The sequence below is a fragment of the Oenanthe melanoleuca genome, chromosome 4 (genome assembly GCF_029582105.1).
Source record: "Oenanthe melanoleuca isolate GR-GAL-2019-014 chromosome 4, OMel1.0, whole genome shotgun sequence".
Lineage (NCBI taxonomy): Eukaryota > Metazoa > Chordata > Aves > Passeriformes > Muscicapidae > Oenanthe > Oenanthe melanoleuca.
The window spans coordinates 27,372,026-27,494,267 of record NC_079337.1 but is presented as its reverse complement, the minus strand read 5'-3'; the positions used below and the strand labels follow the sequence as shown (position 1 = coordinate 27,494,267).

Here is a 122,242-nt window from a genome sequence, read left to right as displayed (position 1 = left end):
TACGCTTCCAAGGAGCAGGGCATTCTCGTATGGTACAGAGACTTGGACAGAAAAGTGCACACGCCAGGCGTGTTTTGGCACAAGCAAAACCCACCAGCAGAGTGTTCTGTGTTAGCTGGGGAAGACACTTAACTTTGCCTAGAGAGATCTCGCCGCAGGATACATTTCGCGAAGAAGGAGGCTGCAGAGCACTGGAGAGTGCACTTCGCAGCTAATCGCTTGCCCGTGACTAGAGGCATGAAGCAGGATCAACGTCATTTTGCTTTGCTACTACATACCCATTCGTCAAGCAGTCTTCTATGGTACATATCCGTGATGCAGGGAACTCACTTCTAAGTGTAGTGCAAAGTGAGAACTACTGTGTGCTGTGCATGCTTTCTCCTTAGCGTTCTATACATTGCAGTGTTCGTCCCTATGGCAGAATTTACAGAGTGCACGGTACGCTTGCAAGGAGCAGGGCATTCTCGTATGGTACAGAGATTTTGACAGAAAAGTTCACACGCCAGGCGTGTTTTCGCACTAGCAAAACCCACCAGCAGAGTGTTCTGTGTTAGTAGGAGACGACACTAAACCTCTGTAAGAGCGGTCTCGCCGCAGGATACATATCGCAAAGAAGGAGGCTGCTGCAGAGCACTGGAGAGTGCTCTTTGCAGCGTAGCGCTTGTCAGTGACTAGAGGCATGAAGCAGGATCAACGTCAGCTTGCTTTGCTACTACATAGCCATTCGTCAAGCAGTCTTCTGTGGTACATAGCCGTGATGCAGAGAACTCAGTTCTAAGTGTAGTGCCAAGTGAGAACTACTGTGTGCTGTGCATGCTTTCTCCTTAGCGTTCTGTACACTGCAGTGCTCGTCCCTATGGCAGAATTTACAGAGTGCACGGTACGCTTCCAAGGAGCAGGGCATTCTCGTATGTTACAGAGAGTTTGACAGAAAAGTGCACACGCCAGGCGTGTTTTGTCAGTAGCAAAACCTACCAGCACAGTGTTCTGTGTTAGCAGGAGACGACACCTTACCTCGCCCAGAGAAATATCGCCGCAGGATACATAGCGCGAAGAAGGAGGCTGCAGAGCACTGGAGAGTGCACTTGGCAGCAGATCGCTTGTCAGTGACTAGAGGCATGAAGCAGGATCAACGTCAGCTTGCTCTGCTGCTGCATACCTATTGGTCAAGCAGTCTTCTGTGGTACATATCCGTGATGCAGAGAACTCAGTTCTAGGTTTTAAGCCAAAGAAGGTTTTTCCTCACCCTCCGCTTCTGCCCAGTAGGCCTCAGGTGCTTTCACATCTGCTGTGACTTCTGCTGGAATGGGAATAGCTTGAGCTAATATCTGCCCCTTGCCCATGTAGAATGGTGGCTGAGGACCGCGTGCTATCATTATGAGGCAGGATACTTTCCCTTTCATAACCATGGGAGCTACTTCAATTTCTAGGGGTGTGTTCTGTGTCTGCAACAACAAAATACTCACTCTCCATTTGCATGTGCAATATGGTTACATCTACTAGGCTGCTTGACGGATCCACTGTAATAATTGTCCAATCAGTAGTCCTGAAATGAAAACCTTTGGTAGTCTCCAGCCTGACACGACCACAAGGCTGCCAGACCTGGTGAACAGGAGATTTAACATTTAAATTATTTGGTATACCACACTTTTTATCCCATCCTACCCCTTTGTTTTTAAGAGAGAGGCTTTTGCCACAGTAGTGCCCCGCAGTATTTATATCTTTGCGCGTTATGATGTTAAGAGTAGGCACACGCTGCAAACTCAGTTTTTTCTTTTGTTGGACTTCTTGTGTTTCTGGTTAAGAGGGCATTCCCTAGTGAAATGTCCTTGGTTTTTACACTGGAAGGAGGTGATATGCTGCAGCTGTTCGGTTGGCACCGGTTGCTTCCTTTCTCGTGGTGTTTCAGTTGCTGCAGGCTTGGATGGAGCTGGCCTTGGATTCCTTTCTGTTACTCTGAACAATTCTGCTTTACTGGCGCAGGCTTCTATCATTTGTGCTAGGTTTGGTTCAGGGTACATAGGAAGAGTTAGAATGACTATGCGACAGGCCTCATTGGCATTCCTTTTTGCCATTTCTTTTATCAGTTTGGCCTGGGTTGCTGCATCATGCACTTGTCTTTCACTTGTGCACGCAGACGATCCACGAACTGCAAAAAAGTCTCAGAAGCATATTGTTTTATATTAACATAACTGCCAGTTATCTCAACTGTTGGTAACTGATTAAAACTTTTTTCAGCCATATTGCAAATTTTATCTAAAACAAATTTGGATAATACTTGAGTTTGTTTTTCAGGGCAATGCCAAGTCCCTTCACCACTTAAATGATCTAATGTTAATTCATTATCTTCCAAGTTCTTGGAATTGTCAGTGCTTTGGTGAAGCTCTGTTAAAAGAATCCCTAAAGAACGTTTCCACATATTAAACCACACATTATATTCTGAGGGAGTTAGCAAACACCTGAAAATATCTTTTAAATCATGAGGTGTCATTTCATTTGAAGTGAAAGTTGCTCTCAGCATACCCTTGAAAATCTCACTGCTTCTACCAAATTCTCTTTGCACTTTACAAATTTCTTTTTTATCTTGATATGAGAGAGGGTGATACTCCCGTCTTCCATTTTTTTTACCCACATAAATTACAGGAGCAGCTGATGGTATATTATCTCCTTCTAAGATTTAGATTGCAGAGCTAGGTACAGCCTGTATTCCCCCGCTGCTGTCAGCCGAGGAGTCCTCTCCCCCTCCTCCACCATCCGCTGGGCTGTCCCTCTCCCCCATGGCCCCGCTGTAGCTAGGAGGGTTGTTATTTGTAACCTGAGCCGGAAGAGGTGACTAGGGTAAATTCTAGGTGTAGGATTAGGATAGTGGACAGGGAAGGGGGTGGAGAAGAAAGGATTGTGGGATGAAGGAGCTGGGGCATGCTTGCTGCCATGGACCATGTGGTCCCCATCACTGTAAGACAAAGGAAGATTACTTTTCGGAGTATCATTAGAGTTCTGTTGAGGTAAATTCAAAAGAGATGGGTATAAAGAGAATTGCTTGACAGACTGCTCAGAATTTATAAAATTTGGATCCTTTTCAGAGACAGGGGAATTTGGAAAAGATGGGGGGGGGGGGTTTCAAAGCTTTTATCTGTGGCTGTCCTTTATTTTCCAATTGTAATAATTGTTTGCGAATCTTTAAAAATATAGGGAGGAACAAAGCTGTAGCACAATTACCTTTTTCTATTTTAGAACTCAATAAATTCCCTATATTATTCCAAAATAAAACCGAATTAATATCTTGTTTTTCAAAATCTGGAATTTCTTTAGAAAGCCAAGATACAAAATGTGCTATTGTTTTCTTTCTAATTGTTATATCCTCTTCATTTATCAGTTCTTTAAGCTGAGAAATAATACTCTTTTGTTGTGCCGATAATTGTGAGCCCATTTCGATGTTATCAGAGCAATTTGCACAATATCCTATACCTTCACGTAATAATCACACAGAGAAAAACGACTCTTTTCTGACCCGAGTTTAAAAAACCCCGCCAGAAAAGGGAGTGCGGGCTCTCCACGGTCTGGAATGAAACTCTGAACACGTGGCCCGCGTTCCGCCGGCCGTGCCAGCTCCGGGGAACCCCTGCTGCCTCTGCGCAGCGCCGGAGCCGCCTGCGGCACCGGTTCGAACGGGGTTAATTCAGCGATCCCGTTTGTCTCGGCGGGGGACCGCTCCTCTCAGCCGCTGCTGCACTGCTCGAGGTGCCGCAGCTCCCGCGGCAGCCCCGGGTCCTAAAGCCCGCCCTGCTGCCGCACCGCGACCGTCTTCGCCTGGGGAAACCCCTGTCCTCGGGGATCCCCACCTCCACCCAAGGGAATAGACTTTACCTGTCCTGACGGACCTCGGTTTCTCGTGTGATTCATAAAGGATGTTTATCTTCCAGCTGGCTCCCTCCAGTGCTGAGAGTGGAGTTAACGGCCATCTTCCTCCCTACCTGGGAGCTGTTTAAAAGCAGCTAGCCAAGCAAGGGGGGTAGTTGATCAGACCAACGAGCCCAATAAATCCCTGAAAATGGGATTCAGCTACTTGTGGGCTAGTAATTAAAACAAGCTGCACACGTTGGTCGCCAACTGAAACACCCTGTAACTCCCTCCTAGCTATTTACTCTGAGGGAACTAATGTGTGCTACATTAGATAAACGAAGGAATCCAAAAGAGGCTCTTTGTCTTTCTCAGGGATCTTGTTTATTGCATGATGACTCCGGAACAAAGAGGGTTAGGGTCTCAACTAACGGACTTTTCTAGGGAAAAGGTCAGGGAGGGGACTTGGAAAGAAGCCAATAGGATGTGGACACGGAGTTAGGGTAACAGGAGAGATCAGGGAGGACAGAGGCCCTTTTGGCTTTCCTGCCAATGATATAGGACCCTAGAAAGAGTTATAGCATTCCTTCTACCCCTGGTTTTGGGTTACAACAGTAGTTAAGTGTGCCAATGAACCTTATCAGTGAAGCAAAATGTAAATTTAAACCCATTTATCTCATTAGTCTTTAATAAGGCTGTGCTTTGCAAATCATGGCTGCATCATGTGCTGATTATACCCTCTGATATGCTAAGCAAAATAACAAAATAGCAATCCAATAATAGCCATACATTGCATGAAAATCTTCCACTGGTGCTTTCTAAAACTCTTCATGTATTTATTTTTTTTCATTTAGAGGCTTTGATTGTGTCTTATTTCTTCTACACAATACCAAAATATAGAAATTAATGTAAGATGAGAATTCATTACTCAAAGGCCCTGGATTTAGAAGTGTTTTGCCAAATAGGAGCTTGTGATGGGCTGTAAGTCTAAGTGTGTAGTCTGTAAGTCTAAGACTATGGTGCATAGGGATTCTGGGAGTTTTTGGGACAGGTAAACAGCCAGGCAGTTGACTAAATAATGTTGACTTTCTACTTTAATAATTAGCAGAGCTGTACAAAAGTCTGTGGCTCTTGTATTAAGGGAGAAACTGAGCTGAGTGAATTTACATCAGGCCCATGTAAAAGGGAAGAGTATTGGAGGAGAACATAAAGTCTCATGGCTTGAGCTCTTGTATGCAAGCAGTTACTATTGGAGCTCGTGATGATGATCATTGTGTGCCCTGCATGTTATTTAGAGCAAGTAAGAGGAAATTGAACACATTTGAAGTAAGTATTTCAGCAAGTCTGGTTTTGATGATTTTCTCCAGCAAGTTGCTCATACAGCATTGTCTAAGTCTAAAGAAACTTGTTCAAGTCTTCTAGAAACCTTCAAGCTTTGAAGGTTTCTCAATAAATGTTGGTAAGATTCACTGACTGAGAGTGAGCAAGGGTGATTCTGGTGTCTGAGGCAACAAAACTCAGCCATTGCACTTGTAAGCTGATTTGGTTTGGGTTTGCTTCCATGAAAAATTTATGCTAGCATTCTCAGGTTGAATTTTTAAATGTTTGCAACCCTTTCTAGAGCAACATTAAGGCAGCATTTCAGGTACATATTATCTGTCATGACAGAATCTTTTTAAATGGTTGCTAGGGGTGCAAGGGGAATCTCTTTTCTTACCATAGTGTGTTAGGCTGATATTTAAACCTCTTTGTAGTGTGCTGAGGGATGCAAGCAGTGTATTTTAAGAGCAACATTACTGCCCTTACATCGGCACAGAGCCTGTTAACTACTTTTGGGGGTAGATGGACTATGCTGGTAGTCATCCTTCACAGTACCAAACTGTATTTTCTGTGTTGATCTTAGTGATGGTCAGGTGGTCCGTAGATACATTGTCACAGGACCGGAAAGGAAGACATGAACTGGGGTTTCCAGGAAGGAGGTTACAGGATATCCTGATTTCAGTTCTTATACCTCATATACCGAATTACAACAGTGAGAAGGACAAATGAATGTCTTATTAAATGGGAAAGAATTTAGGGGTGAATAATAACATTCTGTGCATTGCCTTTTAAATCTCAATAGAACTGTTCTTTGTCTTTCTCTCCCCCACCCTCTTAGCTGGCACTTCCCTTGATACACAACCAGCTTGTGAATTACATTTACAATGGATTTTTGGTGCCAGTAATGGCCCCTGCGCTCCATAAGGTGAGTGACGTCTGCAAGCAAGGCACAAAAAATAATGGAGAAAAGATCTCTCTGTAAAGATACTATCAGGTGTATTGTCAGTAGTGACTCCACGCAATCCAATACACTTCTAGACTAACTTTCCATCTTTTCATTCTATATACTTTCTTAAGCAACATACAGGTATTTCTGAAAATGTTTAAAATTCTTAAGTGGAATGAAGAAAAAAAATGTTTGTGTTGTTCTAGACTCACATATAATCAAAAAAGCAGTGACATTTTAGACATTTCATCATGGCAGACATGTTTCCATGATTATTTTCTTCTAAATTAGTTTTTTCCTAAAGGAAGACGCCCACAAGGAAAATGTTTAGTCAAGAAATATTATGCTAGTCTTAGCAAAGTTGCTATAATTATATATATATATATATTGCTATTATATACATATATATATATATATATATATATATATATATATAATAGTTGCTGTAGTTTCTTATCATATTGGGTATTTTCCTAAAGTAGAGTTTGCTATCAGTTTTCTAATGTATTAGAGTGCAGTTAGTTACCCTGAAGAAAAAAAAATCTATTTTTTCTTTGAATTTTAGGGTTTATCCTTTGCAAAATATGTCACCAATATTATTGAAGTATGTATTTACCTTTTTTTTGTTAAGCTGAAAAAAGCTACATTTCCAACTGTTGCAGAATATGTCAATTATGTCGATTCCCCATCCCTGATAGTGTTCAAGGCCAGGTTGGATGGGACTTTGAACAACGTGGTTTAATGGAATGTATCCCTGCCATTGGCCAGTGAGCTGGAACTAGATTATAAGATCCCTTACAACCATATAATATGGTTATCGTTTGGTTCTGTGATTTTATGAATTAACAATCTTCATTGCCCTGTAAAAAAATACCTCTTTTGAGAAGAAAATGTAGGAACAGCTGAGAGTAAAAATCCATAAAAAACTTTCAGAAGCGAACTAAAAAATTACTTTTGTAAGGTCTACTAAGTCTCACAAAGCCAACCAAACACAAAGCATTGCAGCTGTTCCATTTTCTCGAGGGCAGTAAAATATCATACCCTGCTTGTTGTATTTCACTATTTGGTTTATATTTTGCATTGAAATGGTTCCTTCCCGGATCCCCCTATGGTCTATTATACAGTTTAAGCCTCTCACTCCCCTCCCCCCCCGCCCCCCCCTTTTTCCCCTGGCAGGACCTGATTGGTTGTGATCTGGGGTTCCTCTGCCTCTTACCAACGTTTGAAAAATCCCCGCGGTTCCCATGCTCACCCTGTTTTCTTCGTGGAACCCAACCAGGTCTTTTGCTTTGTCCATGCCATAATTCCCTCCATCTCTGACCTGGAGCTAGCTGAGGCAGTTCAGAGAGAGGGGAGAGAACTACGGCAGCTGGCATCCAACACGAAGGGCCTCCCATGAGGTGAGACCCCACGCCACAGCTGTATTATAAGCCTTTTGGACTGCTCAGCTACCCTGGCGGCAGTGAGCTGCTTTTTGCGCAGCACCTGCTGAGAGTGATGAACTGGCAGCCTGCCTAGCCCAAGGCAGGTTATTTCTTGACAAAGATTTTTTGCAGTACTTCCGCACGGCCGAGGTCCCCAGGAAAGGGGTGAATAAAACCTTGCAGCAAGCGAGGACCCTGAAATAGCCTCCAGTTACAGGGGTGTGCATGTAAGCCACCGTTGCGGCAGAGCGGGCAGGGGGCTGGCCGGAGCAAGCGGGCTGCAGCATGCCACATGCAGCAGCACTGCTGGGCGAGTTGCACGTGGCCGGTTGTGGCAGCATGTGGTCGCTGCGGTGCTCGGCTCGGAAAAGCATCAGAGAGCGGCGCGGGTGGCCCCGACTGGCAGTGTAACACGCGCATCCACTAAAAGTTGCTTGCGCGGTGTGCCGAGCAGGCAGCGGCAACCCACCCAGTGGCAGCGCCACGGCAGCAATGCCAAAGCCGCAATTTCGTGCGCCTGCATTTTAAAGCAGTGCCACTCTGAATGGTGGGGCATGCATTTCCGTAGCGAGCGCAGGACGGGGCAGGCCTGGAGCGGGCTAGAAGCAGTGGCAGGGCTTCCCCAGCACCGACTAGTGGGAGGCAGCACATGTGAGCTGCGGTGACGCAATCCCAGCAGTGCGGCCACCGTGTCTCCTTTGTCCTGACCTGGGGTTGAGAGGTAGAAAGAGCTGCTCGTGTTTGTGTTTTTACTGGGGAAAAAGGTAGATTAGCCATGCAGATTGCTTTTAAACATCATAGGCGTGCAGCTTTTTGCTCAGTAAAGGAGAATATTTTCCCAACTTAGGGAAAAAAAGGGGAAAATGGAGATGAGACAGCCACTCTGTTTTTCCCATTATTTTTAAAAATTCACAAGAAATTACTTAAGACAGAGCTCAAGAGACAGCCCAGGTTGTCAGAGAATCTTCCCTGTACCCTGATATCCCAGCTGTTTTACCCCTAATTTGGCCTTCTGTTAGCTTTAAGGATGACACCCCGCCCTCCCATCCCCCCACCCCATTCTATGCCAACCACAGGGCAGAGACCTAAGATAGAGTTTGTTGCATGGCCGAGCTCAAGGGGGCAGAGGGTCATGTTGCTAAGATCCAAAATGGCCCTGGCCACATGGCAAAGCACCTGTGGATCACGGTCCATGGGGTGGGGGTCCACAATGACAGCTGCAATGTGTTCAGTCCCCTGGATTACTTTTCCTCATCCCACAACCCCTTCTACCCTCCCGTCCCCGCCCCCAACCCTTTCCCCTCTCACAACCCTTTCCTCCCCTTGGCCGCCCCGCCCCCTCCCTCCTTGAAGTGCCCACCCTGCATGATGTAACCCTGCAACCCCGCCCCCATGTGTTCCAATCCTGGTTCCCACAGTTGCCCCTCCCACCAGAGCGGCTCCGCCCCCTCCCCTGCTCTGGTTTCCTATACCTGCGCTCCGGGCTGCAATGGGAACAGGGGCAGGGGAGAAGGAGCCCACCTTCCGAGCTGCCTCAGGAGCAGGGGTGGGGAGCCCCCTCTGGGTTCTAGCGCCAATGCAGATGGCGGTGTGGATGTCCCCCCTCACAGCTTCTGGAGGGGGAGGCTGTGCCCCATGCCCTGGTCCCCGTGGGAGTGGTGGTGGGGGAGGGGGTGGCTTGCCCTTCAATCCCCATGGGGCTGAGTACAGGACGGGAGGAATTCTCCCTCCAGATTCCGGAGCAGGGGGAGTGAGCCTCTCCCTGGTCCCTGCTGGAGCGGGGGAGTGAGCAGCCTTCCAGACCCTATGGGGAGGGGTGCCCAGCCCCTCCTGAGACCTCAAGGCAGGGAAGGGTCCAGCCCCTCCCCAGACTGCACAGGGTGGGGGGATGACTTGCCTCCCAGCTCCCAGGTGGGTGGAAGCATGGGAGCATCCCCTGGAGGTCAGAACCAGGAAGAGGAAGACATACTCTCAGCTACTCCTGTCATTTTTATTGGTAGGAGAAATGGTAAGAGAAGTTATCAACCTTTGTCCTACCAAGATAAAAAGGAGATTTGCAAAATCCAAAGGGAGTTTGGCAGAAGCAGTGAAATTTTTAAAGGAATTATGACAGCCACCTTTAATTTGAATGAGTTAGTACCAGCTGACCTCCGGGATCTTTTCTGGTGTCTGTTAACCCCCTCAGAGTATGATCTGGGAAAGAATGTGGAAAAGATCTCTGAAGGTACTTCTACAGGAGCTTCAGCAAAGCTCTGATGATGCAAAGGATAGTGATAGGAATGACATTACCTATGAATATTTATGTGGGGGGGGAGACTAGAACTGCCCCAAGAAACAAACTCTAGTGTTGTGCAAGTCTGTTTTGGGTAAGATCTGTAATGTTGCATAAAAAGCTTTTAACAAGTTACCAATAGCTGAGGTCAAGTGTAGTTATGTTAACATTAAACAGTTTGCCTCAGAGAATTTATTGTGGACCGTCTTCGAGTGCAGGTGGAGAGGCAAGTGCAAGACCCAGTGATACAGGCAGAATTGATTAAGGAGATGGCTCAGAGAAATGCCAATGAAACCTGCTGCAAGGTCATACTAAGCCTTCCTGTAAAGCCTTCGCCTAGTCTAGCCACAGATGATAGAAGCCTGCACCAGGAAAGCAGAACTGTTTGGTGCACATGAGAGGAATCTGGCACTGGCACACCCAAAGATTGCTGCTGCTGTAACACCAGAAGGAAGGAAGCAACCGATGTCACAAAAGCAGCTGCAACATGTAATCTGCTTCCAGTGCAAAAAGCCAGACTTTGCCAGAGACTGTCCTCAAAGCCAGCAACAGAAGAGGACCAACAAACAAAAAAAACTGAGGCCACAGCGCATACCTGCTACTGACATAATTGTGCACCGTGACATAAGTACAGTGGGCTCCACACTGGCAAAAGCTTCTCTCTTAATAAAAAAATGGGGAGGAAGGGAAACAGGCTGCGGGGATGCAGGAAAGAAAAAATGACAAATGTTTGTTTAACAAAGCTCAGCAACCTCGTGGCCGTTTCAGGTTTTGACTACCAAAGGCTTTCATTCAGTTATACTGATTGGACAGTCATTGGAGTGGACCTGCCACTCAACTTGAAGGATGTGACGTTAATTTACACGGAACTGGACAGTGAGTATTTTGTTATTGGGGACACAGCACACACACCCCTGGAGACTGAAGTGGCTCCCATGACCATCAAGTGAGACACAACTCACCTCATTCTCCTGGCACGCTGCCCTCAGCCACCCTTCTGTCTGCCCAAGGGACAAATCCTTGCCCAGGCAATTCCCATTTCAACAGAGGTCCCAGTAGATGAAAAAGCACCTGCCGTCTACTGGGCAGAAGTTGTTGACGAGAAAAACCCACTATAGCATACAACCTAACCCATGGATCAGACCATCTCCACGTGGAAGGGTTGCTTGACACAAGGGCAGATTTGACAATTATACCTGAGAGGATGTGGCCATCACATTGGGAGTTGCAACCGGTGGCTGGCAAAATCGACGGTGTAGGAGGGATAAAACTGGCAAAAATCTCAAAAAGCATCATGCAAATTGCAGGGCCAGAATGAAGATTGGCCAGAGTTCCGTTTGTACCTGACTACAAGTGCACCCTGTGGGGGAGAAACACCGTGTCCCAGTGGGGAGTCAAATTAGTTATCCCTAAGACCCCCCAGGATTTTTAGAGGCGAATGTAGAGCCCTACCCAAAAATTAACATGGCTGGATGACAACGCAAAGTGAGTACCACAGTGGCCATTGAGTAAGGAAAAGCTCAAGTTGCTTGAGGAGCTCGTGGAGGTGCAATTAGCCAAAGGGCATATAGAAGTGACAACAAGCCCTTGGAGCTCCCTGATCCTTGTAATAAAGAAGCCAGGGAAGGATAAGCAGCAATTGCTCCACGACCTCCAGGAAATAAACAAAGTCATTGGGGACATGAGGTCACGCCAACCTGGGATGCCTTTCCCAATGATGCTGTCCCAAAATTGGCAATTGGCTGTCCTGGACATCAAGGACTGTTTCTTCCAAATTCCCCTACACCCAGAAGATGCCCCATGGTTTGCCTTCTCAATTCCTATGACCAATCGAGAAGGCCCAGTGAAGCACAACCACTGGAAAGTACTCCTGCAGGGAATGAAGTGTAGTCCTTCCATCTGGCAGTGGTATGTGGCCTCATTGCTGTCTCCTGTGTGTGTCCAAAAAAAGGAGGCCGTCTTCTTATCCTACATGGATGACATGCATGTGTGTAGCCCTGATGACTCTATGCTCCAACACACCTAGTGGTTAAAGTTTTAACCTCTGCTGGATTTCAACTGCAGGAGGACAACATCCAAAGGTTGCCACCTTGGAAATGCCTGGGCTTGGAGATCACTGCGCGGACCATTGGTCAACAGAAATTGGAAATCGATTGTGATCTCAAAATCCTAGCTGATCTCCATTCCTTGTGTGGGTCTTTGAACTAGGTCAGGCCCTGGCTAGGCCTCACCAATGCGGACCTAGACCCTCTCCTCAATTCATTGAGGGGGGAGAGAAAGCTGGTTTCTCCCAGGAAGCTGACCCCAGAGGCAAAGGCTACAATCGAAAAAGCACAGGCTGCTTTGGCAGAGAGGCAGGCTCACTGATATCAGCCTGAGCTGCCTTTCAAATTCATTGTCCTGGGAAAACTGCCACACTTGCATGGTTTGATAATCAAATGGCTCAAAGGGCAGAAAGATCCACTCTTAATTATAGAGTGGGTCTTCCTCTCCCACCAAAGATCCTGACCTTCTGCTGGGTTGATTATTTCCCTGTTGATGTTAAATAATTTAAAGATGCTTGTTGTGAATACTTTTTTCCTTTGATGAAAATTCTATTTATATACTCTAAAAGTGGGTGAAATCATATTTCTCTTGAAAATTGAGATGTTTGCTGCTAATATAGGTGACTTTCAAAGCCTAGATCTTTCTCAAACCCTGATATTCTGCTTTGTGCATTGTTCTTCCAATGACAAACCTTTCCTTGATTAGCATTAAAATTGAATTTTTCCTCATTGAAAATTAAATTCTTGTGTATAAACTCCAAATTATTTTAATGGAGAAGGCGAATTGCACTATCTAGTGGATCTGGTACAAGGTTCTCACATATGTGAGACCAAAACTCTATAGCAAATGGATTTAAGTTGAGGCACATTTGACCTCTTCAGTCTTTCTGTGCTGTGCTCCTTGTTAATAACAGAAAATAAATATTTTGCCTTCTCGCTTTTGTGATGTATGCCTATGCACTATGATAATTATGCTGCAACAGCTCTTTCATACATTAAAATAATTTCTAGTTGCCATGGAAAATATTAATGCTAAGGGGAAGAATGGACTTTGAAAACTGTATCTCCCATTTGAGGACTTCATGTTGTAATTAACCTTGAGGTTAATAAAAAATTGGAAAGGGCCAAAATGAGGGGCCAGATGCATCATGACAGCTTTTAAAATGGAAGTTCTTTCATTTAGCACAATAATAAATGGATCTTGATTTTCTTTCTTTTAAACTCACTGAAGTTGGTTTGGTGTCATAAAGTCTACTTGTGGTGGAAAATTTTAGTTTTAATTCAGTCATTCAGTTTGGATTGTTCTGATTCATTCTTTCTTGAGTTCAAATACAGTGTACAAAGGAGCATGGTATAAATACCTGATTAGGAAGACAGATCAGTGCAAGATTAAAGGGTGGTAAGAAGAGATGATGATGATCTTCTTAAGGTGTTTCTATAAATCTTATTTCTGGAATTTAACTGGTGGGGAACAGCTGCCTCTGATAATTCTTGGTGAGGCAGGAAGGAAGGAAGTCTAGACCTCGTGTGCCATCCTGGTCTTAACATCCCACATCCGATCTGACACCCATGGTTCAATCTTTGTGTAAAACTTGGGAGATGAGGTTCTGGCCCTGCCTTTTAATAGCTTGGGCAGGCAGACTACTGCAAACCTGATCTTTCTGTACTCTAGTCTAGTTTTTCTACAAGAAGTATATTCTGAGAAAAAAAATTGCTCTGCAGCAAGACACAGACTAGCATTAATTGGTTTTGCAAAGACAGTTCGAGTCAAGAAAGGGATTGGATGAGGCAGCTCCAAAGGTTTCTTTCAACTCTAGCTATTCTGTGATTCTGTGACTGAGTACAGTGATGTCTTCAATGTATTTTGTCACCAGGTCCCCATTCCCATTTAGAAGTGAGCATGCATTTTTCATGATCCTTCTTTTGCTGTTGAAGCTCTTCTTCAGCTCCAGATGGGCTTTGGCTTTCCTCATCCTTTCTCTGCGTACTCAGGCACTTTTTCCATATTCCTCTTGGGTCACCTTTCCGTGCTTCTGTCTCTTCATGTTTCAGACTTTTTAGCTCTTTAATTCATCCAGACCTCTTGCTTCCTTTCTTCAATTTCCTTCTCTTCTCCCAACTTAAAGCATTTGACTATCAAACAAGACTTTCGGTAAAAGTAGCATAAAAATTTCAGTAAGTAGAATTCCATTAACAATTGTTTAGTGTTTCAATATATGGTTCAAAATTTTAAGATATGCTTATGTGTGATTGTGAAATGTTTGTAACATTTATGGAACCATGTAGTAAGCGCTGCCTTTAAAAAATTTTGCAGATTTTGTCTTATAAATACTTACTATGTACACAGTTCACTGTGAATGAAACAGTACAAGACTGTTGAGGATAGAGATGTGTTTCTATGAAAAGATCAGGCAGTGGGGAGACCAGTATATTTTTATTGGTGTGATTTTTCCGGTTTTATCTCGGAAAGCTAGTATGGAGTTGAAAAGAAGAGCTCTCTAGTTCAGGTTATTTTTGGTTAAGGAAGTTACAAATTGATTGGAAAAGCTAGTTAGCTTGAAATAACCTGTTTTTCACAGTGAGCTCTGTGAAGGCTATTTTTGCAGCAGATTAACTGTGATGTGCTTAAATAACAGAAACATTCTCAAGCTTGTGACTCCCTCACTAAATTTCTCAAAGATAAATATCCTAAATACAGCATGTTTTTGTAGCCTCATTTATACCTTTTCTGTCCTAGTCTTGTCACTTTGTGTGGGTTATCCCACCTACATGTGTAATGAGTGATTGACAAGTATGTTCCTATCTCCAAAGCTGCATACTGCTGAATGGGTAGTCAAGAATCCAGATTTGTATTATATAGCTGGAGATGTGCATTAACTGGTTCTGCTAGAGAGTCCTGCCTTGTCCTTATCTGAATGTTATTGTAGTTTTTACAGAAGAGTTACCTTCCTTACTTCTGACACAGGAGTTGCTTGAAAAATGATTCAATGAAATTGTCTGAGGAGCAGGGGGGAAGGAATGCCTTCATGCAAGTTTAAAAAATTAATTTGAAAACATAGGAATAAAATGGTTTGTGTGTAAAGATACAGAGCTAAAGAAAATGTTAATTTGGTAGTTTTTTCCCATTATTTAAATTTTCACCCAAACCATCTTTTATTCTTTCTGGTATAGTGTCCGGGATTTAGAAAAACTAAGGCTACCTGACAGAAACTGTTCTTAAATTAAGACTGGTAACTTTTGATGACATGTCGATTATAACTTGAAATTATGTAGCTCTGTATGTTCTTTCCTATATTTTGATACGTAGGAAAAAAATACTCATGAGAAGGTATGGTTCCGTTCAGAGAATGGTACAAAGCTATACCATTGGATTCTGTGACATATTTCACTGGCTATTTCCTGCTGCACTTTCAAAACTAACATCGAGCTCTTTCAATAAAATACAAGATCTCATGACGCCAGATTATACAAGGGTCTAAGTAATTGAACACAACTAATTTTCTCCTCAGTTGAAATCTCATTGAAATCCCAGAGAGAATCCAGAATAATCCTATTGAAGCAATTTTTACTGTTTCTGTTAGAGGATGTATCACTTTATTTTGGTCTATAAATGTTAGTAGGCTGTGTTTATTTACCTTATTCTTTTAGGTAGTTATAGCACTTCTGTAGAAATATAAGTAAAAACCTTTTCAGAAAGTCTTGCATATGTAAATATTTTGCAGTCAAACCCATGTGCTAGATAATTAGGAGCAACACTTTGGTATTTATATATATTTTGTTTCCTTTGATAAAATTCAAATTTGTTATATACATCCTTTCACTGTAAATGCATGTGATTTCATTTTAGTTGGCATTCAGATAATTTGATTGACAAAGGCAGCTATTCAAACCATCTTGAATGTTTATGTTATTTGTGGTACTTCAGTTTATTGAAGCACTAAAATCTGACTAATTATATGATAAAAGGAAATTTTTAATGTCAGTATTTATTCCTCTACTACATAGCATTTAATTACTAGCTATGATCTAATAATTTTTATACTTGGAAGATTTGTTTTAATCTGAATAGGCTTGGTTTAGTCTGAATAATGGAAAATTGTATCAGTTTTTTTAGTATAAAACATTGCTGCTGACCAAGTGAACAGAATTTCTCTGCAGAGGTGCTGGCACCTGTCAAATGGAGCTCAAGTCTACTGCACTCTAACCAAAAGCCTCTAACATGGTGTGCTACTGTGATAATTCAATAATATTTGCTTGATGATTATAGAGCTCACCTGCAAATTATACACCGCAGATTAGGAGAATCTTTATAAATATCCTACAAGACTATCAGTTCTCATTTAGGAATAATACCATGTTTCACCTTACTGAAAAACATTTGGCAGCTGCTATAAAAACATAAACCAAATATCACTGGAAAACTTTGAATAGCTTTGTGCTTTGCAGAAGCCTATTAATAACTATGAAAGATATATGTCAAGATGCCTCTCACTTCTTGCTTCAGCCATGCAGTTCAATTGAATTTTAACCTGGTGTAAATTGAAGCAGTTTATAAACATAAGCCGAAGGAAGCTGAAACAGTTTGGGTTTTCTGGTTCCTCCTGTGGGGAACCTCTGTCCCTGATCCTGCTTGTCCCTCTCTTTTGCCAGGACAGCTCTTCTTATTTAAAACTCATTGAGGTTAAAAATTCACCTTAACTTCTGGATAGTTTTAATCTGAACCAATTCCTGATCCAATTCATTGTGCAGCATGAAACCTTTTGTCTGTATAAGCAGGGGACAAGATGTTGAAAATTAATAGAAGGGACTGGAAATGGTTAGGTTTTTTTAATCAGTGAGGTGAACTTAGGTTAAAACTTCTTGTGGGTGGGTCTAGAGGATAAATTCAAATAAGAACATTTGTCGTCTTTTCATGGGCAATATGAAGTCCTCGTAAGAAGGGATATGTGATGCAAAGGGGGATTTGTGTAGGCATATTTCTGTAAGTGGGCATGAAGCTGTAAATTATAAAATATATTGTATAATTCTCAAGGGAAAATGGGCAGTAGTAAAGAATCCATGTGATTGGTTTAACACAGTGAGTGTAATATTTTAAACTGAACTTGCAATGACAGTAATTTCTAGATCTTTGCTGTTACTTGGCAGGGCAGCTGGTAAAAGCTGGAACTCTTTACAGTGTTCAGCCTTGCCATCTAATCAGTCATCAGAGGAAGTGAGAAAAGACTTGCTGAAAATAATTGCATAATTATAGAAGGGTATTACATGGCTAAAAGTGGCCTTCTCTTTTCAGTAATCTCCAGTAAAATATCTGTCTGGCCATGAAGACTATCAGCTAGTCCTTTTTGTTGCAATTTACATCTCACATAAAGATTTGTAACAGCTGAGTTTGTGTAGAAAAACATGTGGATGAGGCTTTTTAAATGGTATTCTTAGACACTTTATATATATATATATATATACACTATATATATATATATATATATATATATATATATATATATATATATACACTATATATATATATATATATATATATATATATATATAAACCCCAGCAACTTGTATTGTTATGCTTGTGGCTAATCAAAATAAAAATGGTAGAGTAGTAGTCTGATTAATGCAATGGACATGAATTTTTTTGTTGTTGATTTTTTTATTTTTAATCCTATAGTTTTATTTTAAGAGCAGAGATATCCCCAGTCTCTGCCATTAACAGTGGCTTTCTATTTTTGCTGATGAGGAAGTAGTGGATTTTAGTATTGCTGAAATACCTTTGCCAAAAAGATATTATCAGAACACAGCTTGAAATTTAATCAAAATTTAATAAAAAATTTTATCAAAAACAAACTTGAAATTTAATTACTTAACAAAGGGTTTTTCTTGAAAATTACCATGTCTTGATTTTATTAGTTGCCCTTTGTTATGGTATTTTTCTTGATATTTGAATTATCAAAGGTGAAGAATTTTCAAATAAATATCAGAGTTTTGTAAATTTTGGCTTGTTATTTATTATGTTTTCAAAGATGTCAAATTCTGAGAGCTAGTAGCTAAAAGCTTGCTTGGAGAAATGATACTGTAATCGAACCATTTACAATAAAGGGTTTTGTAGTGCTGCCTTAGTATTTGACTGTAGTGGACATACTTGACATGGGTAGCACCTTTTTAGTTCTCTATATCTGAGTATTGATTTGAATTTATAAGAAATTATTTCCTTCTCCCCCCAAATCTGTCTCATGAAACATTTGTTTAAGAAGAGACAGCCAGCAGGTAGTCTGAATGAAGCTCAATAGCATAGCTTTGGTATCGCAGAAAACAGAGATTTTCAATAATAACCACACAAATTGAACCAGTCTTATTTTTAGCACTCCATGTTTTATGTATGATGCAGCCTGAAGAGAAGGTGTGCAGAGTTAAAAGGATTTTTGCCAGGGCTCAGTTTAGCTTTGTCTGATTTCTCCAGCATCCTTCTGTAGTTAATTGCAAAAAAGAGTCAGTTCTGCAGAGGCTCAATTAGACCAGACTAACTTATCCCATGGAGTAAAAGGAAAATTAGACTCATGGAGTTAAAACTGGCTTTCTTGAATGCTTCCCTAGGTGCCCTGAATCTTCAGAATTTACACTCACTATCAGGTATACTAAAAGGGAGAAGCAAACATAGAATGCAAGGTGGCAAAATAAGATACAGTAATTGTAAAAGCACAGACATCTGCTTGCCAGGTTACTTGATCTTTTTCCTAAGCAGCATACCTGGCTTGTATTTAAGTGCCCAACAGCAATATTTTTGTTTGATTTGCCCTGGCAAGGAAGCAGAAGGTCAGTCCTCTTGCTGGTTTGTAGGGACAAGTTGCACACAAAGGCACACTGAGAGAACACTAGAACTTCTAGAACAAGATAGCATAAAAATTGCTTGTGCAACTTTAAAGTGCCTGCTTTGAATTTTGCACAGTGACCCTGCAAAACAGACTCTAATTTCACTTACTGAGGAAATTTGAAGGAGTATTGTGGATAAGGCAGTGTGTTTTCACTGAAAATTGAAAACAATTCTGATAAATCCATTTAAATCTTGACAAAACTAGTAATCTTGTCTCTTTCTTGGAAAGTGGTTAATCAGATTCACCAACTTTTTTCCCAAGAAGAAATAAAGATTAAGTATAATGCAGTACCCTTCACAAAACCGCTACATTTCAAAAAAGTAGGATTTAATAAGATTACAAGTAACTCCTTTGTGAACTATTAGGGCTTCATTAATCATTGGATGGTTCTTCTAGCTCTGCTTAGTGGTAGCAGTGAAATGTTGGCTATTAGACATGATTTTGTTTTTTTTCCTAGTGCCCAAGCTGTTAAGGGCATTGAGCATGCTCTCAGAATGTAACATTCCTTTTCTAAGCTGCTCTCCAGCTGGCTTTCTTCTGCTGCTGTTCTTTGTTTCATTCATGACATGCACTTTGAAAAGCACATGGGTTTCTCTCACTGATAGAGGTTGTAGGATGAATTGTCCAAAGAGTGTGGGTTTTAGAAAAAGGTCACTGCCCTTGTGTGTATTCTGGCTTTTCTTGCTTTCATGTACAGCTGCAGCATTTGATACATGTACATTCTATCAGCAAGCAGTGGTGAAACTGGTAGCTAAGAACGTGCTTCCTTTTCCCCATAAAGGACGAAGAGGTGATGTGGAGGTGTAACGATATATTACTACTGTCTGGCCTTTTCTTGGCAGGGAGTTTTAACTTGTCCATGAACTGTATGGTGTCACCATAATGATGTATGTCACATGATGGATTTCTTGGACTTTGCTTTTTACCACTCACTGCTAAAATAATTAAAAGAAAAAAAAAAAAAAAAAAGGCAGCAAAAGAAGGCATGAAAAGACAATTCTTAGGATAACAGACACCGGAAAGCTATTCCTTTTTCAGTACAGGTCCCCAAACCTATTCCAAGAAAAAAAGTTTTCTGATTGGAGCTGGGCTGCTTCTGTTTCCTGATGAAAAATTTGATTGTTGCTACTTCACTGGTGCTTTGTTTCAAATGCTAAAATGAACTAGTATCCCACTGTATTAATGATGGTGTAGCAGAGTATTAGAATAAAGTCTCAGACTGAGAGTTGATTCAATTACCTTAGCTTTAGAGCTTCTCTCTCCATAAGGCCTGCAAGCTGTGTAGCCCATTCCTATGTTCTGTGTAACTACCCAGAAGCAGCTTGTGATCTTATATGCTTTAAAGAGAATGTTTGCATCATTACGTTACTGTGTATATGACTAATATGCAGCATAATAGAATAGGGATTTTAATATTTACAGCATGTTAAGTAAATGTTGCCCTTCTGAGTATTTTCTAAATCCTCTTATGTCTTAAGTGACAACTTTGACTTTTTATTTTTCTTAAATAAAATCATCTTCATTTATCCAGCTGAGTTTGGTAAAAAAAAGATGTTTAATGCTTCCTTTCACATAGACAGATTCTTATATTTAAGGGCTTATCTTTGTGCACCTAAGCTTATTAGATTCCTGGGTAACTATTTTAAAAATGCTGAGTTCGCGAGAGCAGTACATGGTGCAGAGGTGGGCTTTGGAATTTTCTGTACTTTGCCAGTGTGTTCTGTAAATAGATGATCTCCAAGGGATTGCAATAAGCAGGGCAGTGTGAGTTATGGTATGCAAATGTCACATGGATAATTAATTCTATTTTGATCAACTAATAGTCAGTAGTGAAGATTTTGGGTTGGGCCTTATGTGTGAATATATTTGTATATATACTACATTTAAAAATTGAGAAAAATGAGAAAATGTGCTGTGGCAAAATAAAAAAAAAAGGAAAATTATGACAAAATTCTGGACATCTATGGGAGTTTTCTCTTAAAAGCTTTGCAACCATAACCTTGTACTGTGCTCTTTGTATTCTGCTCTGACATTCGTTTTCAGTTAAGTGGTAGTTGCAGGCATTCACATCATCTGAAAATGCTTCTGAGGGACAACAGAATTGTGATGCAAAGGAGATGACATGGGCAGAAAGGTGTTGGGGATCTTCTAGCATAATTTGTTCCTTTGATTTTCACTATGTGTGAGATCTGGAGTATCAATTTGGGGAACGATGTTTTTTCCTGTGGATGCATGATAGGTAGGAAATGTGTTAAAAATGCTTGTAAGGCAAATTTAAAAATGAAGACTCCGTGTTTTTGTTGCTGTGTTATGGATAGAGAGGATAGATAGATAGATAGATAGATAGATAGATAGATAGATAGATAGATAGATATACAGAAAAATATACCGTTTCAGAGGATGGATGGGTGGATATTTTGTGTGTGCAGTATGTTTGTGTTTGCAGTATTTACATTACTTTTGCTTACAGGTGACTGTGGAGGAAGTGATGACTACAACTGCATACCTGGATCTCTTCTTGTGCACCGTTTCAGAGCCAGCCCTCCTCAAGAATTTCCTCCACTTTATTTTGCTTCACCAACATGAGAATGCTCATATCCTGAATACACTTACTACCAGAATCAGCGCACCATTCTGGGTAAGGCAAGCAGAAAGGAAGTCCAGGTATTTAGCATGGATTTAGGTTCAGTGTTTAAGTGGGAGATTTCATATATTACAGTTGGGGTAGTTGTTTAACTAGGAATTTTCTGCCCTCCAGACTCTCAATTTTGTGTGTGTGTTTTGACATTTGGCAACCACTATACAAAGCTAACAAACCTGTGAGGTGGTTTCACATATGTAGGAAATGGGCTAGAGGTAACGAGAGCTTCTGGAAGTCTGAATCCTGTTAGAAAAGAAAAGGTAAATTTGGAAGCGTTTTTATTTTGAACAGTGCTGGATTAATGCTATCATAGATAACTCTCTCTGGGACTTACAAATATACTTGTGCTGAGGAGCATTTTTGATCTTTGGAGTTTTGCCAAGCAACAAGCATTTTCAAATAGTCCACGTGGAGAAACAATGAGAGCCCTCTAAGTATGTCTCCAAATGGATCCAGTTATCAACTGTGATCTCACTGATGTATTTCTCAGGAATCTGTAGTCTGTATTACTGTAGCATGTTACTTAACTATGTTTCCTGCTTCATTTGATTAAAATAACATGCTTTCTTGCTCAAGTGATGAGGTTGCTGCTTCCTTCTCTTTGCCTTCACTGCCTTGTGCAGTAGGGTTTATCTCAGGTTTGTGCTGAGCCCCTTCTCAGTCTAGGCACAGTGCAGCTCGGTGGCTGGAGAGCTGCCTGTCAGAGAGAGTACCTTGGTACCTTTGCCAACAGTTGGATCTTCTGAATGAGACAATAACTACTTGTTGCACTGAACTATTTGAGTGAGCCTGGCTTAACTGGTAGCCTTGGCTGACTCTTAGGTGATGAGGAGTTTGATGGATGAAATCAAGAATACTGTTTTTGTGCAAGAGAAGCCAGAACATCAGCATGCACATTAAATTTGTGTATTAGGTAGTAGCTTCATCTGAAAATTGTTTTGAAATGTAAGTGCATGCAAATATCGATATATGCTGCTGTTAGTGCTTCTCTAAGATGGATAAACTCTGAAACCTGGAACAGTTCTGTCAACAAAACTGGAAATGCTGTTGTCTCTGCTAATCATTAGCTACTGTTCCACAGGCAAATGAGATGGGAATTGCAAAGAATTCTGCAGCCCTGAGCAACTCAGGGTCTCAGCCAAAGTGGTTCTGTGATGCTAAAGGAGCTTTCTGCAGTATAGTTCAGCCAAGTGTAAACAAAGCTGTGTACATTACTATTGATGAAAATACTGATTAATAATTCACAGAGTTATACTTATTTAGACAGGTGCCTGGAAGGACTTGTAGAAATACTACCCTCTTTTTTCTTGAGTGTATTTTAAATCTTATCTTTTTGCACAATACAAAAATAGGCTTGGATTTAGCTATTCAAAAGATTCCAGATTTGCAAATGGTTGCAAACACTAATGATTACTGTTTCCCTGTAAACTGAAATTTATTAAACACAGGATAATTTGATGCCGCTGCAGGTGTTTTTGAAATTTCGTGTCACTCCCTGTAAATTTCACAAAGGAAAGGAAATTTCCTGTTTTTCTCCTTTGTCCCTCTCCCAGTTAAAACACACCTTTTATGCAAGAATATGACTTCTTCCAATGGCTTGTGATGAAGCTCTTCAACCGTTCAACTTCTTAATGTGCAGAACACTAATAATTCCTTATACCTAAAGCAAGAGAAATGTGAAGTGCCTGATAACTTTTCTTTCAGAAAAGACCTTTTATTGGTTCAAATTCTGTGTCAGAGGTAAAAACCAAAACACTCTATTGGAAGTTACAGGGTCCAATTGATGCTAAGTCAACTTAAATGAATAAATTTGAATAATATTTAAGACCACTTTTTAATAGCTTATTTGAAGGAAAATTTTGTTTGTATTCTGTTAAAATGTATATTACATGTATAGGTCTAGACAACTTGAAAAAAATCTCATGGGGTGCTGACTAAATGAAATACCATTCTAAGAGTGTCTTAAAAATTGTGGTGCTCTGGCAGAGCCATTTTGTAATATAGTATGCAGGGAAGATTGCAAAGATATGATTTCCAGATCAAAAGCTGACAATATTCATCATTTTCTGGCTCTGTGTAGTCTCCTTGGCATTGTTCAGAATGCTCATTGGCTTGCATTGTGAAGATGTGATGTTACAGCTAGTTCTAAGTTAAAGCCCAGACTTTTTCCCATTCTTCATCCTAACTCTGGGATGTATGGTCTCTGCCTGTGGACGCAGAGCTGGGTGGGAGTTCTCCAAGAGATCAAAAATCCAAGTAGCTCCAGAGATAAGAATATTTATGGTCCTGACAAAAGTCTACCAGACCTAATGAAGTTTGGTTTACATCCTGAGATCTCCAGAGCAAGGGATTTTTCCTGTGATTTATTTCTAGAAAAGTGAGAGAAGCTGAGAATATATTTATCACCTCCAAAGTCCTTATTCCTGCTTCTAAATGCATAATTCTTCTCTCCTGCATGCTTTCTTTAGTGTATTATGCATTGTGATACAGACCTATATACTGTTTGCAGCTTCCACTCTTGTTGTTTTTCACATCTTTGATTCCTCTCTCAATGAGAGCACTTCAGGTTCCTGCACTATTGCAGGTAGATTAAGTAATTTACTAAATGCAGTGATATTTTTTGTTTTTAATTTGTGATTCTACACATTGCTTCAAAATACTGTCTGTCCCTCTACACACAGGTATTAAGGTGAAATTCCCTACATATCTGGCAGCGGTGCCTGGAAGTACTGCTAGTACCTCTGTGAACGTAAGTACATCACCACTCTAGCATTAGAGTGCTGTGGTTGATCTTTTCGTTTGCTTTAGAATTTATTTGCATTTTGAATGGCAGATTACTAGTGCAGTTAACACCAAGAGTCTTACAAAAGTGCTTTTAAAAAGTATAACAAAAGTACTCTGAAGAAGTTCAACATGAGACTGCTTTCTCTGTTCCTTAGCTTCCTCTAGCTTCTTCCCTCCTCTGCCTAGGAGCTCAGTCTTCGTCTACTGCAGTAAAATTCTTGGATGACCCTTGCCTACTCTTTTTTTTGGCTGCTTGCCTGACAAACTGCCTCTCTCTGGATTTCCCTGGAAAACATAAATTGAAGATTCTGAGACAGAATGCATTTATAGTCAGACCAAACCATTTGGCCTTTGACTTTCTCCCTCCATACTTTCTAACCACAGGTGTGCTCTGACGTGCAAAGGATTCCCTGTTCTGATGCAACTGTCTCCTATCCCTACTCATCTTGACAGCTCCTCAGCAAACCAAGCCTCACCCTATAAAGAGTCATGGTTTCATGCCCTTGAGGTTTAGAAAATGGACTACTGGAAATATTATTATTGCTGCGGTTTTTCATTTGAGAAGGCAGGGAGGAGGGAAGTGAATTCTGTGTGTTGTTGCTTTCTCTAATATGAAAGGATGATAAGTGATGCTGGGCACTGCTGTTTCAGGTATCTGATCCCATGCAACCACATGATGCTGAGCCAGCAGCAAGCTGTGAAAGAGAGAGACTGTCATCCGGCTGCAAAACTGCTGGGCCTGACACCTCTGTGCTGCTCCACTGGAATCACTTTGACACTTGAGAGCCAAGGAAAAGACTATATTCTCTGGACAAAGCCAGCACAAACTAGAGGTGGTCAGGGGAAGACCAAATCATTAACTGAGTTTGATCTGGTAGCACCTTATGGGAAGAATTGGAAAAGAATAGAAGGGGAGGGAAATGTGGTGGGAAACAATAAACTGGGCAAGCTGGGACTAGCAAGTTTCTTTAAATCCTTCCAAATGTCCAGGTCTATCGAAACCTAATTTTAGCAGCTATCCAGCTTGAATAAGCGTTCATGACAATAGTGTACTGATACATGGCAGCAGCTCTGGCTGCTTTGGAGTCGTTGCTGCATAAAGGTTTGAATGCAGGCTGCTCTCAGAGAAATCTTGAGTTACAGCTATTTTTTTTTTTTTTTTTTTTTGGCCATAGGAAAATGTTGTGTGTTTATTGTTTATGAGTAAATCTCAGTTGTGCCTTGGTCTTCCTGCCTTATTGGATAGTTAAAGACTCTCCCTGGTTAAAGACTCTCCCTGCAATGTCTTAGTGGATGCCTTGCTGGAGAAAATTTTATATACTACTATACAAGTCATCTTCTTTACTTCTAGATCCTGGTAGATGCTCTTCTGAATCTGCTTGCATTGTGGAATATGAAAGGGCTGTGGACATCAGCTACTTGCAGTACCTGGGGAAAGCTCAAGAAGCCATCATGCAGTGCATGAAAGACTGTATGGTTTGGTCTACCTTGTATGATGGAGCAAATCCTGATCCAGACACCTTGATCCAGACACCTTTATCCAGACACTTGCAGAGGAGAACAGTATAGATGTGGAACACCCCATGTTTCAGGTCCAGCAAAGGACACCTAGCACATGTAGCTTTGCACAAGCAGCTCCATTCAGTGACAAAATGCAGCTGGAGCTAGAATGGGATGACAGCTATGGCACAGGGATATCTCCTGGCTCTATTGTGAGCTCACCACATATGATGATCTGGGAAGCACAGAAATGCAGCAACCTGCAAAGCCACCAAAATGCATTCAAGAAATGTGTCATCAAAGGCTCTTATATAGAGGAGTCAGACATTTAGGATGATGTTATGTTTTACAGGTTATGTGACCAGAGGGATACTCAAGATGATGACTGCTCCAAAGAGAAACCTTTAAATGTAGCCAGAGAACACAAGATGCAGAGCCAGACCATAGTCAATGGGTCTCTTGCAAAGACTCAGCTGGAAATGGACTTTGACGAGCACAGTAAGATAAATTCAAGCTCAACTAAAGGTGTAATTAAAGAACAAATAAACCAGAAAATGACTGAGATTGATCCACAGCCAGACTTAAAGATTTCTTCTCAGGAGGAAGACTGCAACTTAAATGTAAAACTGCTGAGCACAGATGGTGAGGATTTCATTGCATAGTATGATGGAATTATTAAGGAACTGGATCCAAACTGTGTACGTTTGGAGGAGAAGAAGATGGATGCTCCTGATCGTGTCTCTCCAGCAAAAGAAGAGGAGGAGTCTGAGAATTTCTCAGCAGATACCCCTTCTGCAGAGAGCATATCATCTCCCTTTTGGACCAAAGGCAGATGTCTCCCAGGCACCCTCCAAGGAGCCAGAGTGGTTTACAGGTGGAATGTCCTTTTAATTACATATATGACAAGTATAAGAAGGCATGGTGATTAATGGTGGCCAAATAAGATCACACTGTGTGGCATACAATACAAGCATAGAGCAAGGAGGAGTCCTGGCACTAAACAGGGTATAGTCTAAATAGCTGAAACCACTCCAAGGAGAGTGAGATATACAGTGTGAAAATACAGCAGAGTCATCAGTGTGGTGAAAACAAATAGTAGGGATTCAGGGTTTCTTTTCTTGGTAATTATTTAAAACATTGAGCAGGGATTATGTTGTTTGTTATGTGAGAGCTCTGTCACACCAGAGGAAGCTTTTTCAGTTGAAAGGTGTTCAGAGTAGCTGTTTTAATATGCAGAGCCCAGGTAAATAATTTGTTTTTTCTGGCAACTTTCATCTCTGATGGGATGGATACAACATCACAGTGCCATTTTTCCTCTCTCTGCTATTCCACATTGTAGCAGGTGTCAGCAGTGGTGCCGTGTCTGTCTGTGCCTGTCTTCCTGCTCTGCCCTGGCATCCTGGTCTCCAGTGTCAGGCCTGCCCTCACTGTTGGCATGCTTTTCTGTCTAGTGCCAGACAGCAATTTAAGATTGCTCTCTGCTGACTGTCCAAGCTATTCAGGAATTACATTACTATGGAAGGTCAGAGAGGGCTTTTGATCTGTATTTGGGCAGCTCCTTACACTGCAGGCTCCTGGTCTTTAATTAGGTCTGCTAGATACCAGAATAATGCAAATAATAAAAAATAATCATGTACTAGGTTCTCTCACCCAACACAAAACCTCTGTAAGATGGCTTCTCATTCATTTGGAGGGTGGGAAAATATGTGTTCATAAAAAAGCAGCCCTTTCCGGTCAGCTGTGGCCAGAATGCTTGGCACTGTTTCTTAATTGAAAAATTTAGTTTATTTTTCAACTAATTTGCTATTTTTGCTGTTGTGGCAATTTCCTTTTACGGGAATCTAATTGTATCCAAATCTCTGTTTCCCATTATCTGCTGTCAAATGTAGTTCAAAAATGTTCTCTCTGTCTCTCATTCTTCGTCTAGCGCCTCTCTCCATTTGTTAATTTTCAAAATCCCACCCCTCGTCCAAACCCACAAAAACCTCAAAACTGAGGAAAATGAAGATAAAAAGCTAAAAGCAATAAACCTAGTTGTTTGCTATCCATCTACAATGTGTTTTACTCTTAGACTCCTTACCTTGCTTTAATGAAGATCTTAGTGATTGCATGTAAGGAGGTACTCGCAACTGAAGCCAAAATCAATTAAGAGATTAGCTGAGGAATAGAAGCTATAGATATAATGATTATAGTAGAAACAATGTTGAAAGTGGCTGAGCCAGTAGAGCTAAAACAATAAATCTCTTGCTTGGCTTTGTTGTGCCAAGATGGGCAGTTGGGATATTGTCCAAGTGAAGGAACCATAACTGCACCTGGGCCCTGAAACCAGCCAGAGCCAGGTTTAAACTATGTCCAAAGCACCTGAGAACCTAGCAACAAGACAAAGGTGAAAAGTTGAAGGCGAGGAAGGCTCCCAGACTTCATCATTATGAAACCACTGACCCATTTCAAATACCCACCAACCCATTTGAAGGAAAGAACTGTGCAAGTGTAAAAGGAATTTGAGCTAATTTTAATATGAAGCGGGGGTAGGTGGGGTTAGGTAACGTGTATGTATAGGCATATTGGGTAATCATATCAATATGTTAGACTTCCGTGGATAAAAGAAGACAAGAGCCCTGTATACTTCGCACATGCCTGTGGGAGATTTAACCCGAGTGTGCCCGAGTCATAATAAACATACTGCTTTCTAACTTTTACTGGTTAGAGAGTCTTTGTTTCTGCATCACAACACTTTGAAAATGTTAAAATTGCAGGGCCTATCAAGGATAGCAACCTGGTCTAATGGAATATGTTCCTACCCAGAGCAGGGAACTTAGAACTAGGTCTTTGAGGTCCCTTCCAACCCAAACCATTCTATGATTCTGTATCTAATTTGGGATACTGTATTATGTTTGTAGATGTGTTTGGAAAAGATTTTAGGTTGCTTTTACTGTTTTGGGATGGCATTAAGGGATGGGGCCTCTTTCTGACAGAAGTTTCCCACAGCCAGTAACTGTCAGCAATGCAAAGATGCTCCCTTCAGGCCTATGGATCTGTGAAGAAAATGCTCTCTCATTTCCATATATCCACTGTAAAAGCATTAAACACTCTCATCCTTATATTCAATTGTGGTGTTTAGAAACAGGAGTTTATATTTTAGTCCCTCCCTCTACTTATATCGGTGTTTGACTTCATGGCCGTGAACGGAATAACTTTTTCACTACTCATCTAGTTACCCTGGTTCTTACAAGGCTTCTAAACTCTGCTTACATACTCTGATTCTCATTTCAATAAATTGTTGGGGTTAAAAGTCAGGCTATCACTTTTTAAAAAAACATTTATGTATTTGGTAACCTCTCTTGCAGTGGCAAGCAGCAGTAGTTACATGTACCTAACTTGCCTGCAGAGAAAAAAACAAACAAACTGAGGATGTCCTATGCAGGGCCAGGAGCTGGACTCCAATGACCCTTGTGGGTGCCTTCCAACTTCAGCTATTCTATGATTCTACTACTTCTGTTGTAGATTGTACAGGGGCAGACAGAAGCACATCTCCTGTTCTGAACCTCTGAGGCCAGAATGCAGTGTGACCCTCAAAAGGGCTCAGGCACACACCCCTCAGGCACTCCACAGAACTGAGAGCAGGCGCAGTGTTGTAATTCGGTATATGAGGTATAAGAAATTAAATCAGCCTACCCTGCAAACCTTCCTGCTAGTCTCCAGTTCATGTCTTCCTTCCGGTCCTGTGACCTTCCCCTGTGACCTTGTACCCACCGAGGGGTCGGGTATTCCGATCCTAGTCCCCCCTGTGTCCTCATCCCATTGGCAGCCAGCCAAGGCCACTCCCATTCCCCTCTCCTGAATACCTGGTTCGGAGAGAGGTTCTCCCTTTTTCCAGCCATACCATCGCCCTGGAATAAACTGAGATTGAAAGAGCCTCTTTTGTATCCTTTTCCATCCATGCTGCGATACTTAGTCTGATCTCAAGTAATTAAGAAAAAGACACAGAGTATAGCAGCAGCGCAGCAGGTATGTGGGTGCAGAACTGGGAGAAAGCAAGCAGTGATGTTGCATGGTAAGATGCTGGCACTTCTGTCTATGGCACTACCCTCAGGTGCACAGTTAAGCAGTTCATAGCTTCATCCTTTCCCCTTTCCTCAGAAACCAGGACAAAGGATAGTAGTGAACTTTTTTTTCGCTTCTCTTAGGCACTGACACACACGTGGTCTCCTCAATTACTTCTGGGTCTTTTAATCATTGTTACTGTTGTGCTTACAGTGACAGTGAGTTACAGTGTGCATACTCAGACTGAGTATTTGAGATTGTGAATCTCCTCACAAACAGGCAGACAGAAAAGCTGAGTTTATACCCAGTGTATTAGAAAACTAACCTATGCAGTTTCAGCGCTCTGCGTTCATGTATCACAGACACCCCTGGGAGCTTGTTTCCCAAAACTGTGTGGAAATCATGTTTCCAAGTGCCCCATCAAAGCATGGGAGATGCAAATGGATGTATCCTGCTTTTCTCTGGCCTATCTGCCTTTGGCTGATGCATCCAGGGAAGGCTGGGACTTCAAGATGCTTGAAGTATAACCAACAAGCATGATGCTGCACAAGGGGACACTGAAGTTCATCTGCAGTCAAAACGAATCACATGTTTCATTAGTTGCTTGTGTGCTTTTTCTCTTGTGGTTACTCTGATAGCTTCTTCTCTAATAATTGTTTCACCAGAACAGGATTGGACCGTCCTTGTGTTTTCTTTTGTACCAGACCAATTAACTTATTTAGAACTTTTCGATTTCCTGCCTTTATCGCCATAACCTTTAAAGAAAAAAAATGCAACAGACATCATTGTTACAGGAAAACTGAACATCAATACTCATTCCCAACTAAGGTACAAATCTTTTTGTTCTTTGGACTGTTGTGATAAAAGGCTGCATTTTGGGCTAAAGTTTTGTTTATAAAAACTGCCTTCAGCCTTGCAATAAGCTCTTGCTCTGCTCCCATGAGAGAACACCATGCTCCTATTGCAGCAGGGCCTTACAGCTAAATAGAAAGAGTTCCTCTTATTGAAAGAATCAGAAAAACACTTTTGGATTTTACAGTGTCTGCATCTTGAACAGCAACTTCCTGGAAAAGAGCTGGAGAATGAGATGGACTTTCCTTGCTAATAGGATCTACTATTTTACTGAATATAATGTCCTAACAGGTAATTTGAATTGAATCAAAATAAATCTGATAATATTGGTGAGGTCCTTCAAGCACAGACATAGGTGGTTTTTGTTTCCTTCAAGCATGTAATCCTTTGTAACATGATGATTAATTAACTGGTCAAATATGACCTCCTATCAGACAGCCTTTGATGCACAATCATCTGCTATATTACAAGGGCCATGTTTAAAAGCTAAAGAAAGGATCTTTCTAAAAGAAAGGATCAGAAATTTCACCTTTGGGCCTTCCTAAAGGAGATGCTACTGCTGAAAGACAAGCATCTGGCCTTCCTCCTGTTAGTCAGGCAGGGAAGGCATTCTCTACCTTGTCAGAGTTACTGTGCAGAGCACAGTAGATGCAAAGAAACAGGATAACATATTTGTGGATATTCAGGGGAGGATTGCAAACATAGGAACCACGCACTGTGACAGTACCAAATTCAGATGCAAATACTGCTTCTCATTATAGTATCTGAATTATTGTCAGTCTAAAGTCTTCTCTGTTATGTTGCACAGTGGAAAGGACATTAGTCTGGATCTGCTAGAAATTACCTATGTGGGGCAGAGTGTGGTATAGTTCTGGTGCTGCACTGTTATAAAGTTGGTTTGAGCAGCTGCTTAGAAGCTATTTCATTCTAGAAAAGGTTACTCTCTAAACACACTGAAATCTGAGTGTGGTTATGGACCTTCAGCTTCTGCACTTCCCAGTCAGTTCTAAAGTTCTCTCCCTCTCGGCCTGTGCTTTGATAGGAGCCCGGAAATACAGCAGCACTTCTATCAGGATCTGCAAATGAGTCAAGTCAGATGGAGGTCATGCTGATCTACTGCAAGCTCATTTTATCAAAAGCTCTTGCAGAGCTGTTAGCATCCCACAATGAGATCTGGAGTGGGCGGTATTGTTCTCAAAATACGTTTTTTCAAAATATGGGTTTTTTTTTTTTCCAAATGGCAAATTGGGCCAGACATTGTTTATATTAGAAGTAAGCTGTTCACTTCTGCTTTTACATTTTTGCTCCAGAGAACATATAAGGACTTCTTTTCATTTTGCTTTTTATAAAGCAGATTATATAGACTCTGTTCTCACTCCTTGCCTTCATGATCAGCAAGGGTTTCCTACCTTTATCCCAGCTCAGACCTTGCCAGACAGAGCCATACTGGCTGCTGTGTGTCTTTCCAAGGAGATGGGGAAGAGCCAATCCACCTCCACGGGGGAGTGTTTGTGTTGCTGCCACAGCCCAGCAGAACAGCAGAGCGGGCAGCAGCTCTGGAGCCACTGTGGCTGCCACAGGGCTCTGGCTCCTACTCCCAGCCACTGTGAGGCAGGAGAGCCAGCAAGGGTCCTCTTTTTGGCAGTGGATGGAGACAGGGACATGGCAAAAAATCAGATGCAAGTAGAATTTCTGCCTTGCCAGCTCTGATATAGTCTCTAATTCCATAACTAATATATACCTTACTGTCAGGTAAATTCAATCTCCAGATTCAGAACAGCTTAATAGCATTGCCCTAATATCACAACAGATGACATAAAAATCAGAGTTATGTGGCTGGGTGGCAGGGTCAGGTTAACGGCAGTACAGCTGGAGAGGGATAGGGCCCTGCAGTTTTACTTTCCTGCATTAAAGTTTTATGGGCTCTCAAAATGACTTAGCACATTAACCAGACTGGTAATTTGTTCTGCAGATCATTTTGCGTAAGCTTCAGTTTCAAAAAATCCTTAGTAAAATAAGAAAGAAGAAAAGAACATCTTTGCAGCAGCTTTAGTGCTCTGGCTCGAGAGCTCAAATGTCACCAAAAGGAAAAAAAAGAGAGGCTATTTTAAACCCCTTTCAGTGCCACAGACTTCCATAGTGCAGAAGGTTCCCAGCACCATCATAATCACCTCATTTTCTTGTCCATCAATCACTGCCTGGCAGATCTGCTCAAGTTCATTTTGATCCTGTAACAGCTCAAGTTTATGTTCTTTAACAGTTTCAAGGGGAGTCTTCCGTTCTCCCTTCCACAATTCTGCAAGCACCTGAAAATCACAATAAAAGCAGCAAAGATTAGTGGCTTGACATACCAACATTGTTTACATTCAGTTATGGATCCAAGAAGCCCTATTTTTGCTAAGAGTAGATTGTCGACATGTGAAAAAGCCCAAGATTTAACCATGTGCCTCTGAAAGAGCCTTTGTACCTCCCTCCTTTTCTGCCACCTGTACTAAGACAAAGCATTGCCACTTCCTGCTTGAGTCTAGGTTAATGATTCGCAGCAGGTGCTGTGCAGCCTCCCACAGTCTGGGCCCCGCCCATTCCCCCAGTGCCGATGTCTCTCCAAAGGGGTTTACTGAGCACAACCTCCATTCCTCATGCCTCGATCTGCTGCTCCCTGGCTGGGAGAGGAGCCACTACAGCACAGATGGCTGCAAGGCTGTTCCTCTGCCAGTACTCATGCTCTTCCCCCATCATTCACAGAATTGCCTGAGAGAAGCAATGAAATGCATCTCCATGAGCAATGGCTCTGCCTGGGAAGTGACTGAATTAGCTGACTACTGTGTGAAGTCCAATCCCAGGTAACTCATCCCATTACCAGTCCTCGCCAGCGGGCTGCAATGAGGATATATATGACAAAGCAGAAGAAAAATGGTGCCAAGTAGAACGAATGCAGCAGCTCCAGACCACCTGTGCATCATCTCCAAGTACTGGACTGCTGGAAAAACCCAGGCCTGTGGAATAATCACTTTTTAATGCTAGTGTTTTCCTACACTGCAGCAGGGCTATTGTCCCGGAATACACTTGAGAGGAGAGAACGTTTATAAAAAACCTATTTCCTTGGGCAGTCATTTTCTGTATTCCTTTTGCTTTTATTTCAGGGCAGTGGTAGGAGATTAAGAAAACCCTTATTGAAACAGGTCATTGTGCTCCATCCTGAGCTGAAAATATAATTGTATGTTTGGGCCATTGCTGTGTCCCAATATGGAAATGAATATCACATCAAAATTTCAGAATTAAATATTCCCTGTAGGATGAAGAAGAGGCTGGGATGGGAAGACAAGGAGGGGCATTCAAACTGCATGTTAAATGATTTGCAGGGCAGCAAGAGAACTCGGGTAGAATGATGCACATGGGATGGAATCTTAACTACCCCAGCAATTTGCTTCAGCATGACAAATTTTCAGGTACAAAAGACCTTTGGTTAAAGAGTTCTCTATTCACAGCAAGTATTTAAGAACTGTGTATTCATACAATTACCACAAGAGGACATTTGTTTGCCAGTGGCACTCTGAAGCTTTTAATGGGATCTTATCAACTCTTCTGGAGAGCTTGTGAGAGGGTAATGACACATGACTGTATTGTGGCAGCTACATCTTAATTTTCCCTGGAGAGGGCAAAAGGCAGATCACAATATTGAAGTTACTGATTAGCAGCCAGAGTTACAATAGCTATAAGTAAAGCTTTCAGATCTTCATACTGAATAAATCAGTGCTGTATATGATGTCTTCTACAAGATCTTCCTTCTAGTACATTTAAAAATCATCATGCTAGTGCCACCTAGAATAACCCTAGAAATAAATATCTCATATCCAAGAGAGATTCAGCCTGCCTGCAGTTGCTTTCCTTTCTTTGTGGTGGTGTTTTTTTGGTGGGCATGTGGGGGTTTTTTTGTTGTTGCACTCTACTGCTACTCTAGGCAGCCCTTCTGCTTCTTCCCTGAGAGATGAAGCAGAAAGGTTTCTGTCCTAGAAGTCTTCCAAGGTACTCATACTGTATGTCACCCCTCAGAATGAGCCCTGTCCTTGCCAGGCACAGCACAGCCTCTAGCAAAACACTCTGGACAGTCTAAAGTACTGCACAAATCAGAGTTGACAATGAATTAGCCTTTTCACTCTCCTGGAAAAAGGCAGATGGGATTTTTAGGACTAGTATGTATTCAAGCAGGATGCCATGGTTTTCAGGAAGAGGAGATCTACAACAAACAAAATCTATGCAGCCAACCATGACAAAGTTACCCAGGAGCAACATGTACATCAGGCTGACTTAGATCTGCCCCTGATTAGCTTGACAGTCAGAGATCCAGTTCTGATTACCTGTTATGCCTATGCCAACTATGCCAAATATTTCCTAGCACTAAGGAAAGCTTGCCTGTTAGAAACCTTGAAGGCACCAGATTTTCTCTGTGACAGCTGCATCCTGTGTCCCTTCCCATTTGGTAACAAGCATTGCCACTTAGTAGAGCAACAATGTTATCAAGGCCCTTGCTTGTTTACAGGTGTGTAGGAAGGCAGAGAGATGTGGCCAAGATCTGTCAAAGATGCACTTTTAAAAAATGTGTTTCTCCACTTGGCAAGGAGTACAAATCTAGAGAAAGCAGTTTAAAAAACAATTTCAACTCATTTACACAAACTGCCTGCACCAGCACAGGAGAATCAAATTATGAAGTCTCCAGAGACAAAACGTGAATCTCAGGCCTCGTTTCCATTATTGAAATCTCAGTAGCTTCTGCTATTGATTCTTGCCTGAGCATGATCAGATTTTAATGATGTTCTGTGGTCTCCACCTATGCAGGAATAGCAGCACTGGTCAAGATGAATTTATCAGGACTTACACATCTGGCTGTCATGGGCATCATATCAAACAACTGGTGACCTTGCCAGCTGACTGCTGTGCCTAAGAATTTTCCCACTGGAAACTCTCTCTGCAGTGACTTGCTGTCAAGGACATGAGGAAAACAGCAAGTCCTGTGGGCACCTCTCCTTTCCAGTGACAGAATCCTTCATGTCTGGCAGACGTTCCTCAGCCTCTCAGAAAAGCAGGGGGCAGGTTGGGTGCAATTCTCCAGATGGTGTAGTCGTAATTGTCAAAGCAGATGGTTCTGTTTAGATATGGGTACTGTACTCATTTCCCTGCTATCTACTTCAAAATAGGGGTGCCAAGCAGGTCTGTTGAAGTTATTCCTATGTGGGTGACCTACGCAACTGCAGAAGCCAGCAAAACCCAAGTACTGCTCCATGGCCTTACTGGCATGGATTCCTAATGAATCAGTGATAAGGGTGTCCACACGGAGTCGCTCCAGCATGGCTGTTGGCAGCAGGGACAAGTTTCCACTTCCATGGCCCAGGAGCCAGCCTCCTCCCATAATGCCATAACTCACAGGCAGGTCTGTTTTGCCAGACATGGACCTGCTGCCAGCCTGGCAACTTGAGGGGCAAGGCCCCATCTCAGGCATACTCTCCATTGGACTGGTTTCAGCCCTGGGTGAGCAGCACTGACTCCTTGTACCATGGGCTTCAAAATGGTGCCTCTGGGCTGGGCTGGGCTGGGCAGTGCGTATCCGTCTGATCCAGGACATGTTCTCCCACATCCCTGCACACCAGCAGAGCTGGAAGCTGCTCCCTTGCACAGGCATGCCAATCTGGAACTGCTTCAGAGACCTCTGGAGTGGGACGCTATGTTTGATGGCAAGTTGGGCATGAGCTCTGTAATTACTTACATGGTAATTACGTGAGCACACAGTGCCCTTAGCTTGACACTGCATCCCATCACACAATGCTCGGTGTGTACAGCCAGTGCTCACAGTTTTTATCTGCCTGTTTTACTGCCTTAGACAGCAGAGCCCAAAACCAAAACATTTTAAATAATTTAAGTGGTTAATAGCTTCCCACAGTGAGCACATACATATGTGTACATGTCTGTGTGCTCACCCCATCAAACCCTTCCATCCCTTCCCATTGGATGGGTATCTGCCACTGCAGATCACGCTCCCCTCCCCAAGAGCTTCAATTCATCTGCTGGTGTTTATATATAGCCCCTTCTGCCCTTGAGCCATCAAGGGTCTCTGCCTACTGCTCAGAATTGTTATAAACATTTGTTATTCTGACATCCAGGCAACCAAAATACTTTTCTAAATGTGGCAAGGTTTTTGTAGCTTGATCGCATCATCACTCAGTGAGGGGAACTGCAATTTCAGAGTCCAGCTTCAGATCACTGAGGACAACATGCACATTACAAGGAGCTGGTAATTAAACATCAAGTGAATTTCTGAAATTCTTGACACTTCAAACCTGTCAGAAGCATATGGCACACAAATATATCACAAAGCACAGAAAAACCCATAGAAGAGCATTAGTACCCTGTCCCTACTTCCACAAGGAAGAGACTTCAGACTGGAGTTCTGAAGCTTCCTTTTTAAATGCAGACACCAAACTGACGGGTGTGCTACAACCCCGAAGGCACAAAGCTGCTCTGCATTCCAGTGCTTTTCCTATTAACACTTTATCTCCTTTCTGAAGCTTTTACTTTTCCAATACAAAATTTACAAACACATATGCCTGAAGCCAGGCACTTAAATCCCTATTTTTGACACCTGTTTTATGCAGCTGGCTATCCACAGACACAGACCAACTTAATTGAGAACCACAAGCATCTCCAATAAAAGAAAACAAACCAAAAAGTTCATTTGCAGTTCATTAACAGTTTTGCTGCTAAACACTGAAACAGTTACTTAATACTCTTATTTAGAGTATAATAATTAATCTGCAAAGACAAATCATTCCATATAAATGAGCTTGCAGCAATTTAAGGTGAATGACTGATTATGGCCCATCACAAAAAACATTCTAAATTTTGTCTACAAACACAGCAGTACTGTTCCCATCATAAGCAGTTGACAATTTTAGATATAAAACATCAAGAGCTGGGTTTTCAGACTGCCCTAGGCAAGATGAAAAAAAAAACAAATAACAACCCAGCTTTACTTGCTTGACAGCTTCATGATAGCACTTGCTTAAAGAAGCAAGGATAAAAGAAAGGTCAGGCTTCTACCACTTTTGACTCAGGTATACCAATGCAGAACTCTTTTTGTGACTACACTTGGATGAATTAGACTTTCCTGTCCCTAGGAATGTAGTAACTGATACTCTCATCTGAACTGCAAGCCATGGATTATCTCCCACTGACCTTTCACACAGCCTGACTGGAATAGTGAAACTGAGATCTACTGTCTGCTCTGTTCACAAGCAGGATTTATTTGAGTTTAGTTCACATTGTTTAAGTCTACTATTTGGCTTTTGCCCTCTTCTAAAAGTGAATATGCATATATATCTCTAAGATTATATATAAACATAAGGTATTTGCATCTATTATGTATATATAGTATAGACACAGAAGTTGTCCTTTATCAACACTGTAAATAATTTCCCTTTAAAGCAACTATTGTACTGGTACACAATGATTACGAAATTGCTACACAACTGAAGTAAGCAGCCATATGCAGAGTACAGCAAAATAAAAAAGATACTTACTCGCTTTGTTGCTGTAGAAGAAATTTCTTTTTTTTCTAGCAGGTTCAAGAGGTCAGCCAGGAGAAAAGAACTGACTGGGCTAGGGATAAAGTGGGCAGAAGTTACCTCAGAGAATAGGTGGTGTAATGTATCAGTGCTACTGCTGCTTGCCTGAAGATCACACAGTTCAGTATAACAACCTATTTTTCCTCATGTTCAGTACTAATGGCCTTACCATCACCACCCTCCGAAGACTGACTGCTACTCTTAACTACATGATCCTCTTCTCTGCCATGTATTTGTCAAACTCCATTCAGCAGGACAGGGCCAAGGACTCTGCAGGACTGCCTAGAGTAACAAACTTCACAGGTAGCAACTAAAGCAGCTGTGAGCAATGGAGTGACATGGTACCAGTCATGAAAAAAGGATTACTTTGTCTCACCCCTGTAGCAATGAAGATGACTGACCTTTCCTTTACTGTAAGGGAATGTTGTTTCAAGTAACTGAGCAGGTCGTTTAGAATCCAGCCAATCACCTTCTTTGGCTTCATTTGGGTCTGTTTTACCACACTTTCAAAGAATTCTGCTAGTCCATCTTCATTCTGTTTAAGAGAAGTTAAATATGTCAAAGGGATACTAGAGAGCAAACATGATTACAGAATCACAGAATCGTTAGGGTTGGAAGGGACCTCTGGAGATTATCCAGTCCAACCCCTCTGCCAAGGCAGAGTCACCTGGAGCAGGTGACACAGGCTACAGGTTATAGTTAATGACACACTTAAACCCAGCATATAAATGCTCAGTCCTGAAGTAAACTTCAGCTGTGAATTCATTGCAAAGTCATGAGTATTTGGAGTAATTTTATTAACATAACAGCAATCTTATGCCTGGAACAGGAACATACAGTTTATCTGTCAACCTGTCTGTTTCAGTGGAACTTCCAACAAATGAGTGATCATTTTTATCTTAATGTCTCCCTAAAATTAGCATTTGGACAGAAGTTTTCTCATCTCTGCAAGTGTTTTATGTATAACGCTAGAAAATACAAAGCTGCCATCTTACAGGCGACAACTTTTTTTTTTGTTTTTGCTACATTTTACCAAGAAGAGCCTTTTCCTGAAAGTGTCTGGAGCTACTTCACTCTTGATCTTGAAATAATTTCTATTTATTTTGGATTGAATTAGTAAGTTTAGCCTACACTTACCATTCAGTGATACGGAAAGGTCATATGTAAGAAGCAGGGTTTTATTCATCCAGTTTTTTTCCAAGAAGGCATGGTAAGCTTTTACACAGCATACTAAAAGCTCAGAAGATATGACAGTGGAAGATTCAATTTGTAATCTAAGTGAAGTCTGAGATTGTTTTTAGAGGAATAGATACTGCACAGTCTATTGAATGCTGTGGTGTTTGCCATCAAGCCATTGATGGACACATGCAGCACAGAACTCATTAAGTTTACTGAAGGCTGAAGATGTATGAAGTGGCAGCTCCTACCTTTTAAAGGAGGAATCCAAATCCAGCATGCCACTGGACTTCTGCAGTATGTGCCATAAGCACACAAGAGGACAAGTCAGCTCTCAGAAGTCAGGAGGAAACAGCTTAGAGCCAAGGAGCTATTTTAAGTATACAGCCATCACAGCAAAAACATTTCTCCAGCACATACTGACTGCAGCCAGATCTCTGAACAGTTATGAGCAAAAAGAGAGTAGGGTAAGAAAAAAACAAAGCCTGAGCTCTCCACTCACATGCCATCAAAACAATCTAATTTGTCCTTGTTTTTAAAGGCCATTTACTGCCATAGCAATACAGAATTTTAGAGTTTCCTTCTCAAAACCTTCACAACACAACTTCCAAAAGCTCCAGATACCACATTTTTCATTGCTGATGTATGGCTTTTGAGAAGACTGCAAACTACTGACCTCTCTTCTGTGAAATAGAAGAAAATGTACCTAGATTAATGCCTGTGCTGTAAAACTGGTGTGACAAAAATCAGACCTATCCCCTTCTCCTTGAGACCATGACCCAAGAAACAAAGTTCTCAGCCTGGGAAACCACTGAGGTCTTTCGTGAACCAAGGTAAACCTTCTAACTCCCACTAACTAATACACACAGACATCATTCTCTTCTTTGCCAGCATTCTAATGTAACTAGCAGTTACTCTCTAATCAAATTATGCAAAACTAAGGCTAAATAGACTAGAGGAACAAATTTGACCTTAAAAAACAGTAAAGGAATGACATGATTACCAAAGCACAGTAAACTTTATTAAAAATTGTGTGTGTTAAGCAGAATTCCTACAATGATGTACTGCCAAGTACTGTACTCTTTATAATTCACCTTAGGATTCAATAGCACAAACACTCATTATATAAACAGGGGGTTCCTTTACACAGCAACAATTGTCCAATTTAGAAAGGAAAAAGTGAGCATGTCTGAATGCTGGCTTCTTTACACATGCTGCAGAAGGTTCTACAAACATCCCAGGCAGAATAAGTCTAGCTACAACATTATGCACAGGCAAATAAAGCCTGCAGATGCCACATGTCTGACTGCAGCTACACAGACACAGCATGTCCAGCATTTCCATCATGCATAGGTCACAGTGCATATCCCCAGCAGTGGACACATCCAGATTTCTGGATACTTACAGCCTGGCTGGAGTTACAGTTCTGATCCTGCTGCCAGACCTTTGAAAAATCAAGAACAAACATACACAGCCTTTGCATTTTAATCAGATGATTTCCAGACAGCAAGTGCAGAAAAGCCCAGGAAAACTCAGGGAGACAGACTTACATATGCTACCACGTCTCTGAACCCCATACTCACTACCTGTGCACACATAACCAGACATATTACCCAAAATTCCCCTGCATTTCATTTTGGGTTTTTTAAAGTAACTGTCATTTTCTGTAGCCAAAGAGAAGAAAAATACAATAATGCTAGATTGAAATGAGTAACACAGAGTGTCAAAACATCAGAATGACTGACAGAAATGAAGCATTTTCCTTATTCTCTTGTTATATTAAAAAAAAAAAAAAAAAACAAAACAAAAAGCTTAACTTGATTAGCTTCAGTTTCTAGATACTGCACAACTTGACTTTAATTTGTTTACATTTTGGTAGATTTTCTTCCTGCCAAATTCTCTCCAACAACCAACACACCCACAGATCTGTCCCTTGCGGCAAATCTGAGCTGAAAACCACTGCACACTCCAACATGCCAGATTTACAGAAATGCTGACTGCCTGTTCTCTCTTCATTCTGAATACTCTACTCTAAACTTCATTGAAAGAAAACCAGAAACTGGAATAGTAGCATCATGTTTGTGATCCAGGCCACTCCATGTTCCCATTACACACCAAATATGCTGCAATTTATTCAGGTGAGTCTCACTGACATGAAACCTGACAAACCAATATTTCAATCAGATGCAAATTTCTTTCTTAAACATGGTTCATTTCATAGCACTAAGACGCAAAAAACCCAAGTGGTGTAGTGATTTCAGGTACCTTTTAAACAAGTTTAAAACAAATATTTTACAGAATACCATGAGTACAATCTTTAGGGACATTGGGACTGTAAAGCAAACTTATTCTTTCAAAGACCAGTAATGTTTCCCAAAAAAGTAAATAGGAAAACTGCTTCCATGTTCACAAATAAAATGTCATTTGCTGCTTTGTTATTCCCACACAGCTACTACAATAACCAATTGTGAGGTAACAACTGCTGCAAAATTGTACAAGACTGTCAGGGGAAAAAAATCCAGAACATCCACTAGACAAGCAAACCAGTCATAGAAAGGTCAAACTTTTTCCTAAAGCTCCTTGTAATATTATTTATATTTTAAAAATTAGCATAAGTTCACCTGCACATTAACATGTATGAAAATGGCATGGCATAAAACAAAATGGTCAAAACCAATTCCTCCAGCAACCCACTTTTGACAGTTTGAAGGAGTCACCAATGTGATTGTTCCACCAGGGCAATCAGCCCAAGCGGAACAGTCACTTTTATCTGAGTAAGCAGAGGAACAGTAGATGCACAGGAAGACTTGGAATTCACAGGACAAAGGAAGTCATTAGGCTGGTTTTTCTCATGGTGTACTGTGGCAATCTGTGTATTTTCTGGTTGGACCTCCCTGGACCTCAGCATGCATTTTGGAAATGAAGTGTTGCATTAACACATTAATACATTAATGTCTGCATTAATACATTAATGTCTATGCCAATGTATCTTATTTTTTTACTCAATAGCTAGCAAGATGAAAATACTGTAATACCATAACTGGCAAAGTTGTCAGAGATCCTTCTTGACTGATATACTTCCCAGCTTACCAGTTTATAGAGCAAAGTAGAAATTTCATTAAGAAAATGAGTACCCAAATACCATGGAGTCTACACGGCTCAAAGAATTATATCCTTATGAGTAAGAATAGCTCTGCACAAAGAAAAATCAGAAACACCATTTATTTCTGCAATTCATATGAAACTGCCAAAAATGACACTGTTTACACTTACGGCATTTCAGATACGAAAATATTAATAGGGTACTTCTTCCCTTTCAGTACATTCTGTAAATAGGCAAAGGAGGAATCTCAGTTTCTCAACACCACAATATGTACAGGCAGCTCCTATGTATGAGGACAAAGCTCTGGAAACAAGCTCAGGAGCTAACATGCATGCTGGAAGTATGTACGTTTGATTGTAACTTCAGCACAAAATGCTTTCTCTATCAAGTTGGTGCAGAACAGCCTTTGCATTTTAGAGCCATTTCTCTACAACCGCCATTTATTTAATGAGCACTCCTGGGCTCTCTAACCTGAAAGAATGCTCATTAGATGTGTGCATCTGGTTCTATCAGCAATCATGTGCAGCCTTTGCTGCAAGCTGAACGCAGCAGCAGACATGACACTTCCCAATGATTAAGGTTAATGGGTATCCTAGTGCACAGGCAAGCAGCTCTGGTGGGGATTGGGCAGGCTGACATTCAAACACTCAATAAAAGGAGACCCATAACGAAGAACATGCTCGCTTTATGCATTCAGATGAATGCATTAGCTTATTACAAACTGAATCCCAAATTTCAGCTTGGAGCTCATTAATTGTCTTGCACATCGCAAAAAAAAAAAAGGAAAGGGGGAAAAGAAAAGGCAATAAAGGACTTCAGAGAAGAGCTGAAAGAAACGGAAGTTGATGAGGCAAATATAGGATAGGACTAGTTGGCAGAGATGACAGAAGCCATCCATACCAGCAACTTGATATGTACAAAAGGTGGGCTGATGCCAAGTGAAAGGAGTGGGTGTCCTGGGTGTGGTTGCCATGGAGTTTGAGTTCTAAAGAGGGTGCCGTGGTTTGGATTGTGACCACAACAACGCTGACAACACGAAAATGTTTTGGCTACTGCTTAATAGCACTTTCTTTCTCCACTCTGTCCCCCACAGCAAATAGGCCAAAGATGACCACAAAGCCAGGTGCAGCCAACCCAAGCTGGTTATATTCCCTGCCCTGATCAACAAGAAAAAATACGGGAAGGGCATTTTGGGGATGCAGTAAGTGTCATTAGCTGCAGACTGGCACCACATCAGTCTTCCTATGGGAGTGGTGAGTGATTGTATTTGCATCTTTTTTAAGTTCTCCCCTACTCCGTTCCTTAAGTGTTTCTCTCAAATCACGAGTCTTATTTTTGCTTTTCCTAATCTCCTCCCTGTACTATTGGCCTGGAAAATGAGCAAGCAGCTACATTACTTAGCAGCTGGCAGAACCAACTAAAGAGAGGAAGAACTGGAAAAATTCAGAAAAAAAGGATGCAGGATCTGTCTAGCCCTTCTACTCTTGTTTATTTTAATATGTTAGAAATATGCGAAAAAATGCATGCATGGACAGGAATACTGGCTGCAAAATCATATTCTGCAGCTTATACAATTAAATAGAAAGGTAAGAAACTGCTGACACCTCTCAATACTATGACTGCAGTCTTGTGACTTTGGTAAGAATTATGACTCACCTGCCCACCAAACAGTCTGCAACTTACTAAAATGGCACAGCAGCACAAAAGCAGTTTTCCTAACAGCTTTCCTCAGAACACAGATTCATTTTCTTCCTGTAGAACCAGCCTCCATACAAGTGTATTAAATTACAGACATACAAAGAAGGGATATGAGGTAGTTATGTGCACTGCTTTCCCTTGATTTATAGTCAAAAGAAAGGATCTCCTCCAGAGGACAATTTAAAATCCTTACAGTTCTGCTCTGAATCTCACTTTGAAAAAACCCTTTTCCTTCTGTCTCCACTGACAACAGTGGTAACCAAAGCAAGACATTGTCCTAGCTTAGCTGGGTATGTGAAATGTCTAATCTAGGATGAGTATATGAACTCCCTCCCCAGAGTTACCACTGGCAAAGTGAGATTGCATTTAAGAAGTTCATATTCCTTTAGATTAATTTTGGGAGTTATGTTGTTTTGCTCTCACTTCCGTATTTACAGTTATATTTGCCATCTTGTTTCCCTTCTCATCCCCTCTTCTAAACCTATCCCTGATAAAATGCACTATGAGGTCAAAGTTCATACTGTCAACCATTTGCTACATTTCCCTAGGAATAAATGTGGGGGGAAAAAGGGGGAATGCTTCCACTAATGCGGAAGGTAGATCAAGGAGCACATGAAGGTGAAAGATTTAGACTGTGGATTTTGATTCATGTTCATTAAATATGGTTAATGTGTCCAGCCTTGCAGCAGGCCCAGACTTGAAGAGCAGACACTTGTTGACAAGGGTCTGTATCCAGAACCTGCACATTTGTTGTAGTCAATCAGGGGTACATCAATGTCTTGGCATTTGACTGCACTTCTGTGAGAAACACTTCTTGGCACACTGTGTCTGGTTCATTTTTTCTACCATTCTATGTGTATGGCTCCATGGTAAGAAGTATGCATTGGACACACTTCCAAGTTAGAATATTCATAAGGACTGACAGATGGCTAATATGATGTCTGTAAATCTTTTCAAAAACCATGCAACTTTGAAGTTTCTAGGCTTATTTTAGCACTTAATCTACAGACCTACCAATAACGTGAAGCTATGTTCAGGAAGAATCCCATACTGTTCAACAAGCTTTTCTCTCTTTACACTGGGGAGGTCAGGAAGTCTCTCGTGAATCCAATCAATATTTATCACTTGCTGATGGTTCATATTAGCTGGTAAAGATTTTGCATCATACAGAATCAATGGGGGAAGGTTTGGCTCTGGCATGAATCTAGTGAAAAAGAAGAAAAACTCCTTTATAATTATTTTCACTCAGAAGCTAAACAACAAGGAATAAATTTTATATCACAAGTTTATACTTCCCTGAAAGTTGTATCACCCTTTCAACTAAACAAAATATTAAAAATAAATGACTTGGTATATCACTGGTAAGTAGAAAGAGATCAGGCCCCAAACTTACAAAGCCTCTACTTCTTTTTCTTCAGGAATTTTACACCAATTGTTAAAGAGTTCATAATACATATTTCAAACACTTCTGCTCCAAAAATAGTAATAAAAAGTCCCAAAATCACCAGTAAAAGATATGGAAACAGCCCACTCTTTTTGGCATTAACCATGAATTACAGACCTGGACAAAAATGGAAGTGGGCTGACAGGAAAGAACTTGGATTGATAGCCAACTGCCAGGAGTGATCTGGGCAGGTTGTAATCTTTTTCCAGAAAAACCGCAAAAATCTTGATGAAATCTCATGCTGTGCTAAAAGCAAAGTTACTGTGCTCAGCAGGGTGCTATCATAGAACAAAAGGCACCTTTAAAGAGAAGACCAATTCAAATGATTCAAATAACCACGACTGAAGCAGAAGCTTCACTCTTACATGATGAAATGAGAGGTTCAAAACCACTAGAATAAAGGGCATTGGGCTATAATTATTTCAATTTAAAATCTGCCTAAACGCAGATTTTAACATTAATGTATAATTGACAGCACTAAGTTACAAAAAGCCCTAAAAACATAGTTTACAGTTCAATACTATTCATAATCTTATTACTAGTAATCTTTAAGGTGTTTTTTTTAAATATCTTAGACTCATCAGTTTTGTCTAGGTTTTAATTAATCTTCTTTTGTATTTTTTCAAGTTAGTCTTTTAAAATAAGCCTCGTGCCTGCCCCTATTATAAGAAGGAATTCACAAAATGATGAGTGCTGAATTTCTACAAAAATAAAATATAAAAAGCAGATTTAAATTCATATTTTTTGGGATATTTTCAAAATTGTTGCTCTACTGTAGCAAGATCAGTGAATTCTGGGAGTAACAGAAAGCTCTCTGGAATGCTGTCTTGGGTTGCAATATAGGATGTAACCAAAAGTATGTATTCTATCACCATCTGCTGAAACCAGGCAGGGCAGTGATTCTTATCTCCAAGGGAGATATTCTCTGCTAATGGGTCATCTGCTAACATCAGGTGGGGCAGTCATTTTTATCTTTTCCACAACTTATACTCCCTCCAGGAAGATATAATCTGTTAATGGGGCATCGAGTTTCACTGCAAGACTAATAAAATTACATAATCCCATTGGGAGATGCTCCAGCCAGGGGGAGGAGCCAAGCCTTTCCTACCTACACAAAAAACTGAGATTTTGAACAGCAAATTATCCATTTTTCCACTGGATTCCAGAGGAACACCAGACCCTTCCACATCATCACTGGACCTTGGGAAGAAAACTGCACCCTTCTACAGGACCACTGCTTCAACTAAACCACATCTGTCACTCCAGGAGGACTGTAGCCACCACTTAATAGGACTGCTACCAACACCCTGACTGACAGGGTGTCAGGTTGCATTTTGACTCTGTCAGTGTTTTGGGTTTCCTCTTTGTGATACTGCATTTCTATTTTAATTTTCCAAGTAAAGAACTGTTATTCCTATTCCCGTATCTTTCCCTGACATCCCCTTAATTTCAAAATTATAATAATTTGGAGGGAGGGGGTTTACATTCTCCATTTCAAAGAGCAGCTCCTGCCTTTCTTAGCAGACATCTGTCTTTCAAACCAGGACAGATACAAAGCTAGGGAAGTATTGGGAGGATTGGCACCATGATGGCCCTAAGCAGCTGTGCTGCTGCCTTGCACTGTTGCCTCAGAACTTGCTCCCACCAGCAGTGCTTTCCAACAGGACTCATGCCTTGCCCTTCATCCCTACAGCTAAATCCTTCCTGGGTGACTTTATGGTTCATTGATTGTCATCTCACACTTACAGAAGGCAAAGTACTTAGCAAGGTAACACCTTCATTATGTCTACAAAAACTTCAAGGTAGAAATCTGCCCATGAAATGCTGACATCTTTCAGCAGCAGCTAGGATTTTCAAACAGTGTTTGTAATCTGTGATTACAGAATCTAAGCATGGAGAGGCAAGGCCTGGTAGCTGAAAATCATTTCCCTCTGTATTTACTTAAAGCATGTGCAATGCTGAACTCAGAATATTCTGATGCTTTATGTCAGGCATTCTTAAGAATACGCTTACACTGGCCATATAGTAAACCTTCAACTTTCCCACTTTGAGCTGAAGTAATCCTACCCGAGTCTTTGGGAAAGGTCCAGGGGTTTTACCTGAAATGAGACACAAATCGAAATCCAGACTGGTCAGACTAGCAATGATTGTGATAGGTCTCTGTCCCTTCCAGTGGAAGATAAACTTCCAACACATACTCACTGTACTGACTAACACTACATCCCTATTATAATGGCTACACTTCAGATTTAATAAATTCTCAGTTCATGAAATGTTAAGTCTATTAAAGAAATACCGATAATCCTGTTTTCCTTCTTTGTCTCTCATTGGTACTGTGCACCTGAAATAAAAACAAAAGATGTGGTAAGAGATACATCACAGAATTAGTTTTATGGTAAAACCACAACTCAAAACTCTGCCTCCTGAAGATTAGGAGATCCTCTTAAAACCACTTCAAAGAATAAGTGTAAGAGGGCAGTCATTTTCACAGGCACTGCTTGATGCAGCACACAACCTGTTGTGAAAACGCCTCAGCGTTAAATTTCTCCCTATGAGGAGACTATACTTGTGAACATTAGCTTCAGAAGACAGAAGTTGAGCAACACTCCTAACACAGCTCCTAATCATGTCATTAGGTATATGTGGGCACTCTAAAGCAGCTATTCTTATGTTCCTCCAAAACAAAAACTCACCCAAGCTTGGAATCAAAGGCTCTTGTTTCATTCAAAATTGTCCCTCCATTTCCAAGTTCTTGAATTTGCCTCTGTATTTCATAGTCTGACAGTAATTAAAAAAAAAAAAAAAAAAAAAAAAAGAGTATGCTTGTTAGACTACACTTTATTAGCTTTAGTGCACTCCACTACTTCATTTTTCATTGCTACACTACAACGGAAGACTTAGCTGTTTTAAGCTTAATGAAATCAACAGCAGTAATTATGGGCAGAATTATCAGTTGCTGTCTGTCTCTCCAGCACTGTTTCTTTCTTTGTGTGTTTTTCTCATCTGCTTTCATTTCCTTTAAATGGAAACTATTTTCTCCCAGGCACTGCACTCTGGTCATACGTTTATGGTGACCTTGCAGTCACCCAGTTCAGTTTTCTTTTGGAGATATAACAATCAATCTTTTTTCCGCTCATACCCAAGCTGCATCTGAACTTCACACACACTACACACCATACTCATTGGAAAGCAAACATTTCCACTGGAGGACACAAAACCACTGCTACCATTGTACAGTTATTTTAGTACATGCTAGGCACTGAACCACCTGCTTCATTCTTGCAGAGAGAGGTTTTACTGCAAAAAACCTGCAGACTAACATGCCTGCTCTTCCCAAAGTAGCCCATACTAAGATTTATTCTGTCAGTGAGCAGCAAGAGTGGGACTGCTCCATAAAGAGGGATAAGCCAGGAGTGAAGGGTGACCAGAGCCCAGGCCATGCCCACATGGTCTGATGCAGTCCCCCTAGTCTGAACAATGTGAGAAAGGGCACGTGCTAGTAACAGAGTCCTCTGTCAAAGTGAGGGGATAAGCTAAGTCCAGCTCCCTTTCAGGGAGCTCAGGGAGAAGCAGAAGGAGCTAAGTCCTGAGACAGGACTGGGAACAAGACTACAGAACATGTCCAAGGTCCTTCAGGGGACAGGACTGCAAACTGGCACACCTATGACACAGCCACCCAGGCAAGGTCCGAAGGCTCCAGCCTAAGCCTAAATAGGACTCCTGTACCCACAGGCAAGGCACATGAAAGAGACACTCAGGTGAAGCTTGTCAGGGCATTTAAAGCCAATTACTGCACTCAGAAGCCTGATACATTACATCTCAGACTACATAAAATACCTACAATGCTCTTGTAATGAAGCAACCACCGTTTACCTACTGCTTTTGCCAGAAATCGTATGCTATTGATATTCTTCACTTCAGTCCTCACTCCATAAGGCTCTCCAGGGTGATGCACAGAAACATTGGCATCCACTCTCAGCTGACCCTCTGTAAAAGGAAATTTTATTAAGAGAACAGTCTGCCCTGTACACTAGAGTCAAAAACCTTGGCATGCATGTTATGTGCAGAACCTTAACAGCAGACTTCTCTATGTTCAGAAAGGGCTAACAACCATTTCATCATAGCTTTCTGTTTGTGATTCCATCTCAAGGCACTGCCTTGAATCATTCAAAATAGTTTTAAATTACTGCTCATAATTCTTCTCGGAAAACTGCATGCTGCAGTGCAGCACACATCCTCTAAGTCATACAGTCTAATGAGCTTCTGATTCACAGCACTTAAATAAAGGACAGAATTAGACAAGCAAAGTAGTAGATTGTGAACTTCCATTCCTCTCAAAGCAGCACAAAAATACCTATTGAAATTATAACTTGATGGATATATACTATCCTAGCATGAAACACAAGAACTTAAGGTTGCGTTGAGCAGATTTACTAAGGTGTTCTTGGAAATTTACAGCTCAAGGACAAAACGTGAGAAGCAGTGGATTTTTTTGCAATTTTTTCTTCTCCTTCAGGAAACTGCAATCTTACCCTCTCAAGTGTCCCTGGCTGCCAAAAACTGTACAAATTTTTATACAAAAGTATCATGCACTCTCAGTCCAAAACGGACTGATGGCCTTAAAAATTTTTAATGATTCAACCACAAAGAAATCCTAATTGTATCTTTCTAAGTATTGTTCCTCTAAAGACATCTCTTCCAAGAAGAAAAGCTTGCCACAGTTATCAGCTGCTGGGAATACACAAACAGGAGAGGTTGCATTACATCCTGTAATGTTAAGAAACATTATTTTACCCATATTACACAGTGAACATCTATAGCCTTTCCTTGTGTTTTTTTTTAATTATTTTTTTAATTTTAAATGCAGACAAAAAAAACCCAAATGCCTAGTGATTGGATGCATGATGATATTATAGAATTATAAATGGGAGTGCAAAATGGCTCAGAGTTAGAACTGTGATGACGCTAAATCTTCAGAACCCATTCTGGTCAATAGATTTAAATTGACTCAAGAGGCCTTGGTACAATTTGTAAAAGTAGGCTGGATGACAGCCCACTAATTTCCTGTCTTCACAGAGCCTTGACAGACATGCAAATGAGACAAAGATGCTGGAATGACGCAAAATCTCTTCTAAAGGAAGTGTTTTGCATGTGCTCCCTCTTTGGGGTGAAACTAGTTCCAAATGAGGAGTAGTCTTGTCCTGCCCTTGCTTCATTTGAGATGTAACCTGTTTCTACTTGGATGTAGGTGTCAGTTTGACCAGACAATGAATCTCATCAGGCATAAGCAAAAGACTCAGGCTGCAAAAGTTCCTAAAAGAAAAACAAACAAACAGACAAAAAAAAAAGGGCTTTTTTTCTTTAAGTCCAGCTTACTTCTCTTCCACTTTACAATAAAAGCATCTTTTCATCTGTTTGTTGTCAATGAAATAACATCTGATTAAACTAGGCACATGTCTTCACTGTACATGCTAAAGCCCCTAAAACCTTCACTTAGAAAGAAAAAAAAATTAAAATACTTTTATAGCTAACTATCCGGGAAGAAAAAACCAATACTGGGATTCTCATAAAAAGTCAGAAATCTCAGTGCAATAAAAAATATCACTATGCAATTCCAATAGCAGTCTTGAGGCAAATTCAGAAGTGAAAAATGATTGTATATGTGTATGCCCATGAAGGCCCTTGAAGAAGCATCCAAACCGGCTGCTTAATACTGACAAGCATGCTTTATTTGACAGGTGGAATACTTGTGCGAGAAAAGATTCAGAGAAATAGATAATGTCTAGCTATTACTACTTCCTGCTACATTAAATTAAACTTGTATCAGTAGCCAACATTTAGTGGATCCCATTTTTTGCGTGATGCAGGGACCATTCTGACTCAGTTTTCCAGGAGACATCCACTTGTATAATGGACTGAATTTGCTGCCAAACAGTGTCACATGCAAAAATATAGCTTACACTGTGAATTTTAATAAACAGCTGCTAATTGTGTATGTGTGGAAGGGATAAATGACTGAAACCACTTTTAAATTCTTAAGCAGATGTCTGCTATATACTACCTGTAATCATACACTGGTTGTAAATTTTGGTAACATTAAGACTGAGTAAAAAAGGCATGATCTGAATCTTACAATTAATGAGACAGAATCACCAGTTAGGAGGCTGAATGCAGGCCATGCTTCTGCACATCACCTATTGTGAAAATTGGGGCCTTAAAATTACAGAAAGAGCTGGTGCCAGAAGCAATGTTTCCTGCAAAAGGAAGTGGTCTCAGAAAGATAGGTAATTTTGACTAAAATTAACCCCAGCAACTATTTCTGTACATGCTGTTGTTTACTCCGTCTCATCCATGACCAGCACAAGTTTACTGCCTACATCAATTTTATGACTAGTCGAGACCTGACACTTAGAAGATGATCCATGCACCCACTACTTTATCCCTTTGTCCCTTCCATACTCCATAATTAATCCTTGCTACAGCTCTTCTGTGCTGCAGTGCTGTGGCAAGCAAGATGGAGAGAAATGGGGAGAAGCACCACAAGAGTCGTGGGGACGTTTCTTCCTGCCTAGCTTTATCCTGTAAAATTACTGTGTGAGGAAATGTAACATCTAGCACGGCAAAAGGTCTGCAGAAAAAGGCAGGCCTATAAGCATGGCAGACATTAGACTCTGAGGATTGTAAAAACAACAGCTAGAAAGGTCTATGCTTTATAAGCAATCACAGAGCAAAATAACCAGAAGCTGCAAAACTCCTGCAAATGCAGAGAATTACTGGTGACAAAGGAACATGCCTTTCTTCCCTTAGTACCTGCCATGACTGCCTGGCTGCTCCCAAGTGTTTGCAGAATGAGCTGAAGCTCTCTGACTGCTGCAGCTGCTTCTTCCCCACAGCACATATCAGGCTCCATGACAAACTCCATGAGACCGACTCCTATATGGGAAAGAGACAGGAAATTTTCAGCAATAGCTTTTGATCTTGGCATATGGGAGTGCAACTGGCTAACATATGAAAGGACTTGGGCTTCTTAAAAAATAGTAATAAAAATACATAAACCCCCATGTACTATTTAGTAACTGTCACAATGGATCTAGATGCAGACAGAAAGCTATAAAAACTTTTCCTGCTATTTTTTTAAAGCAACAGACAAACTGCAGACAACCCTCCACCCTTTGATGACATGCAGATCAGAAGGACCCATTTCTCTTCTGCCTTTCTCTAGAAGAACTCTCATTTAAAGCCAATTGGGTTCCAGATGCAAATTTATTTATCTTAAACTAATTTTGGAGCAGGTAGAAATGCAAACAGATTTAGTCTAGTTTTCAGCTTCAGGACTTAGTTTTCAAGGAATCTGAGCAGCAACAGCCCCCAGCTTCAATGGATACCAGAGTACTTCACCCCAGTTATGCTAGGCCAGCCAGGTTGCTGCCCATGCGTTGCTGCCAATGTTGTCCACTCCTTTGGATCACTTCATTTACAATTTCCAAGTTAAAAGAAAAAAATCTACATTTCTTCGAAGCTAATAATTAAAAGAAATATCTGAGTTATACACCAACAGATTCCAACAGCTGCTTTCTCTATACACAAATTTGATTCACTAGATCTGTTATAATTTACTTTTTTTAGTAATGCATACAGCTCAGAGCTTAAATAGCTGAACGGGTCTATGTGACTGACACAGTTTTGAGCAAATTGGAGCCAAGGGATTTCTAACTTGCTACTGCCAATTGCCATCAACCAACAGCAAATGGGAAAGGTTTACTGGCCATCAAAAAATCAAGTATTCATTTGTTTCAAGTGTAACAGTAATTTTCATGAATTATTTTTTCAAGGAGAGAGCCATAAAGCTGATTTTTTGCCTGTTTCCTGTCATCTATTTACCTTTAAAGACCAATCCTAACCCAAAAGGAGGAGAAAAATATGAAAATAATCCAAGCCTACCAGCCCTATTCAAGTCCACAAGGGTTTGGCTCCTTGTGTCATCACGGAGACTTTTTCCACTGTCTTGCTCCAATTGAATTTGTTTAATCCTTACAGTTTTGGTCACCATCTGGCTCATCTTGTTGTCTATGCAGAGACTGTATGACAGACTTCCATTCACTGCAATAGGAACTCTTTGCTGAGTGATTTGATAGCCAGCCTGTCAACAAAATTAGCTTTATACGCAACTGAAATATTCACTTTTCAGAAAGCAGATCAAGTGCAAATATAATTGACTAAGAACAAAACTGAAAACACAACATCTTTCATAGTGACCTATATAAGAGGAGAGAATACATGCACATGTAAATTCAAAAGTTACTTTGCTTAGATGGAAGGGAAGCAAGCTAGAAGACGAGCCTAGAATTCAATGTAACGGTAAGAAGCTGTAAGTCTGGAAAAAATAAAAATTTTATAAATAAAAATATTTTATAAATATAAAAATAAATATAAATAAAAAAATTGAGGACTCCTCAATACAGACAAATACATGACACCATACTAATGCTGAAATAAGCAATAATCAACTGCACAATCTCTTGCCAAGGATGACAGACATCTCCGATACTGCCCTGGAGCAGGAAATGGACTGGAGGAGGTTCTTCCACACCTGTGGTCCCATGATCGTATTACATCTTGTTTGAAGCCACTAACTGTACATCCATCCCCAAACTGGGACTATCACTCATCCTCCCAACAGACTGCATATCCCCCTCTGTCTTTTCCAAATTGTACTCATTGTAGGGGAGGAAAGGGAAGGGTGGAGGAGTGGAAATCAAGAAAACGATAAAACTCTATTTCATTAATGTAGCAATTTAAATGATAAGACATTGAAACCCTACGTAAGGCTAATAAATGCCACCTCACGCCTGGGACTCCACACAAAGGGGAAAACTGCTAGCCGAAACAGTGGCTGCCAATGACAAGGTATTAGAATAACTGCAATGATATAAAAATAGAGAAGTGAATCAATGACAGCTGAGGTGGGGTCCCCTTTGCTTCCTCTTTCCTCACCTGCCTATGGCACCAGTGGTTAAAATTTTTGAAAAGTCTGCCAGACAGAAATTATTTGGGAGGAGTATTTGCATATTTTGCAGGGACAACAAGCTTACTCTAAAATGTAGACATGGTGAATTCCAGGGCACTGAAATGGAGAACAGTGGTCTGGCACTGTCAACACCCCAATTTATATATGCAGTGAAGTGCATGACCTCCTAGAGTCACTGTACGAAAAATGAAATAACTGACTTTGCAGCCTATGCTAATCACAGGCTCTTCTCATCTCCTAAAATTCTAATTAATATGATTTTTTTAATGCCTGAAATATTGAGTGAGAATGAATAATAGGAATCCCATTTCCCATCCAAAGCCTCATTTTCAGGAGTAATAATAATCCCATTGTTAAATGACCTTAAGAACAGGATTTATCTGTTCTATTCAGCTCATTAACCTAAACTCTGCATCTTATTACAGGGTTCCTGACTAGACTGTTCACTATGAAATGCAGGTCAGGCAGTTTATTGTCAGTGCTTAAACTGTATAAGTCGAATTACATGTTTCAAGCTAATAAAATGTGTCAGCATCTCTCAGACCAAATCTCCATGCTTATGGAGGATCCTGTAATTTACGTCTGCAGAGTTCTACAGTTTCTTCCACCTCAACGATTCTCTTGGATGTGGATTCTCTCCCAGAACAACATTCACCCATATAGCTGCTCTCAGTAGACTGATAGCAGCAGACATCACAAGAATATGAGAGGAATTTCAGTTTACTCAAGTAAATACTAAAGGTAAACTGCCAACAATTTGTCTGTGACGTTTTTGATGTTTCTTTATGATGTTTAAAGGAATTTTGATAGCTATTTTCCTCTAGTTCACCTTTTTCCCCTTCAGATCTTGAAATGTGCTTTAAGACAGCTCTACCTGTTTAAAAAAAAGTATTGACAATTCAAACTGCTACGTTTGCTTTTCACATTCCCAGCAGGCCACTGCACAGCTTCCAGTAAAAAGGCCTCTTAATGGCTAACAAGTATTTGTAAAGTTATCCCCAGAAACCAAATCAAAATGATAGCGACTCCACAGAAAACCCACAAGTTTCCAACCTAGAAGAAAAAACAGAAATCTTTTCTGAGATACAGGTATCCAGTGACAACTATCATATAATTCTCTTCCTAAGGTGGGAAGCAATTGTATGTGAAAATGGTTTGTGTAACTTCAAAACATTTTCAATGCCTGAACAAGAATGGGAAAGAAATTATTTTGGTTAATAATACAGCACCTCTACTCAGATGAATCTCCTCAGATTCATCTGGGATCTGAGAGGTATCCTACTCTGTTTCTCTGGATGTCTGAGACTCCTCACCTAAAGAGAAAATAAGGTAACATGCCTGATCTTTCCCAATAAACAAACCCACATATTTTTATTTTAATGTCATCAAATCTTCATCCCAAAACCACAGAAACTAAAAATAGTTTCCTCCCTTTGACAGATTAGTGTTAAACTGAACATTCACACAAAAATAAGTTAGAAAGGTTTAACGTCATTAGAGGGAAAAGAAGGCTCAAACACTGCTGCATCTTCTTGTAAGGACAGAAGTCCGGTTCTTAAATTATTTCAATATTTCTACACCCATATGAAATGCAGCAAAACACAATGACTTCCAGTGGTACCTTCTACACAATATGAAATCTACCAACAAATGACACTGCAAAGACTCAATTTCTCATCTGTTTTGGTTTTTTATTTATTGGAACCATTACTGGGAAAGTTTTGAAGGGAAATTACATATTTTTAGGTCCCAAAGCACACACAAAAAAGACATTACTGTGTTTATTCCACTGGAGCCTGTTTTAGTTATACATTCACTTTAAATGAAGGACTTTTATTAGATTGTTTTTACCCTAACAGACAATTAGTACAAAACACCAGGAATGGACAACTTAAGGGACAAGACTGCTCCAGCTCCAATCCAATTACATTAGGCTACTGGAATTGCGCAGCTAAGCAAGGAGTCAGGAATCAGAGCAACCATATTCACTCAGTGAGCACCAGGGTACAGTTGCCTATTCCACCAGAGCACAGTGCAGCATCCTGTTGGGGTGAGCAGAGCACTGACTGAAAACAGAAAAAGCATCTCTGCACTCCTACCCTACTGCCACCCGTATTCCAGACTTGTCCTTCTTACAGCCCAGGAGGGACCAGCCATACCGCATACTTACAGGCAGATCTGCATAGAAGTAGTGTTTTCTGTCAAACAAGGACTTCTTGTTTATGTGGCAGTTGAGAGCCAGGCCTGTCATCACTGCTGCTTCTACACATCTCCTATTGAGAACCTAAAGAAACATGACACATGGTTTTGCTCAGATACTCAGTATGTTACAAATGTGTCTCCCACACACTGCCTTATAAGAAGCATATATTTAACTTCACTTGCCTTCAGTCACCATTAGATCTCTTCCTTTGTGTGGGCAGTTCTTATTCATCATTAAAGTTACGGTAGCTATAGATCTGCAATGCTTTAAGATGAAAAAACAAGCTATTCAGTCATTTTGTCGCACCACATATGGAGGTGTGCTCTCATCTGGCCTGCCAGTTTTGCAAACATTCAGTGCTTTTGAATCTTTGAGGGTACAGGAGACAAATCCAGCACAAGATAACTGGCTTGTAACCAGAAGTCAGCTCATACTGGGAATTTGAAACATAGGGGATTTGCATTAGGGACTGCAAAGCTGTACAGTAGAACACTTCAGAACACCTGTAACCACAGAACCAGAGTGAATTTATGAGTATCTACACTTACTATAGATTATAATGCTTTGCTTAACCATGATGAAATGATGCACACTAACAACTTCGCTAAAACAGAACCCAAAACACAGCAATTTATCCCATGGCTAAAAGTATATCCGTTTCCAGCATCCAAGAAACCCATGTGATTAAGGTTTCTGCAGAATGACATGTGATCTAAAGATCCAGCAAGCTCTTCACAAAGAAAGGAATTAAATGTAGCTTTTCACCATAGACTCATTCTCAGCACTACACCATTCCATCTCCTCAGCAGGGTCAGGATCCAGAAGAGAAAGAAAATTTAACTCCAAAAACTACTGACAAATGACGGGTTTTTTCAGCTGTGCTCTCATTAATTTAACAGTTCATTTAACTAACATCAAGCGGATGAAACTGAAAAGGAAAAACCACTGAATTTGTCTTAGTACAATTCTGATGTGCTTACACCCATAGTATTTTGAAACAGGAACAGAACTTTATCATCTTGTCCTGCACTGTACAACTGCCAAGAAGTCTAGAACATACATTACTTCATCTGCATTGACCAGAACATAAAAGGCTTAAATAATGCTTTCTTCCATGTTTCTGGCAGTATTTACTTTTTATATTCTCCAGCCTGATTTCTGAAAACATATTAAGCAGCTGTACATTTGCCATCGTCCCACATCTTCAGCCAGAAAAAAACCTCTATTTTACTCATTTAGCTTTAAAACATCAAAATAGTAAGAAAGGATATGGACAACTCTTCATGCAACAAAAACATTAAAATTGCTTATACAGAACAAAAATTAAATAATTAAGACATTTAACAAGGGAACTTTCAGATATTTAGTGTAGCTATATATGGCTAACTAGAACACATCATCTGTTCAGGCATATTTTACTTATCAAAAATTTAAGAGATACATAAAACAAATTCTAGACAAGAAAAAAGGAAGAACAATCTCTTTGAAATACCAATCCACAGCAAAATGCACACAATTCATCCTGACTCGAATCTAAAGAAAATTGGTAACTACAAAATATTATTTTAGGAGCATAATTGCAGTTCAGCATATAGTAGATGCTCCTGTTTTCAACAATTAAATGATTTCAGACAGTACAGACACTTTTTTTTTACTGTTTAAGGAATTCTGTAACAGTGGTAGTCAAACAGTTCAATGCTTAAAATATCTTCATATTTCTAAATACACAGGCAAATTTCCTCTTACTAAAGCCTTATGGCACAATCCTGCTCAGCTTTACAAATTAGTGAGGACCTTGCCTGTCAGTGCTTTAAAAACTGGCCACCAGAAACCCATTAAGCCTCCATAAGGACTGGTAGACACAAAACATTGCTTCAAAGCAGTGAACCAGCATCTTGCTACAATTCCTGACAGTGCAGGGGTTATGATTGACTGCAATCAACAAACACGACAAGACCCAACTCCCAAGTCACAATCAGTGAAAACTTCGTAGAACTTCATTGCTATTGAATTTTTCTTCAAAAATAGGATAGTGTGTATCTTACTTACTGTCCTAAGGTTGAGGTGAAAGAAACAATCCCCACATATATACTACTTAAACCCAAGACAGTATTTTGCTGTACTGCTGACGAAACATTTTGGTGGCTCCTGGGAAAAACTGGCATAAAAACATGAAGTATTGATTATTTTTTATGTAGTATTACTAAGCATTTAGCTAACTTTGATGTGTATGTATCCCCAGTGTACTGGATCATAGTAGCCAAATCATTGTATATGTACCATTACTCATTCAACTTCCCATGCTATTCCTTCACTGATCTCAGTGGTGAGAGAAGGCCTTGCAAAGCAGATCTTTCCTGCTATGTCATACTGAGATGGCTACTGCGCCAATCTGCTTCCTCTGCTCTGTGGGGCTTAAAAAAAACAACTCAAGCCCAATCAGATGACCCTCTTCTTCAAAAAACAAAACTTATCTAATACTGCCTCATGTCTGAGGTGACTTCCCATACACACTACCATCACCAAGGCTGTAAGCACTAAGCAGAATTGTTTAAGCAAATTACTACCTTACCTTCAAACAAGTCTTGCTTTTCAAATAATCTGCAGTGATAAACATCAATTCAGTAAATGAAACTTCCCACACAAATGACCTAGAGTAAGTACTCCAGCTTGTTTTGCAGTAAGCTGTCATTAAGTAGACAGCCTTGACTTGCATCAGAGATTTATATTACTGGCTTGAACTGACAAGCTGCCTGTCTGCTGTTAGCAAAGTGAAAGCAAGCTGTGTAGTTCCTGCAGTAGCTATGGACAAAACACAATAGTTTATAGTGACTTCTTCAATATTTCTGCTCTTCTAAATCAGACACATCCCTCCCAGTATTTGAAGAAAATCCTAGAGAGCTATACAAAAGGATATGTAAATTGTTTGTATTGGAAACTCATGAAAAACCTTAAAAATGGCATCACAACACCAGCACCATTTCCCTTGTAGCTACGGTCTCCTGCTACAGCACCATGGTAACTGAGCACTGAAAGAATGGAAGAACAGTCTAACCAAGATCTCTCTTCTTCTGCTACTTGTCTATTCTTTACATTTGTACCACAAGTGGAAAGACTCCTTTTAAAAATTTATCTTTATTTGCAAGTTCAGTTTAGTCAAGACCTTGGTTTTAAATACAATCTTCAATAGCTATTCAAAACTATACACAATACCTTAAACAGCACAAATTCCCACCAAGAAACAATTTTCTACCAGCTTTTCCTTTAACAACAGGTTTAGTCCTTATATTAATATATTAAAGAAAGTTGGCACCCTTTTCCATAAAGATATATGCTCCCATATTTAGTAAATTACCATGTTTAGATTTTAAAGAGGGCAGGTATACAGCTTCTTGTTTTGCTAATGAGTTTTATATAGGATAATTGGGGGGGGGGAAAAAGAAGAAATATCTAAATAATTCTAAAATGAAAAAGTTCCTTTTAGCTACCTTTTACACGAAACAAAACAAACCTCTGCAATAACTTTTGCACTCAGGAAGCCTATCTTACAGAAGAAAACATTCCTTGTACTAAAAACAGTAAAATCAAAACAATTCCCCAGAAATTTGTGAAGCTTTTGATTCTAGGTCACACATTTTAATAAAGTAGATTTAATATTCACTGGCTTTCTTAAGACCTTCAGTCCTACTTAAAATCACGAAAAAATCAGCATTAATTAGATTAACTACAGGACTATTTATCTAAGAAACATTCAATTTTAGCTCCTTTTCATTCAAAATATCTGAAAGAAGGAAGTAGTACAATGTACTCAGCCAGCTCTCTGTACACCAGACTAATCTTTAGAAATCTCAACAGATATATCTAATCACGTTTGCAAGTACTCCTATTTCATCTCCCTCTGATTTGCTTCTACTAATAGATATACTCAGTTTTACTATTCCAGCTGTGTTAAAAGTATCAAATTGCTGCAGTATACGGTTCCTTAAAGTGCAATCATAAGTTAAACATCAAAAGAGAATACCCTTATACGTACTTAGTCCTGATGTAATTGTGGCTGTTTAGTCTCACACCGTAGATGAGTACTTACTGCTTCTGTCTTGGCATTCTCCCACACACAGAGAAAGGACCAACTGGAGCAATGCATGTACAGAATGTACATACAATAAATCAAGAGCTGACCATTTACCAAATTTATTTAGATTTGATACAATCAGACTCCATCCCCCAAAGCATGCAGTAAAAATTTAAAAAACAAGACAACTTAAGTGCTGTCATTTCTTAGGTGTTCAAAGAACCCTTGATCCAAAACCTGAGGTCTCAAATTTCAGGGAAAATTTTTAAACCTGCAGTTTAGTGTCCTCTGCACTTAGTCCACCATCTACTTCACAGTTTGCTGCCCCAGTATAAGCATTATGCTCTTATCTCTAAGGAAAGGGGCAAGACAGAAGGGGAAGAAGCACCAGAGATTTTAAGTTGAGATCTTAGCTTTATTGAAAGAGATTCCAGCTTAAAAGAACAAAGTGGCAACTCAGAAGCTGAAACAGCAAAGGTTACCAAGGGCATTAAACATCCTTAATGCACTTTGTAACTTTACCTTTCCATAGTCTGGTACCAAAGCGATACATTGCTATACAAAACATATTATTGCTAACCTTGTCTAGTGGCAAAGTTGGCTTGAGGTGATGCAGTACACAGTGATTCAAATCATATGTAAAAACCAGGCAGTTCTGCCATCAAGAAGTACCCATCTCCCGAACACACTACTTTGGGTGTGTTCAACAGAATAAGAGGGCACACTTTTTCAGAGCTGAAGAGCTAGGCTGAAAGCTGGTATCACAAGGAAGCATCTTCCAGGGTCAGTGACAACCAGAAAAATGCAGCAGCAGCAGGGAGAAATGCTGACCCCTGGGAGGAAGAAAAATGGAAGGTAACACCAGACACAAAGACATTTCAATAATGACAGACTTTAAAGGTTTCTCAGCCCAATAGGGTTTGCTACAAAAACACAGAAGGAAAAATCCATTAAGACCACTGTGTGGGCAAAGTGCTCAATGGTCTCAATAGAATAAATTTGTTTTCTGGGAAGCAGCCAATCCAGGTCATATTCTGATTCCATCAGCAGTATCTAAAAACAAATAAAATTCTACCCTGCAGAAACAGTTCCAAGCAGGAGAACCAACAGAAAAGACAGTACAATGAAATGGTGATACAGTACTTCATGAAATTCACAACCAAATGCTGTGCTTATGTGGTGCTCCCATAAAGAAGTCCAGGACCTCTCCAAAATCCATGCTCTCCTTGTTGGCATTAGTCTTCTGAGTCTGCCACATGGCATTTTTTGACCTGTCCTTAAGGATGTTCCCTCTCTAATGCCAACTGGAATTTAAATCACTGCTAATGCTATTTGATCCAGGGCACATTTAATGCAGGAAGATCCAGTGGTAACATTTCACTGCTGCTGGAGGTAGAGGACTGATCAATAGCTAAAAGTTAAGTTACCGACTACGATCAAATCCAAAGGCAACAAAATGTTTAAGGAGAACCATCTCAGACCTTTCTTCCAATGCTGAGTTCCAGAAAAACAAAAGGCTTTTCAATGTGAATATCATCTGCCTTCTTAAACGTATCATAGAGAATTTGATTTCTTACTTGAAGACACTCAGAACATTTAGGACAAAATAGTTTATGAACCAACTCCTAACCTGTGTCTCCTTGCTCACAGGCTTGGTGAGAGCCAGCTCTGTGGTCTTCTGAGTTGTAACAAATTCTGACCTGTGATACCCATTTATTGTCATCTTCTATTATTTCTAAATCTTGGCTATCTATCCTCTGCTCCTTCTTGCAATTTTTGTGTGTCTGAGAGCTCACACTAAACACACACTAAACTCTCAGCCCTTTGCTCCAACTCCCTCATTTCTTTTTTCTCAAACAGCTGTCTCCCAAAAGATACTTATTTGTTCTCAGCCATCTTTCCCTGCAGACTGACCCAGATCTCTTAAGAGAGTATAATATACAAATTATGAGTAAACCAGAAGTGGTCTTTTACATATAGATAAAAGATTATACTAATTCAGGAAAACAACAGGCAACATAATGCAAGAAGTCTTGGAAAGAGTTACTGAGAAGTTATTTCAGAGAAATTTTAAGAGAGCAAATGGAAATTATTTGCTTTTAACAAAGCTGTTCTGCAATAGCAGAACCAGCAGACTAATTTCCTTTAAATAATATCCCTAGTTTGTTTCACCTAAGCAAATGTCTCTCTCTCAAACATCAATAATCAATGTCCCTGTGTGAGGAGAAGAACCAGCCTACCTGGCAGCAATCAGCAAGCCCCTGGAACTGATCGTGTCAGTGAAAGAACTGCATACGGGCTCACAATCGCCTGTCCTGCTGCAACGTGACAGGTAAGTCAGGGGAACTGAACTATGGGACAGGATATGTCTGAGGAGAGAGATGATAATAAAACCATGCTTGCACTTCTGGCCAAGCATGGCTCCCCCATGCTAAAGCACGACCTTAAGTCACTTTTACGATGGGTGTCATGCAAGTTTCCTGATAGCACCTCCTCTATTTTTACCCTCCATTACTGGGACAAGGTCGGTGTTAAGCTCTATGATTGGGCTACTAGGAAACACGAGCAGGCAATGCATATGCTTCTGGCCTGGAGGGTGATTTCTGAAACACTGAAAAAGCAAGAGCAGTCTCAGGCTGTATCCTCTGCAGAGGTCACCAGCCCCCTTTGTCACTCTGACTCTCCCTGACTGCTTGAAACTGGTGCACCTGATACTGGAGAGCAGCCGCAGTCATCAACCCCCCTACCCAGTCAAGGAGGGGAAGGCATCCTGTCTCACAGTCCTTAGCAGCCTGTGCCAACTGCAGCTCTAGCAGTGAGGAGGAGGGGGTCCCCTTCAACCCGGGACCAACAGAACCAGATGCCGAGCCTGACCTATTCCCTCCTGACCTCCATGAAAACTGGGTGCGAATAAAGTAAAAGGCTCTGAAGGAGGGGGATTTTGATATCACAGCAAAAATTGTTGCACCAGTCGTTTCATGGCATCAGGGGAAATATCCTGTGGACATCATTGAAGGCCCAGGAAAAATTTGCTAGGCCTTTTCAGGCTCGGAGCTTCTTTCCTCTTTCTCATGCTGGGAAATCTTTCCCATGCTCTGACAGTTTCTTAGCTCCAGCCTGAGCCTTTCCCACGATGATAACATTCAGAAAAAACAGAAAGGAATTAATAATAATAATAAATTAATAAACACTTGGTGTTGACTGAGAAACAATTCTCATGCTATGTGACAGCATTTGTTTTTTTCTATTGTCCAATGGACTGTTGTTCTGTTTGCAGTTTGTGAACCACACTATAAATGTAATTCGTTTTTTCAATAAATCGCTTCTTTAGCTACTAGCTCTGGAAGCCTTTGTCGTTATTTGCGCGACTTCTGGCACAGAGACATCTGGTGGGTTCCACCGAGATCGCACTTTACTTGAGCAGCGTGGTCAGGACCGGTCTTTGAACTTCACAGGGCACGGAGTCCCCGCGGCACGCGGCACCGCCAAGCAGCCCAGAGTCCTGCACCGCGGAGCCAAGCAACGGTGAGTCCGGACAGCGAGAGCTGCTAACAGCATTTCGACTGTTTTTCTCTCTCATCTGAGAAAGGTACTCTGTGTTTCCCCTCCCTACCAGCTTAACGGCGAGGTGGAAAATTTTGAAATAATGGGGAATTTTTTATCTAAGCAAGAGGAAACCATACTCTCAATGTGGAGGAATGTCCTTGAAGACATGGATACCCCGATTCCAGACAAGGACTTGGTTGCCTTGTTAGCCTGGGCAAAGGACAATACGTTTTCTGACGATCAAGGCGTGGCCTTTTTTTCGGAAGCTTGGGGAGAGTTAGGGGATCTATTATTTGCAGCCCTCAGGGAAGGGGATGTCTTATTTTCCCCTCTGGTGCACACCTGAGTGACCATTAATCAGAGATTAATGGAGGAGGGGGAGGAAGTGACAGGCTCTGGAGGGAGTGAGGCAGACTCAGAATGAAGCGAGGATGAATCTGCCTGCTGTCACGGGAAGCCAGAGTTGCCCCGTCCAAGGTTTCCTCCTTCGGAGCCTCCCCAGGCGGAATATTCGTCACCTGAGGACTGCATTCCGCCCCTTCATCTTTTTGTAAAGGACTTTGTTCAACCAGTGATGGACAAAGCACCGGCAGCATTGAACGCCCCCCTCCATTTGCCCCTCAATACACCGCGGCCTCCATTCCCCGGGGGATGGGGCTGGGACAGACACAGGGACAGTTGCTCGCTGACATCGCCGTGCCCACCGCCCCTCTGTTGCTGGCAGAGACAGTGCAAATGCCAACTATTCTGCTGGACGTGGTGGTACAATTGCTGCTCACGGCCATATCGGGACAAATGACGGCCCTGCATGAGGCACTGCTGCCTTACGCAAATACCAACGCGGGACTGCCACAGCTTGCAGGCAGCTCGGCCGTGAGGGTGAGCCCCGCGCCACTTGCGGGCCCGCCCCCAGGGGCAGGATGGCAGGTGCCACCAGCAGCGGGGGCAAGGCCAGTGCTGCCTACTGCGCGGCGTTCAACGTCACGAACTACGGTCCCAGAAGTTACGGGTTCCCCCTCCGGCCCTTCTGGGACACCGTTGGGGCCCTCCTTGTTTTTGGGTCCCTCTGCTGCACTGGTAACACCTGGTGCCGCCGTTCCACGTCTGCGACCAGGCTTTCTTCAGCGATACCGGTGACATCTCCTGCCGGGCAGGGATTGCTGCCTTCGTCGCTCCGGTCCAGTGCCGCGGTTGCCGACAAACTGTACTCCCCCTGCCGGAAGCGTGGTTTCGTTTCGACTGGCAAGCACGGCAGAAATCCCTGCAGTGTTTGGGACATGGTCAGGATGAGAGCACTGCAAAAGGGACAATGGGACCTTTTGGACAAAGTGGGGATGTCGAGGGGAAGTGCCCTCCAGTTGGAGGGACATGTTCAGGGTGACCCCGCAAGGCTCTCCCCAGTTCCTGGGGACGACCTGTCAAAAAGTAGTGATGAAGATGCCTGAGAGATGGGGGGGGCTCAAGTTTTTCCTGTCTTCAAGGAGATCCACGGATAGGACAACAGCACAGGCATGACCCAATCGCTTGGCATGTTGTCCAGGATTTGCAAGATAAGGTAGCATGATATGGGCTTGGTTCTACAGAAATTATGCAAATTCTTAGGGTTCCGAATAATGACCTGCTAGCACCCTATGATATTAGACATATAGCCCACGCGCTCTTTCAGCCTGTCCAGTTCAGAGTGTTTGAAGACACCTGGATGCAGATGGCTGACAGGGCTGCTGCAGACAATATGGGACGGCCCCGACAGGATCCCAGGCATGCTGAGGGCCAGGAGGTTTTGCTGGGTCAGCTTCATCTTGCCAGCCCTGACCTCCAGGCCACCTGGAAACCTCTGGTTCTTGAACGATGCCAGAAGATAGGCATTGCAGCAATTGTAAAAACAATAGAGGCTGCAGCTCCTAAGCTGAGATATGTGAAAATTACTCAGGGTCCAAATGAACCATTCCTACAATTTGTTGAGAAGGTGGCAGCAGCCCTGGAAAAGCAGGTTGAAGATGATGTTCTCAGGCAGTTGTTGTGTAAGCAGCTGGCCAGAGACGATGCTAATGCTAATTGTGCTAAGATCATACAGGCCTTGCTGGGGGACCCTTCCTTGACTGACATGGTACAGGTATGTGCTAAGTTAGGGACTGTGGACCATCAGATCTCTACTTTGGCAGCTGCCATGTGGCACCATCAAAAGATGTCAGGAGGTGATCAACAGAAACAGGGGAAGAGTAAAGGCAAAAATAAGAAGAAGCCACACCAGCAGGAGGCTAATATGCCTATGTTTTTGTGTGCTAACTGTGGTAAACCAGGCCACTATGCAAACCAATGAAAATTAAAGAAACTTTTTTTTGGCCAGGGAAATGGACTGGTGAGCACTTTGGGGTACACCGCACAGATACAAGCAGTACCCCAGAATCCAGCACTGATGCAGATTTCCTCAGCCAACATGCAGCCAGCACCCGGGGGTCCGCTGCGGTGGATGTACACACCGCAGCCACAGTCGTCTTAGACTCTGTCGGTGTGTACAGAGTTCCTCTGAATGCCACTGGCCCCTTGGGCTGGGGCCTGAGGTGGTCTAGTGCCACTCTCCAGGGAATCTTTGTTCACCCTGGGGCCATCGATGCTGATTTTACAGGTCAAATTTGTGCTATGGTTTCTACGCCTTCTCCCCCTGTCACTATCCCGGCAGGAACTCGTATTGTTCAGCTTGTGCCTTTCTATTCATCTCAGGGCTGTTCAACGAGATTGCAAAGACGGTGGTTTTGGATCTACAGGACCACCACAAGTTTATTGGACAATGAATATCTCTGATCAGAGCCCACAGATGATACGCACTCTGACGGTCTTAGGCGCCAATCCATCCCAAATTCAACTCAGAGGTTTGACAGATACTGGGGCGGATGTAATGGTGATTTCTTTTTCTGCCTGGCCTCCCACATGGCCCATAGCCCCTCTTGGCCAAGCCATTGCAGGTTTGGGGGGTACAGCACAGACCTTTGAGAGTCAGAGGCCTGTGTTGATCAAAAATATGGAAGGGCAGACGGCTACAGTCCAACCCTACATTACAGCAGCCCCTATCAACCTCTGACAGGATGTGTTGGCAGCCTAGGGTGTGCACATTGAAGCAAATTTTTAATTTGGGTCGCTGAGGAGAAGGGTGGAAAATATCCTATGATGCCTTTACGTTGGTTGACTAATAACCCAGTTTGGCAAAAACAGTGGCCCCTACCAAAAGAGAAATTAATAGCCCTTCATGAATTGGTGCAAGAACAATTGCAGCAGGGACACGTAGAACCCTCTAATAGTCTCTGGAATTGTCCAGTTTTTGTTATAAAGAAAAAATCAGGTAAATGGAGGTTGTTACAGGACCTCAGAAAAATTAATGCTGTCATGGAAAGCATGGGAGGATTGTAGCCTGGCATGCCCTCACTCACCATGCTCCCTGCTGGATGGGACATTTTGATCATTGACTTGAAGGACTGTTTTTTCACAATACCCTTGTGTCCTGATGACATACCAAAATTTGCTTTTTACGGTGCCTGCAGTAAACAATTCTGAGCCTGGACAGAGGTATCAATGGAAGGTCTTGCCACAGGGCTGTCATAATAGCCCAACTATTTGTCAATGGTATGTGGCTCAGGCCTTGTCTGGAGTCCGTGAGCAGTTCCCTGATGCATACTGTTATCATTACATGGATGGCATCTTGGTAGCACCTCCTAATCAAGATGAGCTGCTGAGGATGGAACCTCAGCTGCCTGCTGCTTTACGCTTTGGACTGCAAGTGGCTCCACAAAAGGTCCAACGGCAACCTCCTTGGAGATATTTGGAGGTCAAGATTTTGGATCAAACGTTTCAGCATCAGGAGGTGCAATTCATGGATTCTATTAAGACTTTGAATGATGCTCAGAAATTGCTGGGTGTCATTGGTTGGTTGCGTCCTTATCTGGGACTGACCACAGAGCAGTTGTCCCCACTTTTTGACATCCTGAAGGGCGACTCTCAACTGGTTTCACCTCGGATGCTGACCCCTGAAGCACGGCGAGCGCTGCAGGAGGTGCAGCATGCTCTTTCTACTCATCAAGTACACCGAGGCCAGTGGAACAATGCATGATGGTCCGATCTCTTGCACATTCTGGAGTGGGTCTTTTTGCTGCATCAGCTCAAAAAGACAGCAACTACGGTGTTTGAGTTGTCCAACTGATACTCAAATGCCGTCAGCAATGCATGCAATTGATAGCAGTAGACGCCGCGAGAATTGCACTACCTGCAGAGCGGGAGTTCTTTGAAGGGGGCTTTGCTAATAACGTTCCCTTGCAAAGTGCACTGCTGGATTTTACAGGGCAAATTGTTTATCATCTGCCCAGCCATAAGCTACTGCATATGGCAAAGACACTTAAGTTGTCTTTGAGACCCAAACGTAGTCAGGTGTTGGTGCAAGGTCCTACCGTCTTTATGGATGGATCAGGCAAAACAGGGATGGCCATTGTTACCTGGGAGGATGAGTCTGGTTGGCAGTCGTTGGAAAGCCATGAGACAGGTTCTGCTCAGATAATTGAGCTAAAAGCAGTCGCAATGGCATTCCGACAACTTTCTCAGGTGCCTTTGAATTTGGTCACTGACTCTGCTTATGTTGCAGACATCACTCAGCGTCTGGATTGCTTGCTCCTGAAAGAGGTTGACAACGACGTCTTGTTTTGGCTGTTAAAGGCCCTTTGGTGTGCTATCCAAGACCGAGTTCATCCCTATTATGTGCTGCACATACAAAGTCACACAGATTTACCAGGTTTCCTGACAGAAACAGGGCTGATAGGCTGGCTAACCCTGCTTGGGTGGCACCTCAGCCTGACAAGATCGCACAGGCCCGGGCATCGCATGGCTTCTTTCATCAAAATGCACACACCCTGCAAAAGCAATTTCATCTAACAGCCAAAGAGGCTTGTGACATTGTCGCTTCTTGTGATGCTTGTCATGACCTTGCTGCACCTTTACCAGCGGAGGTGAACCCTAGGGGTTTGAAAGCCCTGCAGCTTTGACAGACAGATGTCACTCACATTGTAGAATCTGGCAGGTTTAAGTGTGTGCATATGTCTGTTGACACCTTTTCTTCCACCATGTGGGCAGCTGCTCACACGGGGGAGAAAGGCCATGATGTGATTGCCCATTGGAAAATGGCCTTTGCAATCTTGGGCATACCTTCTGCATTGAAAACTGACAATGGCCCTGCTTCTGTCTCTCAAAAGACGAGGCAGCTTTTACAGATGTGGGGAGTCTCACATACGTTTGGCACCCCCCATTCTCCAACAAATTGTCGAGCCATTGTCGAGCACGCTCATGGTACTTTGAAGCATGCTCTTAACAAACAGAAAAGGGGAATGGCTGAGGAAACACCACATAGCTGACTGGAGAAAGCTTTGTATACTATCAATCGCCTTACTGGGCCACAAGATTCCGATAATCCTGTTATTGTGAACCATTTCACTTCCTTACAGGCTGCAGATGAGAACACTCATGTCTTGAGCAAAAGTTTTCATATGGGACTTGAACACAAACAAGTGGGAAGGCTAGCATGAACTCATCATTTGGAGTCGTGGGTACGCTTGCGTCTCAACGAATACCGGGGAACGTTGGCTGCCTGAAAGGTGTGTCTGCCCTGACCTGCAACATGAGAGACAGGATGCAGCCGAGGCACAGCCTTCAAATGCTGACCAACATGACAATCACCAGCCAGATGGTCCCTGAACAAGCAGAGGATGAACTCTTTCTGTTTTCTTGGAATTGTTTTAAGCTGTTGGACATTGTTAGATGAGTTCTTTGGAATGTGTTAGAAATTATAAGTCTGGTGAATGGTGATGGGTTTTTTGTTATTATATTAGAATTAAGTTTGTTAGAAAAGCACCAGTGTGAAGATTTTCCTGGATACTTCGGGATGTCCACAGATCTCTAAGTGGTGTTTATTCTCCTTTGCTTAGGGCCCTGTGGAGGATTACAAACACTTCTCTTTCCTTTTCTTTTAAAACTAAAAGGGGAAATATCCTGTGGACATCATTGAAGGCCCAGGAAAAATTTGCTAGGCCTTTTCAGGCTCGGAGCTTCTTTCCTCTTTCTCATGCTGGGAAATCTTTCCCATGCTCTGACAGTTTCTTAGCTCCAGCCTGAGCCTTTCCCACGATGATAACATTCAGAAAAAACAGAAAGGAATTAATAATAAAGATAAAGCACTTGGTGTTGACTGAGAAACAATTCTCATGCTATGTGACAGCGTTTGTTTTTTTCTGTTGTCCAATGGACTGTTGTTCTGTTTGCAGCTTGCGAACCACACTATAAATGTAATTCGTGTTTTCAATAAATCGCTTCTTTAGCTACTAGCTCTGGAAGTCTTTGTTGTTATTTGCGTGACTTCTGGCGCACACAGCGACAATATCCCACAGTGGGAACCTCTTGCTTATTTGGAAATTAAGGAACTATGCTGCACGCTACAAAACATGGGCTGGGATCTCCCTACTTTGCTAAATCTATTACAGTCTATGTTGTTAACTTATTTTACGACCCCTCATGATTTAAATGGACTGGAGAATTACTATTTACCGGAGAATTATTACTGGAGAATTTACCATTAACCCAAACTCAGTGTGTCAGTTTTCATGCTCAGTGGAAAAAGGGGTTAGAAGCTTTGCTTCTGAAATCTGTGGGGCTCGCAAACCAGAGCGGACCACAGCCAGCCCCAGCCCAGCTGCCACAAGCAGCCTTCACTGGACCACTGCTGATCTACAACCCGCCACACCAGGGAGCGCTGGACTGGACCTAGCAACCTCCAACACAGAAACGTTACTTGATTCATCTTTTCATTTGCTTCCCACAGGAGTTTTCAGACCACCAGGGCAACATATGCGTAACACCCCAAATATGCTGGGTACAGCCTACATTAGAATAACGCCCCAAATGCCAATGTACCCTGACATTAAAAGGACAAGAGATAACACTTGTCAGTCTCATAGACACAGGGGGCTGAGTTACCGTTATCTCTCAAGCTAAATGGCCCCCACAATGGGCCCTTGCTGAAGTACCCCAAGTACTGGGGGAAGCAGTCTTAGCTGTCAAAGAAGCCACTTGATACAGATCAATGGCCCTAACGGACACCTCACCTCAGTCAAACCGTTAGTTCATATTTCCAGTTGCTTGCCTTTTACTCTATAGTTTTAACAAGTTTTTTTATTATTAAACTTTTGGTACAGCTATTTAGTAATTCAAGTTTAATTATTCTTCCTTGCCACATTTAAGTATATGGAAGGATTACAAATACAGTAAACAGTAGCTTACTCTTTGGAGTAAACTGAACCCTTAACTTTGTAAATGTTTGTATGCAAGGATCATACATACCCACTAACCTAACCAAGTACTTGTGCAAAACTTACTGGTTTAGCCTTCAATATTTATATCTCATTACTTTTATTAGGCCAGACTCAAATCTATCATTACAAGCATTCTTAAAAAAGCTGCAGCAGTTGAATTTCTACAGTAAATTCATGTTGCTACTATCTCAATACAGTTGTTTGCTTGCATGCTTAATTGCTGTATGACAAATTTTCAGTAACTTTTTGCAATGATAGAGTCAAAACAAATTAAGATTCTGTTAAGGTTAAGTACGGTTAATTTCAGTTAAGATTAAGTATTAGACTAAGCAAAGTTAAATTTAAGTGTTATTCAATTTAAGTACTATTATTTTCTTAAGTTCTTTTAAGACCAATTCAGTAATGTTAACACTAAGTTCTCTTAGGTGTACTTTTGTTATATCTAAGGAATGTTAAGTTTCAGTGAAATTAGTTTTCAGTTCTGTTAAAACATTTGTTTGAGTTGTAAAATACAATTCTTTTAATGTAGAGATGAAGTTTGCATGGAGCTAACTTCTGTTAAAATCTGTTCCTTTAAACTATGAGATACAGTTATTTCATTGTAGAGATAAGACAGAACCGATTAGTTAAGATATTTACTGCTTTCTTTTTTACTTTTTTACTTTAATGTCATATATGCATACATGTCTAAGAAAAGGTTACCTCAATTTATTAAGACAGTTACTACTGATATATTAATAATCCTGATTAAACTCATGATGTGAATTCACTGATTTTTTATAACAGGCATTATCCATACGATATTATTACTTTACTTATTTGCCATTTGTCTGTGGTATCATTGACTGTTTAATTGAAGATGTATTACAAGGCTGGCTACGTTACAAGCTTTCATATATGCTTGTACAGCTATCTAAAAGACATGTATAATTTTAAGAAACCTTCCTAACTACTAGTACTGAGAGGTTTTTAGAATATATTAGGGAGACTCTTCCAGTTAAGACCTGGACCCTGACCAAATTCTAACCTTACCTGGCTGGGAGGTATGCCAGGTGTTTTCTGCATCAAAATTATACTTAAGTTCATTTGGATTTGCTGAATTTGGACCTATAATAGCTGGAACCCTTTTTGGATTGAACCTGGAAAATCTTACACAGGAATGGTTCTCCAAGCCCTCACTCTAAAATAAGGCTTGCCAGTTACTGCAGACTCTGGGTGATGGTACAGTATTTAGGGAATTGACAATGCACTATTTTAAATCACCATTCTATCTTTCGTTTATTACTAATCGCGTGTATTATCTAATTTATTTTTGCTTGGTGTGCCTTTATTGTTTTGCCACTTTTTTTTGCTTTTCATGTTGCCTTCATGCTCAATAATGAGAGACACATTTTGTTAAAAAACAAAAGAAGGGGGAATATGGCCCCTCAAGAACATTTAAATAATGCAATATTTATACTAGAACTTTTGAAATTAAATTAAATTGAATTTAATCCCTGGCAGAGTGATACTGCTTTGAAGAGGCAATTGCAGAGGCAATTTCTAAAAGTTTCTATGTAAAGATCTTTAACTGAGTGTACAGTGATAAAGCCTAGCTGATTTACTAATCTAGGGAGAAGGTATGCATGTGTTTTATCACCATCAGGTCCAAAGTCATCCCCATGCCTGAACAAACATCAATCGCCTCCAAAAGAATGAGGCCCAGAGAAAAGAAAAATTACTTAATTGCCATCCAGCTCTTACACTGACCTCTGACGATTCCTGATTTCACCCTCTGGGGATGCCTGTGAGAAGAACCTCATCAGCAAGCACCTGTTTGACCTCCAAAAAACTTATGGACTCAGTGACTGGGTTAGAAATTTAGCTAAAATAGGGTTATATGTATGAGGCGTTATTTATTGTTATAGTTATTCCTTGTATTTTACAGTGTGTGAAAAAATTAACAGACAAGTCTCTTAAGAATGTATTTTTGGTTGAAAGGAATGGGGGAGATGTAGTAGCTGAGACAGAGAGTACTGTAGATTTAATTAGTATATGCAGTTTGATAATCAAGATGCCTTGGCAAGAGCCAACAGAGTTTGAAGATTACAAGAAGATTGGATCAAGATCAGCAACAGGAAAGAAGATTTAACTAAAATAGAAATGTAAAGTTTGTCTGTGTGATATTTAACTCAACGAATTTAGTCAAAAATTACTAGCTTTCCTAAAACTGGTATATAAGCATATGTAGCTCACAGTAAAATTCAGATTCTGATCATGAATCAGCAGTCCCCGTCTCTCTCTCAATCGTGGGGAGACTATGTGGGGAGACTAAATCAATAATTTCTTCTTCATATGCTTGCTAATATATTCGTAACAACCCGCTACAAACCTTAAATTTTTTGGAGGAAAATTTGGCTGAACTTGGCAGAAAAATTGCCAAACAAGCATTTCTGTATAGAAAACAATAGTCCTTGCGGAAAAATATGCATATGTAACTAATAAACGTCACTTGCAGAAATTTACATAATCCTCTCAAAATCAAATACAGTCATATTTAAGGTGGCAAGGTGACTGATAATCAGAGCACAAGGAAATTAATTTTACCCCAGGAACCAATTACAGACTAACTGAGCCAAGATAGGTTTCAAACAAAATACAAAAACCTGACAGTTATGCAACATTACTCACCAGACAACTAACCATGAAGACAACAAAGATCCAGTCTAAAATTATCATTACTGTAATTTCTGTCAGACAGTGCTTCCCTAAACATCTTTTAATTAAAAACTGCTCAAAGAAACAATTGCTAAAAAGAAGAATGAAGTAGCAACAAGTTTGTTGGCAAAGTTAAAATGCTAAGAAACTGGTAGAACCATGAAAGTTTTTCTTAAGACAGCACTGCTCAAATACACAAATATACAGCGTACCACCTTGGATTTCCTCAAATGGAGACAACCGGAACCTGATTGTCTATATACTGCGAGAAAACAAAATCAAATAAAAAACTTAAGGATGCCAGAACACCTATAGTGACTGATAAACAATAAATCCCCTCTCAGGTCCAACCCAAAGAAATTCCCCGCCTTTAGGAAAGCTACTGCAAAAAGATAATGTGCATTTCATCAGTAATTTCCAAATTAATTCAGAAAGGGGGGACACTTATATGTCATGCAGTGGTTGTGCTGTCCAAAATTGTCAAAGATGGCAGAATAACAGCAGTAATAGGACTGTGTGAAAGAAAGGAATCAAAATATTGCCAACTCCTGCTCCTCCACTAAGAAGTAGAAAGCTACCTGTGTAAAAGAAAAGGTAAAGTGATTAAAAAGAAATGACGCAGAAGAAGGTAAGAGAAAATACACAGGCAACATCATTGATGCATTGAAGGATCTACTGAAATAAGTGAAAACAAGATGTTGTATCAACTTAATGCCATCAACTGGCAAGTTTGCATCAGCCACAGGGACCTGTTAAGGATGAACAGTAAACCCAACAAGAACAAAGGTCAACACTTACTGAGGTGCTAAGGAAACAGTCCAACCTGAATTGTAAGCCTTGACAAAAAGATTAAAACACCCAGAGTGAGGGTCAGAAATACTCACAAATATATGACACCTAGCAAAAAGTGAGAGAAAATATTACAAGAGTCTCCTTCAAAGCTTGAGAGAAGCAACAAATGTCACAAAATACTTCAACACACAAGAGCAGAGAGGTCTCCAGAAAAAATGACCTAATTTTTATATAATGTTGAGCAGTAATGGACAAAATACACCATTTCTCAGATCCCAGCGAAGGAATGGAATGGAATAAATCATCCTATGGAACACAAAGAAATAGAATGAGAAACAACCTGCACCATAACCCAGTCCTGAAAGTCACGTGAAGCCAACATCTAATAATCCTTCAAAGGCCTCCTCTGATCAGTACAACAGCTTTGAACTGATTAATAGTTTGAAATTATGTAGGCAAGCTTCAATTCACCATGAACTTGGACATTTAAGGGTCTATAAACCAAAAAGGCATGCATCACCAGGGAGCAATGGTTTAAAAGCCTCATTCAATCCTCAAGCCTTTTTCTAAATTATCTGGTATTTTCTTTATAGAAGCTTTCTGGACTGCAAGCACAGCAAGCTCGGACTGTGTGAGCAAAAAAAGACTCCCAATCACTGCCCATATAACAAATGTTGCAAACCTGAAAGTTATCAGAAAAGAAAGGACTGCAACAGAAAGGTACCATAAAATTTAATTTTAAAAAAATAGTTCCCTTTTTTCTCCTAAGTACAATTACTACAGTTTTAGTGAAAAAAGTAATGAGGAGTTTAAATGAACCTAGACACAGGTAAATGGCTTAAAACCAAGAATTTATTTACTTTTTTAATCAAACATTGCCACTAATTTATTTTTAGAGGAGAGCTCAAGGATACAAAAACCTAGACTTTTTATGATTTCAAAGAAAAGAAGAAAATGAAGGTAATTGAAGCTAAAAATCATCCATACAATGATCAGAAGACTGTTCAGTTCCCCATGAAAAGTGCACACAATTAAAACTAGTTACCAAAAGTCAAGTTAAGAAGGTGGTTTTTTTCCAAAACAAAGTAGTACAAGAAGGGAGTAAATTTACATGCATGCAAGCAGAAATGTCAAAACAAAACTGAAATCACAAGTTGGTAAAGCAGCTGTTGCAATCACCATATTTAACTGGCACAGGACATTAAAAAAAAATAAATCTACATTCAAGCTGTAAAGTATAATTCTGGTCTCAAATGCTGTTTCTATTCCAGTATAAATAGCTGACAGACAGATCCACCAAAATCTCATGTAAACCTCTCAGAGCCTTTGAAAGAAAATGTATCAGATAAGTCCTTTATATTCTGATGAATTGTAGATATTATTTAAGTCTAGTAATCCATCACCCAAAATATCTGGAAAACACTGGGTACCTGCCACTGCCAAGAACAAATGGAAACACTATCTATAATCCTAAACTGGGTATTAGCTCTGTCACATATCTGGGCAGCCCCCTCAGCAGCCCAGCACTGCAAGGCAACAGCCTGATTCAGGTGCTCTCAGCGACTGCACAGAGTTGCGCTGGTGTCTGCCAGCTTCAGACAAACCTGAGCTTGGAACTGAAGGTGCCAGAGGTGCAATGCCAAAAGGAACAAGAGCTGATAGCTGCTCCAGCACAGCTCTCTTCCATGAAAATGAGTGATCTGGTTGCCTCGAGTGTTTCTGAAAAGTCTGCTGTAAAAAAAAAGATAAAACAGATGCTGTTCACAGTAAGAGGAGAATGAAATTCAAATGGATGAGAAGATATAAAAAATTCAAAATATTTAAGACTGCAGAGCTAATATTCACTCAAATCTTACAAATTTAAACTTCAATTATGTAAATTCTAGATTATTTCTTTGTATACTTGCCTACAAAGGATTTCCTACAATAGGATCATGGTTTTACTTCATTCATGCAGGAGACAAAATGTAAAAGGTGCAACAAAGACTAAGCCTGACAAAAAAAGTTTCAGCCTTTAGCTGCTAGATCTACTATCTTGTTTCTGTGGCTGAGGTATAATTAACTTTTAGTAAGCCACCTCCACCATGAAAACAGATAATCTTGAATTATTTTTCCATAAGCCTAGTTTTAGCTTTAAAAACCTTTCTAAAGCCTCTCAGTATTTTCAGAGGCTAAATCAGACTGGGAGGGCAATCACCTTTATGGATCCTCTCATTATTTTTGTCAAGTCTGCAGGTCTAATGCACTAATTGCTAGCATGTATAGAACAGGCTTTCTGAAGACATACGGCCAAGATCATTGCAAAGTCCATTCACAAGGTAAAAACCTCAGGCTTTTGAAAATTTCATTACATTAAATGAAATCTATGTAATCAGATGTAATCCCAAATTGTCAGTGGACACGGAATTGGCTGGATGGTGGCACTAAAAAGAACTGTGGCCAACAGTTCAATGTCCAAGTGGAGACCAGTGGTGTTCTGGGGTCACTACTGGGACTGGAGCTATTTGGTATCTTTGTCAGTGACAGGGACAGTGGATCAGGAGCCTTCTCAGCAAGTCGGCTGATGACAACACACTGTGTAGCATAGTCAACATGCTGGAGGGACGGATGCCATCCAGAGAGATCTAGGCAGGCTTGAAAAGTGGGCATGTACAAACCTCATGAAGTTCAACAAGATCAAGTACAAAGTCCTGCACCTGGATCAGGGCAATCCCAAACACCAACACAGGCTGGGAAGAGAATGGATTGACAGCAGCCCCAATGAGAAGGACTTGGGGGTGTTGGTTGAGGAAATGCTCAGCATGAGCCAGCAAAGCATACCTGTAGTCCAGAAAGCAAACCATGTTCTGGGCCACACCCAAAGCAATGTGGGCAGCCGGTCAAGGGAGAGGATTCTGCCCTTCTACTGCACTCTTGTGAGTTCCCACCTGGAGTACTGCATTCTGCTCTGGGACCTCCAACATAAGAGGGACATGGACTTACTGGAGAGGGTCTGAGGAGGGCTGTGAAAATGACCAGAGGGCTAGAACACTTCTCCTATGAAGACAGGCTGAGAGAATTGGGGTTGTTCAGCATTGAAAAAACTGTGGAGAGACCTTACAGAACTTTCCAGTACCTAAAGAACGCCTACAAGAGAGCCAGAGGGACACTTTACAAGGGCTTGCTACAAAGAAATTATTTATTGTGAGGGTGCACACACACAGGCTATCTAGAGAAGCTGTGGTTACCTTATCCCTGTAAGTGTTCAAGGCCACCTGGATGGAGCTCTGAGCAGACTGCCCCAATGGAAGGAGTCCCTGACCATGGCGGGGGCCTGGAAACAGGGGAGCTGTAAGGTCCCCAGCACTCACACCATCCCATGATTCTATGATTCTATAATAATTTTTTTTCCATCTCATGCCAAACAGGAGGGCACCTGCACAGATCCTCTTGCCTGTAGCTGAATCTGAGACGTACTTTATCAGAACAACACAGTGAAATTGCTGTGCCACTTCCACTGTTGATGACTCTCTGTGTTGGGTTGATGCAGCCAGAAATGTCTATTCTATCACCATCTATTGAAGCTGGGTGGGATAGTGATTTCCTTATCTCCATGGCACATATGAACTGCTAATGGACCATCTTTAAGACAAGGTGAGGCAATCATCTTTATCTTTTCCACAACCCATCCATCCCTCCAAGAAGATATCATCTTCTGCTGACCCATTAAGTCCTGCTGTATGACTGATAAAATTACATCATCCCATTGGGAGATGCTACAATCAGGGGGAGGAGCCAAGCCTTTCATAGTTAAAAACTGTGATTTTGAACAGCAAGTTATCCATCTTTCCACTGGATTCCAGAGAAACACCGGACCTTTCCACATCATCTCTGGACCTTCAGAGGAAAACTGCACCCTTCTACAGGACCACTGCTTCAGCTGAACCACATCTGCCACTGCAGGAGGACTGCAGCCACCATTTAACCAGACTGCTACCAACACCCTGACTGACAGGGTGTCAGGTTGTATTCTGACTCCGTCAGGGTTGGGATTGTTCTTTGTAATACTGCATTTCTATTTTGATTTTCCTAGTAAAGAACTGTTATTCCTAATTCCCCTATCCTTGCCTGAGAGCCCCTAATTTCAAAATTATAATATTAATTTGGAGGGAGGGGTTTTACATTCTCCATTTCAAACAGAAGTTTCTACCTTTATTGGCAGACACCTGTCCTTCAAACTAGGACAGATTTTGGTGCCCAACGTGTGGCTTGAAAGCATTGAGAGATAAAAGGAATAACAATTTTCGAATAACCTAATTTTTGTGTGTTGGATATAGAAACCTCTTTAGGTGGCATCATGTGGTCTAGCTTACCCTGGTTCTGGAAGCATGTGGTCGTGGCTATATTTCTCCCATTTGCAGGCCGTTATCTAAACATGGGCCCTGTAACTAAGGCTACTGTGTCTGTTATGCAGTTTGCTTTATGGGTTAATAAGGTGAGGAATTCATGGATTTTTAACTTCCTTTGGAAGGTGGGTACATGGATTCAGGGCTATCACATACCAACTGCATATTTTTGGGGTTACTTTAACAATGGCACCTACTGTGAGGAAATGACACCAGGGCAAATTTTCTCCCAACTCTTCCGCAAGTTTTTTGGGTCTACCCCAGCAGTTTTTGAAGGGTTCAGATCTCCTCTGAATGCTAATGATATCACACGGTGGCTGGTGTTGCTGATATGCCTGTTCTGTTTAGCATTCAGAGACAAAGGAATATTGGCTCGGATAAAAACCCTGATACCTTCCACAGGAAACAGAGGTGCTGCTCCAGAGCCTGACCCCTCCCCAGGGACTAGGGATGCTGCCCCAGAGCCTGAACCTGCCCCACATTCCACTGCAGAAAGGAACCATCCAGAGTGGGTGGGGGTTCTAGTGAAGGAGATAGGCCAGATGTTGAAGGAGCACTTTTCTCCAGCTGGGGAGGAACCCTCCCCCTGCCCTAAAAAGGGAGAGTTGGATGGTGCTGCAGTGGAACCCATAGATGTTACATCTGTCCAGGTTCCAGCTGAATGCAGGGGCAGTCACAGCCAGCAGCAGTCACCTCTGTGGAAACTAGAAAATCTAAAATGAAAACAAAGCACCTAGATAATAAGGATCAGCAAGAAAGGCACTCACAGCCAGCAGGGAAGCCAAAGGTTGAGATTGTCACCAAGTCCCTCTCATACGACAGTCTCCGTAATCTGCGAAAAGACATTGTATGATGGGGCCGTGAGGCTTTTACAACTAGGTTACTCTGGGTCTGGGACTTTATGGGAACAGATGTGCAACTAGATGGTGCTGAGGCCAGGAATTTAGGACCCTTGACCCAGGACTCCAGTGTGGATCAGGTATTTGTAAGGGAGCCAGGCCTCCTTCCTCTCTGGGACCGGCTTTTAATGAGTGTGAGAGAGAGGTGTGTTCACAGGAGAGAATGCAGAAGCACCACCATAGAATGCGCTTAAAGACCCTTGAGGAAGGGATCCAGCAGCTGAGAGAAGTGGCGATTTTAGAGATACTCTTTGGGAGGGGCAGACAGCACGACAATGACCCTGACAAGGTCAGGTGCACAGGGCACATGTTGTGGAATCTGGAAATCCTGGAGCAATCTCAATACACCACTTTCATTGCAATGATTAATGCCAATAAGATCCAAGAGACAATAGGTTCAGTTGCAAACAAGCTCAGAAATTTTGAGAGTATGAATGGCGCACTTCAGCCTCGTATCTCTGCTGTGGTCAAGAGCCTCCAAGAGGAGATGAAGGACGTGAGGGAGGAGGTGAGGAAGATCAGTGCAGCACCAGTACGAGTCACAGGCCCCAAAGTTAGAGCCCAATTCCCCCCAGCTAGGGAGAGAGGGTACACCTCATGAACTGATCTGTGGTTCTTTCTGCATGACCACGGGGAAGACATGGGAAAATGGAATGGGAAACCCACTTCTGTCCTGGCAACACGGGTGTGTCAACTCAGGGAGGGAAGCACTAACCACGGGAGCTCTACTAAAGTGAAGGCAGCTTCGACCTCCCATAACCAAGGTGCAGGATATTACAGAAGGGAAGATAATCTGTCAGACCCACTTGAAGGAACTTCTACTATGTATGCCCAGGAAGGAAATAATAACAACCAGGCCTAGAGGTGCCCTGCCTCTAGCCAGGGAGAGGCATGGGATGACAGAGAGTATTGGACAGTGTGGATCCGACGGCCTGGCACATCAGAGCCACAGAAATAGAGAGTGTTAGTTGATACTGGTTCACAATGCACCCTAATATCATCAGAACATGTGGAGGAAGAATCTGTCTCCATTGTTGGGGTAAGGGGGGATCAAAAGAATGGACTTGGCTGGAAGCTGAGGTGAGCGTGACAGGGAAGGGGTGGCAGAAACTTCCAATTGTAACAGGAGCACCACACATTCTAGGCATAGACTTCCGCAGGAATGGCTACTACAAAGACCCAAAGGGGTTCAGGTGGGCTTTTGTAATAGCTGCTGTAGCAACAGAGAGCATTAAGCAGTTGAACACCTTGCCCAGACTCAGAAAACCCATCTGCAGTGAGACTCCTGAAAGTGACAAAGCAACATGTACCAATTGCCACCTTGACAGTGCACCACCTGCAGTACCAGACAAATCAAGATGCTGTGATCCCCATGCACAAGATGATCCATGAGCTGGAGATCCAAGGGTTGGTCAGCAAAACCCATTCATTGTTCAACAGCGCCATCTGGCCTGTGCGCAAGCCTGACGGAGAATGGAGATTGGCTGTGGACTATTGTGCCTTGAATGAAGTGATTCCACTGCTGAGCGCTCCTGTGCCAGACATGCTGGAACTCCAGCACAAGCTGGAGTCCAAGGCAGAAAGGTGGTATGCCACCATTGACATTGCCAATGCATTCTTCTCCATTCCTTTGGCAGCAGAGTGCAGGCCTCAGTTTGCTTTCACCTGGAGGGGTGTGCAGTACACCTGGAACCGACTGCCCCAGGGGTGGAAACACAGCCCCACCATCTGCCACGGACTGATCCAGGCTGCACTGGAAAAGGGTGAGGCTCCAGAACATTTGCAGTACATCGATGACATCATCGTGTGCAGGAACACGGCAATGGAGGTATTTGAGAAGGAAAAGAAGATCATCCAGATTTTGCTGGGAGACGGCTTCGCCATTAAAAAGAGCAAAGTCAAAGGACCTGCCCAAGAGATCCAGTTCCTGGGAATGAAGTGGCAAGATGGACGGCGCCAGGTCCCCATTGAGGTCATCAATAAGATCACTGCAATGTCTCCACCAACAAGCAAAAAAGAAGCTTTTTAAGCTTTTGGAGAATGCACATCCCTGAGTATAGCCAGATTGTGAGCCCTCTCTACCTGGTCACCTACAAGAAGAACAATTTCCACTGGGGCCCTGAACAACAGCAAGCCTTTGCCCAGATTGAACAGGAGATCGCTCATGCGGAAGCCACTGGCCCAGTCAGGACGGGACCAGAGGTAAAGAATGTGCTTTACTCTGCAGCCCGGAACCATGGTCTGTCCCGGAGCCTTTGGCAGAAGGTGCCTGGTGAGACCTGAAGCCAACCTCTGGTATTCTGGAGCAGAAGTTAGAGAGGGTCTGAAGCCAATTACACTCCCACAGAGATGGAAATCTTGGCTGCCTATGAAGGAGTTTAAGCTGCCTCAGAGGTGATTGGCACGGAAGCACAACTTCTCCTGCCACCCTGACTGCCAGTGCTGGGGTGGATGTTTAAAGAAAAGGTTCCCTCTACCCACCATGCTACCGACGCCACATGGAATAAGTGGATTGCCCTCATCACACAGCATGCCCGTATTGGCAACCCGAATCGCCCTGGGATTTTGGAGATAATTACAAATTGGCCAGAAGGTCAAGATTTTGGTCTCGCCGACAAAAAGGAGCAGGAACAAGTGATCCAGGCCAAAGAAGCTCCACCATACTACCAAATGCCAGCAGATGAAACATGTTATGCTCTTTTTACCGATGTTTCCTGCTGCATCGTGGGGATGAACCGGAAGTGGAAAGCAGCCATATGAAGCCCCACACAACAGGCTGCACAAGCTACTGAAGGAGAAGGTGGATTAACTCAACTTGCTGAACTCAAAGCTGTTCAGCTGGCCTTGGACATTGCTGAAAGAGAGAAGTGGCCAATGCTCTACCTTTACATTGACTCCTGGATGGTAGCCAATGCTCTGTGGGGTTGGATGGAAAGGTGGAAAATGGCTAATTGGCAACGTAGAGGAAAACCAATCTGGGCTGCTGATGAGTGGAAAACATTACCACTTGGGTAGAGAAGTTACCCATGAAAGTCTGTCATGTAGATGCCCATGTTCCCAAGAGTCAGGCTAATGAAGATCACTGGCCTAACAAGCAGGTAGATCACGCTGCACAGATAGAGGTCTCAAAGATAAACTGGGAACACAAGGGAGAATTGTTCCTAGCTCGATGGGTCCACGATGCATGAGGTCATCAGGGCAGAGACGCCACCTACAAGTGGGCATGAGACTGAGGGGCAGATCTAACCATAGTCAGTATTTCTCAGGTTATCCATGACTGTGAGACATGTGCTGCCATCACCCAAGCCAAGTGGGTGAAGCCCTCTGGTATGGGGGGTGATGGTACAAATTTAAGTACAGAGCAGCCTGGCATATTGACTACATCACACTGCCTCAAACTCATCAAGGCAAGCGCTATGTGCTGACCATGGTGGTAGCCATCACTGGATGGTTGGAGACCTACCCGGTGCCCCACGCTACTGCTCAGAACACCATCCTGGGCCTGGAAAAGCAAGTCCTCTAGAAGCATGGCACCTCTGAGAGAATTGAGTCAGACAACGGGACCCATTTCAAGAACGAACTCATCAATGCATGGGCCAGAGAACATGGCATTGAATTGATATATCATATCCCTTACCATGCACCAGCTGCCGCGAAAGTTGAATGGTTCAATGGCCTACTCAACACTACCCTGAAGGTACTTGGTGGGGGAACCTTCAAGAACTGGGAAATAAACTTAGCAAAGCCGCCTGGATGGTCAACACCCGAGGGTCCATCAATCGAGCTGGTCCTGCCCAATCTGAACCCTTGCACACAGTGGACGGAGATAAAGTCCCTGTAGTACACATTAAAGGTATTTTTGGAAAGACTGTTTGGATTAGTCCCACCTGGGGCAAGGAGAAGCCCATCCGTGGGATTGTCTTTGCTCAGGGACCTGGTTACACTTGGTGGGTAATGCAGAAAGATAGGGAAACACATTGTGTACCGCAGGGAAACCTAATCTTAAGTGAAAACAGTATATAAAGTTTTCATTATACAGATGATAATAGAATAAAGGGTGGATAATGTGTTGGGTTGATGCGGCCAGAAATGTCTATTCTATCACCATCTGTAGAAACCAGGTGGGATAGTGATTTCCTATCTCCGTGGCACATACAAACTGCTAATGGACTATCTTTAAGACAGGGAGATGCAATCATCTTTATCTTTTCCACAACCCATCCATCCCTCCAGGAAGATATCATCTGCTGCCGACCCATTAAGACCTACTGTATGACTGATAAAATTACATCATCCCATTGGGAGATGCTACAATCAGGGGGAGGAGCCAAGCCTTTCCTACTTAGATAAAAAACTGAGATTTTGAACAGCAAGTTATCCATCTTTCCACTGGATTCCAGAGGAACACTGGACCTTCAGAGGAAAACTGCACCCTTCTACAGGACCACTGCTTCAGCTGAACCACATCTGCCACTGCAGGAGGACTGCAGCCACCATTTAACCAGACTGCTACCAACACCCTGACTGACAGGGTGTCAGGTTGTATTCTGACTCCGTCAGGGTTGGGATTGTTCTTTGTAATACTGTATATTAATTTTAATTTTCCAAGTAAAGAACTGTTATTCCTAATTCCCCTATCCTTGCCTGAGAGCCCCTTTATTTCAAAATTATAATAATAATTTGGAGGAAGGGGGTTTACATTCTCCATTTCAAACAGAAGCTTCTGCCTTTATTGGCAGACACCTGTCCTTCAAAGCAGGACAGCCCTCCCAAGGCCTACTTGCAGCCAAAGCATAAAATAAGGTGCATTATCTTTACATGAAGAAAATACAAAAAAGAAAAGTAGGAGGAGAGGCAAACACATTCTTCTAGTTTTATCTCTCCTGTGCAGAACACACTGAAAGCTCACACCAACAATTACTGCGACCCAGAAATGCATAGCAACCTTAAAAGCTCCCTTCAGCACCAAGATTTCTGATCCAACTCTGAAGAAGCAAATTCTAGGACAGCTCTCTATCACAACCATGTCATTGTCACACAGTAAATTTAAATCCCTGTGACGCTGAAAACCGTCCCTACAGTTCTCAAGTTAAAACAGCATTCTCTTCTAGAGACATCATAACTATTTTGCTGCTATTTTTTTCATTTTTTAACAAAATGGAATCCAAAGGAAAGGCCAAATATCTATCTTCTAAGTAGTCTTATTAGGCAATAATCCAACGTTTACTAAAAAGGTTTTGTTGGTTTTATTCTACAAATACTCCAAATTTTCAAAAAATACCTTCCATCTTTCAAAATTTACCAAAATCCAATTCTTCTTCAGATACTATTGCCATGTACAAATTTACACATAGAAAACAAGTCCACCTGATTCCAGAACAAATGCTGGTCTCTCGGCAGCAGCAGGTAAAATAGGAAAATAAAGCTATGACTATTGACTGGATTTTGCATCACATTTTAACATGCAGAACATGTATTTTGTAACAACCACTTTCAACTCTATTTTCACCAGTACTACAGTAAGATAAAAATCTTTCTTCTTTTTGAATAGATAAAAGCAGCTACTAGAATCTAGCATAGCATCACTACTTTAAAATTAACCCGACCATTCTGGGCATTTTTTTCTCAGGTGCAGTTATTTTCTCTACCAAAGCCCACATGTACTGGCGTCTTCTTACAAAGGTCATACCAAGCCTCATTAATAAAGAAAAGACACATACACAGCACCCTTAATAAACAGTAACATACAGAAAAATTAAACTCCTCATAAATATTCATTTTTGTTCACTCAAGAATAGCTTTTCTACTTGACTGCAGATAAATATTAGGCAATTTAAGAGAATTTCTGTGCATTAATGGAAGTTTAAGTAGAAGGCCCAAAACCAGAATCATGAAGTCTTTTCGATTTTCTGACTAACCTAGCCCTGCCCCCAAATGAAAGGAACTATAGTCTAGCTAGACTCTTCTAAAGTTATTGCATAAGAATCCCATTATTTCCATGAAATTTTCAGAATTTCCATATAGTTAGATCTGAAACTCAGCTCTGAATTGCCAGTGCAAGCACAGTGAAGTCCCAATTTTATCAGCATTTAAACTTCACTTCCTTACGTTTTCAATACCTTCGCAAAAACAGAAATAAAAATCAAACAATAACATAATTTTTCTTTTTAAGGATCATAACATATATCAAGACCCTAGGCATCCAGTCTCAAGTTAGTTCTCAATTTTAGATTATCTGAGGCTGCTTTATGGTGATGAAAAGCTTCAACATAATATAAAAATACATTTCTGTAACTGGAATTCAAATCTGCACTTTAATTAATATAATCGATGAAATGTTTCTGCTTTAAATAACTAGATTAATTTATAGTCTCTGTAGAGTTGTTGCATGTGACAATGCTAAGTCTATTAAATATTTACTTTCACTGTGTTGTAAGAGCTTATGTTATTATTTTTTAACTTTTATTTTTATATTAAACTTGTTAGATACTCAGAGAATTGCACAGCAGTACTTGCATAGCCAGTTATAGCTAATTTTTCTGACCTATTAATCCCCAATGTCTCACACAGATTACTTTTTTTTAATAATTGCTCTGGAAATATGAATGGTTGACATTTTCCTAAACTGGAGACTTTTTACTCAATGCAAAATAACTCCTCAGTCAATCATTCCAAATGGGAAATGACAGCTGCATAAACAAACATACAGCAAACTAACATCAAATAGCCACTTAGAAATCTAAGATGTTCTCTCACTGGGCTTTAGGCATCTCTCATATTTAAGGAATTTCCTGTGTGATGTACTAACCAAACACACCCACTCTGGCCTCAAAGGAATATCACAATCCATGCACTATGTTGAAGAGACACTCCTGATTTTTCTCACTTGCAGGGAATATAAAGTATGTAAATCAATAACTAGGGAGTAAGGAAATTGAAAAGAAACAGTCCTAGGCATCTCATGTTATGAAACAAACAGAAATTAGAAAAGTAAGGAAAAGCAGTCATATGTACAACATTAGTCAAATCCTGGGAAGAATAAAATATTAGACACATATGCAAAGTTGTCTGACATTAATCCTAACAGAAATGAAATTGCAGCTTAACTTACTGGTAAAGTTCCTGGTAAAGAGGCATCAAAGAAAGATACCAAAGAGTTGGGAGGTGCTGCAAACTGGACTTGGGAACCAGAGAAGAGTTTTGTGTTGGAACTGATCTGTGCATGAATTTCCAGACCCACAACTGGTATCCATGGAGCAAGGCTGAAAAGGAAAGAGGAGAAGGGAGAAACAATTTAAATACAGATGACATTAAAAGCCATGAAAACTCAGAAACAGAAGAATTAGGAACACTTAATTTATTTAAAAAAAATTAAACCATAATAGTAATAGCATTGTAAACAATGTTGCAAATACATCTATACTGGAATGGGAAAAGCTGTGCTGTGATATTGGAGAACAGAGGCTACGGGGACTATATGGCAGTGTTCATTATATGCAAAAAAGAATGTCATTCAAAAAAATGGAATGGTTTAAAACTTTTAACTTTTCCTTACATGAGAAATCTCAGAGAAATTAAAAAGGCACACTTGCATGCTGGATGAACCGTAATATGGTGGCCCACGAAATTCCTCAAATCATCATAAATAGGAATTACTTCTCAGGTAGTTCGACAACTCTCCAACAGAGAGGTGACATAATAAATTACGTATTCTCTATCAGATACACACTTGCATGCTGGGAAAGGTCGCTCTCCAGAGCAGTATTAGTAGAGTATTAGCATAAACATTAGTAATCTGGTAATAGAGAAATAATCATTTCAACTAGAGAGCTACTGTTCTCTGAATGTATTCCACAGAATAAAGCTTCTCCATATCATCTAAAAAGTAATTGCAATTCTTACATCCTTAACCTTTATATGGGTAAGAGAAAAAGTCACCTTTACAGTATGAATTGATTGACAGTTTCCGTAAATAATTATCTGGCCTTGTACAAATGAAGTGCACAAATTGTATTTCACTGATGAAATCACATTTTTGTGGCAGAATACTTCAGCAGTATGAGTACCCAGATAGCTATAGGAGATAAGCAACCTATGGAAAAACATCAAACAAATATATCAAGTACAGTATTCCTTCCAAAGGTGAACATTTTATATTGCCAAGGTTTTAGTTCACCATCTGCCCTCCAACAGCTGAGGACATCCATACAAACACCAAACTACTGATGCAGATGCCACTTATATTGATGCTTTAGGAAGAAGAATATTATCATGAAAGATTAAGGTTCAGATATTTAAAGGAGTTAATACATTTTCCTTCACTGAAATAGTATTATTCTTCAGTATTTTCAACTGCTCATACAAATGCCTCAAGGTTTAAGAAACAGTGTAGGCTTTCTTTTACATTTTGGAGGCAAATCTGTTTGTTTCCTGTGTTCTTCAGAAATGCCTTTCAGTCATACTATGGCATTAAAAATTACACCAGGCTTTGCTTAATCAGTGTGTTGGCTTACACTCAGAGAAAAAGGTACGTGCACCAGTCAGTCCTTCAATCCTACTAACAACACTGATGAGGCACCTGGAGCTTCTTGCCGTGTTTATTCATGGATTATGCTCTAAAGAATTAGCAGCACACTTCTTCCCCTGTCTACACAACTTTCTTGAAGTGATCAGCTGTGCAGAAACCAGAGAATGGGAGAACTTGCTCAGGTCATGACTTTCAGTTACAGTAGAAATAAAATACTCTGTTTCAGGCACACCGCCCAGATCTCACAATACTCTAGTGGAAGAGAAAGCCTCTTTTGGAACTAGAATAACCCTCGAAAACGCGCTCATTAAAGCTGGCGCAGTCCATGCTGTTGATTCCCGGCACACAGCTGAGCTCTCAGGCTTCCCGAGCAGCGGCCTCTTACGGCAGCCAAGCGCGTCAGAGGGTCACAGACCCGCTATCGCGGCAGCGGGGAGGGGTGCGAAAGAAACGCGTGCTGAGCAGACGCTGCCTGCAGCAATACCTGACACAGCTCAGAAGCCGGAATTTACACTGGGCTCTGCTGCACTCACCGCCGCTCCTGCACCCAAGCCTGGAGACACAGACCCGGCTCCGCCCCGAGAGCGCGATAATCCAGGGCAGAACCAGCACTACCGGCCCCTCTCCCCGCGCCATACCAGCACCGTACCCGCTCTTCCCCGCCGTCACTGCTCTACCTCTCGCGTTACAGGCGACAGCCCCCTGCCCGCGGGGAAAATGACGGGACCCAGGCCCTGGCCACCTCGCGCAGCGCTGCCGAGCTCGGCGCCAGACCCCGCCGCAGCCCGCCACCGCCATAGCCGCCATGGCCGCCATTGCCCCGCTAGCGCCTGCCAGGCGCCCGCAGCGCCCCCTGGGAAATAAAGTCCGTGATGGCCGCGCGGAGCGCGGGTTGAGAGGCCGGACTACAACTCCCGTCAAGCCGCTGGTCGTGGCGCCGGCCCCGCCCCCCCGGCGAGACCTGAGTCCGCAGGTGCTCTACATATCCCGGGACTACTGGAGTGAGGAATAGGGGTTGCTGCTTGGCTGTTGTTCAAAACGTTGTTAGGAGGCTCAGGTCCTCAAAGTGGGTTGAATGTGGCTTTCTTCTGGGCTCACGCTGACACAAAACCAGCTGCTGTTTTATCAGAGGCCGTTTGCAAGCCTTGGGCATCAAATGCAGTACCAGGCGGTTGAGGATCTTGGAGCTTAACTTCTCATACGTAGAGCAGCAAAGTTGTCTCGGCAGGGCCTGGGGATGTTCTATGGTAATAAAGGTAATATTCCCTGCCTTGTCCAGGGCATATGCAAACATTTTTAATGTTTACATAGCTACATTGAACAGTTAACGAAATTAATGACATTCCATCCCAAGCCACAGGCGTGTGGAGCTTAAATGTGAATGAACATGAGCTGTTGTTGTTTATGTCATCTGTACTCTATGTCAGCGACTGCCAAGAGAAGCTGATCAGTTACACATATAATAGTGAGGCTGATTTATTCCAGCAAAGGATAGTGGTGCACACAGGCACTTGAAAGTATCTTGGAACCTTTACAACCTCGTGTCTTCCCATGATCCAGTATGAGATGCTAAATGGTTCTGAATGATGCAGAAGATAATTTACCCAAGTAAGAAAATGTCTTATAAATAATGTTTTGTTGCCCTAATTTTCTGATGCTTATATTTTCAATAAATTACCTTAAAGTAAGAAAGAGGAAGAAGAAGAGCCAGTTAAGGGATCCCTTCAGCAGACACTGATCTGTAGTTACTTGTACAATATATCTTGTTTTAATTTGTCACATTCATTTTCTTGGGAAATATCCTTCCCTTGTACAACAACGAGTGACCAAGAAAAAATTCCTTTCCAATAGAGAACTGACCACAGATCATCTTGTACATGTTGTGGAGATGGAAAGAACCTTAGAGTGGCCTTTTTCCTTCTGTCCTGTAGGAAACTTCTTCACATATTAGGTAAACTAATATAAAGCCTGTGTGGTAGTCTTTAAGCCAATGAAATATTTAAGAACCTTTGATAATTCTGGTTTGAGGAAAATCTGATTTTGATTTGGATTTAGCAGGGGCCTATGCAATGTCTTGTGATGAAAAATCCTTTTCAGACTGGAGCTTTAGTACATGGTTTTTATTTCCGCAAAAAATTTATTCTCTTTACGATTGTCCTCCATGAACTCTGGATTTAGTTGTTATTTGATACTACACAGGGATTGGCTGGTCATTTCAACCCAGCTGTCAGGATAGGTTGTAAATATAGCTCTGAAGTGTTTCTACTGGTTTAAAAATTGTAAATTTCAGATTATTTGATTTTCTTTTAAGCCTGTTATCCTGATGTAATAGAAGATTTCATAAATAGTAGCTAAGAAGTTAAAACCTAATGAATATTAAAATCACGTTACTTAAAGCCTTACTCTGCCTTAATTGCACCGACTTCTGCCCTTTGCACATATTATTTAGAAGGGAGTAGACAGCAAAACAACACAAAAATGTTGAAATCCATCCCAAACCATTCCTCTGGAATTTTAGCTGTATTAGGTGCAGTCTTACAGAGAGAGGAAGACTGGGAAGTGCCATTGTTTGTGATTTAAATTGTCTCAATGTTATTTTAATTCCTTTCTCAGAAAGAAATTCTATTAGAAGAACCTTTGCCTTTGCAGCCTTTTGCCCGTAATTGAGTAAGTAATAAATGAAAGCCCACACTTCCACATACAGGAAGCTGGTAAATCTCAGGGAATAATTGCCTTTCCCAGTAGCTACTTTGAGGTGAGAAAGACTACATATTTGTTCGCAGTGTGTTTATAGATCATGCTGTGGCTTGGAATAGGAAAATAGACCTGCATAAAGATTTGTGCTACGATATTTCAATACTATGTAGATTCATATCTTGGAGAGAGTAGGCCCAGAGGATGGTTTGCTCTGTCTCATTACTGTAGGAATTCAACTAATGTCTGAGAGGAAATTGGAATTTTGTAGAGAGCAAAAACCCAACAGCATATCATTTAAGCCATAAACAAGCAGTCTCTTCCATTTATTTGAAAGAAGATGCCTCTGAATTTTAGTTTCTAGGGTGTGAGCTCTAAAATCTGTTTTCTTGCAAGTCAGCACACCTACTTACTCTTTTTGTGGACTGTGAAGTCTCCTTTTGGTATAGCAGGGAATGGGATATTCAGACTGGGGTCTTTGCTAGATCCTTCACAGGCTGTCTGCAGTGTCTTATTTCATGTGAAATAAAGAACAGACAGGAATCTCTGCTAGATTTTGAAGCAGAGGTTGTGACTTTTAGAAGAGATCCATAGTCTATCAAAAAATCAGATGTTGGCCTACAGGGAAAAGTAATGAAGCAGATTGCTGAGTTTTGAAGCTTACTATGGTAGGGGATGTTTTCAAACTTTTATGCCCCTAGGATCACCTGAATACCTTGAAAGACTTTTTTTTTTTTTTTTTTTTTTCCTTGCTCTGCAGGTATCAAGAGAGAAATTTTCTTTTTTTCCTTCAACTTTGAACTAATAGTGACAACAAACGATTTCAGTCTGGAATATGGATTCCACTTGTCTGTCTTTCAGCAATGGGACATGGCAAATACAAAAATATGTACTTGATCTTGAGGATTGGGAAAGGATATTTTTATTGACCAGAGGAAAGAGTATTTAAGGACCTAACAGAGCTGCCTTGTATGATCTGCTGGCCATTTGTGTATGCATGCATGCATGCAGTGATAGATTGGATAATATGAACAGCCTCATGGTTTGAGGGTTCTTGTATCAAAGTGCCATTGATTTCCTAATTGGGACATAGTATCATTTTATTTTATTTACCAAAATTGTTCTAACTCATGAGGTGAAAAAGAAGTGCCAGACTTGGCTAGGAAATAAAACACCACAAAAATACGTATGTGCAAGCAATTTCTATAAACAGTAATGAAAACATGTAAGTTACATATAGGTCCTGGTGTAGAAGGTGAATTCACTGTTCTGCAAAGGCTGTGCTGTTGAAGAGAACCGGTATTCTTGGTTCAGCCATGAGGAGCCTGTGTATTACCACTTTTCTGTACTGATTTCACCTGGTGTGTCTTGCCTGGAAGTGTTGCACTGAGCATTGGTTACACCTGTGATTTTAATCAGCTGCTGGCAACTCTGGAAACTCTCACTTAGCTGCACAGTACAGTCCTTGGTCTTGGGACCCTGAGCTGGAAGTGAAGTAGTTTCTGGGCTTGTTTTAGCTGAGGTCCATGTAAACCCATTTGGCAGAGGCGGTGTTTGAGGAGGTCCAGTGCCACTAACCTTGTCTGAGGGGGAGTAGCACCCTAATCTTATTGTTTAATAAATTAAATCCTTTTTTTTTCCTGTGTGAAGTTCCACTATTATAGGCCTAAGAGGATTTCCTAGCATATCACTTCTATCTTGGTATTGCACCTTGTTTAAGTTGTTGGAAAATCTACTTTATGAGCCTATGCTACCTTTAGTATGACTCCTAGTTGCCTAGGGATTATTTTTTTTTAGTTGAAAATCAGTATGATTTACCTACAGGGTGATCATTCTATTAGATTTGAACCTGCTCAATGCACAGTATTTTCTAAATGTTTGAGTTATAATTCTGGAACTATGTCAGATTTATATTTAGATATAGTTCAGTCTATAAGGAATATGTTATAGTGGTTTGCTTTTATGGTATATTTTCCAAGTAATGGAAGCTGTATTTGGAAACAGCAGACTAGGCTAAATCTGTATTAAAGTCAAATAAACTTATTTTGTGGACTGTCTGTGATGATTATGCATAAGGAAGTGACTGATAATATTTCAGCTGCTCTAAATTTTACTAGTATGTTTTCTTCAATTGTATTGGTATCCACAAGAAAACCTTCAAAATGTCTTTATAGCCTTTGTTTTTTTACTTTGGTCCATTTAGAACAAGGAAGAATGTTGGGTTGAGCAGGAAAAAGAGTTCTGCCTAAGGCCATGGGAAAAATCATGGTGAGTAGAAATTCACCCACATTGCCCCCTGGGAGTTCTTATGTTAATGTTTCTAGTAAATTCTTTGCTTTTCCTGTTACTATATAAATGGTGCATTGTTTTACATATTCAAATTAAAGATGAGCGAACATGGTGGGATGTTCCTCCCAATCACCCTATCTATAAAAACAAAAGCATGCAGTGTAATTACACCTTACCCGTTCTTTCTTGGTCCAGTGATTCCCCATTACAGCTACCATCAGGAATGTTTTTTATCTGTGGGGACAGAGCATGGCCTGTCATTCCATCTCATATCAAGGGCAGACCATGTAGCTTGGGGAGATTTATCATGCTAATACCCAACATTATAATGATCAAAAGCAAAAAGATTAGGCAAAAAAGTTCTATTCATTAATTTGAAGAAGATTGTTATGACAAAATTGACTTTTGGAATTTTGGCCAAATAGTAGCAGCATCCACTTTGGCCACTTGGGATGCTGCAGCAAATGCATTGAGAATGCTACATCTAAGGCATTGAGTGAGCTACTGATGGATGTGGACAGCATTAGGCATGCCACCTTACAGAACAGGGCTGCTCTAGATTTCCTACTCCTAGCCCAAGGACGGCTGTGAGGACTTTGAGGGCATGCGCTGCATTAACCTCTCTGACCACAGCTAGTCTATCCACCACAGCATCTGGGTTCTTAAGGAGTCCAGAAACTTCAGAAGGAAGACAGAAAGGACTGGATCGACAGACTCTTCAAGGGTTCAAGTTGGCCAAAGTGGACGTTGTCTTTAATCAAGATGGGACTGTAATTCTTGTTGTTGTTATAGTTGTAATAGTGTTGTTGCCTTGTTTGTTGAGTTGTGTGTTGAGAGTTTTTGGGAGTTCTATGTTCTTATTAGAAAAACAAAAAGGGGGAGATATTGGGGTTGAGCAGGACAAAGAGTTCCGCCTAAGGCCCTGGGAAAAATCCCTGCAGTCACAGGGAGTGGAAGTTTGGCTGCATTGCCCCCAGGAGCTGTTATTGTTTCTAGTAAGTTCTTTGCTTTTCCTGTTACCATTGGTTAGAAAATGAAGCATTGTTTTACGTATTCATAATCCCCAGTTTTCATTGGACCCTCATCCTCAGATTCTGCCCCTAACCTACCTTTTAAAGTTACTGTTTCACCCTGGCCCTTGCCCTTTCATGTGCACCCTACATTGAGCTTGCGTTCTCTTTATTAAAGTTCTTCTGTTTTGGGTCACTGAATTGTGCCCATCACTTTTCTATTTGCCACCTTCAGACTTTTGCTGATTCTGAGGTAGCACCTGGCCATACCATTCAGGCCTGGGCTGCTACAGAAGAATAGAGGGAAAAGCATGTAGAAATGAGACTATTTTTTTCTTATGTTTCATTTGCATTGCATTTTTGTGTAATGTTCTTCTGCTTATAATTTTCAGCTGAAATTTTCAAAGAGCTGTTATGTCTGAGGCCTGTTACTTCCTAAATAAGGAGCCATAACTCTTGTTGCAGGCTCTCTATTACTTTATATATATATATATATATACACAAAAGTAATGGAACATTTCAGCAGCATATAGTTTCACATAAGTGATACTCAAACAAGAACTTTCATATTCTCAGTTATAAGATTCCAGCTGATGGTCCAAAATAGACACAATGATCTATGCTAAATTTGTTAAAGAAGAAAAAATTTAGCTGAACAGTCGACTTGGGAATATGCATCAAAGTGTTTTCCCTGAATAAAAGATGGTATTAAAATCAACAAAGCCTTCAATTATTATTGATTTCCCACTAATAAATTGAAGAAATAGTTTGAAGGAGTTGTCAAGCAACGTAATGCTGGGAGTAAACTAGTTATGATAATGTCATTAGTTTAGCTTAAAATTAGGTTTTTTTAATCAAAACCAATCTAAAGATAGTCTGAAATGTTAAATTCTGTAAAGTTGCTGCTTATAAGAGAAGGATTTGTTTAAAATATGAGATTGCTAGTAGGTTGAAGCCAATTTGAAAAGGTGTTATTTAAAATAATTTATTCCACAACTTAGCATGATGCTTCTAAGGGTGGCCTTTTTTGTTCTTAATGCTAAGGATTGGTTTTAAATGTCTAAGGCAATAAGGATGTGAATTAAAACTGTTGTCTAGATGGAAGTTTGTGATTTATTACTTAGTAAAAAAACATCAGAAGTATAAATGAAGGAAAATAGTGCAGATAACGTTTCAAAGGCTTTGAATAAAGTTGCAGATCCTGAAGTGAGACAGCTTTATCTTTTCCCTATGTAGGAACAGAGACTTCTGTTTTACTTATTTAGGGTTGATTTAGGAGTTAGCTAGTTATTTTTAAAACTTCCTGTATATTCCTTGCCTTCAAATGTATACAACTGAATATTGTCTTATGTATAACCCAGGTAGGCTTGAAGAACACAGATTGAAACTTTTGTTTGCTGGATATAATGTTTTCACTCTGGATCACAAATTTTTCTTTCTTTAATTGCATAGTTGCGCTGCTGCCTTCATCTTCACACGGTGCCTAGTGGCAGTCAAAGCAAAATCTGATTTATATTCTTCTTTTTAGTAATTAGTTGTAGCTGCTGGGGCTAGGGTGGTTCTAGTTTCGGGCTGCTACAGGCTACGGACAGCTCTGAGGGCCCCCGAGGCAGATGGTCAGCTCCTCAGTTAGCTAGGAATGTGACCTCGGGAATCGCCGTGGAGGTTCCAAAGGTAGCTTTATTTCTTTGAAGGGTTCTACCAGCAAAATCCAGATACATAGCAAGGGGTTTTTATAGGTTTTAGGGGGATTGGGATTCTAACCAGTAAAATTATAAGTTGAGAGCTATCCAATTACTTTGAGATTCTAGGTGAGAATTTAATAAAGTTAAAGACCACTAGAAATCCTAAATGATAAAAGGGACTTCAGTAGGGAGAGGGAGCATTTCTCATGAAAGGTTTCATTGTCTCAGGGTATGAGATCCCAGGGGCCCTTTTTGGGGATAGTTGTATCCTCCACAATTAGAGACAAGAATGTTCATGATGTGTCTTTGACTTTTTCCCCCTCTGTACTGTATTTATACCATACCTATGTGCTTGGCAACTTTTCTTACAGTGAAATAAACAATGTAAACATTACTTCTTCCTGAGAATGAAAAGAGAATGGCAGCGCCCTTGAAATTAAATATCCATCTCACAATTTGATGCAGTTTTGGGTTGGTTTTGGAGTTTTTATGAGGTTTTGGAGGTTTTTTCCCCCTTTCCCTTTCCTGGAAGACTTATTGGTTTTGCATCCAAATTATTATTTCTCCATGGACCTGGTAAAGGTAGTGTGTTAGTAACAGGCATTAACCGAGAGCTTCCAAGTGGAGACGCATTGTGACAACCTGGAGAAATTAAGAGTCTTTTGGTATAAAACAGGCCAGAAGCAGTACAAATATATTTTCTGTTTTGTTACTTGTGTATCTAGTGTCTTAATGGAAAGTACTGCCAAAAAATTCAAATCAAGGGTTTCCTCTTGAGTCATTTATGCTGTCCTTCATCTTTCTGTGGTGCCATCAGTTCACATTGACTGGTGTGAACTGCTACTTACCAGTAACTATAGCTGATGTGAAATAGGCTGATAACTAAGAGCCCTTTTATTTAATTATGAACTTCACTTGGGAGTTGTCCCTTTTGTTGAACTTGACCTGAGTTATCCCTTGCTCATGGGATAAGTTGGCCCATTGAAGACTCTTGGTGTTTTGTACATGTTATATCACAGTTTGTTTTCCAACTTATTCTTTGAAAAAAAATATGAATAATTGCGCAGTCTTGTGGATAACAGGCGTTTTAAAGTCCTGTACCAGTGTATAAAATACACTGATAATAGAATACCTATTTTAATATTATTTTAAAGGTAAGGGAGATAATTAAGTGCTGCTATTTGGTTTGGTTTTGTTGTTCAAGTGGTTTTTTGTGCGGGGAAGAAGTTGGGGCTTGGGATCATTTGATTTTATGTGAAGTTTGTCCTGTATGTAGGGTTGTTTTTTTTTGTTTTGTTTTGTTTTTTGTTTGGGGGGTGACGGTTTTATTGTGTGTGGCTTTTTTTTTTTTTTTTTTTTTTTTACTAGATTCTTCCATTTTGGTAGTGAAATTTTCTCTACAGAAACTTTTATTAGCTGGTCAATCAGCAACTTCTTGGGAAGTTCTTCAGCTAGTGGTTTCATCATCTTAGATTAGATTAAACTCTTCCATTATGGAAGTGAGATTCTCTCTGTAGGAAGTTCTATTAGTCAATCAATCGGTAACTGCTTTGGAGCTAAGCTGCTTCAGCTTCAATAGTTGATTGGTAAATTGCAGTCTGAAGCCAGAATGTAAGAGCTGTTGTGTGCTTTGCTCATACTGGGACAATGGCTCATTAAGTTTTAATACATTGGATAATCTTTGGAGTGTGTATTTCCTCCTTGCTTTGTCCAGGATATCAGCATATACAGAGAATTCACAGCAGCACGGGATACTTAGACTGTGTCAAAGGACTGCTTCTACAGGACTTGTTCAAACAGAACTCTGGGGGATTTGAGTGAGAGTTTGTGTTTACACCTCAAACCACTGCTAAAGCAAACCCAAAGAAGATAGCATGTGTTAGATAATTGCAATAACAACTTTGGCAAAGGAACTTTAGTAACCAACCTTTCCAGCTTTGCCATATGTTCTTCTCTTTCCTTTCTAGATGATAGCATTTTAATAAGGTAGCATAGCTTTCTTTCTAGAAGTATTTTCTTTCTACTGATGCTCACAACAGTGGCCTAAACTAGTCATAATGGCATAAGAATACATTGCTGACTTTTGTTCTAACAATGCTTTTTATCTCTCTTCTGATGTTTTCTGCTACTGTGTAGATTAAAGCAATGTATGAGTGATGGCATAGGAAGCCTTTTTCATCAGGGTAGTATCTGTAGGAGAAGGGATACTCTGCCCAGTCATGAGACAATTCTTGTGTTTTTACTGCGTGTAAAGAAGAATCTTTCTGCTGGGCCAGGCTTGCAGTAGCAACCATGAAGGTTATGTGATGTACCTTTGGCCTCAAAGACACACTTTGGATTATGGCTTCCTGTGTTACTAAGGTGGAAATTCAATGACACCTGATTCTGAATAGATATGCAACTGCCATATGCATGACTGAAAAATATATATCTGTGCATCAACACATTCTATTTTTCCAATTATTATCTCCTGTCTTGTGGTACTAGATGGGAACTGTCTAGTTCATTCCAGTTCATGGGAGCATTTTATTTACTTCTATATGGGTTATGCAAAGCTTGCTGTTTCTTTTAGGTCCTAGGAGGGAGAGATTTTTACTTTCTCTTGGACTCTTCTTTCTTAAAGCATGTCTAGTTTTATGTTTTGGGGGCTTTTTGTTGTTGTTGTTTGTTTTTTTTTTCCTTACAGTCTTTTGAAATATAGACACTTGCTTATGTGTCTTACTTCTGATTATGTTTACTTGGTCTTTCCCAGTCTCCATCTGTTTAATTTTAAATCCACTTTTATTGTTACACACAGAAAACAAACATTTGCCTTTAGCGAGGATGACTTTACTCTTACAAGGAGAAGAAAGAAAGAGAATTTTCATAAAAAATATAGTCAGTGTATCTGCTAACCTCTTCAGAACTGAACAAAAATGGATTTGTTGTCTCTTTTACCAGAATGCTTGAAAGGTTTTCAAATGCATGATAGCTGCTTAGTAAATAATCAGCATATTGTAAATATATCTTTTAAAGGCCAAGGAGTAGCATAAATACTCTTTCAGCTTGTGGATGATATAAAACATTTCTATTTGGATCATGTATAGAGTAATTACTTTTGACAAGTTAATTTTGCAAGTGTCCAATTAAGCTATTAATTCATAGCTTATCTCTTCACAGTGTGGCTGTATTCACTTAGCTGTTCAGGTTTAAATTTCTATTTTGCATTTAAATATGGATCCAAATTCGTGGAACGTGAATGCATTGAAACGGAAATTCAACGGAAACACATTGAGTGTTTGAACCCCTCCCCCCCAAATCACATCATAAGATTGACTTTAAATCAAGAGGGCTGTAAGGCTATATTTTTTCTTTTTCTATACTTTTCAAGTAGTAGTAAATGTTTGTTAATTACTTGGCTTTTATTTTTCCTAAACTTTTAAGATTTATAGGCTCAGTTTTTCTTTAAACTCACTTTAATTCACAATATAAAGTCAAATTTAGGGGTATAATTTCTCATGAAGTTACCAAACTTCCAACTAAAGTCTCAAAGCTAGGACTTTAAAATGTAATACCAAATATCCAAAGGTAGCTGAGAATTACAAGATAACTAACTCTTATGGATGTTATAAAGTACGTATGATGGGAGTGTAGAGAATTGAATCTTTAAGATCCCAGGATGGCACTAGGTATTTTCACTTGATAATGGAAGCTGTTGATTTAATGCTCTTGATAGAAGTGGAAATAAACTAAGTCAGGAGCTTGCTGTGATTATTCAAGTGGTTCAAGGGCATCTGTAACCTGCTTCAATCGGTCAGATGTCTGGATTTTAAGAATGAACTAATAAAGTGCATTAAAGATGGGATTGGGCCTCTAGAAGCTTGTAAAAAAGAACCTTAAAAAATTAGTATCTAATGCTTATCCTCTGAGTGAATAGAGCAGGATTAGGAAACTGCTACATGATTAATCAAGCTAGAGTTTATACCAACCTGTAAACTCGAGGGACCAAATTTACTAGGCAGGTAATTTATCTGCCCTGGAATTAGTAAGGCAAATTCAACAAGTTTTATGATAGTGATGGCAGAGAGTGTTTCTTCTTGCCATCCATCCTACAAACAGAGATGTTTGTAGTAATAATGGAACTGGGTCAGAACATAGCTGAACCTTTATAGTTCTTTGCTGCTACTCAGAAGTCGGTTGCTATTCCATTTGGGGGGAGAATAGAGAAAAGCATTATCATCATAGTAATGATGAAAACTGGGAATAATTGCACTGGACTTCCTGCCTCTTCCATCCATTCTTGCAAGTCAACTGTCCTAAACTGAGAGCATCTTTTGAGTGATACACGCACAGACATCCTCACAAACTCTCCTGGCTGAAGTTCACATGGACACTTACACACAGACTTGAGTACTTCTGGCCCTTTGCAAAGGAGAGCAAACACAACTCAAGAGACCTAAGGAATCTGAAGGGCCCAGGGAAATTTTTAAACCTGGTGCTTCTTCCCTGCAAAACTAATTACCAAAACACAATTTCTCTAATACAATAACAAAAACTTGCCATGATTCACCAGATCTATTATTCCTAATACATTCCAGAAAACCTGTCTAACGATGTCTCAGTGGCTTAAAAACAGTTCCAACATAAACAGATGAATGTTCACCCTCTCTTTGTAGAGGGACCATCCGGCTGGTGATCGGCATGTTGATCAGCATTCGAAGGCTGTGCATTGGCTACATTCTTTCTCTGATGTCGCAGGTCAGGGCAGACGCATCTTGCAGGTAGCTAGCGTACCCCGGTATCCATTGAGATGCAAGCGTACCCGCGACCCCAAACGATAAGTTCATGTGGGCCTTCCCACTTGTTTGTGGTCAAGTCCCATATAAAGACCTTCGCTCGAGGCAGGCGTGTCTCATCTGCAGCCTGTAACGAGGTGAAGTGATTCACAATAACAGGATTATTGGAATCCTGTGGCACAGTAAAGATGATTGATGGTATACAAAGCTTTTTCCAATCAGCTATGTGGTGTTTCCTCAGCCACTCCCCTTTTCTGTTTGTCAAGAACATGCTTCAAAGTACCATGAGTGTGTTTGACAATGGCCTGACTTGTTTGAGAATGGGGGGTGCCAAACTTATGTGAGACTCCCCACATCTGCAAAAGCTGCCTTGTCTTTTGAGAGACGTAAGCAAAGCCATTGTCAGTCTTCACAGCAGAAGGTATGCCCAAGATTGCAAAGGCCATTTTCCAATGGGCAACCGCATCACAATCTTTCTCCCCAGTGTGAGCAGCTGCCCACATGGTGGAAGAAAAGGTGTCATGTACATACTTAAACCTGACAAATTCTGCAATGTGAGCGGCATCCATTTGCCAGAGCTGCAGAGCTTTCAGACCCCTACGGTTCACCCCTGCTGGTAAAGGCGCAGCAAGGCCATGACAGTCATCACAAGAAGTGACAATGTTCTGGGCCTCAGTAGCTGTCAGATGAAATTGCTTTTGCAGAGTATGTGCATTTTGATAAAAGAAACCATGTGATGCCTGGGCTTGTGCAATCTTGTCAGGCTGAGGTGCTACCCACTCAAGGTTAGCCAACCTATCAGCCCTGGCATTACCTTCCATTAGAAAACCTGGCAAATCTGTGTGACTCCATATGTGCAAAACATATTATGGATGAACCCAGGCTTGAATCATGCACCACAAGGCCTTCAATAGCCAGAACAAGACAGTGTTGTAAACGTCCTTCAGGAGCGAGCAATTCAAACACTGAGTGATGTCTGCAACATAAGCAGAGTCAGTGACCAAATTCAAAGGTACATGAGAAAACCATTGGAATGCCATTGTGACCACTTTCAACTCAGTTATCTGAGCAAAACCTGTTGCATGGCCCTCCAACGTTTGCCAACCAGACTCATCCTCCCAGGTAACAATGGGCTTCCCTGTTTTGCCTGACCTGTCAGTAAAGACAGTAGGATCTTGCACTGGCACCCAACTACTTTTGGGTCTCAAAGACAACTTAACTGTCTTTGCTACTTGCAGTAGCTTATGGCTGGGCAGATGATAAGCAATCTGCCCTCTAAAATCTTGCAGCACGCTCTGCAAGGGAACACTATTAACAAAGCCCCCTCCAAAAAACTTCTGCTCCACAGGTAGTACAATTCTCGCGGGTCCACTGCCATCAACTGCATGCATCGTTGGCAGCATTTAATTATCAGTCAGGCAAACAATTCAAACACCATAGTTGCTGTCTTTTTCAGCTGATGTGGCAAAAAGACCCATTCCAGAATGTGCAAGGGATCAGACCATGTGTCATTCCACTGGCCAATGATACCTGTAGGATATAAATCTGGATTGGTGATAAACACAGTGATATCAATGTAAGGATCTACATGGTATACCGGATGAGTAGAAAGACCTTGCTGCACCTTCTGCAGCGCTTGTCGTGCCTTGGAGGTCAACGTCCGAGGTGAATCCAGACAAGAGTCCCCTTTCAGGATGTCAAAAAGCACAACAGCTCTGCGGTCAGTCCTAAGTGAGGATGCAACCAACTGATAACACTCACCAATTTCAGAGCATCATTCAAAGTTTTAATAGGATCTGCAAATTGCACCTCCTGACGCTGAATCATCTGATCCAAAATCTTGACCCCCAAATATCTCCAAGGAGGTTGCCGCTGGACCTTCTCTGGAGCCATTTGCAGTCCATAACAGCATAAAGCAGGCTCTATCCTCAGCAACTCATCCTGAGTAGATGCTACCAAGATGTTATCCATGTAATGATAACAAATACGTGTCAGGAAACTGCTCAAGGACTCCAGACAAGGCCTGAGCCACATACCACTGACAAATAGTTGGGCTATTATGACAACCCTGTGGCAAAACTTCCAATTGATCTCTCTGTCCTGGCTCAGGATTGTTCTCTGCAGGCACCATAAAAGCAAATTTTGGCCTATCTTCAGGACACAAGGGGATCATGAAAAAGCAGTCCTTCAAATCAATGACCAAAATGTCCCATCCAGCAAGGAGCGAAGGCATACCAGGCCACGCCTCCATATCTCCACCACTGCATTATTTTTTCTGAGATCCTGTAACAATCTCCATTTATCTGATTTCTTCTTTATCACAAAAACGGGGATATTCCAGGAACTATTATAAGGTTCAATGTGTCCCTGCTGCAATTGTTCTTGAACCAATTGATGAAGGGCTATCAATTTATGTTGTATTTCACTATTTGGTTTATATTTTACACTGAAATGGTTTCTCCTATGATTCAACCCAGGTCTGGTATATGGTTTAGCCCTTTCCCCTCTCCCTTTTCGCTGACTGACTGTGGTCTGGGGCTCATCTGCCCCTGACCTGAGGTTTGAAATTCCCCATGTCCTCCATGCTCTGTGTCTTTTTCCCTTGGACCCCTTCAGGAATAAACCTTGGATTCTCCCGGGATAAGGAGCCTCCTTTGTCTTTTGCTTTGTCCATGCCAAACTCCCTCCATCTCTGACCTAGACCTAGCCAGAAGAAAGGTTGGAGAGTACGGGTGATCACAGCAGGTGGCATCCAACGTGGAGGCCTCCCACAAGGTGAGACCCCATGATGTGGCTGGATTATAAGTCTTTTGGACTACTCACCTACCCAAGCAGTAGGGAGCTGTCTTTTTGCACAGCTTCTGCAGAGAGAGACGAACTGGCAGCCTGCCTGGCCCAAAGCAGGTTGGTTCTGGGCAAAGACTTTTTTTTGCAAAACTTCTACATGGCTGAGATCCCCCAGGAAAGGGGCAAGTAACCCTTACAGCAGGCAGGGACCCTGAAAAAGCCCCCAGATACAGGGATTGCGCATAAGCTGCCGTTGCAGCAGTGTGGGGTGGGGGAAACCAGCCAGAGCAGCCACACGCAGCAGTGCTGCGAAGTTGGTTGTGCGTGGTCGCGGGAGGCAGAGCAGTGTGGGGATGCAGCAGGACTTGAAGCGGCACAGGGACGCAGCAGAGCGTGCTTGCAGCGGTGCTCAGCTCAGAAAAGTGGCGGTGCGTGCTCGCAGTGGCACGTGCCAAGTGGCGTGGGCAACCATGGTGGTGTACCATGCAGCTGTGAAAAGCGGTGGTGTGGCACGCCGAGCTGCCGGCAGCGACCCTCGCAGCAGCAACGCTGTGGCAGCAGTTCCAAAGCCGCAATTTTACGCACCTGCATTTTAAAATGGTACCAAATTTGAGTGGCAACGTGGGTGGCACCGGTGCAATGCCGGACCATTGGTACTCTGGTACCAATATTACTGGTACTCTGAGTAATGCAGAGTCATTGGCGCAGCGCAGCGGCCACGTGGCCTCTTCCTGCCAGTCCCGGGTTGGGGGCAGAGGAGAAATTGCATATGTTTGTGTTTTTTCTGCGGAAAGAGATAGACAGCCTCTGCAGATTGCTTTTAAAACATCACAATGGGTGCGCAGCTTTCTGTTCAGCAAAAGAGAATATTTTCACGACTTAGGGAAATCTTAAGTGGTGAAGATGTTATAGTTTCTAAAAAATTATTGAAATACTTTGTCTGCTGGTTGTCTCTAGAGATTTCAGAATTTAACATGAAAAATATAGACTCAATAATGTTCTGGGATAAAATAGGAGAATTATTAACATTAAAAGTGGAAAAGAGGGATGAAGCAGCATCCCTGTTCTGGCATTTTTGCAAATTCGCAAACAATTACTTAAGACAGACCACAACAGACAACAAAAGGAGCAAAGTATTTCAACTTCCCCTCCCCATTCTCCAAGCCTTTCTATCCTTAAACTGGAGGAGACCCGCAGTCCACCCCTGGAATCACAGAGCACCTGGCTTGCCTCTTCTGTTCTGGGTCCCCAAGTCTCCCCCAGTAACCTGGCTCTGACAATTTTGCACAGATTGTAAGAGAAACTTCCCTATACCCCTCTATCCCAGTTGTTTTCCCCGAAGAACAGTGTTCTGGTGGCTTTGAAAGTGATGCCCCCTCTCCCTCAGAGCAGCGGCCTCGTTGCTGACCTTAAGGGGGATGGGAACCATGTGCCTAAAGTCCAAGATGGCATTAGCCATGTGGCAAATCCCCTGGGGGTGGCTGGTCGCATGGAGGGGGGGGTCTATAACGGCATCGGCCGCATGTTTGGACCCCTGAGCTTCCTTGCTTCTTCCCATAATCCCTTCTATCCTCTCATCCCTGCCCTCAACCCTTCCCCTCCCACAACCCATTCCTGCCCTTGGCTGCCCCGCCCCCTCTCTCCTGCAAGTGCCCACCCTGCATGACATCACCCTGCAACCTTGCCCCTATGTGTTGCAATCCTGGCTCCCATGATTGCCCCTCCCACCTGACCAGTTCTGCCTCCTCCCCTTCTCTGGTTTCTCATGCCTGCCCTCAGGGTTGCCACGGGAATGGGGGTTGGGGAGAAGGAGACTGCCCTCCACGCTGCTGGGGGAATGCGGAGGGGGGTGGACCCCCTGTGGGCTCCAGTGCCGGTGCAGATGGGGGTGGGGATGCCCCACCTCACATCCCCTGTGGGGGAGGCGGTACCCCAAGCCCCATTCCCCATAAGGGAGGAGGTGGGGGAGAGGGTGGCTTACCTTCCAGTCCCTGCAAGGCTGGGGGAGGGGAAGGGGGGAATTCTCTGCAGCAGGCGGAGTGAGCCCCAGCCCAGTCCTGGCAGCAGGGGGGTGAGGCCTAACCCAGTCCCTGCTGGAAGGAGGGGTGAGCAGCCTGCCAGGCGCAGTGGGGGAGGGGCTGCCCAGACCCTCCCAGAACCCCAGGCAGGAGGCAGGGCCCAGCCCATCCCAAAACCAAGGGGTGGGGAGGAGGACCATCCCCTCTTGGGACACCACAGGGTGGAGGGTGGATTGCCTCCCAGGTCCCAGGTGGGTGGAAGCATGGGAGCATCCCCCAGTAATCAGAACCAGGAAGAGGAAGATTTACCATCAGTAGTCCCTGTCATTTATATTGGTAGGAAAAATGGCAAAAGAAGATATCAGCCTTTGTCCTATCAAGATAAAATAGAAATTTGTGAAGTCCAAAGGCAATTTGGCAGAAGCAGTGAAATTTTTAAAGGAATAATGACCACCACTTTTAATTCAAATGAGTTAGTACCAGCTGACCTCCGGGATCTTTTCCAGTGCTCTTGACCCCTCAGAATATTATTTGTGGGAGAACATGTGGAGAAGGTCTCTAAGGGTATAACTACAGGAGCATCAGCAAAGCTCTGATGATGCACAAGATAGTGATGGGAATGACATTACCTATGAACATCTATGTGGTAAAGGAAATTGGCACTGCCCTGAGAAACAAACTCAGGTGTTGTCCAAGTCTGTTTGGGATAAGATCTGTAATGTTGCAGAAAAGACTTAGCCAGTTACCAACAGCTGAAGTCAAGAGTAGTTATGTTAACATTAAACAGTTTGCCTCAGAGAATTTCTTGCAGTTTGTGGATCGCCTTCGGACGCAGGTGAAGAGGCAAGTGCATGACCCAGCAATACAGGCAGAATTTATTAAGGAGATGGCTCAGAGGAATGTTAATGAAACCTACTTCAGGGTCATTCTGAGCCTTTCCTTTGAGCCTCTGCCTAGTCTAGCACAGATGATAGAAGGCTGCGCCAGAAAAGTAGAACTGTTCGGTACACCTGAGAGGAATGGCACTGGCACCCAAAGACTACTGCTGCTGTAACACCAGGAGTGAGGAGGCAACCGATGTCACCAGAGCAGCTGCAACATGTCATCTGCTTCCAGTGCAAAAAACCAGGACACTTCATCAGAGACTGTCCTCAAAGCTAGCAACAGAAGAGGATCAACAAACAAAAAAACTGATGCCACAGCACGTACCCACCATTGACATAATTGCGTGCAAAGATACAAATGCAGCGGATTCCACACTGGCAAAGGCCTCTCTCTTAATAAAAAAGGGGGAAGAAGGGAAACAGAGTGTAGGGACGCAGAAAAATGAAAATGTCAAATGTCTAATTAACAAGGTTTGGCAGCCTTGTGGCTTAGGCTCCTGCCTATTGAAGACTTTAATTTCAGGTCTACTGACTGGACAGTCATTACAGTGGACCTGCCAAACAACATACTGGACGTGACAATAAACCACACGGAACTGGACAGTGAGTATTTTGTTATTGGGGATGCAGCACACACACCTCTGGAGATTGAGGTGGCTCCCATGACCATCAAGGGAGACGTACCTCGCCTCATTCTCCTGGCCCACTGCCCTCAGCCACCCTTCTATCTGGTTGAGGGGCAAATCCTTGCCCAGGCAATTCCCATTCCAGCGGAGGTCATAGTAGATGGAAAATCACCTGAAGTCTACTGGGCAGAAGTGGTAGGTGAGGAAAAACCCGCTATAGCATGCAACCTAACCCATGGATCAGACCATTTCCATGTGGAAGGGGTGTTTGACACAGGGGCAGATGTGACGATCATACTCGAAACGATGTGGCCGTTGCAATGGGAGTTGCAACCCATGACTGGCAAAATCCAAGGTGTAGGAGGGATCAAATTGGCAAAGATCTCAAAAAAGCATAGTGCAAATTGAGGAGCCAGATGAAAAATTAGCTAGTGTCCTACCATTTGTTACAGATTATAAGTGCCCCGCATGGGACAGAGATACCATGTCCCTGTGGGGAGTCAAACTGATTATCCCTAAGACTCCCCAAGATTTTTAGAGGCGGCCACTGTAGAGGGCCCTACCCAAAAATTAACATGGCTGAATGACAATGCTTGTGTGTGCCCCCAATGACTCTATACTCCAACACATTCTTGACCTAGTGGTTAAAGTTTTAACTTTTGCTGGATTTCAACTGCAGGAGGACAACGTCCAAAGGATGCCACCTTGGAAATCCTGGGCTTGGAGATCACTGTGCTGACCGTTGTCCTGCAGAAATTGGAAATCCATAGTGATCCCAAAACCCTAGCAGATCTCCATTCCTTGTGTGGGTCTTTGAACTGGGTCAGGCCCTGGCGAGGCCTCACCAGTGAGGACCTAGACCTGCTCCTCAATTTATTGAAGAGGGAGAGAGAGCTGGTTTCTCCCAGGGAACTGACCCCAGAAGCAAAAGCCGCAATCAAAAAAGCACAGAAGGCCTTGGCCGAGAGGCAGGCTCCCCATTATCAGCCCGAGCTGCCTTTCAAATTCATTGTCCTGGGAAAACTGCCACACCTGCACAGTTTGGTATTCCAATGGAACAAAGGGCAGAAATATCCACTCTTAATCATAGAATGGGTCTTCCTCTCCCACCAAACATCCAAGACCATCACCAAACTACAAGGGCTGATAGCTCAGCTGATTCGGAAGGCAGAGATGAGACTGTGTGAGCTGGCTGGTTTTGACTTTACATATATTCACCTTCTGGTTAAACTTTCTGAGGAGCAAAGGAACTCTCCTGAAAGATTGACCAAAGAAATGTTTGAGCACTTACTCCAAAGCAATGCCAACCTCAAGTAATCTCTGGACAGCTACAGTGGACAAATCTCAGTCCACACCCTATCTCACAAATTGTTTAATGAGGAATTCCACCTCATTCCTTGTGATAAAAGAATCTGTAGGCATCTCAAAGCTCTTAAATTGTTCATAGATGCATCCGGGGCTTCCCACAAGTCAGTGATGACCTGGACAAATCCCCAGACTCAGTATTGGGAAGCTGATGCTGAGTTTGTGGAGGGGTCGCCCCAGGTAGCCAAACTGGCTGCAGTTCTGAGAGCCTTTCAGAAGTTCTCAGAGTCAATTAATTTGGTAACTGACTCAGCCTACATAGCAGGGGTAATGTCCAGAGCAGAGCAGGCAGTTCTCAAAGACATCAAGAACGAGCATCTCTTCAGGTTGCTTTCAAAACTAATTTATTTAGTTTCACATCAAGAGCATTCTTTCTATGTGATGCATGTAAGGTCACATACCGATTTGCCAGGCGAGATCGCAGAAGGGAATCATAAGGCAGACTCCCTTGCTGCCCCAGCTGAGAAAGCACACCTCCCTGACATCTTCCAACTGCCAAAGCTGAGCCACCAGCAATACCATCAGAATGTGCCAGGTCTGATCCGTCAGTTTCAGCTAACATGAAGTCAGGCTCAAGCGATTGTGGCCACCTGTCCTAGCTGCCATCTCCAGGCCATGCCATCGCTGGGTATGGGGTTTAACCCCAGGGACCTTGGCAACTGTGGCAGACAGACATCACACACATTTCCTGTTTCAGTCGCCTCAAATATGTTCATGTAAGCAGTGGCAATATTCAGGTGCGGTTTATGCCTCTGCCCATGCAGGAGAAAAGCCTGTGCATGCCAAACACCACCTAGTGCAAGCCTTTTCAGTGCTGGGTATCCCTAGGGAAATTAAGACCAATAATGGCCCAGCTTATACATCCAAGGGGTTCCTAGAGTTTGTCCAGCAGTAGGGAGTGGAACATAAAACTGGCATCCCCCACAGGCCGAGGTGTGATCGAGCGTGCCAGGTGCTCAACCAGGTCCTGGCTAGACAGAGCAGTTCATCTGTGTGGATGTCTCCACAGCAGAAGCTCTGCAAAGCAATGTTCACTATCAATTTTCTGAATTGTTCATTTGAAAATACGAGTCCACCTGTGGTACCTCACTTTAACAGTGGTAATCAGTTTAAATTGTCCCAAGATCCACCAGTCTTGATTAGGAACCCAGAAACTTAGGAAACCAAAGGCCCCTATGAGTTTGTTACCTGGGCCCATGGCTATGCATGCATAGCCACCTCCTCAGACCCTCGAGTCCTCAGAAGTGGATGAAACCTTTTTTCCCCAAGCATCCAGCTCCAGCAAAAGGGGATGAGAAGCAAGTAGCTGTTTATTCAAAAAGAAGATGCTGCCAGAAAGAGGAGAGAAAACCTTCCTAAGATGTGGCTAGATTCCAGCAGACACAGAAAATTTAACATGCTTTGAAAATGTTTGTTTTTTCCTTTTAGAGAACACCTACCTCCCACTCAGTCTCGTGATGAGCCCCATCCAAGCTGTCATATTGTTAACGCTGAGCAGTCTGCAGCTGCGTAGATCATCCCTCAGCCACATCAAAACATCTGGATGACCCTGGCACGGACACTCCAACAGGAAAACATATGCCTGTCCACTGCAGCAGCAAGACATCCTATGTCCACCTGCCTGGTAGGAATCCCATTGCAGGCTGGAGAATTTCCAGCCAGCTTGGACACACATATGCCCAACCAAGTTCCTGAGTCACACAGCAGCCGTCCATACAAAAATTGTTGGCAGCGAGCTGTAATGATTAAGAACCCCATAGAGGAGTGGCTGCCAATTTGCCCAAGGCAGCTCAGGAACTCCAGGAATTAGAGCTATTGGGTTCCTCTCCAGCACCATACTGCATTCACTTTATCTTCAGCCTAAAGCCTTCTAGCACCAAAGACTTCCACAACATACTGCAATATCGGGAGAAATTCACTGCCAAAAAGTGGTGTGATATTCTGAGCCATGTTGCAGCAGACAACCCATATCATTCAAGACCCAAAAGCCTCCCCAAGGGGCTGTTCTTAATTTGTGAAGATTGGGCATGGCAGGGATCCCTTCTCAGCTATTAGGAGGGCCATGTACCTTTGGGCGGTTGTCCCTGTTAGCACCCAACAAAACCTTTATTGGCAAATGGACTCACAAAAACAAATTGGCCAACAGAATCCAAAAGAGAAGTGCTGACAATTTGGACCCAAACTGTGATTCTGGAATTTTTCATTGGTCCAAGTCAAAAAGAATTGCTGTGTCCCTGTTCTTTTCATGGGTTCCGGCAGCCAAAGCTACGGGTGAATTGGGCCATCTAGAGTGCTGGGTGGCCAAACAGACAAACTTAACATCCACCACCATCGGCTCTCTCCTAGAAGACAAGGCAATTACCAGGCAAGCCACACTCCAAAATCATGTTGCCATAGATTTCCTCTTACTGCTGCATGGACACGAGTGCCAGGAATTTGAAGGATTTTGCTGCATGAACCTAACCTCAGAAGCTCCCAATATCCATGCAGCCCTTGGAGACATGAAAAGCTTGATTGGACAAGTAAAACAAGAGTCCAAGGATTGGCTCAGTGGACTGTTCAAGGGCTGGGGACTCACAGGGTGGTGGTCTTCCACAGTTAAAACAATTTTGTTATTTTTTGTTGTTCTTTTCCTTATACTAATGGCATTTGGGATCCTATGTTGCTTGATTTTCAAAGCCGTTAAGGGTCTCATCTCTTCTACCTCAGCAGTCAACCACATAGAGTTGACAAACTAAAAGCAGTCTAACCTGCCCACAAGCTGCAAGTGGTGGGCAGATCCACATTCTGAATCAGAATGAACCAGACACCTTTCTTTTAACTTTGTTAAACAAAAAATGCGGAGATGTTGTATTTGTTTAATTTGGTTTATATTTTACACTGAAATGGTTTCTCCTGTGATTCTCTCCAGAGTCTGGTATATGGTTTAACCCTTACCCCTCTCCCTTTTCCCTGGACAGACCTGATTGGCTGTGGTCCAGGGAAATTTCTCCGCCCCTGACCTGAGGTTTGAAATTCCCCGTGTCCTCCATGCTCTGTCTTTTTCCCTTGGACCCCTTCAGGAATAAACCTTAGATTCTCCCGGGATAAGAAGCCTCCTTTGTCTTTTACTTTGTTCATGCCAAACTCCCTCCATCTCTGACCTAGACCAAGCTAGAAGAAAGGTTGGAGAGTAGGGAGGATCTCAGCAAATTTAGTTTTTGGTAGGGGCCACTGGTGCTGCCAAACACGGATTTCTGCTGTTCACCTCAGTGACCCAATCAGAACTTTGTCTTAATGTGCACTCCCCAGGCTGCCAAAACATCCCACCCCCAGAGGTTGATCAGGGCCGTGGTAATGTAGGGTTGGACTGTAGCCGTATGCTCTTCAACATTTTTGATCAACACAGGCCATTGACTCACAAAGGTCTGTGCTGTACCCCCCGAACCTGCAGTGGCCTGGCCAAGAGAATTGGCCATATGGGAGGCCAGGCAGAAAGAGAAATCACCGTTACATCCGCCCCAGTATCAATCAAACCTCTGAGTTGAATTTGAGGTGGGTTGGCGTCGGGTATTGTCAGAGTGCGCATTATCTATGGGCGCTGATCGGAGATATTCATAGTCCAAAAGACTTGTGGCGGCCCCGTAGATCCAAACCCGTCCTCTTTGTGATCTCATTGAACAGCCCTGAGAACAGATGAATGAAAAGGTACAAGCTGGGCAATATGAGTTCCTGCCAGGATAGTGACAGAGAGACATGGCGTAGAAATCATAGCACAAATTTGACCTGCAAAATCAGCATCAGTGACACCTGAGTAAACAAAGATTCCCTGGAGAGTGGCACTAGACCGTTCTATAAATATTTCGCTCAGACCCGGGCCTAAAAGGCCAAAGACATCCAGAGGAACCTTATGCACACCGACAGAGTCTGAGACAACTGTGGCTGTGGTATGTGCATACATGCCAGTGGACTCCTGGGTACTGCCTCCATGCTGGCTGAGGAAACCTGCACCAGTGCTGGGTTCTAAGGCACTACTTGTATCTGTGTGTTGTACCCCTTGGAACTAATCTGTCCGTTTCCTGGCCAGCAACAGGTTTCTTCAATTTTCATTGGTTTGCATAGTGACCTGGTTTTTTGCACTTAGCACATAAAAAGGTAGGCACATCAGCCTTTTGCTGCTATGGCTTCTGCTTATTCTTGCCTTTATTGTTCCCCTGCTTCTGCTGTCCACCCCCTGACATCTTCTGATGGTGCTACATGGCAGCTGCTAAAGTAGAGGTCTCATGATCAATAGTACCTACATTAGCATATTCTTGGACCATGTACTGATTTATTTGACAAATGAACCCAGAGAAGGATAGGGGATACAAATATTGCTGTGTTCTTGCTTTGTTGCTTTTGAAATTTCTCTTTCTTAACTTCTTTTATTTCAGTCCCTAAGTACAACTAGTAGTTACATGTAAGTGTCAGGTGCCAGATGCTGTATATATATTTCTAGAATTTACATAGCTTTTCAAATTTTTTGAAAGAGAAATAAAATACAGTATACTGCATAAGTTGACAAGTCTGATGTATTGCTTCTCAGCCACATTATGCGTACAGTTGGTTTAGCAAGAATATTCTCAGGCCTCTACTAGTCCTCAAAAAATCTCATAGTGGATTGTACTTCCTAAGTTATTACATAATTTTTTGTATTACTTTTTTCCCCTCCCAAATTCAGGTACTTTTTATAATTTTAAAAAAATCCACTGGACTTTATTTCACCTAAAACTAGGCATGGTTTTTCTAGTCCTCAAACATAGTGATTTTGGCACCCAAGTGGTTTTCCTTGCTACAGCTTTCATTGAGTAAATGAACACTTGTCTTAGGTTGCAATGCAAGATGTAACCAGAAGTATGTATTCTATCATCTGTTAAAACTAGGTGAAACAAAGTTCCTTATCTCTTCAACAACCCATCCTTTGTCCAGTGAGATATCTTCTGTTAATGGGCCACTGAGTGCCAATGCATGACTGATAAAATGACATCATCCCATTGTGAGATGCTCCAAGGAGGAGGAGCCAAGCATTTCCTACTTAGATAAAAAATCTGAAATTTGGAACAGAAGAGCAACCTTTTTCCACTGAATTCCCAGAAGAAGACCAGGCCCATGTTCATCATTACTGGACCTTCAGAAAAAAACTACACCCTTCTACAGGAGCATTGCTTCAACAGAACCACATCTGCCACTCCAGGAGGACTGTAGCCATCATTTAAACGGACTGCTACCAACCCTCTGACAAACAGGGTGTCAGGTTGTAGTCTGACTCTGTCGGTGTGCTGGTTTTTTTTTTTATATTACTGTATTTTGAATTTTAATTTTCCTAGTAAAGGACTGTTATTCCTATTCCCATATCTTTGCCTGAGAGCCCCTCCATTTCAAAACTAAGATAATTTGAAGGGAGGAGCTTTACATTTTCTGTTTCAAGAGAGACTCCTGCCTTCCATAGCAAACACCTGTATTTTGAAACCAAGACAACTACCCTAGGCCAAACAGTAAAGATGGGCTAAATACATAACAGATACATTCTGCAAAACACTTTGAATAGGAAAAAAGCATATGCAGAGAATCAGGAGACACTGCTGAATTACATGAAGTCATCTGTGTCTGGGCCTGTACTCTGATGGTGTTCTTGACAGGTGTTTGTCTAACCTGTTCTCAAGGGCCACTGGTAGTATGTATTTCCTACTTTTTTTGGTCCTTGTTGGAGGTTGGGTTTTCTTTCCTGTTCTTTCCTTTTTGCCTGTGGAATATTTTCCCATTGAGTTGCTAAGAAGCACTGATGTCTGGGTGCTTGAGACTGTTGGGAGTTTCCTCACAGAGACAGAGACACCATGAGATTAGAAGAAGATAAAAAGGATGGCGGGGACAGTTGCTAGCTCTCTCGCTCACTCCCAGATTCATAGGAGGACAGTTGCCACTACCACCTCCATAACCAAACCAGGAACTGCCTCTTCATCTGCCGCTGGACCCCCCACTCCCTGCCCTGCTGGGGCATTCTGCCACTTCAGCTTGCTGTTTCCAAGAGTCCTGCACCGAAGTTGACTGCCCCAGGGTTTGTGAAGTGAAGTATCTCTTCCATCCCTTCCCTTTTGGGCTGAGTCACCATTAACACATGCTCCCCAAGCTCCTGCCACAGTGCCCCCTGCAGCCATGTGGGGATCATTGCACCTGTCCTATCCACTGAGAGCCACCAGCACTCCCTGCTGGCTGTGACGGTAACTATACCAAAGGGGAAAGTGCCTGTGGCTGAGAGGACTGTTACTGGGTCCCTGGTTCTGTTTGTTATTAATTCCATAGTTGTTGTTGTTTTTGTTTGCCTTGTGTAAGAGTTGGTCTGAAGTTTCTCTGATCTGCCTCACAGCTATCATCAGAGACTGAGACCCTGGGACCACACCACTCGCTCTGGACAGGAGTTTCTAGTCTGGCCGAGGTGGATGCTTGCCAAGGACTATTTATAGGTGTGCTTGGAGCTTGCCACGGTACGCTGTGCTCAAGCAGGGTACTGGCTGTAGTGTCCTGTTCCACCTATTTCTTGGAGCAATGGTCTCTGCATACAATAGTCCATGAATCTTCCCACCTTTTGGCCAGAGGCCACTCGCTTTGGAAAAGGACTATGAAAAGAGACTTTGAGATCTCTTTCTCTCCAGTGGATTGAAGACGTGTCTCATCGGATGACCACGAGGATGCGTCCCATTTGTTGGTAGCTATATCCCATCCCTTGTCTCTCTCACTCTCTCTTTTTACTTTGTTTACTTTACGTCTCTCTCTCTCTATCACAAACTGAATTGTTGGCATGCAATAAACTGCATTACTGCTTTCTGCTGAACAAAACCTGAGTCTCTTGCTTTTGTCTTTTGCACCCTGGGGTCAAACGACTCCCGCTCAGGTTGAGCAGATTGTGGCACCTTGTTATACATACTAGTAAAGAACTGTTATTCCTATCCCCATATCTTTGCCTGAGACCCCCTTAATTTGAAAATTAAGATTATTTGGAGGGAGGGGATTTGCGTTCTCCAATCCAAGGGAGGCTCCTGCCTTCCCTAGAAGACACCTGCCTTTTAAGACCGAGACAGATTTTGGCGCCCAATATAAGGCCCAAGGGCATTGAGAAAAAAAAGGGATGAAAAAGGAATAACAGTTCTTGAGCAACCTAATTTTTCTTTGTTCTGGATATAGAAACCTTGTTAGGTGGAGCTATGCGGCCTAGCTTACCTTGGTTCAGGTGGCACATGGTCATAGCTATATTGCTCCCATTTGCAGGCCCTTATCTAAACATGGGACCTGTAACTAAGCACTGTGACTAGTATCCAGTTTGTTTTGTGGGTTGATAAGGTAAGAAATTTGTGGATTTTTAACTTCCTCTGGAAGGTAGGTACATGGACTCAGATCTGTCACACACTAACTGTATCTTTTTGGGGTTACTTTAATAATGGTACCTACTGTGAGGAAGTGACAATGTGGGAAATTTTCTCGCAGCCCTTCAACCAGCTCTTTGTGCCTATCCCACCAGCTTTTGAATGGTTTGAATTTTCTCTAAATACTAACCAAGTGTTGCTGATAGTCCTAGTCTATTTAGCATTCAAAGATCAGGTGAAGCCAACTTGGATAACCACACAGACACCTACCCCAGAGACAAGGGATGCTGCCCCAGAGCCTGACACTTCCCCAGAGCCCACCTTGGAAATGAACCACCCGGATTGGATGAAGGAGTACCTTTCCCCAGCTGGTGAGAAATCCTCCCCTGCCTCAAAGAGGGAGAGTCTGATGGTGCAGCAGTGGAACCCACAGTCGTTGCAACCATCCAGATTCCAGCTGAACCACAAGGGCAGTCACAGCCAGCAGCAGTCATCCCTGTGGAAACAAACAAGTCTATGATGAAATCAGAGCCCCCAGTTAATAAGGGTAATAAAGGAGGGCCCTCAAAACCAGCAGGGGAGCCAGAGGTTGAGATCATCACCGAGTCCCTGTTATATGAAACTCTCTATGATCTGCAAAAAAGACATTGTACGACGGGGGCATGAGGCTTATACAACCTGGTTCCTTTGGGTATGGGACCTTATGGGAACAGGTGTGCAAGTGGATGGTACTGAGGCAAAGAATTTGGGGCCCTTGACCCAGGACTCGGGTGTGAATCAGTTATTTATAAGGGAGCCAGGGCCCCTTTCCCTCTGGGAGCAGCTTTTAATGAGTGTAAGAGAGAGGTTTGTCCACAGAGCTTGCCCAGATTGCCAGCTTGTTCAGCCTCTTCCTGCTTCAGGAGCCACCAACCCAAGAGGGTCAGAAATGGCAAGCAGATGTTACTAGGTATCCTTCTTTTGGGAAGCTTATGTCTCTGTTGACATATTTTCAAATGCAGTTTTTGCTTCTGTACATACAGGAGAAACACCTAAGCATGTTTGCCAGCATTTTTCACAATCCTTTTCTTATTTAGGTATCCCCCAAGGATAATGGTCCTTCATATATTTCACAAGAATTAGCTGCATTTTTAAATGACTGAGGTATTCGCCATACATTTGGCATACCCCACTCACCCAGTCAAGGAATAATAGAAAGAACACATCAAACTCTAAAATGCATTTTGGATCAACAGAAAAGGGGACAAGCTCAGGCTACACCTCAAAGGAGGTTAAATAAGGCTTTGTATGTTTACAATTTTCTGAACAACTCTGCAGAAGAGCCTGACCCTCCCATTTTATAGACACTTCTTGAACAATAAAAAAGCAAAACTAAAAGAACACCCCCCAATTCTGGTTAAAAACTTAGAAGCAGGACAAATAGAAGGACCATACAATCTTATAACATGGGGAAAGGGGTTTGCGTGTGTTTCCACAGATGGAGGACTCAAGTGGATTCCAGCAAAGAATGTGAAGCCCTACTGCGCATCGAAGCCTGCTGAAGCCTCCACATCAGCCAGTGACCCCGCAAGAAGAAGCCAGGAAGCAAGCACCCAGACCTGAACTGTGCAGAGTCATCAAGAGAAAGTGATCTGCCAGAAACAGCTCAAGAAAAGAATGGAGTTTTATAGTTTGCATGAATGCATGTTGTTTTTCTTCTTTTATTTTAGCTTTATAGTGAAGCTTTAACTGTAAATCAACTAAAGATGAATGTCTGGGTTGCTTTAGCTAAGTCTGCAGGCTCAGATACCATCTGCCTATCTGACACAAGTCCTGACAAACCATTCTCAACTTGTTGGAGTACCTTTCCCAGAGGGTTTTGATAATATTATTCTTGAGAAATATTGGCCATATGATGATCATCATGTATCCCCAACTCCCCGCCGGAAACATCAAACTTATATTGATAATTTTAAAGTTGATAAATCCCATCTCCAAGAGCTTGAAATCCTAGGTTCAGTAACTGTGGACAGCTGTTACTTCTTTCATCTCCTGGAAGAAGACAGTCCTCATTTAAATGTTACCCCATATCGCCCAGTTTATTGCAATGTGACTTTTTGGTGCCATCAAACTAAGCTTCTCACATATTTTGAACCTTATGCAGGTCGATTTAACAAACTTCCAATACGATTTCCCAAAGGAATTTAGCTCATCTGTGGAGACAGAGCATGGCAGGGTATACCCTCATATATAGAGGGTGGCCCCTGTGCCCTGGGACAACTCACAATAATTGCACCCAGTGTTAAAGAGGTAGTCAAAAAGAAAAACAGAAAGATTAGATCCTCCACGGGACATCAATATGAGAGTGACTGTGATAGTGACTTTCACCCATGGAACTCTGGAAAATCAATTGTCACAAGCATTTCTTTACCTCAGCTGAGTTCTTCAGTTGCACTGAGACATTTAAACAAGTTGGGGTGTTGGCTCAGTAAAGAAGTAAATGCCATCTCAACTGCAATCAATGATTTGCTGACAGATGAAGCGGCAGTCAGACATGCCACATTACAAAATAGAGCTGCCCTTGATTATCTTTTACCAGCTCATGGACATGGCTGTGAAGATTTTCAGGGATTATGCTGCATGAATTTATGGGATCATTGTGTTTTCATTCATAAACAGCTGCAGTAGTACAGATTACAGATTGCAAAAATCGAAGCTAACCACATTACAACAGATGACCCATCATGGCTAGACAGTTTGTTCAAAGGTTGGAGCTTTGCACCTTGGCTAAAGGAACTCTGTAAAATAGGCTTGTTTATTCTAATAGCAGTAATTGTAGTTTTACTATTGGGACCCTGCATACTCCAGTGTGAGCAGCAAATAATGAGTAAGACAGTGTCTAATACCTTAGTTGTTCAATAAAATAGTGGAGATGTTTTCAATGATGAATCAGGAAAACTGTATAAATATGAGTGCTTAGCAAAAGACTCTGAAACCATAAGCGAGATAGAAATGATATCAGTTTTCAACTGTGTGGCTGAGAGCAACAATGTGAATGCTTGAAGGCCTCTTTCCTTTGTTTAGATAATGGCAAATACTGCAAATACCAAAGAGTCAGCAGACATCCTCTCCAAGAATCATAGGAAGGATCAGAGATAAGGTTTAGAGATAAGAAAGCAGTAAAACATGGTGATACAGCGATTCCTATAGGTTGCATGCAAATGTTAGAGAATTTGTATCTTGAATTAGATTGGTTGCTGGGAATTAGAATATTCAATATAAAAGTAGATTTATTGTGTTGTAAACTGGAAAATCTCTCTCTTACCTCTTTTATTTCATTCTCTTACTCCTCTTGCTTATCTCTTAGAACTCCTAAACCCCCACTCTCTTTCTATCCTGCTCAGAGCTGCGGCTGGCACCTGCCAGCAGGGCCATTTATACCCATGCCCTTTACAATAAACTGCAAACTTCAAGAACAGAATGTAGAGGGCTCCTGAGTTTGTCCTGATGACTGTCCCCAACAGAGATTCCCACACTTACAGATTGCAGCCTGGCTGCTGTATGAGAGATCCATGATAAAATTACAAAACATGCCTAACTAATTCTAGCAAACTCTGAGCTCTCTTACAGCTTCATAGACATACACCCTAACAAACAACACTAAATGTATTGTACATGAAAATATTTTGCTGTGGTAACAGAATAAACAAACATTGGCAAAATGTAGTCCTGCTCTGATAAATATATCATACATTACATTCTGAAAACGAGACTATCGGGACCAGGTTCATCTCATCTTATTTAGACCAGCTCAGAATAATTAATTGACATGAATTTACACAAGATCTGTAAAAATATGAATCTAAAGTTACTTATTTCTTCCCTCCTTAGGGATGGTTTTCAAACCATGTTTCTTTTTTGCCATATAGTGTTTTGAGATTACGGTGCAGAATTCAGGCTTGGCCTTGAGAAAAGCAAAGAATCTGCAATTTGAGCAGGCCACCTATTGCCTATAGTCAGGGAAGCACTGTTGCAACAACATGATGAATCAAGAAAAGGTAGTTAGCTAGTAAATAGCTAGGAGAGCCTCAGGTGTCTTCTGAGTGCTCATTTTGCATGGGTATATAAATGCAAATTTTCCTGAAGTGCAATATTTCCTGAAGTAAAGGTCATTCTCTGAAATCAGGGTTGACAATAAGCATTCTAAGTTGATCTGACTCTGCAGAGGTAATATTTTAGTAATATTCATATAATCACTATTAGATGTAGTTATCCTTTAGATTCTCTAAAATCTCCAGAACATGCTTTATACATTGAGGTCTGTTGCAAGTTGTCAGCTATGGAGTACCTGGCAAGGCTCTTAATGCACAAAATCTTGACAGGGAGCAGAACTAGTGAGTGTATGAATGCATCTCGAGTCATCCAGCACCATTCAGGTTTGCACTTATATTTAATGGATGTTTGTACATCGTGTATCTTAAAAGATATTCAGATTGGGAGGCATCTCTGGAGGTCATATGGACAAACCTCCTGGTCAGTCCAGAGCCAATGCAAAGGCTAGATCAGGTTGCTGAGGGATTTGTACAGCAGTATTGAGTATCTCCAAGAGGGAGACTGCACATGTCCCTGTGTAAATGTGACCTAGATCTTAACTACTCTCTGTGAGGGTGCCTTCTTCAGCTGGAGATAGTTGTCAGCTTCAATCTAAATATTGTAGGACTTCTTGCTGCTTGTCTCTGTGCTGATATTAACTGACCTGTGGCTTCAGAGGTTTTTAGGTCTTCTCTTACAACAATGTATTCTGGGATTCATTAAAGAATTTCAAAACAGATTGGGGGGGGGGGGGGGGCGGGGTGTGGTGATTTTAGTTGACATGCAGAGGTTGAGGAAAAAGTCAATTATTTGGCAGAAATTTCAAAGTAGATAAACCAGAGGTGCCTTTAGGACAAATTTTCTTGTTCTAAATCTTCTTTACCAAGACTTACAAACTGCTCAAACACACCTCTGGAAGAAATAAGGGTGGGGTGAAGTAAACCTTGTATGGTATATGCTCTTTCAGCCTGTGGGTGGTTAACACTTTCATGCTGCAAATACATTATACTGTAGTATATCGTGAGATTTTAAAGGAAGGTGACAGAGCTAAGAGAAACAAATAACTGCAGTTCTCATGTGTTTGTCTTTGCATCTGATTTAGGGGAAACAGGCCTATGAATTAATCAGCTGCTAGTCTGAACAGTGGGAAAGGGTAAATCCATACAAAAGTAACAATCTCTGTTACTAAAATGATGTTTGCCTCTTTTAATGTAGGTTATGGATATGACTGAAAATCTTGAATATTTCTCACCAAGAAAAGTGGTAAAGTGCTTGTGTTGCACCATTTTTATTTTTTTCTCAGGGATTTTGGGGGTCTCAGCTTGGTCTTGCAGTGTAATTCAGAGGCTTTTTTTGCTTTCATTGACTGCGGTCTCCTGAGTGCACTCTGTGGTTTGTTGTTGCTTTTGATTATGGAAATTCCTTTGAGATACTTAAATAAAAACATGCTCTGTTCTCTTTTGGACCAATGTATACTACAACTGGCACTACAATTTCTCGTAGTAATTTAGAGTTGGCTTTTGTATAAGTAAATCTTCCCTATATTGGCTGCAGTTCTGCTCAAATCCATATTCTGGATTCAGAATTTTCCATGCT

The 122,242-nt window shown here is 41.9% G+C and overlaps 1 protein-coding gene and 1 pseudogene across 2 annotated transcripts; one reads left to right on the top strand and one right to left on the bottom strand.

Annotated features, from left to right (window-relative positions):
- Nucleotides 1–2,931: 2,931 nt before the first annotated feature.
- Nucleotides 2,932–26,573, top strand: LOC130252847 (FHF complex subunit HOOK-interacting protein 1A-like; annotated as a pseudogene).
- A 3,285-nt stretch (nucleotides 26,574–29,858) lies between these two features.
- On the bottom strand, nucleotides 29,859–89,973 carry GATB (glutamyl-tRNA amidotransferase subunit B). Of its 2 annotated transcripts, XM_056490698.1 has the most exons (13): nucleotides 89,716–89,973; nucleotides 87,651–87,801; nucleotides 56,776–56,889; nucleotides 53,519–53,717; nucleotides 52,388–52,510; nucleotides 49,451–49,564; nucleotides 48,271–48,355; nucleotides 47,874–47,918; nucleotides 45,148–45,337; nucleotides 38,558–38,691; nucleotides 38,112–38,190; nucleotides 32,712–32,846; nucleotides 29,859–30,443 (listed from the first exon to the last, which is right to left on the bottom strand). In XM_056490698.1, the coding sequence occupies exons 1-13, from the start codon at nucleotides 89,880–89,882 to the stop codon at nucleotides 30,315–30,317; spliced, it is 1,665 nt and encodes a 554-aa protein (XP_056346673.1). In that variant the 5' UTR covers nucleotides 89,883–89,973; the 3' UTR covers nucleotides 29,859–30,314. The 2 variants fall into 2 exon arrangements, with proteins under 2 accessions (XP_056346673.1, XP_056346674.1); XM_056490699.1 differs by lacking the exon at nucleotides 49,451–49,564 and having other exon boundaries at nucleotides 89,716–89,902.
- Between the last annotated feature and the right edge of the window lie 32,269 nt (nucleotides 89,974–122,242).

Bases quoted from the DNA above. Each gene is read 5' to 3' on its own strand.
- GATB (XM_056490698.1), bottom strand. From the start codon at position 89,882: ATGGCGGCCATGGCGGCTATGGCGGTGGCGGGCTGCGGCGGGGTCTGG. The intron at 45,338-47,873 runs GTATTTCTTTAA...CTTTTTCACTAG, and splicing joins GAAGGAAAACAGGATTATCG to ATTCATGCCAGAGCCAAACC. The intron at 38,692-45,147 runs GTAGGTCTGTAG...TCTCTTAAACAG, and splicing joins AACATAGCTTCACGTTATTG to AATGAAGATGGACTAGCAGA.